Here is a 120,972-nt window from a genome sequence, read left to right as displayed (position 1 = left end):
TAGATTTTTTTAATGCCAGAATCTATATATTTTCTTCATTTGAGTCTATGTGGTGGTAGAAAGAAGTTACCGCTTTTATTGTTGTAGTCTGAGTAACGTGGCGTCATATCCGTTCCGTATCTGTCAACCAAAACAAACCGCAGTGAGCCAAAAGGAAAAAGTACAAAACGGTGGAGGGTCCGCGTGGACATGACCTGCACCCTCACATGTTAAATCCACCGTGGTAAACACTACACATCCAGTAAAGGATGGTGTTACGTGCCTGCAGGGCCAGACAGGCCTGCAGAGCCATTCTCCTGTGCTGTTCTGCCCCTCCCCCTTGTCTTGCAGGTGCTTCCAGGATTAACAGTTAATGGAGGTGATTGGAGTCCACCTGTGCAGAGTTTGTCAGCTGCTGAGTGGCTCACACTCATTCCATCCAGCCAATCGCCGTCGTGGGCTGCACATAAAAGAGGCACACTCTGTGCTGCCTCTCTCTCTCTGACTCATTTGTAATGAATTATTTGACCTGTGAAGACACGTGTGTCCAGTGTGAAATTAAAGGTAAGGAGGTAGTGGGCATAGGTAAGTTTGGGGTACCCTGTACACTTTTGCACGTAGGTTTTTGTCATGTCTAGAAACACTAGGTTTAGTGGTTGTTGCCAACCCCTGTATGTTTTGTAAACTGCTGTTTGTAGATAACTTAGTCAGCCTTTTGTTTGTTGTGTTTAAAGAAGACAGAGATTTAGTTAGGCCTAGTTTTGCTTTGTTAATTTTGTTTATTTGGCACAACTATTTTGTCCCTACCTCCACCACATTTGTGAACCTTTAGTTTTCCTTTAATAAACCGTTAATTTTTGCACTTTACTTTGACTGTTTCATCTTTGGTTGTTGTTAAGTTATTGTTCCACTTTGTGGACGTAACAAATGGGGGCTCGTCCGGGATATTTTTCCCATGAACAACTCAACAACCAAATTGATTTCTGTGGTAGTTGGAAATCTGTGTAAAAATGGCATTAAATCTACAGGATTTTGTGAATGGTCCTAATTTGGATCAAGTTGAGAGATGTCGTAAAGACGACTTACTTAGCATTGCGGCACACTTTAACATTGTAGTGTCCAAATATAGTGTAAAAAAAGAAATAAAAGCGAAGTTAATTGAAAAATTGGTTGAATTAAATGTTTTAGAGGTTCCAGGCAACCCTAATTCCTCTGTTGATGAAAGTTTACATGATACAGGTTCCCTAGAAGAACCAAAGACTCCCAAGGAGGAGCAAATTGAATCAACTACTCCTCCGAGGAAATTAGCTGAAAGTGATCCTCCTCCTGCAACATTACCACGCTTTGAGCCTTTCTCTCCAGGCAGTCGAGGTTCTTGCATTGATGCTAAACTTAAGGTTCGTCTGGCTCGCCTTCAGTTAGAAGAGAAGGAGATGGTGCGTAAGGCAGAGTATGATCATCGATTACAACTTCGTAAATTAGAACTTGAGGCAGAGGTTAGAATACGGGAGCTTGATGTAGAGGCCATGAGAATCACTTCCAATCGGTCCCTAAAACCTTCATCCGAGGAGGGTGTACCAACACATGATGTTCATAAAACTAGGTTTGATGTAAGTAAGCATATTGCACTCGTGCCAACATTTAGAGAGCCAGAAGTTGATTCCTACTTTGGCGCATTTGAAAGGATTGCTACTGCACTAGATTGGCCCAAGGACATGTGGCCTATCTTATTACAGTGTAAGTTAGTAGGTAAAGCACAGGAAGTTGTCATCTCTTTCGTTGGAAGACAGTTTGAACTATAAGGTTCTTAAGGAGTCTATTTTGCGTGCCTATGAGCTTGTGCCAGAGGCCTACAGACAGAAGTTCAGGAATCATAGAAAGCTGGCTGGACAGACCTTTTTTGAGTATGTACGTGAGAAAGGTGTTCTCTTTGATAAGTGGTGTACAGCCAATGATGTTAAGGATAACTTTGAGTCCCTCCGTCAGTTGATTCTTTTGGAGGACTTTAAGAATTCTCTCTCAGAGAAGATGGTGATGTTCTTAAATGAACAGAAGGTGGCCTCAGTGAATAAAGCAGCAGTTCTAGCTGATGAGTTTGTTCTTACTCACAAGAATGTGTTTGTGTCTTCCTCTCGTCCAGATAAAGTCACTGTGTCGCGTCCTGTGAGACCTGATCCCTCACTGGAGAAAACCTGGGGACCACGGTCTCCGCCACGTAGTGAGCGTGAGTGCTTTTACTGTCGTAAGAAAGGTCATCTTATTGCTGATTGTTTGACTCTAAAGCGTAAACAGCAAAATCCGTATAACCCAACACAACCGAAAGGTGTGGGTCTGGTGAAGACTGTGTCTATGCCAGGAATCAAGAAAGTTCACAGTGAGGATGTTGAACCTGATCCCTGTTTCAAACCTTTCATTCAAAAAGGTTTTGTTTCTCTTACTGGTGATCCAAAAGACCAGCAGTCGGTAACGATTTTGAGAGACACAGGAGGTTCCCAGTCGATTATTCGAGCAGGTATCCTACCATAGTCGTCTATCTCATCATGTAACTCAAGTGCAATCGTACAGGGTGTTGGAATGAGTTATATTCCGGCCCCTTTACATAATGTACATGTTCACCACGCCTTGGTTAGTGGGTTATTCAAAGTTGCTGTTCTTCCTGCTTTACCAATTAAGGGTGTTGACTTTATTCTGAGCAGTGATCTGGCTGGTGGTAAGGTTGTGCCAGTTCCTGAGGTGGTTGAAAGCCCTCCTACCACTTCTGAGTCTGACCAAATGGGACAACTGCTCCCCAGTGTCTTTCCGGCTTGTGCTGTTACCAGGGCAGTCGCCCATTCATTTCAGCCAGGTGACAAAGTTTTGCTTCTCTTGCCTGTGTCTGGTTCGGCCCTCTCAACCAAGTTTTCAGGTCCCTATGTGGTAGAGAAGAAGCTTAGTGATACAAATTACGTTATCCAGACACCTGACCGCAGGCGACGGACCCGAGTGTGTCATGTAAATATGATAAAACTGTACCATTCTCGAGATGATCAAAGAGAGTCATCTCCAGTCCATGATGTGAAGACTGTTGTTTCACCTGTTGTCTCTTTTGCAGGGGTGAGTAGTGCTGGTGATGAAGATGGGTTGGTGATGCGAAATGCCACACCACAGGGGGCAAGGTTGAGCAACTCTGAGGTATTGTCTAACTTGCCCCAATACTTATCTCATCTCCCTAGTAACCAGCGTAAAGATATTGAACAGTTAATAGGTGAGTTTCCAAGTTTGTTTGGTGATGTTCCCTCCCGGACTTCTGTCGTCAGTCACGACATTGTCTTGACCTGCCCTCGACCGATAAAGCGAAATGCTTATCGGGCAAGTCCAGCTAAAAGGGAGGTGATGAAAAAGGAGGTTGACTATCTTCTTAAGAATGGATTTGCAGTGCCAAGTTGTAGTCCATGGAGCTCCCCTTGTCTCTTAGATATAAAGTCTGATGGGAGTCCTAGATTTTGTAGTGATTTTCGCAAAGTGAATGCTGTGACTGTTGCAGATGCATATTCTTTGCCACTTATGGATGACTTTATTGATGAGATTGGTCCTGCAAAATTCGTCACAAAGCTTGACATGTTAAAGGGGTATTGGCAAGTCCCTTTAACTCCACGTGCTTCAGAGATTTCTGCTTTTGTGACCCCTGATCATTTCCTTCAGTACACGGTGATGCCCTTCTGCATGTGTAATGCTCCTGCTACCTTCCAGAGACTGGTCAACAAAGTACTTGGAGGTGTCTCAAACTGCAGAGCCTATTTAGACGACATCGTTGTTTACACCGATGATTGGGAGAGCCACAAGGCCACATTAAGGGAAGTTTTCTGCCGTCTTTCGGCTGCATCTTTGACCCTTAACCTCACAAAATGTGATTTTGGTAAAGGCACTGTTCTTTATCTTGGTCAGCAGGTCGGTCAAGGACGAGTGCGTCCTGCAGATGCAAAGGTAGCTGCCATTGCTGCATTCCCTGTACCCACCACCAGGAGGGAATTACGGCGTTATCTGGGGATGGCCGGGTTCTTTCGTCAGTATTGTATGAACTTTTCCACTGTGGCGGCCCCACTGACTACTTTGACCAGTCCATCCAAGCCCTTTGTTTGGACGGATGAGTGCCAAAAGTCCTTTGAGAGTCTGAAAGCTCTATTGTGTCGTGGTCCAGTTTTGTCTGCCCCAAATCTTTCCTTGCCTTTCAAGGTGGAGGTTGATGCCAGTGGTGTCGGGGCTGGAGCGGTGCTTCTTCAGGAGGACACCCAGGGTGTTGACCATCCCGTGAGTTATTTTTCTCGCAAATTCAATAAGCATCAGCTTAAGTATTCCACTATTGAGAAGGAGGCCCTCGCTCTGTTGTTGGCTTTGCAACATTTTGAGGTCTATCTTGCATCCAGTGTTGAACCCATTAGAGTCTACACAGATCATAATCCTCTTGTGTTCCTCTCAAGGATGTACAATCACAACCAGCGTTTAATGCGTTGGTCGCTGATGGTTCAGGGGTTCAATCTAGAGATGGTACATAAAAAAGGGTCTGAAAATGTGGTAGCTGATGCACGATCACGTAGTTAGCAGGTTTGTAGTATAGCATTGTGTGTATATAATTCCAGCCATTGTTGGAATCTTACGGGTGGAGGTGTTACGTGCCTGCAGGGCCAGACAGGCCTGCAGAGCCATTCTCCTGTGCTGTTCTGCCCCTCCCCCTTGTCTTGCAGGTGCTTCCAGGATTAACAGTTAATGGAGGTGATTGGAGTCCACCTGTGCAGAGTTTGTCAGCTGCTGAGTGGCTCACACTCATTCCATCCAGCCAATCGCCGTCGTGGGCTGCACATAAAAGAGGCACACTCTGTGCTGCCTCTCTCTCTCTCTCTCTCTCTCTGACTCATTTGTAATGAATTATTTGACCTGTGAAGACACGTGTGTCCAGTGTGAAATTAAAGATAAGGTTTGTGGTAAGGAGGTAGTGGGCATAGGTAAGTTTGGGGTACCCTGTACACTTTTGCACGTAGGTTTTTGTCATGTCTAGAAACACTAGGTTTAGTGGTTGTTGCCAACCCCTGTATGTTTTGTAAACTGCTGTTTGTAGATAACTTAGTCAGCCTTTTGTTTGTTGTGTTTAAAGAAGACAGAGATTTAGTTAGGCCTAGTTTTGGTTTGTTAATTTTGTTTATTTGGCACAACTATTTTGTCCCTACCTCCACCACATTTGTGAACCTTTAGTTTTCCTTTAATAAACCGTTAATTTTTGAACTTCACTTTGACTCTGTTTAATTTGGTTGTTGTTAAGTTATTGTTCCACTTAGTGGACGTAACAGATGGAAACACTTTGGGTTTCACACATAACAGGAAAAGCAGAACTAGACATCACGGCTAAAGCTGCATGCTAACTCTGTCACGGACAGGAAACGTTATCGTATCGCGGTAACGTGCGTCGAGCCGGCTGTCACTCTCATCTCCGTGGTCAAACAGGCTCACGCTACGACTGTAGAGCACCCATATACTGACATTTATGTTGAATTCATTCAAACGGCCTATAACTTTTCAAGGACATACTACACTATAACCTTTTTAAAATGTACTTTACTAAGACTTTTATGATGTACTATACTATGACTTAATGACAATACTATAACTTTTATTACAAACTATACTATAACTTTTATTACAAACTATACTATAACCTTTTCATGACATACTATATTTTAACTTTTATGACATACTATATCATGACTTTTTTTATAACAAACTATACAGTGATGACATGACATGCTGTACCATGACTGTTTTATGAAATACTATACTATGACCTTTTGATGAAATACTATACTGTGACTTTTTTTTACATTTCATACATTGACTTTTTGACATACTATCCTATGAATTTTTTGTAACATACTATACTATGACTTTTTATAACATACTATGCTATGACTGTTTCATGACTTTTTTATGGCGAACTATACTATGACTTTTTTATGACCTACTAAATTATGACTATACTGTACTATGACTTTATTGACACTATTTTTATGACATACTAAACTATGACTTTTATGTCATTATACTTTGATTTTTAATGACATGCTATCCTATAACTTTTATGACATGTTTTATGACCTTTTAATGGTATACTGTATCATACTATTGACACCATAACTTTGCCATGACTTTTTATAAAATTATACTATGACTATATTACATACTGTACTATAATTTTCATGACACACTATACTATGACTTTTTAATGACATACTATACTGTAATTATAATTACAAACTATACGATGTCTTTTTTATGACATACGATACTGACTTAATGACAAACTATACTCCAACGTTTATGACTACTGTACTATACTTTTTGACATACTATGCTATGACTTTTTTATGACGTAATATACTATGATTTTTGCATACTATACTAGAACTTTCATGAGATACTATACTTTGACTTTTTTTATGACATACTATGCCATGACTTTCATGACTTTTTTTCGACATACTATACTATGATTTTTAAATTTTTTCGACATACTATACTATGACTTTTTAATTTTTTCGACATACTACAGTATGACTTTTTTTTCAACATACAATACTATTACTTTTTTTAAACCTTTGTCAAAATCATATTCTGTGATATTTTTTGCAAAAATACTATACTCTGAATTTATTTAATGTTTTTCATCATACTATGCTGGGACTTTTTTAACCTTTTTCGGCATACTATATTATGACTTTTTTATGACTATTTTTAAATATACTATACTATTACTTTTTATCGACCTACTATACTATGACTTTTTTTCAACATACTATACTATTTTTTTTTTCTTTTCGACATACTATACTATGACTTTTTTATTTTTTCGACATACCATACTATGACTTTTTTATTTTTTCGCCATACTATACTATGACTTTTTTTCGACATACTATACTATGACTTTTTTTATTTTTTCGACATACTATACTATGACTTTTATTTTTTTCGCCATACTAGACTATGACTTTTTTTCGACATACTATACTATGACTTTTTTTCGCTATACTATACTGACTTTTTTTAGACATACTATACTATGATTTTCTTTATTTTTTTTGACATACTATAGTATGACTTTTTAATTTTTCAACATACTATAATATTCCTTTTTTTTATATTTTTGACATACTATACTATAACTTTTTTTGTTTTTTTGCGACATACTACAGTATGACTTTTTTTTCCAACATACAATACTATTACTTTTTTTTTTTACACCTTTTCAACATACTGTTTTTTTTTTACATACTATACCATGACTTTTTTTTAAACCTTTGTCAGCATACTATTCTGTGATATTTTTGAAAAAATACCATGAATTCATTTAATTTTTTTCACCATACTATGCTGTGACTTTTTTTTATCCTTTTTTGACATACTATATTATGATTTTTTTTTATGACTATTTTTTAATATACTATTACTTTTTAACATACTATACTATGAATTCTTTCATTTTTTCGACATACTATACTATGACTTTTGACCAGTCTTCCTGTCCAAACATACCACTGAGAGGGCGTTACAGTGCACGGCCCAGCTACACAGAGGCAAGACGCAAAACAAACTTGACCTCTTTTTCCTCCGTTTTATTAAACGAGTTACAACATACTTTTACATGTCGAGAGAAAAATCCTATTAGGATAAAAACACAGATGAGACAATCATACAAATGTATACACACAACGTGTGTGAGAAACTACATGCTAATGCTAAACACTACCAAATAAGTTATCTAGAGGTTTTCAAACAATCAATTTCAATTTTACATTTAAAGTCAAAATCAAATCGGAAGCAACAAAAACAGGAATGCCTTTGTTGTGTATGTGCAAGCTGCAGAGGACACACAGCTGGGAGAGCTTCAACACACGATAGCGGATGGCTAGAATACCACACACACACACACAACGCTACACAGCACTGCTCATGCCTGGAGATGGGTACGAGTTAGTGAACCACAATGAGCTGCTCTCGTCTCTCAGGGCCACAGCTGGAGTCCTGCTCATACACAACTGAAGCCATCTGACATTAGCACAAGCTAAGCAATTAATTAACATGTAACAGCATTTCCATATGTAATACTGCAGTCAACTGTTGCTGCACACCGTCAATGAGGGCGGCCATCATCATCCTCATAAAAAAGCTTCAGATACAGCTACTGTTCATGTCACGTCAGGCTTTAAAGGAAAAAGCATGCAGCTCTGTTTTTAGAGAAAGAAAACTAAATCATCCACTAGGAATACACCGGATATATTTACAATGGCAACAGCATGGCGAAACCACTACAACGGGCTGCTGAGGATTCACAATGAGATTAGAGCAGAGGAGCCGGGCTGCAGTCAGAGCTGGGACAGGACAATCATCAGCCCCGCAGTGAGGAAGCTGCAACCACATGAGACAAGCCGCAGCTTCCAAACTGAACAGTCCTGAAACAGCCCCGGCCCCTCTGGCTGGAACTGATGCAGGGTTAGCTACCTACTGTTCTACCGACTTTGCTGAAACAAAACATGGATGAAGCGGAGCATGGATGTGTGTACGAGCAGTGGGACAGTGAGTGAGTGTGTGTGTGTGTGTGTGTTTCAGTCAAAGTCTCTGTTGACCAGGACCAGCGGAGCCACCAGAGTCCACACATAGAGGGCGATGCAGATCCAGCTGGAGGAGATCTTCACCCACACCGACGGCCACTTGCTGGTCATGGCCTCGTAGTTGGAGTCGGGGCTGCAGAGAGAAACACATCAGCTGACAAACTGATACTCCACTGCTGTCAGCCTGGGTTCTAGGAATGCACCGTTTATACCTAGGTATCGGCCGATATTCACCTCGTTGGCTGCCAATCGGCCTAAAAGGCACATAAAAGGACCTTCGCTGATGGCAGTGGCCGATGTTTATCTGTTGTTTTGCATAAATTTTGCGCCGGCTTAATGTTGTGTTGGTTATTTCAATTTCAACGTTATCATGATGTGTTCAAATGTGATCTCCTAAAATTGAGTTTTTGGCGACAAACTTGAATGAATCCAGTTGTTCGAAGGAGATGTTTTCACAGCAAGTTAAAATAGATATTGGAGAGGGGATTATGAATTGTTTAACTTCCTAACAACTTACCAAGATTTTTTTTTTAATCAAAGCAAATATTTAAATAATCATAATCATTTGAATCGTGTGTTTTTATGCAAATAACCTCCGTTTACACCGGCCCAACTCTATTGGAAGAAAACGTAAAGCATGAGCAAAGCCCGGCGTTATATTGAATTCGAATCAGGTCAATCCTGTCACCGTCAGTAAACGTGTTAAACCTCAGGATGGCAGCAAAGCCATCAGTCTGAACTAGTGTTCAGAGGAAAAGTGTCTCTTTTATGCTCTTCTCCCTCTGTGCCATAGAGCTCCACACCGCTCCTTCATCTCACTGTGAAACCTACCTGTACCAGTTGGTGAGCGTCATCATGATGTAGAGCGATGCCAGGAACAGCATGAAGTGGAAGAAAGAGTAGGAGTAGGTGACGCCGTCCTTCTCGTTGTCCACAGCCCTGTTGGTGCCGCCGCCCTCCTCGAAGCCGTCGGCCTGAGGCCCGTCCTCGATCAGAGCCGACTCGTCGCTGGTCAGAGTCAGCTTGTTCACCTGGGCGTTGGACGAGTTACGGATACTGATGGACAAACAGGGGAGAAATACATTTATAATACCAAACAACAACACGAGGAGACAGACGGAGGCATGTCAGGTTGGTGATTATTATTAAACTGTGAGAATCTTCACAAGGTGAAATATAATTAAAGTCCTTGCTCTCACCTGGAGTAGAGGACACACATGAGGAAAAGGATCAATCCCACAATCCCTTGGGCATCCCACCACTGAACCACATGGTCCTGACCTGCAGGACTGGTGCTGTTCAGCCCGATAATACCCAGAAGGCTCGGGTTACATTTCCTGTCTGTGAGCCACAAGAAAAGATTTTTAATTCATGCTGTCATTGATGGGTTACTGTATCCAGCACAACACCTTTTATTGATCTTCTCTCGTCTCACAGAGAAACAAGTGTGGAGACATCTGACACAATGACGGATGGCTGGAAACAGGATGTATTGTAATACCATGTAATCATGATATATCATCATCCTCCTCCTCATCATCAGGGGTAGCTGCTGTGTGGTCCTTTTTTTAAAGACAATTCCAATTTGTTACTTGGATCCTATTTTCATGAGTTTAATCAGTGCTTACCTTCTACCAGTTATGATAAACAGTGACTACGTTTACATGCACATTCATATTCCACTAATATATATTGATACAAGCTCACAGTGCAAACAGAGCAAAGTGAAAGCAGCACAGGTAGTTAGGATATCGCTGATGAAACTTTCTATATATATAGTATGGATGTTATCCTACCAGGCTCATTGGTCATGGCAGACCAGGTCAGATACATGGTGTACAGGGTGACCAGGGAGGACTGCAGCAGGCCAGACCGGGGCTGGGACTCCTTCACACAGAGAACAGCAGGCATTAGTAGGGAAATCAATCCAAGACCAACTCTGACAACTAAAAGCACTCCGCTCGTATCCGCTGAGCCTCATGGAGGAAAATGAGACAATATCAGCACATTCTGAATGGTATTAGTCTTTCTCTATCTCCTCTTTATCACCCATGTCTTTCTACATGCTGTTATCATCACGTGTTTTCTAATGCAATGCTGCTCAACATCATTTCTAAATCACGAAAATACCAGCCTCACATTGTTAGCTGAACCACATGTGTACAAAGTTAACAGCCTCAGTTGTGAGATCTCAGATCTTGGTTTGTGTTGAGTACAGTCCTTAAAACATGAATTAACTGAAAATCCTCTGGGAAGAGAATGAGAAATGGTGGTGAGACTGATTTTTCCCTTTCTTTAGTCACAGACATGAATGTAAGAGAGAACCTGGATCTGAGGCAGGATGGAGAGGACGGAGGCGCCGACGCAGAGCAGCATGTTGATGCTGATGAAGACCTTGTTTTCGGTGCAACCGTCGGAGTGGGTGTAGTAGACGTAGAACATGATCAGAGACACCAGAGACAACAAGTAGTTGATCGTGGTGACCGAGAGCAGAGCTGCGAACACAAAACAACAGGACAGGCCTTTCATTAATAATTCATCACCGTTTAACGGGCTGTTTACGGGACGCCCTTCACCTGAAAGCTACCAGATATTCTGATCCAATCTCTTATGTGTATGCATGAATATATTATCATTATTACTGTCTTTAATCTCATTAGCATCAAAAAAAAGCCGCCATCTGACTTCCGTTGCTCCAAAAGTAGTGTTATTATGGTATGGATGGCCACTGAGCGAGGCGTTACCACAGTTTTGCACTTGGCGGCTCACGTTATCACAGTCTTGGAAAGGGAGGAGTGAGCGGAGGGGTACTCGGGTTTGCAATCTGCAACCACACCTCTAGATGCCACCAAATCCTACACACTGTTCCTTTAACACATTCCTTTGTGGTCTTTATGAGAGCTGTCACCTAAACATTTAAGGTGCAATTTATTTCCATCACTGTCACATAAAACAGCCAAAACACAGCTGACAAGCCGTAAATAACACTTTGTTTTTAAAAGTTGTTATGGATCAAGTTTGTATCCTCATGTTTAGCCTTATAATAACACTGTCACCATACCTGCATACCAGCAGCGAGAGTTGCCCTCCTCCATCTTCTCCACCCAGGACTCATTCCAGGAATGGGCAAAGTCGATGAGTAAAACCAGCTGGATGAGGATGAAGCAGAAGGCTCCAGCCATGCCGATATAGAACCACACTGTGGAAGACATTGAGCGTTACGTTACTACATAAATGCAAGAATACATAAATACATTTAAAATTGTATGTATAAATAAATAAAAGGGAAAATTAAACAGAAGAGTAAATAAATAAGGGAATTAACACAATTGTAAAGAATTAAGAAGCAAATTAAAACAGAAACATCAATTTATGTCACATTTTTGTCAATTCAAATTTAGTCACGTTACTTGTCGGTATTGTCAGTCCCGTGAGTCACGTGACTCGTTAGTATCGTCACACCCGTGAGTCGCTAGTCAGTAGGGGTGTGACGAAACATCGTGCCACGAAATATCGCGATATAAAAACGTGAAATGAAACGAAAACGAAAAACTGAATCGCGATATCAGGGCATAATAGGCACTAGGTATATACGGGGTTCCTGCTCTGGGGCTAAGCCGCAGCCTCTTCCTGCTGCTCTGCTCTGGCCTATGGAAGGAGGCTGAGTATGCGTCACATCTTTGGGGTACAACACATGCGCACTAAAATCTGGTCTGCACTCGCCGAAATTGAACCAATCGCAACGCCGGACCTACCTCCTACAGAAAGGTCTGGCTCCACATATTATCATTATGGTATTGAGGAAAATGCTCTGGCTTGATTTTATTTCTTTAAATCAATCACAATCATCTAAGCCCAGGATTCAGCAACGGTGCCCTTGTAAAATGCAATGGCAGACTTACTGTATACACACAGTCTACATCCGGTGAGTCAGACTATACGCAGGATAATCCCTGTGAGACCTGGTATCCACAGTCTTGATCTCCTGTCACAGCGGTACAAACACTTGCAAGCCATGTTGCATTTAATTTGAAAGGGAATAATGGAGAAGAGCAGTTACCAATAGTGAAGGGACCTTCTGAGATGAAGAATGATCCAATAGTGATGGCAGCAGCTGCAGCAAACTTAAAGAACCAAAACCTGGAAGAGAGAATTCTTACATCAGTCACCGGCAAAAACTGCAAGATTCAATTCTTAAAATGATCAGTCGATCATCAGGAAATGAATCGCCGATGGATGGATGGATGGATGGATGGATGGATGGATGGATGCTGACTCACCCGTTGTGCAGCGAAGCTCGGGGGTCCTGGCTGCTCTTGACTTTGATCATGAGCAGAGAGAAGAGCAGGTAGAACATGGCCATGCCGAAGCAGATGCGGTACACGGCCTTGTAGCCGACCAGCACGTCGCAGTTCACGTGACCCTCCACGCCGGGAATAGACGAACCTCTCCCTCCTTCACAGAAACCTGGGATCTACAGCAGCACAGAAGACAGGACAGGAGCTATGATGCTGCACCAGGAAGACATTTTATGCCAAATCACAGAGTTTAGATCATGCAGCACAGAACTGAGTGTCCTACACCCACTAAGAGAGCTGCTCTGTCTTTCCCCTCAACATGTAACTAGTAACGGTTATTGCTGCAATTATGGAATCATAATCGTCACCATTATGGCAGATCAAACTTTAAGAGCCCCCGCGGGGAAGATTGCAACAGGAAGTACTATAAGAAAAAATAAATGTGAATAGACACTATGAAGGTTCTATTAATAATATGCAACTAGCAATTATACATGTTTTTTGTTTTTTTGAAATCGGTTAGAACCCGTTGAGGTGTGAAACTCCAGTAGGCTGTTCATGCTCCATTAGTGATCCTCATTAGATCAAACATGATAACCAAGAGTATCCCAGAATAACCTTTAAACAGCTGCACTGAGGTGGCAACCGACCAAATAACACCAGAAGTTGTATTGTTTCAAAGCAGCTGTGATTCATCGTTGCATGAGTCAGCTTGGTCTTTGCAATTTTTTTATTTGTACTGGGGAGCCAGTACAAGATAATAAACATAAAATTCATTGTGTATCATCTCCATTGTAATGGACCTTTAAGGTCTTGTCTACACGTGTACAGATATTTTTAAAAACAGATATTTTCCTCTACGTTTTGGCCTCTTGTCCATACACAAACTGAGTCTGGGTCATAAAAACGGATATTTTTGAAAACGCCTTCTAAGCTGCAGATTATTAAAATCTCCAGTTACTTTGTATCTGTGTGGACGTGTGGAACGGAGCGTTTGGGAAACGATGACGTCCTCTCCTCATTTCGCCCGTTGTTGCTTTGTGTAATGAGCATGCGCCAGAAAAAATAACAAAGATGGTGGACTACCGGCTTTTTTTTATGTTTTGTTAGCACTGCTCAGACTAGTTACTACTTTACATTTGAAAAGTGTTCCAGTCACAGGAGGAGGCCAAAGCAGGAACACATTAAACATGTGGAGGCCGAATGATGATTGAATGTGCTTTTGGGCGATTGAAGGCGACGTTTGGAGCGCTCAGAAGAGCGATGGACATAAACCCGAACGACCTCCCTTTACTCATTTATGCATGTAAAGAGACCGTTGATGACAGCAAAGTGATGACCAGGAATCCCAGCCCCCCTCCCCCCACCAACAACACCTGTTATCACACTGACTTTAATGAAGCCAAAGGAAAGGGAGTGAGAGGGGTGGTAACAAAAAGTCCTTGACCCTTAACTTGTGATCTCAGCTGTGGTGACGTAAATATTACGGTGAGAATTTGGTGTCGTTTTTGCGTTCCGAGTGTAGACGGAGATGTTTTGTAAAACACAGATTGTTGGTGGCGCTCACAGACCGGCTACAGAACAGCAGCGTGACGAGGGAAGAGGAGAGGGAAAGAGCTTCCTCTGACGGGGCAGAGAGATACTGCTGAGGCAACACGACCCTTTCTAACATGACTCTAATATCTGGAGGGAGATCAGTCCGATGTTTTGTTTCTGTAACCGAAAAAGCAGTTTGAGTAATGTCAATTTTGTCAAGCAATGTTTTATATTTCCCATCTCCCCTCGTTGATGATCCTGTTTGTCTCACTTAACTATGAGCTGTTAGAATAAATAGTTTAAACCTGCAGTATCTTATAAAGTAAATGAACAGAACATAAACAACCAAATCTAAGTGGTATTTTTCGATAATATTGTAATAGTGGTGCAAGTTATTTTTTTTGTCCAGTGCTTTAAGAGCTGGTTTAAAGGCTAAAGCCTGGCCTAGCATACTGCAAAGCAAAATACATCGCTTTAACCATTGCATACTTCTCAGCATCATCCCTAGAGTGCTCTATAAAAGCAACTACTAACCAACACATTTAGCAAATTAAAAAAGCAAATAGGATAGGGTGCCAGCACTGGTGGTTCTTTGACCTAACAGCAGTACAGTGAGGAGTCACAAACACACCCTTCTTTCTCCTACATTAGTTATAATTAATAACCCACAGTTTGGTATGGTGTATTATTTATACCTTCTTGAGGTGCCCCTCCATGCCGGGCATCAACATAATACAGGCTACACCGACTCCCAGCAGCAGGAAGAAGGCGTAGATGAGGCGGGTCACTGTGGAGTTATTCCCACTGGGGCAGCACCGACACAGCAGGCAGGGGGCGCTGCCGCACAGGCACGGGATCTGCACACAAATCATCACGGTTACAGTTAATAACATATAGTCATCAGTAACCAGAGAGATAAACAGACAGACAGACAGTTAGACAGGTTCCTTCCACCGGGAGGGGCCGGTGTTGCTGTCAGTCTCCTCGTGACTCAATAAGCTGATACGTGACCCCGTTTACCCTGTAAGTAAATCTTTGATCTTAGATTATTTTGTTATATGCTATTCCCATAGGTCAAGAATTAACTTGACATGTTGAGTGACAGGCCCCTCATTTGCATAAGGAGGCAGAAATGCATAAAGAAATGTGTAAAGAAAAGAATACAGAAATAAATAAGTTTGGGAAAATAGATAAGGGCTGAAAAGCAAAGGAAAATCATAAATAAATAAGTACACACAAAATAAGTATAAAATAAATACAAAATAAATGCATAAATAAAAAATGAATGCAAAAATTAATAAGTTAATACAAAATAAATAAATTCATTTAAAAATCAATACCAATAAATACATAAATAAAAAAATAAAAATTAAACAGAAGAGTGAATAAATAAGGGAATTATTACAAAGATAAATAAACAAAGAAGCTAATTAAACCAGCTTAATTTGCTGAATGAAGACCATGAGATGCAGCTGAAAGCTCTGAATGTTAGTAAGTGAATCTTTGAGTTTAGATTATTTTGTTATATATTCCCTTAGGTCAGGGGTCAGCAACCTGCGGCTGCGGAGCCACATGCGTCTCTTTAGCTCCTTTTCCAGTGGCTCCCTGTAGATTTATAAAAATGGAAACGAATAACTGTTTTTTGTTTACATTTTCATTTTCATTTTTATTTATCATTGTTGTGAAAAAATAAATCTCAGATTTCAAGAATAAAGTCATAATATTACGAGAATAAAGTCATAGGTTTATGAGAAAAAAGTCGTAATATTGTGAGAATAAAGTCATAATATTAAGAGAAAAAAAGTCGTAGTATTATGAGAATAGAGTCATAATATAAAGTAGAAATTTTACGTGTTTTCCTTTTCTCGTAAAGTTATGACTTTATTCTTGTAATATTATATATAGTTGGCCCTCACTGCATTAGACTTATATACTATATACTTAGACTATAAACTGTTACCTTCATCACAATGATCAAATGTTTTGCGGCTCCAGACAATTTTTATTTTTTTTTCTCTTTTTGCATAAAAATGTCTCTTTTGCTAGTAAAGGTTGCTGACCCCTGCCTTAGGTCAAGAATTAACTTGACAGTCAGCACCCTGACCCCATGATGACGACGGGATCTGCGCACTAAATCACGGTTACAGTTAATAACATATTAGTAACCAGAGAGACAGATAGACGGACGGACAGACGGACGGACGGACGGACGGACGGACAGACAGACAGACAGACAGACAGACAGACAGACAGACAGACAGGTTCCTTCCACCGGGAGGGTTAGGGTGTAGCTGTCTGTCTCCTGATGACGTCATAAGCTGATACGTGACCCTGTTTACATGCTGCGGTGTCGCAACAACTCTGTTGATATCATCCACAGCTGCGTGTTTACATGAACGGTCACCGACATAAAAACACCAAATACACGTCAACATGTTATAACGTTACCGGAGCATTAATAACACATCTCTTTTATTAACAACAGAGCGGTTAGTTGAGCCGAGGCGTCGGGGTTTGTGGTTATTTAGGTTATTGAGTTTAGCTGCTCTACAGACAAAGGCGTCATGTTAGCATGTAGCTAGCCTCACTAAAGGAGCCAATAACCCATCGACGTTATTAACTATAACCTTTGTATCAGTATTATGGATAAATGCTGACTCTCTGTGTTTATTTATGTCCGTCTGCGCCACATTACTGATCCCGTCGGCCTGCGGCTGTGTGGTGTTATTGCGCAGTCATGACAGCAGCAGTGAAGTGAAAGCAGCTAATAACAGTGATATAACACATCCACTGCTTTCACTGTCTCTCATATATATATAAAGACAGTGTGTGTCTCTTACCCAGCTCGCCATGGAGCACAGTCCCAGAACGGCTCCCATGATGGCGGATGTGTCTCTTCTCTAGTCGGTGTTAGATGGCTGCTGCTCTGGTGCTCTCTACCAGAAGATGGATGATGATGATGATGATGATGCTCCCACGACTTCTTCTTCTTCTTCTTCTTCTTCTTCTAAATGTAGATGCACATGAGCGCTTTACTGCCCTCCAGAGGAGACTGCAGGCAGCAGCCCGCTCTCAGTCTGCACCCACATTATATACAGCCTGTATTACACAGCCTGTATTGCATGTATTATACAGCATGGATTATACAGCATGTATTATACAGCCTGTATTATAATACAGGCTGTATTATACAGGCCGTATTGTACAGCATGTATTATTATACAGCCTGTATTACACAGCCTGTATTGCATGTATTATACAGCATGTATTATACAGCATGTATTATACAGCATGTATAAACACGTATTATACAGCATGTATTATACAGCATGTATAAACACGTATTATACAGCATGTATTATACAGCATGTATTATACAGCATGTATAAACACGTATTATACAGCATGTATTATACAGCATGTATTATACAGCATGTATAAACACGTATTATACAGCATGGATTATACAGCCTGTATTATAATACAGCCTATATTATACAGGCCGTATTGTACAGCATGTATTATTATACAGCCTGTATTATACAGCATGTATTGCATGTATTATACAGCATGTAAAAAGTTATTTTTATAAAACGGTCGCTATATCCTGACAGTAGGACATGAAACAGGTAACCTGAAAAAAAATCCTGTTTCTCTGTGTCCTCCGGTGCTCCTAACAGCATCTGCAAGATTTCACATACTAGTGGAGCGGATAGTGGAAAAATCGTGCAAATAGTGATACAAGCACCACATTTGGCATGATGATTCCAGAGGGGACAATTAGCAAATATGAACGATTGGCCACTTCAAAATCCAAGATGGCGGACATTTTTCAAGCCAAATTGATCTGCCAATGATGGTTTCTCTCATAGAAATTTACTTGGTCGAGTAGGGGATCAGTAGTCCAAAGTTTCCTTCCCTGAAAGAGCGGATAAGCAGGAATATGACAAGCTCCATATCCAACACCATGTGCTAGAACTGGAACTGTGGACTCTCAAGCTGCATAAACCACAAAAAAAAAGACTCAGCGGACTGCCAGAGAGTAAGAAAAAACTTATTGGAGGATGTTAAGGCTGTAAAAATTAGATCAAGCATACCAGAAAACATACAACTCTACATCGCACAATCAAATTGACCAAGTACATGCATTTTCTTAAGAAAATCATTCTCTGCGAGTAAATTTGACAGCCATCTTGAAAAATGGCCGCCATATTGCAGTTAAAAACTGTTAAAACATCAAAATTAGATCCAGCATGCCAGAAAACATACAATTTGACACCAAGATCACTCAAATCGATCAAGTAGATTAATTTTTCCAAGAGAGAAATCATTATCAGCAGGTCAATTTTGCGGCCATCTTGAAAAATGGCCGCTATCTTGGATTTTCAATTGGCCAATCATTTATATTTGCTTAGTGACCCCTCGGGTATCATCATGCCAAATGTGGTGCTTGTATCACTATTTGCACAATTTGATTGAAAAAATGGATGTTATCCGCTCCACTATACCGGAGGAAAACAAGCAGTAAGAGCTGATCTGATGAGCCGATTTCTCTCCTCAAATGTTTTCAGAATCATCTTGTAGTGTACGGTTTAGCTGTTAAATGAGAAAGTTTGTGACGACGTCGCCATTGTGAAATCTGTTGAAGGAACGCCAAGTTCCGGCCACATGACCGGAGCACAGCCAATAGGAACGCTCTCTCAATGAAATGACCTATGATTGGTCAAAGTCTCCTGTTAAGGGCTAGATTTTTTAAAGTCTGAAAACAGAGCCATGAGGAGGAGCAGAAGTTTAGTTATCTCTCAGAACACTTGAATTACAATATGCTGAAAGGTTATTATGGAATTTTTGCCCAATGATGCCAAAAATATACTGACTACTGCCACTTAAGGGCCCAATGACATGTAAGTAAAGAATTTAGCTAGCTGGCTGATGAGTGATGCAACCACAAGGGGTGACAGTAGCTGGAGACAATATGTAACTCGGGTTTACCTGTTGTAGTCCATAAAACTTTAGGATGTCTTCCGCTGTTTGTTATAACTTCTTCCAGGGGATTTCTCCACACTTAGATCACATGATAGCACTAGCTTCATTTGCTGAATGAGGACCATGTGATGCAGTTGAAAGCTCTGAAATTTAGTAAGTGAATCTTTGATCTTAGATTATTTTGTTACAGTATATGCTATTACCATAGGTCAAGAATTAACATGACACGTTGAGTGACAGCTCATTTGCATAAGGAGCCAGAAATGCATAAAGAAATGTAAAAAGAAATGTGTAAAGAAAAGAATACAGAAATAAATAAGTTTGGGGAAATAAATAAGGGCTGAAATGCAAAAGGGAAAATCATGCATAAATAAATAAATGAATACATAAACATAAATAAGAACTTGTCCATAAATATATGAATACACACATTTAAAAATAAATATAAAATAAACAAATAAAATAAATGCAAAATAAGTAAATTAATAAAATAAATAATGCATAAATAAATAAATGCAAAAATAAATAAATACATTTAAAAGTTAATACAAATAAATACATGAATAAATAAAAAGGAAAATTAAACAGAAGAATAAATAAATAAGGGAATTGATACAAAGATAAATAAATACAAAATAAATATCAATTTACGTCACATTTTATCGATAATTAATGGCTACAGTTATTTTTTTATATTATTTTTGCTACATTTATTGATATATTTAATTCATTTATTTATTTATTAATTTATTTTGGCAGGTTCTGTCCTACATAGAAGCTGTGGTGGATACTGAGGTCAGGGCTACAGCAGTCAATTCGAGGAGTGAATGTGATAAAATAGCTGCTTTTACACTGGGAGATAGGACAGTGGTGTATTCCGTAGCCTCGCATAGAAAACTATAAGATGGTTTGACGAGCATCATACGCTGCTGCCAGATAATATGGATGAGATGTCTTTGAAGCAACTGACTGAAAATCTTGGAAAATAAAACCATCGTCCTGCTTTGTTGTCTAAAAATGTTAAACTCAATTTACTGCTATTTACATTACTCTTCCTGTGGAGAAATTCAAGTGTTCAATTCTAACACACAAACTGAACCAAAGTACATTTTCAAATTGGACACTAGTGCTCACAGAACCGGCGGGCTGGCTGTTCTGACAAAGATGCTTTATTTTACTATACAGTAAGTAACACCATCATTGTAAGCACATTGTTGACAGCAACTCCAATGCACTACATCAAACAGGATACAAAAGGCGATTAAAAGAGAAGAATAATGAAAGTCCTTTGTAAATAATCCAGACAGGAGATTATATACAGTCATAAAGTGAACAAAGAAGCAGACCAAACCAACTGTACAGCTTCATCTTCAGTCCGTCCAGTAACCCTGTGATGCCTCCCCTGTAAATCAACAGGAAAATATATTGCTTCCAACATTACGTTTCAACAGAACTAGGACTAAAATAGGAAGCGCAGACAAATAATATGAAATCAAATAATGCTCTTCGGCCTGGAGGACACTATTCCTCTCACTAAACAACAGTCTTGTGTTTCTCATGGTGTGCACACTGAGCAGTATGAACCACTCAGGTGGATTTGGGTGGTAGAGCCACGTCCACACTAATGTTAATACATCTGAAAACACGCCAAACATGGGGACATGGTTCTGATCACAGCAGTGTTTCCAGACACAGTGAAATGGCACAACGGTAAGAAAATGAATACATCCACTCTATCTTCTTCTTTTTCAGCTGGCGAATAGCTGTTTTGGTAACGATTAGGGTTTAAGGGTGCAGTGTGTAGGATCTGGCGGCATCTAGTGGTGAGGTTGCAGATCGGAACTAACTGAAACTTCTCCCGTATGCCAAACATGTGGGAAAACTCGGTGGCCGACGCGGAAACGTGAAATCGCAAAATGGCCCTATCTAGAGGCAGTGTTTAGTTTGTCCATTCTGGGCAAACATGGCGGAGCAATATGGCGGACTACGTGAAGAGGACCCGCTCCATATGTAGCTATGAACGGCTCATTCTAAGGTAACAAAAATACAACAATACTTATTTTCAGGTGATTATATACTAAAGAAAACATACGCATTGATATTATACAGGGCTGTCAATTGGTGAAAATATTTAATCGCAAATAATTATATGATTTTCCATAGTTAATTGCGATTAATCGCACATTTTTAGTCTGTTCAAATGCACCTTAAAGGAAGATTTGTCAGGTAGTTAATTCTCTTATCAACATGGGAGTGGACAAATATGCTGCTTTGTGCAAATGTATGTATATATTGATTATAGGAAATCAATTAACAACACAAAACAATGACAAATATTGTCCAGAAACCCTCACAGGTACTGCATTTAGCATACAAAATATGCTCAAATCATAACATGGCAAACTGCAGCCCAACAGGCAACAACAGCTGTCAGTGTGTCAGTGTGCTGACTTGACTATGACTTGCCCCAAACTGCATGTGATTATCATAAAGTGGGCATGTCTGTAAAGGGGAGACTCGTGGGTACCCATAGAACCCATTTTCATTCACATATCTGGAGGTCAGAGGTCAAGGGACCCCTTTGAAAATGGCCATGCCAGTTTTTCTTTGCCAAAATGTAGCGTAAGTTTGGAGCATTATTTTGCCTCCTTCGCCAGTATCTTCTCTCTAGCTTTAAAACTGAGCCCGCTACAACCTAAAAATCACAAGTTGCTTTAATGCGTTAAAGAAATTAGTGGCGTTAAAACAAATTTGCATTAACGCGTTATTACCACGTTAACTTAAACAGCCCTAGTATTTTATTCCATTTCTGCCAATAGATCCCCCTGAATGCTACACACTGGACCTTTAAAACACACAGCAACATAATAAACTTCCTGATCACTGACTGCATTTCATTATAGCCAAATCTTCTATTGTCAGGCATGGGTACAAAATAATAATTACCTTATTATTATTAAGACCTCACCCCACCACCTGACCAGACTCCCAAAAGTAAAGTCTCTAATTTTTTCATTATTTAGATTTTTTTATCAGTTCATTCATTTATTTTCCGTAAATTCTATTTCTCAAGACGAAGGTCTAAATGCTTGTTTGAAAGTCTTCTTCACGCTGTCAGAATGACATTCTGGAGGGTAAATACAGAATACTGGAAAACTATATTTGTACCAGCCTATAAAATATCCATCATGTGAAAAAATACAAAGGACAAACCTCCAGTAGCTGATGTAGTATTTACATACCAGCGTAGCTTTGTGTGACACAAAGTCGGTAAATGAACTCGATGAACTTGTCCCACTGCTTCCAGTCTGTGTATCACCTACTAAGCTCATTGATATTTGAGCAGGTGGATTTAGAAACACTGTAGATTCCAATCAGATAATAAGAAATGAAATGAATACAACTTTAACATATACACAGGTGTTAAGCACAGACCTTCTTGACGGATATAAAAAGAAAGCAGATTAAATACAGTCGAATTACAATACCATCTATTTACATGAACAATGAGTCACTACTGTCTACTCACAGTCTCTGATCACAGTGAACTCAACAGTTTCACTCACTCTGCTATTTGTTTTAATGACATTCTGCTCATTCATTTTCCAGATACAGTACATGAATTTGGTCACTGTGCAGGTGGAGTCTCCGTCCCCCAGTACAGGCCATAAAAATGAAAACCTGGACCTACCTGGGCGATCCCCCAGCTGCCCTGCTCAGCAGACCGGGTTACAGCCAGCACTATTTCTTTGTATACAAGGGGGGTGGGCAGAACCTGGAGGCGGGGGCGGCGGCTGACTCACTGATCCACCTGCCTGACACGTTAAACTCCCTCCTTTAGATCTTAGGCGACGCGTACAGGAAGCTCGTCCCCCGCCTCGGGGCCCAGGCTGGTGTAGGTGACGGAGGGCTCCATGACTCCGGTACCGAGTGGAGGCTGGTCGCTGGCCGACTGGCCGCCTGTGTTCCTGAACTGCTTGTAGACTCGCGGGTCCTGGGCCACGTAGGTAGACGAGGTGAAGTAAAGGACCAGGCCCAAGATAATGATGAAGAAAGACAACAGATAGAGGCCCGAGAACTGCAACACAGAGACAGATGCACTTAAACATAGAAGCTGCTTTATGCTAGTTTAAATCCTGTCTTTTATATCTTTCAGTTTATTATTATAGGAACCGTCAGTCTTTGTGTCCTGTCCAGAGACTCTCTAGATAACAGGGAAGAGATGTCAGTTAGTTGTCTGTCACTAGTGAGGCTGATTTATCAATGCACTCCTTAAAAAAGATCAAAATTGATGCAACAGAAACATAAATATTATCTCTTTTGTTCCTCTTCTTCCTCGTCAAAACCTGGCGCCTACATTACCCACCATGCAACTAAGTGTGTTATGCAAGATGTCCGGACATCGTTTTGACCTGCACGTCACCAAATGAGTGCTTCCTGTGCAGTTTGCTCTCACCTTGTAGTGGAAGAGGAAGAGGCCACAGAAGAAGCTGTACAGGTCGGCTGTGAGCAGAGAGAGATTGACCGCGGTGGCGCTCGTTCTCTTCAGCACCACCGGCATGAAGCTGTACAGGCCGAACATGAAGGCACTGAAACCAACGTACAACAGACCTGCAAACACACCGCGGGAGCAAATGGTTTGACATTACATTTACACTGCTTTTTGGATTACCTGTTAATTACATGTTGTGTTAATATTACTGGTGTGTATGAATCCATGTTCTCACCTATCTGCCAGTCCCAGGGGACCCTCAGCAGCTCCTTGTGTTCCATGATGGCCCTGAGCACAAACACAGGGGTTAACATTCCCTGCACACTCACAGGAGGAACTGCACGGTATCTACTGGGAGAGGATGTCCCACTGAGCTGGACGGATCGGTTTGCATGACACTTATATCAAACCTCAACTAAAGAAATCTGCAGACATCGGATCAATGCACATGCTAAGTCAACCCATATTTGACAACATCATCTGCACGCCTCCCATGTTAAGGTGAGGATGGGATGCTTTAGCAGAATCAAGGGTTCTCCCAAAACATATAAGCAAAGTACAAGTACCTCAACATTGTACTTAAAGGGATAGTTCCGATTTTTTTGAAGTGGGGTTGTATGAGGTACTTATCTACAGTAGATGACGGTCGGCATGCCCCCAGTTTGGAGAAACGGACAGGAGTACCAGATGGGAGCAAAGCAATGTACTGCTGTGGACGGGGGCAGCAGGAAAACAGATTTTAGACATCTAAAAGAAAGGCCCACCTCAGTGTTAATTTTGTTAATGAAAACTGTGACGAAATATGTTTGTCAGCGACACTTTTTTTCCACGACTAAGATGGGACGATGACGAGACGTCATTAAACACTAACGGTGTCGATATCAAACACGCTATATCGTTGACGGAAAAAGACGAGACTGAAATGTAGTTTAAAAACATAAAAAACTAAATCTTTCGCCGTCAGTCAGGAGGACTCAAACTAACTGCAAAGCTGCATTCTTAATCATTCAACCTGTGTTTTTCATCAGATAATAAGAAGATCAAATTTTATGTGAAATAAGTTTGATAAGTTTGATAGTTTTATAATCTGATGACTAAACAGGACTAAGATTAAATAAAAATAAAAAATAGCTAAGAGAAAACATTTTGACTAAAATCAAAGGACTTTTCGGTTACTAAAACTGGACTAAAACATTTTGAGTTGTCGTCGACTAAAACTATGGGGGATAAAAATTACTAAAATGTGACTAAAACTAATAAGCATTTTTGTTTTAAGACTAAGACTAAATCTAAAATAGCTGCCAAAATTAACACTGGGTCACCTATAGAAATCAATATCGATATCAGTTAAAGTGTACACTAAATTTATAACACTATCGCCACTTTATCTTGCCGTGAGACAGCTATACTGTCTATGTTTCTGACAGGGAACTGAAGCTGTTCTTTGGTTAGTCCGGATTCACCGAAGTCACACAATAACACAAACAAACTAACCGATCGAGGCAGTGGTAGACCAGCAACCCCGGTATTTTGCGAGGTAAACTTACTGTTTTTTTTCAATGGAGTCTGGTGGCTTTGGCCAGAGCATAGATGGATACAACAGCTTCAGTTTCCCGTCGGAAACAGCTGTCTCGCGGTAAGATAAAGCGGGAATAATATTCAAACTATAGCGTACACTTAAACTGATATTGATTTTTTTAGGTATCTAAAATCCGTTTTGCTGCCGCCCCCGCCCACAGCGGTACATTGCTTTGCACCCGTGCTGGTACTCCTGTCTGCTTCTCCAAACTGGACGCATGCTGACCGTCATCTACTGTAGGTAATACACTGACTATGGATCATTACCTCTAAGTACCTCATACATCCCCACTTCAAAAAATCCAAACTATCCCTTTAACTACAGCACTTGAGTACTGTTAGTAAGTTACGTTCCACCACTGCACAGCTGTCATATGGTCTATCTCTCCCCACCACACAAACTCACAGCTGGATGCCGCTGAAGAAGGATCCGAAGAGTCCCATCATGCCAAGGAACTCCACGCGGCTCAGGTTCTTCACGATGAACTCCTCACAGACGTTGGAGATCCCGTACAGCGTCGCTCCTCCCAGAACCAAAAGGTCCCCAAACAGCTTCTGCTCTCCTGATAGAGGAGGGAGAAGGACGGGTGGAAGGAGGGAAACGGGAGCAGAAGAGGTTGACTGAACGTCCAACAAACTGGCAACATCCACCTGCCCCCTGAGCTTGAACAGATGTGTGCCCCACATGGTCAGGAATGCTTTGGGGTACTCACCGAGGCCTTGCTGCCGGCCGAGCAGGACGTCAGCTCCCACCATGCAGCCGACACCCAGCAGACACAGTCCCGCCCCGACAAAGTGGACGGCCTTGTACCTCACCAAAAGAAAGAACCAGGACAGCAGCAGGACCACCGGGATGGCAAAACAGTCCAACAGCTGAGAGGACGGACAGAAACAGAGAGACAAACACAGACAGACATGATGAGTTCTTTTATTTGTGGTTCAGTTAATAGTTTCAGTAGTCGGCTGGGAAATCACGGTGCAACAATGGACTCCACAGCGTTAGAGCCAGGCCTTCCTTCTGGCCCGGTAAACCTCTCACCCATACTGGAGGACTTTACAGATACAAAGACACTCAAAGCACACCTGGATCCTGATCAAGGGGCAACCTCCGGGTCTGAAAAGTGAAGCCAATGCTGAAGTGCCTTAAACTTGCATTCTTTCAAACAGCCAGCAGGGGGCGACTCCTCTGGTTGCAAAAAGAAGTCTGATTGTATAGAAGTCTATGAGAAAATTAGCCTACTTCTCACTTGATTTATTACCTCAGTAAACATTGTAAACATGAGTTTATGGTCTCAATCGCTAGTTTCAAGTCTTCTTCAATACAGCACGATGTTCATTTAGTAAATTATGGTCCCATTTAGAGTCACATAGACCATAAAGCAGGGGACACTTTAGGGCGGGGCTACCTTGTGATTGACAGGTCGATACCGCGGCGTTGTCCAATCTGGGTGTTGTCCGTGTTTTCATCTTGAAAGTTCGTGAAAAGTGAAAGTTAATTATGACATTTTTGGTCGTCTAAAAATGTCTTATTCAGCGTTCGGTTGTACTTAGCTCCACCCTCTCGGGTCACTTCTGGTTGCAAAAAACCAAGATGGCGACGGCCAAAATGCAGAACTCAAGGCTTTAAAAACCGTAGTCCACAAACCAATGGGTGACGTCTTGGTGACTACGTCCACTTCTTATACAGGCCTACGGTCTATGATCCTGATCATAGAGGTTTGTCTGTTTGATTTATTTATTAAGGGTGTGGTTTCAGGTGGCGTCTTTGTGTTTGGGCCCAAATATCTAGTCAGTAAGAAAAGTGTAACATGAATATAGTATCTGCTGCAAGTCTGCAATTTGACCTTTAAAGGGGGGGATGGTTCAGGGTGGGACATAGAGAAAAGGTCGCTACTTTGAGCAACACGGACTGCGCCACGGATTAATCAATACAATTCAATTCCACCTCTGGTGGAATCACAAGCACAGTCTAGTGTGCAACTTGCACAAACCTCAGTCCTACCAGTGGGTGGAGAGAGGGTGGGTGGCAGGTTAACAAGGGGCATCCATCTTGGTCATTTTGCTGACAAGGGAGACAGCATCTCCCTCCTAAAATCGCCTACTGACTGCGACTAAATAAGCCATCTGGCTGAACTATGGATGGTGTTGACTCCTGTTAAGCAGGTATTAAAAAGACAGCTGAGGGCTTTCCTCAGGAGGGAACAAGTCTGCTACACGACGCAGGCTTTAAGCTTCATATGGGCTGCAAAGAGAGTGCTGCACACAGTAAGGGATGATGAAAGTCACGTTTAATAAATGTGAATGTCCGTAGGCTCTTTAAAATGACTCAAACTGAGTGATTGAGCCACTGTGTGCATAGTGACTCCAGTATTTTGTGATAACGTGATAGGTACAGTAATACAGTACACACAGGAAACTGTTAGTGTGTCTGTAGATACACTAACTGTGTGCAACAGTATCATCTTCCTTTGTTGCTGACCGTCCTGTTAAAAGCCACTCCAGGGGGCTCTGTGCCCGGCCTGTCAGTCCTGCAGGGACGGTCCTGGCTATTTTCAGCGCTATTGATCCCTTGCCATTTCGATCCAGGAATGTAAGCCGATTCCTTTCGTTGAACAGGTTAGATAAGTGCCTCACTGCACTGCCTAACATTCAGCCTTATAACATCATTTATTGCATTACATACAGGAAATGAATTACATTCTGGGAACAGCAATACATCTAATGTGTGTTAATAGGCACTATGTAGGCTAATGTGAGCCAGATAAAGGGCTATTTCAGTCTTTTAGTATAGTGCTCCATTAGGTAAAGGGACTCACGAGTGAAGATTAAAAACACTAACACCTCTTTCATACAGTTGATGTGTGCGTGTGTGTGTGTGTGTGTGTGTGTGTGTGTGATGTGGGTGTACTCAAAGAGCTCTGATCCATTCAGATGAACTGCCGATGCAGGTTTGACCCGCGTCACTGTTGGTTTGATTGGAGTCCAAAGAACGTGTATCGCCAAGATGTGAAAGTCAATTGGTCGTTCCATTGCAACGTCAGCGCCCAGCAGCAGAGTTACGCTTCCGCCATTTTGGACTGAAAGAGTCTACCGGACGCCAGTAAAACGTCTGCCTACAAAGTGCCGTACAAACATAAAACATCATTTCTATTCTATTGTGATATTCTACCGAAATGGCCCGTGTTGAACAATAAAATATTATGAATATAATAAGCATTTTCAGTCCAAAATGGCGGCAGCGGTTGCCAGAGTTTCGTCTCTTTGCTTCTATACTCTTTGATAAGTCTGCAGGAGTTTGCGGCCATGCTAGTTCTTAGGCACAGGGATGCTCTGAGCTAAATGCTAACCTCAGCATGCTAACATGCTCACAATGACAATGCTAGCATGCTGATGCTTAGCAGGTATAATGTTTACCGTGTTTACCTTATTAGTGTAGCATGTTAGCATGCTAATGTTAGCTAATTAGCAGTAAACACAAAGTCCAGCTGAGGCTGATGGGAATGTCATTAGTTCTGCAGGTACTTGGTCATAAACCAGTAGTATTACCAGTATTACCAGCAACGTATTGGAGGAAGATCACTATTATTATGATTCATCCTAAGGGTAAAATGAATGTCTACCAAATTTCCTGGCAATCCATACAATATTTGTTGTGATATTTCAGTCTGGACCAAGGTGATGGACCAGCTGACACTGCCATTGGCTGAGGTATCCTCACTTTTACTCCTTTGTATGGGTCAGACTCATAGACTGTAAATAAGAAGTGGACGTAGTCACCAAGACATCAGCCATTGGTTTGTGCACTACGGTTTTGAAGCCTTGAGTTTGGCATTTTGGCCGTCGCCATCTTGGTTTTTTGGAATCAGAAATGACACGAGAGGGTGGAGCTAAGTGCAATCGAATGCTGAATAAGACATTTTTAGGCGACCAAAAATGTTGCAATTAACTTTCATGAATGGTCATTTTGTCTGACTTGACAAAAGCTCCTCCAGGACCACAGAAGACAAGATACGACCAGGACCATGAGGACATGTTGATGTGTGTGAACTGCAGTATCACAAAGTTACTTCCTTTCATGTTATGTTTAGAAATAAAGCTTTACACACACACACACACACACACAAACCCACCTGTACACTGGAGAGCGTAGTGTACTGGTAAGCTTTAAGCACCAGATAGTTGGCCTCGATGTCTATCAAACCCAGAATCATGTATTTCCACCAGCGCTGCTTCAGAATGGCCAGCAGGTTCCCATCCCCTAGTCAGAGAGAGACAGCGAGAGACGGGACGTGATGAAAATACTAAAGCAAATCAGTGTGGTAAATATACATCAACAGAACAGAGTGGACACACACTGTATATACAGCTGATTCTGCCTTCACAGCATGTAAAGGCCTTCAGTGCTTCCTAGTTTGTTGCTAGAATCATCTGCAATCATACTGCCTGAGGAAGACCATAATGAACCAGCACCGCCAAGCCCCCCCATCAGTTCCCCAGCCTTCATGTGGCAGGTGCTTTTAAAGGTGCAATGTGCCAGAATTTTAGCTTAAAACATAAAAAAATGAATTAACATCATCAGGAAAACGCACTAATAGCCAAATCCAGAGTTATTTCCCTTCCTCCGTTCATGTGAATGAGAGCCAGACCGAGGCTGGAGCGAGGGCTGGGAGGCAGAGTTAGCAAGCCGCGACAACACATACTGTAGCGGCTGTGACCCCGTGACCGAGCCATGTGACCGAGCGGAGGCTACTGCGCCTGCTCTATAGGCCCAATGGATGCGGAAGATCGCCGGAAGATCCGGGTACTTTTCCACTGGGAAGTCGAGCCATTTTGTCTTCGTGCTCCACTGAGCAACTCTCATAGGAATGAACGGGGCCCCGCCTCCAACGCTGTATCCAGTTCTCTTTATACATCCATGATACAACCATGGTCTGTGTGTGTTTGTTTATTGGATTAAATCCAAAGTGGTAGAAACAAGCAAACGACTCGTCCTCGCCACCACCAATTCGGAGACCGCTTCACCTGGAGGAGGGCGGGCGGCGGCTCCACGAGACAAGCCTTCAGTTAGCAGTTAGCTGTAGCAACTAGCATTCAGCCGGAGGGGAGTCGGAGCGGTCATACTAGCTTGTCAAGAAGGAGGATAAATAACGCTTCAAACTTGTGCTAAATTTTATCGAGGAAAAACTGTCGTGGCCATTTTCAAAGGGGTCCCTTGACCTCTGACCTCCAGATATGTGAATGTAAATGGGTTCTATGGGTACCCACAAGTCTCCCCTTTACAGACATGAACACTTTATGATAATCATGGTAAACAGAGTTTTATATTCTCGTAAACAAATATTAAATAATAATAATAATAATAATAATTGGGTTTCTGGACAATATATATCATTGTTTTGTGTTGTTAATTGATTTCCCAAAAAAAGGTGTGATTATTTTGCAATTAATCGTGATGAACTATTTTAATCGACTGACAGCCCTAATGGCCTATTAATGATCCATTCACCTCATAAATCACTCTGCTTTTAATAATAATCTGTTTGGATATTGGAGATTCTGGCCCTGGTATTACTTGGTATTAGTAATAGTGTTGCCCGCTGCTGGTTTCATCATACTTACAGCATTAACATCAGTCATACACACACACACACACACACACACACACACACACACCTCTGAGTTAGTGTCCGTACCTTGCCTGACTGCCAGCGTGGTGGTGTAGACCAGAAACAGCAGGATGTAGTTGAGGAAGCTCTGGAACACCGGCGTGTTGGCGTGGAAGTCATCAGCCAGGTACTTGCTGATCAGACTGATGGCACAGATTAACAAGGACAGGACCTGACCCAGGGCCAGGGTCACCAACAGGTCCCTGCAGGGGACGGGAGACATGGACCAAGGGACATCAGTGTTTCATTAAGGAGGACTTTACATCATGATCAGAAGGCAGTATGATAGTCTCAGTATTACATCAGCTAGTTACATATATTTCTGTCAGTCATGTGGCCGGTGTTTTGTGTTTAATATTGAAATCATACTTCAACCTGCAACTTGTCCACTAGGGGGCAGCGGAAACACATTAACATATCACCACCTTTTACTGGAAGCTGATATGACGATCTCATTTACACATCCAGCAGTTACACAGCAACATTATAGATCTATATCTAAGATGACATAGTTTACAAACAAGTTTAGATGTCACTTTATTAGGTACACCTTTCTTATGCTGGTAGGAGCCCCATTTGCCTTCCTTATAGCCCGATTTCTTTGTGGCATAAGTTCAACTCCTTGCCGGAAACATTGCTCAGATATTTCTTGTCGACTGGGCCGGCTTAAGGCATAGGCCATATAGGTCTAGTTGCCCTCTAAAAAAAATAACAATAATAATTTTGAAAAAAATGCCAGTGGGCGCCCTTCCTCATTTTCTGCATTGAGGTAATAAATGAACGAAATACATTTTTTAACCCCTGTAACTCTCTTTCTCTGGGCTGCAGTTTGATATGTTATGAGCTTAGCATATTTTTTATGCTAAATGCAGTACCTGTGAGGTTTTCTGACAATACCTGTCATTGTTTTGTTTTGTTAATTGATTTCCAATAATAAATATATACATACATTTGCATAAAGCAAGCATATTTACCCACTCCCATGTTGATAAGAGTATTAAATACTAGACAAATCTCCCTTTAAGGTACATTTTGAACAGATATAAAATGTGCAATTCATTTGCAATTAACTATGGACAATCATGTGATTAATCATTTAAGATTGACAGCCCTAATAAATACTAATCTCAATAAATATATTGAACATAAAAATTGGAAGAAAACGAAAATGTCCCTGCTTGTGGGCATATTGGCTGGTGGTTCCGGGGTAGAGACGTCAGTAACAAATATCGGATCATATTCGAGGTTTACTAATGAACGTATCGTTAGACTGTAACGGTCCTCAAACCTAAATTCTATACATTGATTAGTTTGATGTTAGAAGATAGATCAATATTGTTTATAGATAGATTATTTTCTGTCCGGCCGAACTCATTAATCACTATATCAGCATAGGAAAGACACTATTATGGTCTTGAACAACTTAGGACTCGGTCTTGACTTGGTCTTGACTCAGACTCGACTGGACCCGGTCTCGGTCTTGACTTGGACTCGATTGAACTGGACTTGACTACAGTCATGGCTGATAGTGAGCTGCAGCTGCGTGCGTGTACTGGTTTATGTTTGTATTCTGCTCACTTTGCCTGATATGTTGCCGTCTTTGCGTGTCTGTGAGCCTGCTTTATTCTATCTGCCTACTAATGAAAAAGGATTTATTACAATAACATCCGTATGTGTCTGTAGCAGCAACAAGAACATCACCATGCCCACACACACACACACACACACACTGACATGGGCTTGACATGTTGGTCTCAAATTCAGCTTGCAGCCAGACTCCACCATCACAAGAGAGGACAGCGATACCAGGAATAAAAGAAAGAGCAGCAGATGGCAGGAAAGGATAGGAGACAAGGTGTGTGTGTGTGTGTGTGTGTGTGTGCATGTGCGTGTGCGTGTGTGCGTGTGTGTGTGTGTGTTTCCACGAGAAATACAAAGGGAGTTTGCATTGCACAGTGAGAGTGAGGCATGTGGATAGAGATGAGTGAGGAGGCAGCAGCAGGACAGCAGCCATTGTGCAGCAGCAGCAGCAGCAGCAGCAGCAGCACCTCAGTATCTAGAGGCTGATAAAGCCAGCATGGCAGCCAGCAGGCACCGAACCAGCACACCGTGTCCGGGATCTGCTCCAGGACCAGAGGCTGCAGGAATGCCCCACCAGTCTGAAGACACACTACACACACACACACATGATGGGATGTCCATGCAAAGGGCAGGCAGATGTGGTTGTAATGTTGACACATCTGTTGCACAACACGCTTCTTCCTCCTCCTGCAGCAGCAGACTGGATGTGACAGGTTGATGTTACAGGTTGAAACAAAAAGGTGTCCGCAGTGACGAAGAGCGTGGAGTGAATGCAAAAGAAGGATGCTCGCATCGGATCATCATCATCATCATCATCCTCATCATCTTACCTGGTTAGGAGCCTCCTGATCCGCTGGATGAGGCTGGGCTCCGGGGTGCCGGTCCCTCTGGGGAGGCTCTCCACTGTGGAGACCACAGACATCATCCTCACACACACTGAGACCAGATCAGCGCATTGTGAGGAGGAGGAGGAGGAGGAGGAGGAGGCGGAGGAGCAGGCTCACCCCAGCGGACCCTCCTGGTCTCCGTGTCCGTGCGGTGGTCCGGTTCAGGTGTGAACACTCAGCAGAGCAGTGCGTACCGGTGTGGTTGTGGCTGTGGTGGATCAGTCTGCTGCAGGTCTGCCCGTCCCTCCTCTCCGATCACAGACTAGACTGGATTCAGAAGCAGATCGTGTGTTTAACATGGAGGAGGAGCTGGTTTCTACCAGCAGGTGTCGTCCTCTCACCCAGACAGCCTCCTCCTCCTCCTCATTCCTCCTCCTCCTGGGACGAAGACGTAACCCTGTACATCAGGATGGATGAACGTGTACCAACGTGTCAGTCAGAAATAACCTCTTTCAGATGATGATGTCACCACATCCGGTTTAAAACTACAATCATGTTGTGGTTGATTCGGTTTGAAACAGTCTGAATCTCATAATTATATAGGAGTCTATAAATTCCTCCCCATGCCATCTGAGTCCATTTCCTCTGAGTCCACCACATAAGGACACAGGCAAAACTCAAAGAGCTTTTCTGTCTACATACTTATTTGTTCATTTCTTATACTTGTTTATTTATTTCATTTTAGGGCTGTCATTCGATTACAATAGTTAATCGTAATTAATTGCACATTTTTTATCTGTTCAAAATGTACCTTAAAGGGAGATTTGTCAAGTATTTAATACTCTTATCAACATGGGAGTGGACAAATATGCTGCTTTATGGAAATGTGTGTATATATTTATTATTGTAAATCAATTAACAACACAAAACAATGACAGATATTGTCCAGAAACCCTCACAGGTACTGCATTTAGCATAAAACATATGCTCAAATCATAACATGGCAAACTGCAGCCCAACAGGCAACAACAGCTGTCAGTGTGTCAGTTTGCTGACTTGACTATGACTTGCCCCCAAACTGCATGTGATTATCATAAAGTGTGCATGTCTGTAAAGGGGAGACTCGTGGGTACCCATAGAACCCATTTTCATTCACATATCTAGACATCAGAGGTCAAGGGACCCCCTAGAAAATGGCTGGTTGGTACCAATGGGTTCCTTCTAGCTTTAAAACTGAGACCGCTACAACCTAAAAATCACAAGTTGCATTAATGCGTTAAATTGAAATATGAAATTGCGTTTAACCGTTATTATTGTGTTAACTTTGATATCCCTATTTTATCTTCTTTTTTTATCTATTTATTTAATGTGACAAAAAAAAGACAAACATATAGCAAACTCTTAATGCACAATTTCTCACGTAAAAAATACTTTAAAAAAACGTAAATAAATATGTCTGAAAAGGAGCATGAAGAAGTGTACACTTATATTACCCTTCTCCATAACTAAAACAATTAACTTAATATTTATCTTACATACAACTCGTACAACTACCTCAATGCTATTATATATAACCCAAATATTCACCCATTGTCAATCAGATAGAACTTAAACAATTACTTCACACTCATATACCAACCCTTCTTCAGGACTATAGCCTACCGCTTAAAAAATACATATTTATTTTTTATACATCTTCTTGAACTGACTGATATTTGGACTTTGGTTGAGTCCTATATATTCAAACCATTCCACATCATACTCACCGTACAAATTGAAATACACATACTCTTCATAGTGGTACCAACCAAGGTGATAATAGTTTGGAATTTTCAATTAGTTTTTACTTTATTTTATTTTTATAAATTTCATTTTAGTTAGTTTTCAGAGCGCGTTTGCTTGTTTTAGTTTAGTGTCAGTTTTTTTCAGACAGGTTTAGCTTTAGTTTTTATACATTTCGTTTTAGTTTGTTTTTGTTAGGGCCAGCTATAATGTCTCAGAAGTATGTAGCTACATATACATAATGTTATTCATGTTTCATGTTTAATCTTTGTGCTACTTTAGCACCTGATGTGAGGTATAGCGGCATCTCCTGGAAGGTCAAGTCCGTACAGTTTCTGTGTAAATTCATGACGTCTCCTTTTTTCGGTAGTGATATTATAGCTTAAAAAAAAGAAGCTAAAAATGAAATGAATGTATGTTCTTTTTTCATTTATTTTTTTATTTTTTAACCAGGAAATATAGTTTTTAGTTTTTCTTAAAGGGTTTAGTTTTTATTTAGTTTCAGTTCACGAAAAAATATGTTTCACTGCCTAGTTTTAGTTTACTATAATAACCCTGGTACGAACACAATGCTTTATAAAAATGAAACTTCCCTTTTAAATTGTAACCCTCCTCTCTGTATGAGAACACTTTATATATGTTACCTGGAAGTACATCATTTCCTGCTTCATACATAATTTACTACTAGATGCATGAACTTCAAAGCAGGTGACTTTAAAAACAGCGTGTTTGTGATATCCAACATTTAGAGTATAGACTTCATCTGATCACCATTTCAGTGTGAATAGACTGAAAACCTGTTTAGAAGGAGTATTATCTGGATTTGGGACACAGCTACTTAGGGACTTACCCTCTGCTGTAAATATTAGCAGCACATTTCATGGAGTAGTTGTCAGGTTTGTTGCTCTGGACCTATGAGAACTGATCAACACCGTCACCCACACTGTTTCATTTGAAGGATCCACTGTTTCATGAGAGGAAAACAAGAGTTAGTGAAACGTTGAAAACCTCAGGGAGGTGTGCCACCCACAGTCGCTACCTAACCATATGATGTAACTGTATCAGTGAAGACACTGATCCACCGATCAGTGTGCCTTCATCTCAGGGATGACAGCTCTCACCCAGAGAATACTCTCTGCCGTATATAGTGATCATGTAGCATACGTACCAGTCTTTGAACCAGCTTGTTTTGTGTTTTTACCACATGTACACTGAAACAAAGACACACAGCGGCCCAGAACAGTCCTTCAGCTGCCAACAACTATTTTAAAACAGCAGTCAAGACTGTGATCTATCACCATGAGCACTGCTGTCTGTAGATATAGAAAGGTAACATGGAGAGGATTCTATTTGGGGAAATTAATTTGATTATGTGATAAATTAAAGAAGAAATCAGAGGACAGAAACACCTCGCTTGAAGTCCTGTCTTTTTTTCCCGTAACGTGGTGATGTCACCAAGTAACACATTTGCTAAATACCTGCCTAGCAACTAGTTTGGCCTGCCTTTAAAGGTTCCATATTGTAAAAAAGTGGGATTTTCATGTCTTTTATATTATAAAGCAGGTTTAAGTGCTTTATAAATACTGTTAAACTATCAAAATGCTCAATGTACAGAGAAATACACACAGCCCGTATTCAGAAATTGTGTGTTTGAAACAAGCCGTTAGGATTTCTGTCTATTTGTGATGTCACAAATATACAATATTTAGACCATTACACAGTTTTAAATGCAAACATTTTAAATGTGTCCCAGTTTATTTCCTGTTGCAGTGTATGTGAATGACATCAGATGACAGGATGTAAACATGGACCCAAGCTGTTGCCTAGCAACGCAATTCCGTTGCAATTCCGTTGAAATGCACTAAAACGGAGCGTTTCAGACAGAGGGTAAATACAGGTATATTCAGGCAGACAGTATGAGGAAAATAAAGTTTTTTTAACATTACAGCATGTAAACATGTTCCAGTGGAAACACAAAATACAAGTATGAACCTGAAAATGAGCACGATATGGGACCTTTAAACAAAGCTAGTTACAGCGGAGCTGGAACAGAGTCCAAAGAGTTTGGTTCAGTTGACCAATCACAGCAGAGTGGTCCAGCTGACCAATCGGAGCAGACTAGGCTTTTCAGGAGGGCGGGGCAGGAGCTCAAACAGAGCGTTTCAGACAGACGGTGAAAAGAGGTGCAGCAGCACAGCCGGTATGAGAAAAGTAAAGTGTTTTTTGAACATTAAAACATGTCAACATGTTTTAGTAGAAACCCAAATTACAAAGTATGCCCCTGAAAATAAGCTTAATAGGTCCTCTTTAGTGCAATCATGCACCAGACATCTGCCAACGGATCCAGACACAGTGTACATGTGAGATGTGGTAGGATGACTGTGTACTGTACAGCAGCACAGTGACATGAAGTGAAGCAGTCATTATATCACACAGCAGCTGGCTTTGGTTGGATGGCTCCTTGCATGGAGGTGAAAATGCAACACACTGAAATCACATGATGATGCTGAGGCTCTCTGTGATGGGGACACAGACAGTCATTCCAAAGGCAACCACAGTCCTCTCACACTCATCACTATGTACATAGACAACACATAAGACACTCTACTCTACATCCTCCAGGGGAGATTCTTATAAAGCAGCCAGGAGCAGCTACGTTTGTTTTTAATAGGCTTATCTAACAATCATAACTGTATTCTCTCACATACATACATACTAGGGCTGTCATTCAATTAGAATATTTAATCGCGATTAATTGCATGATTGTCTATAGTTAATCACATTAATCACACATTTTTTATCTGTTCAAAATGTACCTTAAAGGGAGATTTGTCAAGTATTTAATACTCTTATCAACATGGGAGTGGGCAAATATGCTGCTTAATGCAAATGTATGTATATATTTATTACTGGAAATCAATTAACACAAAACAATGACAGATATTGTCCAGAAACCCTCACAGATACTGCATTTAGCATAACACATATGCTCAAATCATAACATGGCAAACTGCAGCCCAACAGGCAACAACAGCAGTCAGTGTGTCAGTGTGCTGACTTGACTATGACTTGCCCCAAACTGCATGTGATTATCATAAAGTGGGCATGTCTGTAAAGGGGAGACTCGAGGGTACCCACAGAACCCATTTTCATTCACATATCTGGAGGTCAGAGGTCAAGGGACCCCTTTGGAAATGGCCATGACAGTTTGGAGCGTTATTTAACCTCCTCTGTAACAAGCTAGTATGACATTGTTGGTACCAAGCCCACTGCAACCTAAAAATTATACCTACAACCAAGTTAATCAAATTAATTGCGTTAATGCGCTAAAGAAATTAGTAGCGTTAAAATGAATTTGCGTTAACGCGTTAACTTTGACAGCCCTGATACATAAATCTCTCAAAATCTGTGAAAAAAGATGGACATGAACTTCCATTTATGTCCATCGCTCACTTTATGCTCCTCTGGGAAGCAGTCGGGCAAAATGTTTATTAAATAAATAGCTATAATAGTTTGCATATTTATAATATTTTTATTGTTCAACACAGGCCATTTCAGTAGAGACATTAAATATGACAATAGAATAGAAATAATTTTGATTAATGTTTTATGGCACTTTGTAGGCGGACGTTTCTGGGTCGCTTTCAGTCCAAAATGGCGGGGGCGTAGCTCTGCTGCTGGGCGCTGACGTTGCAATGGAACGAACAATTGACTTTCACTTCTTCTCAATATACGTTCTTTGGTTACGTGATAAGCGATAGTTCAGTTAAAAGAAGGGGTTGTTAATGTATTTTTATTTTTTTTGGTAACCTTTTTTGTTGTATTTGTTGAAACTCTCATTACATCCCGACAATAATCAATAAATCAAATTCTCTGACAAAAAAAAAGAAAAAAATCTGGTATCTGTGCAACCCGTCCAATCATTTCATTCGGCTCCGTCACCGGAGTCTTCCACCAGTTGCTAGCTTGACAGCTGTGAGTCTTAACATTGTTGTTTACATTCATAATAGAGAGGCGAAGTCCCGCCCCCTTCCGGTGGACCACCATAGGACCTTTTTTCGGAAAAAATATGAATGATAGTCAACGGAGAGAGACATATATTTTTTTTATCCCAATTGAATTGCGCCATGAATCACACATATGAGGTTTGTCAATATAAAAGATAATTTTGCAAGTCAAGAAAGTCGCAGTTTGTTGTAAAACTGTGGAAGTATCAGACTGTGAAAATACGTAAGACGACACACCAAAAAGTCTCGTAGTGACGTCTCTCTCTCTCTGAAGCTACGATGTCTGTGTGTTTCCTACTGGGATGAACTCACACCAGCAACGGGTCTGATCCTTCTTTCTCTTCCCGGCTGATAAAAAGACCAGGAGTCTCTGGATAAAACACATTAGGTAAGATAACGTTTCATTTGTGTGTGGAACATAGCTAAGTTAGGTAGCTAGCTAGTGTTGGTGACGTATATTGTGCGAGATGAGAGATGAGAGATGGGGTTCACTGAGCAGTTTAACACAAACTGAGACTTTCCTGAGTTGCAAAATTATCTTTTAAATTTACAAACATATGTGTGATTCATGGCACAATTCAATCGGGATCAAGAAATATATTTGTCTCTCTCCGTTGACTACCGTTCGTATTTTCCCGAAATAAGGTCCCATGGTGGTCCACCTTAAGATGCGGGACTTCACCCTCTCTATGATAATTTTGGGTGGAGTGGCTTCAGAGGGAGGCCTGAAGGGACAGACTGTCAGTGTTGTAAAAATGTAAATCAACTTTTATTGTCACACATTGTACACAGCACAGCACACAGTGGAATTTGGCTTCTGCATTTAACCCATCTTAGTATATAAGGAGCATTGGGCTGCTACTAAACAATGCCCAAGGAGCAGTTTGGGTTGAAGGGGGAAGTCACCTCAGCAGTGCCCAGGAGGCAAACTGGCACCTCTCCAGCTACCACTGAACACTCTGTACTTGGTCCGTGCGGGGACTTGAACCGGTGACCCTCCGGTTCCCAAGCCAAGTCCCAAACGGACTGAGTCTACTGCCGCGCCCAGTGTTGCAGACTTGGTGATTTTCTCTCTAGATTTAGGGACTTTTGGAGCTAGTGCTGCTAGCTACTTTCATTGGAGAAGAGTTGGCAATATTAGGCTGGGTTTTTAGATTGAATTTTTTTTTTTTTTTTAAATCTAGCGTATTCTTGGTGGTTTCTCCATTGTTGCAGACTCAAGCTTTAAACAGTGAAGGGTCTGTCAGCTTTAAAGGTCCCATATCGTGCTCATTTTCAGGTTTGTACTTTGTGTTTCTACTAGAACATATTTACATGCTGTTATGTTCAAAAACACATTATTTTCCTCATACTGTCTGCTTGAATATGCCTGTATTCACCCTCTGTCTGAAATGCTCCTTTTTAGTGCATTTCAACGGAATTGCGTTGCTAGGCAACAGCTTGGGTCCATGTTTACTTCCTGTAAACTGATGTTATTCACATACACTGCAACAGGAAATAAACTGGGACACATTTAGAATGTTTATGTTTAAAACCTTGTAATGATCTATATATTGTATATTTGTGACATCAGAAATGGACAGAACGCCTTGTTTCAAACGCAAAATTTCTAAATATGTATTTCTCTGTATATTGAGCGTTTTGATAGTTTAACAGTATTTATATATCATTTAAACCGGCTTTAAAAGACATGAAAATCTCACTTTTTACAATATGGGACCTTTAAGGAAACAATGTCAGTCAAGATTAGTAAATATCAGGGGAGTTAGGATTATTTTGTTGTGACGTAAAATGGACTCGTCTTCAAGAGCTGTCAGTAGACACACAGACAGACAGTGCATTTCTTTATTTCAGAGCCTGGTCAGTTCAACAGGAGCCTTGAACAAACCTCTGTATGTGTCTGAAGCAACACTACACATGAACACACGACTGCAAGCTGGAGGCCACGGGGATGAACACGGAGCCACATGAATTTCTCATATTTACACATTATTAACCGCTCTGTCCCTAAGCTCAACTTCCGCCTCTCAGCTCATGTGTTGTCGGGGAGTCGAGCCTCTCTCCTCCCCCACCCCCGAAATGCAGCTGGATTTCCCAGGGTGCCTCGCGAAGACGGGCACAAAGCCTTGTTTCTTCTTTATTATCTGCTGAGTGAAGGCCAGTCATTTTTTTAAGTCTTCGGGCAGAAAATAGCAGCTGGAGACTGAATGACAACCAGTGAGCCAGAGGGTTTTGAGAGGACAGAACAGGGTTTGTGGAACACTGATGTCTGTGCAGACAGTCTTCTCGTGTCAGTGTGTGTCTCTGACGTGCTGTTTTTCCTCTTGGCTCGGAGAGAGAGCTCGTTCCAGAGGTCCTGGAATGTGAGTTTATTATAAGACAAGAGCTGGTGGCAGGAAGTGAGCTGGCTGGCTTTGTCTCCTGGTGTCCTCGTCTTTGAGCAGTCTTTAAAGATCCAGGAGATGGGACAGATTTTAGTGGAGACGAGTGGAGCACGGAGGGGTCATCACATGTCCAAACTCTCCTCTTGACTGCGTGAACCCCACACTTCTTCTACCTGTATATAAAAAGAGCCTGACGCGGGCTCCGCGTTACTGGCCGAGCCGCTGCTGACAAACACCGAACCGCTGCAGGACGCCCAGCAGGTCCTCGTAGGAGATGTTTCTGTGGGAGGGCAGGGAGCTGAGGACACAGAGCAGGACACACAGGAAATGTCAAACTGTACACAACACATCCAGAGAGAAACACACACCCGCACTGGGAGTTCAACAGTGCCATCTGCTGTTCATGTTGAAGGTTTCTTTTTGTTCATATTACTAAATATATATATATATTTGATATATATATATATACATATATATATATATATATATATATATATCTCAAAGCTGAGCCTTCTGCTCGTGTGTGCAAAATCAGTTTATAATTCTTAGTGCCTCCGTCATGGATGCATTTAAGTGACACGTGTAAACATAGACAGTAGCTTACAAGAATTCAGTGAGTCTGATGTGCCAGGGGAGGAAGCCCAGCGTGCTGTCCACAGGACCGAACTTCACCACCAGCTCAGGGTCCGGGATGTTCTTGGACTCTGAAACAAGCACAGAGACAAGCAGCACAAGAGATTTAATCCACACAAACTCTTTAAACCTGCAGGAGGAAGAATGTTTTTGGCATCATTGAGCAAAAAAATTCCAGAATAACCTTTCAGCATATTGTAATTCAAGTGTTCCGAGAGACTTCTAGACCTCCTCATGGCTGTTTTCAGACTTTAAATAATCTAGCCTGTGACCGGAGACTTTGGCCAAAAACAGGTCATTTCAGAGAGAGCGAGCGCTCCTATTGGCTGTTAATTTCACGGAGGCAGCTGTCAATCATTCACTGACTCCGATCAAACGGTCAAACTAGGCAGCACTGATCTATGAATTAATATTCTTTTTTTTCTTTTTTTAAAGATTACTTTTTTGGGCTTTTTGCCTGTATTTGAGAGAGACAGTGATAGTTATGAAAGGCGGGAAGAGAGAGGGGATGACATGCAGCAAAGGGCTACAGGTGGGATTTAAACCCCAGGCTGCTGTGGTAAGGACTCAGACTTGGCACGCGGGGCACCCGCTCCACCCCGCTCCACCCGGGATGCCCCTAGAATCAATAATCTAACAAATCGAGGTTCATCTGAATATTATTTCCTCTGCACGAATGTTCCGCAGGGGTGGGCGAGCATTCATAAGAACCCACAAAATCTGTTTTTTATAAATTTCCATGCAAATATTTCGGACGAAAATCAGTGCTTGGTGTGAAGCGGCTTGAAGCCTCCTCCTCCTCTCTTCTGAGATATAAAACACAGGACTTTCTGCTGCGATGCAGAACAGGTGACATTTACCATCAGGGGGACACATGACTGAAAGTGTGATATTATATGTTGTGATATTTTTGTCTGGCGAGACATTGTCAGCAGTGTTGTGACACTTTCTGCGGAGGCAGAGGTGATTCGGTCAGTTCAGTCTTTTATCAGTATATGCTTGTTAGACTTTGAGATGTCGGCATGCGTTCATGTTTGTGTGTGAAAAACAATCTACTGCACTTTGGTTCACTCTTTCATTACAGCTGTGTATAAAAGCCCTTTATAATGCAGTGAATAAATACTCCTAGTATGTAAACTATCATATGTATCTAATGCAGATCACACAGCACAGTGCAGCCTGTGTTCATTATGGTGACAGTGATTCTCAGCTCTAGTCAATGACTGACTTCTGAGTCATGACTTCAGGGCACTTCAGGTAAAGCAACAGGTTGCCGTCCTCACTGACTGATGACTGACTCGTGATGTTGACCGGCTGATTGTTGTATTACTGCCGTGTGTTTGTTTTCTGTCCTCCTGTCTGTGTGCATGCGTTCACTGTCCTTCATCCAGAGCACCGCTCACACTGAGGATTACAGGCTGCTGCTGTGTAACCTCTGATACAGTGATACTGGTTAACAAGGTCGCCAGAGAAGCTTTGAGACATTTTCTTGAAGAAAGATGTACTGATGCCTTGAAGCCTGACCACTTTACTGCTCAATTCACTGAGTGAACAAAGGAAAACCACACACTATATTATAGGTTCTCTATACGCAATTCAGAGCATTTTTTTTTGCCTCCACATGGCTCTCAACATGACGACGGCTGAGCCGGCGGCAAACAATGTAAATAACGGCAACAGTGTTGACAGAGCTAACAGTGTTTACCTAGGGGGGGGGGGGGGGGGGGGGATGCTACACTTCTTAGACGACGCCTTTGGTCGAGACGGTGTTCAACAATAACCGCCACATGAACTCAGTGTAAATCGGTGGGCGTGAGCTAGCCAGTGGGGCACAACAGAGACTCATATGCAATAAAATGCACGGGGCCGGCCGGCTATGTAAACAAAGCACAGAGAAGCACTGATTACATCACACACAGAGGTAGCCATTACTTCATTATATCATAGCAAATAGTTGTTGCTGCTATATTAATGCTCTGAATCCCGTATATAGAACCTTTAACCCTCTGAGAGCCACAATAGACCAGTTTTTGTCTTTTATTAGGGGGGTACAGGGGGTCTTTAGGGAGAGATAGCAGGTCAACAGTAGATGTCACATAGAAGTGGTGTACATCATCTGAAAGCTGAGAACCTGAAGATTAATTTGAGATGCAGCTCAGCACTGTGTGTCAAGTTGTTCTGGTCATAAATAAACATGAATTTAACAATTAATCAATTGATTAAAATAAATAGTGAGAGTGTATAAGGGTTTAGAACATTATGATAGAAGTATATAATGTCCATCCCCATGCTCTATTATGTCTCAGAAGTTGTTGTAGCAATTTTTAGATTGATACCATTTCTTACAAAGATTTGGTGCGAAATGTAACCATTTTCTACCACTCGAGAATTGATAAAAAATAATCAATAATCCCTCCAAAATACCACATTAAGACACCAAGACCTCGAGGAACACCGTAGAGAAAGCCATATTGTCAATCTAGCTAGGAAAGCCATCCATCCTCTGAATGCTCTAGGTCTCTAGTTTGTGGCTGTAAAGTTTCATGAGGCTGTGAGTATCCTAGAGGTCACCACAAGTCATTTTATACAGTGAGGAAAAATGTCCAAAAATTGTCTCACTATTTGAAATGGCTACTATGGGGACTAACATCATCACACATGAATACAGATGGGCTCATTGGATCAACAAGAGTCTCAGCTTTACAGTGATACCCAATTTATGTAATTCAAGACTGTTTAGGGACCCCAGGATGCAGAAATATGGACACAGACGGAGCCCTGAAGCTGCTGCTGCTCTGCTAACGTGCCGCTCACGCTACGCCTCCCTCCCGTGTAGACACGGTGTTGAGATGATGAAGAATGTCACAGCTGTCTGCTCCGTTCTCCGAGGGGCCATTAAACCTGCTGTGAAGCTACAGTGCAGCGTGCCTCCTCGTCTTCGCTGAGGTGTTAAAGACTTTCACTATCGTGATTATGGGGGTTTAATTTGTTTTGTGTGTGTAGGTTGTTGCAGTCAGCTTGAAACTTGAGAGTGTCTCGGTCTCTGCCAAATCGCTTAAAGGGTATTATCTCCAAATTTCACGCTCTACTGGGTGTACTCTGATTCTTCTTCAGCTTATGATTCCCTGAAACCACTGCGGGAACGTGATCTGGGGGTAACATTTAGTTCTGGAGATTGGAAAAGGATCTGCAATGCACCTCAATTTCTATACATGAACAAAATTGTATTTATTAATTATTAATTAATTTTATTTGGTTCATATTTTACACCCGTTCGCCTCCAGAAAACGTTCCCCAGCTCTTCAAACCTTTGTTTTAAATGTAAGATACACAAAGGTACATTTATTTATTTATTTATAATGTGTATGTATACAGTCTTAACAGCGTCTGTTGTTAGTTTGGGATGGGATTTTTATTTAATTATTATTTATTTATTTATTTATTATTATTTTTAGTATTAGTATTATTAATAATATTTTTTATTTTATTTTATTTTATTTTTAGTTCCATGTGTGTGTTTTCTCTCTCAGTTGTTGTTTATTATGAAAAAAGAATGTAATAGAAAAAAGCTGAGACATGTCTGGTGCATTGCATCCCAAACACAAGACATTGGGAGAGACACATGATGCCACCAGAAAAATACAAATAAAATATAGAAAAAAAAGGTGCATGTTGTGTAATAAAGGTCCTGAAGTGGTACCTCTGAGCAGTATGTCCAGCATGGAGACACTGATGTCTTTGGAGCTCCTCTCTTTATTCTCCACAGAGCGACAGAGCTGCTGCGCTGCCTGGACGATGCTCTGCTTTCCGTCCTCTGGAGACAACACCTTCACCGTGGGCCTGCTGGAAACCACTGAGACACACACACACACACACAACAAACAAGATTAGCTTCCACTGCCTTGTAGTTGAAAATGTGAGCATGATGTACCTTCACTGGGAGATGGTGAAAGAATTCCTGTTGGTCATGCATCTAAAAAAATCTAAAAATGAGAAATGTGCCCTCTAACTCAAAAGTGGCATGAGCCATGAGCTAGATAATTTCTCTGAGAAAGAAAACCCACTCGATATTTAAAAATAGTAGGGCAGTCAATCGATTAAAATATATAATCACGATTATTCGCAAATTAATCGCACATTTTGTATTTGTTCAGAATATACCTCAGAGGGAAATTTGTCAAGTATTTAATACTCTTATCAACATGGGGGTTGGGCAAATCTGCTGCTTTATGCAAATATATGTATATATTTATTATTGTATAGTGTGTCAGTGTGCTGACTTGATTATGACTTGCCTCTCTTTTGATGATTTGTATAAAAAGCTGCAGAAGATGAGGGTAGAAATGGCTCAATAATATGATAGTTTATTTAGTAATTTGGTCATTCCATAAAAGAGCAAGGAACAAGCTTTGGTTATCGATGCTCCGATATCAGTAGAAGAGGTTAAAAACTAGAATTACCGCCTCACGTTTGTCAGTCAGTCAAGTTCCACGCCTGTCCAAAATGTCATCACTTCATCATTTTATCCTGTTATAAGACATTTGTGTGAAATTGACCGTTGACCACCAAAATCGAATAAGTTAATCTTTGAGTCCAAGTCGACCTTTGTGGCAAATTTGAAGAAATTCTTTCAATGCGTTCCTCGGGGGCTGTGCAGTTTATCAGATTTCAATCACGATTTTGGCCTCGACAATTATGAAAACAAGATAATCAACATTAAAATGATTATTGTGCCTCATTCTTCATTTCCCTTTCCTTTACAGCAGCGCGCTTCCGCCCCGCTCGGCAGGGTCAGGGACGGCTGCTCGGCGTGGGAGGAACCCCCTAGTGGGAGATCAGCTGTTCTAGCAGCGGAGCATCTCATGTCGTCGTCTAGTCGTCTAGTGCTCGCTGTGCCACAAGGTTGCTTTAATTTATCGACACAATGTTTTCGTTCCTTTCTGTAAAATAATTAGTGAACAGCTAGTCATAACTTCTTTTAGTTGTGAACAAATATAATTAATGAGACTCTCTTGCTCGTGCTCTTTTGATTTACGGAACATGATTTTACAGAGCAAACATTTCCAGAAGAATTAAATGTTCAGACGAAGGCTATGATATGTGTAAATAATAAAATAATCGTTTAACCAGGAATAATAATGGTCCAAAATTATGTAAAATTGCAGTCAAAAACTTTCAAATTTTCTCGGGGTAGGAGCCCCAAAACCCATTATCTCCTAGCATTTTTAATGCACTGAAATTCATAATGTGTCTCTTTATCCTGCTGCATAATATGTAGCTCTCACACCTCAGCTCTGCATGCATACCTGCAGCTGATTCCAGCCTATAGACATCCTATAATATATTGTACAGCGATACTACAAATAGCACCACCACCTTGACCCTATAATGTTCCAGTTATAGAAGATGAATAACCCAAGTGTAAGGATAGCAATAAAGTCACAGCTGATTATGACTGACACAGTATAACATGCTTAAAGAAATGATGAATAAATAGGAATGAGATACCGGCAGGTATGCACGCCAACATGTGAATAAGAGGAGTACCGGCACTTATTTTTTTCCCACTTCAAGCTCTGGATAGAAACCTGTGGATGTGGGTCTCTGTGGGCTAGCTGGCAGTGTCAGTTTCTGTCTTTTGTGTCCTGGAAGAATATCCTGGAAAACGAGTCTAAGATGATGCAGAGGAATGCAATACTCCTGTCCTGGTAGTCAGCCAATAGAATGACACTGTGGACGGGGGGATGATACACTGAAAGATGAGCCTGTAGTTTGTGCATTCAGCCTTCCTGCTTTCCTTCATGTTCTTCTCATTCTACAGTCTTCTCCAAATACAGCCGTTTGTTAAAGGAAAGAGTCAAGGAGCTTTGAGGTCATTTCATCCTAAATGTTTTGAGGAGGCGATATCTAACAGATGGTAACGTCGTTGTGTCAGCCAGTTTATTCGAGATTGCACTTGGCTCTGTAAATGTTGTGGCAATTTTAAGTGTCTGTGTGGAATGAAAAGGACCCAGTACCAGCGCCAGCTAGGGCAACAGTAGATAGATATCCCCTTAGCTTAGAGCTTCAGCCTTTCACAAAGAATGAGGCAATGAAAGATTGTGAAACTGAAGTGGAGCTTCAAATGCAGCTGTCCAATGACTGCAAAGAAAAATTTTATGTTGTTCCAAGGCCGAGTTATCAACTCAGCCCAGAAAATATGTTGTGGGAAATCTCTTACATGCCAGACGTGAAACATTAAACGAGTATCACAGCTTCAGTCGTTATGGTGACATCCTGTTTGAATGTCTCAAAAGTGAATAAAATGCAGCCAAGTTAACAGATAACAAGGTTATGGCCTAGATTAGTATTTATATATACACCGATCAGCCATAACATTATGACCACGGACAGGTGAAGTGAATAACATGGATTATCTCATTATCTCTGGCAGTGGGGGGGATATATTAGACAGCAAGTGAACATTTTGAACTTTGTGTTGGTAGCAGAAAAAATGGGCCAGTGTAAGGATGTGAGTGACTTTGACAAGGGCCAAATAGTGCTGGCTGGACGACTGGGTCAGAGCATCTCCAGAACTGCAGCTCTTGTGGGATGTTCCCGGTCTGCAGTGGTCAGGACCTACCAAACGTGGTCCAAGGAAGGAAAAACGGTGAACCGGCGACAGGATCAGACCCGAGGCTCATTGATGCACGTGGGGAGCAAAGGCTGGCCCGTGTTGTCTGATCCAATAGAAGAGCTACTGGAGCTCAAATTGCTGATAAAGTTAATGCTGGTTCTGATAGAAAGGTGTCAGAACACACAGTGCATCGCAGTTTGTTGCGTATGAGGCTGCGTAGCCACAGACCGGTCAGGGTGCCCGTGCCGTCCTAATGTTACGGCTGATCGGTGTATATATAAACTGCATATGTGTCTTCAGCATAGACTGTATGTAAGACGTGGACATAGTCACCGTGACGTCACTCATTGGTTTGAGGACTACTGTTTTGAAGCATCGAGTTCGGCAGTTTGTTTTTTTGGAACCAGAAGTGACACGAGAGGGTTGAGCTAAGAACAGCCTAATGCTGAAAAAAATCAATATCAGTTTAAGTGTATGTTATATTTAGAATATTTTCAGGCAACTGTTTCTGACGGGGAACTGAAGCCGTTATCTATGCCCTCGCCAAAACCACTCGCCAAAAAAAAACAGTAATAGACTATTTGACTCTAAATGGGACCATAATCTACTAAATGAACATCATGCTGTATTGAAGAAGACTTGAAACTAGCGATTGAGACCATAAACTCATGTTTACAATGTTTACTGAGGTAATAAATTAAGTGAGAAGTAGGCTCATTTTCTCATAGACTTCTATACAATCAGACTTCTTTTAGCAACCAGAGGAGTCGCCCCCTGCTGGCTGTTAGAGAGAATGCAAGTTTAAGGCACTTCAGCATTGGCTTCACTTTTCAGACCCTGGAGTTGCCGCCTGGTCTTCAGCCACCTTATGATGGCAGCTCTTCTTCCTTCCTATCACTCTCAATCTAAACTGTAGCCTAGTGTGAGTGAGGCAATTAATGACTTATGTCCACTTTTACACAACCAGATTGTGTCAGTCACTCAGTGCACTAAAGTTAAACCAGGTTACTCAGAGAAACCAGGTTACGAGGGTAATCACAGAATGCGTCTATACCTGCACTGAAGTTGCTGTGAATCTGTTTCCGTGCAGCATATTATTGATTGGTTTATGTGGGCTCATAACTCAAAGTTGTCTTTGAGCAATCCTGATTAAACTACCGATTTTAAAAAGTGTGTGGGACTTGTCGTGCACATGTGTATGTGTAAAGAGCTGATTGGAAACCGAGTTACTTGTATATATGGCAGAGAAATCGGCGTTCTTTAGGAGAAATCCCAGATTAGGGAAACCAGGTTTCTCCTTTACGTGGCATTTAAGAAATCTGTTTACTGGAGAAAGCCGACTGTAACACGATTATACTCAAGTATGCATGTAAACGCACTGACTGAAACGGTAGTAGTAGTAGTAAGTCCTTACCGTGGTGCTGGTGATTGTCGCTGCCATTGCTGAGGAACTCCACATTGTATTTGGATCCGTCTGCACCCAGCAGGTCCTGCTGCTGCCTCACTATCTCCTCCAGCAGACGGGAGTTGTTTTTCCGGAAAATACCTGAGCGTAGAGACCGATGAGGATGATACAGTAAGTACATCATTCAATCCAGAATGAAATGAAAAATACATTTTTATTTATTTTAGTAAGATGCTGGAGGATGGTAAATGGACTTGCATTTATATACAGCAGCGCCTTTTTAGTCTTCCGACCACTCGAAGCATTCAACCATTTACACACACACATTCATCCACTGATGGCAGAGGCTGCCTTGCAAGGTGTCAACCTGCCCATCAGGATCTGATCTAAATACTCATTCACACACCGATGGCTCAGCCTTCAGGAGCAATTTGGGGTTAAGTATCTTGCTCAGTGACACTTCGACATGTGACTGAAGGAGCCGGGGGATTGAACCGCTGACCTTTTGATTAGTGGACGACCCGCTCTACCTTCGGAGCCACAACTGTGGCTGTGGAAAGCAGCGAAGGCTACAAGTGGAGGATGAAACTATAGAGGTAGACCGATTATCGTTATCGGTGGAACTGGGCTCTGATAGTGGCAGATGGCTGCGCAGCCTCAACCAGTCATGTTCATCACCGTTTTGCATGGAGGCTTCATACACAAAGTCAAGGTAGAGGGGCAGAAAAAAAGTTATCTCTTGAATATGAATATGAAAATATGAAACGCAACACTTTCAGCTCTTTGTCCCAGATACAAGACAGGCAGACCGGGAGGAAAAAGAGCCACGTTACCATCCATCCATGAAATGAAATCACACACTGAAGGATCCTCCTTTACCCCAGGAATTCTTAAATTCAGAGTGACAAAAAAATATTTTTTAAAAATGGCGTATGGAAAAGTAGCCGACTAGGCTGCTGCAGAAGTAAAGAAGATAAAGACAATTAATCGGTTATCGGCTTCCTTCCTGCTCCAAACTATCGTTACTATATCGGCCTTTAAAAATCCACTATCGGTCGACCTCTAGATGAAACACTGACACTGTAGCTGTGTATTGGCAAGAATCTGCCGATATGATACGTATCATGAGAGAGGGGTTATGATCCAATGTATTGCGATATATTGTGATACTGTAAACAAGGCAATACACTGCGATTATTTAATTTAATTTTAGGAAAACTGTCATAGTATAAAGAATGCACCATCATATGCATAAAAAAGTTAACTTTTTTATGCAATCGATACAGTGTTTGTGAGAATAGAGCAGTATCACAAAACATTGTATCGCGATATTCGATTTTTTTTCTCGATTTTTTCTCACATCTCTATAGCTGTGGCAGTTTTTCCTTCCTACATAATGAAATCAATATAAGTAACAGTTCCTAAACAAGTATCTAAGTGCTAAACCAAATGATCAGGTGTCCAGTACGTCAATATCACAGATTCAAAGATGGCTCCCCTGAGAGGAAGGCATCAGTCTTTTACTCCGTTCAAAGGAGTGAGCACGCAGGAGAGAGAGTACAGATATTCAAAGTAGGAAGTAATAAAGTGGGGGTTGACGTGACCAATTTGCATCATTTGGTCAGATGATAAACTCCAGCTCTTTCAGCTCTTTAGGAATGAACCTGTTCATCCTGATCGAGGTGTTTAACCGGGGACTTTAGTGTTGTGTTTGAGTCCAGCTGATGGTTCCCAGTTTAGAACACAGCTTGTGAACAGTTTGTGTTCTAAACTGGTGTCATGTCCCGACAGCACGGCCTTACATCTGAACTATGAGCCTCTAGAAGTCACACCGGGGTCCCATATTCAACCTGGAAAACAATTTATACCCAAATAACAAGTATCAGATTTTCTAATAATATTGTGTCATGTGTGTTTCCTGAAGAGACCACACAATGAACACATAATCTCTGCAGCTTCTCTTTACAGCTGAGGTTTATAAAAGTGGAACAAACCAATATAACTCTACAGTCACATGATGACATTACAGAAAGAAGACGGGGGCCATTTTTCAGCTTGTATAAACTATGGTCAGATGAGTTATGAATCATTATGAAAGTCAAACAAACTTATCAAAATCAAACACAATGGGATAGCTGAAAATGATGAGATAAGAAAACAACTGTGTAGTTTAGACACATTACTGTAGATTACATTGCAGTAATGCACACTTTTGCATATTTAGACAGTTTCAGAGGGCTGAATTCACTAAAATACACTAATGAAACTGGGATAGTCAGCCCTGTCTGGTTTCATTCAATATGAAAGTATTGATGTTGAATTTGGGATATGTAAAGTGAGTTAGTTAGCAGCAGTTATGTCACATTATCACTGTAGAAAGGTAAATTAAATAGCAGTGTGCCTTTATTCAACCAGCAGAGACACAGAAGACAGACGGATAGTGAAGGTAAAGATGCTCACCGTGATTGTCATAGACGCTGACGTATGAGATCCCGACAGCCATGCACCAGACCACCAGGTTGGCTATGTCCGTGTAGCTGGGCTCTTCCTCCGCCACCAGCAGGCCGATGTGGACCGGCAGCTTCTCCAGAGACCTGCCGTCAGACAGCCACCGGGACCGGCGGACAGCAGCTCGGTTTCCAGTCACCGGGTTGGCGTTAGCGTTAGCGTCGGGGTTCTGGTTCAGCTTCTTCTGGTGGTCCGGGAACCCGGCCAGGGCGACCGGCAGCAGCAGAGCGGCCACAGCGCGCTCCCACAGCCGACCCTTCAGGCTCCGCAGCCGGACCCGCAGCCAGGCGACCAGCGCTCTGTTGATGTGGACCAGAACCAGCAAGAACCGCCACAACAAGCCGTACAGCAGCGCCATGAGTGGCCTTGTTCTGTGAGAAGTAATGTCTTTAGAGGGTAGTGGTGAGAATGAGGTGTTCACTCCTCAGTGTCAGTATTAGTATCCGCCTGTTAGACCTGTTTCATCTGTTTCATCTGTTTCATCGCTGCCTGCAGCTCCGTCTGTCTGACGCCATCTTCCTCTCTCGTTGGCAACCCCTGACCTGTGAACTCGCAGCGTGATACACGGAGCTCTCTGATTGGACGAGAGGAGAGTGACGCAGTGACGCAGTGCTAAGCGCCGCCTTAACGTGTGTCAAACCAGGCCGTGACATCACATGAGACACATACACACATACAGCAGGGCTTCAGATGATCACTGGACTAAACTAAAACTGCTCTTTTCAAGAAAGAAAATAAATTAGTAGTCGTTTAAAAGTAAAATTATAAATTATGAATATATTTACATTTACAGTCTTTAATGCACATTTTTGCACATTTTTAGATTATAATGTAAAGTCTTTAATGCACATTTTGAGATTATAATTTACAGTCTCTAATGCACATTTTTGCACATTTTAATTTACAGTCTTTAATGCACATTTTTTTTGCCCCTTTTTAGATCATAATTTCCAGTCTTTAATGCACATTTTTGCACATTTTAGATTAAACTTTACCGTCTTTAATACACATTTTTGCACATTTTTAAATTATAATTTACAGTCTTTAATGCACATTTTTGCACAATTTTAGATTATAATTTACTGTCTTTAGTGCACATTTTTGCACTTTTTTAGATAATAATTTACAGTCTTTAGTGCACATTTTGCACATTTTTAGATTATAATTTACAGTCTTTAATGCACATTTTTGCACATTTTTAAATTATAATTTGCAGGTCTTCAATGCATATTTTAGGTTATAATTTACAGTTTTTAATGCACATTTTTGCAAATTTTTAGATTATAATTTACAGTCTTCGATGCACATTTTTGCACATTTTTAAATTATAATTTACAATCTTTAATACACATTTTTGCACATTTTTAGATAATAATTTACAGTCTTTAATGCACATTTTTGCACATTTTTAGATTATAATTTACAGTCTTCAATGCACATTTTTGCTCATTTTTAGATTATAATTTACAGTCTTTAATGGACATTTTTGCACATTTTTAGATAATAATTTACAGTCTTTAGTGCACATTTTTAGATCATAATTTACAGTCGTTAATGCACATGTTTTTTAATATGTACACTTATACAGCCGCCCTTCTTTGTTAATAAAAGTGTAAATTGTAGTGAAACTAACTAAACACTTTTATGCCAAAGATGCCAGGGACCAATTGTTTATTTATTTTATAATAAATACAGTTATTTATGAAAATTAAAAAAAAAAAATTGTCTTTAAACCACTGTGATGTCTGATCTTTGTTGCGGTTTATGGGGCTAGGGTTAGGTTTCTAGGGGGTTGAACCCTGACAATAATCTTAGAGGGGTGGCGGTGGCAGGGAGGGGCTCCGAATTTCACCAAGGGCACCGAAAGGACTGGAGCCGGCCCTGCTTTCCAGATTCAGATTATTAATACAAAATATATATAAACTAATAAATTATGATGATTATCACGGATTAAACTACTCGGCTATATAAAGTAATTAAAATGAGCTCCAACTTTACCAGCTGCAACATTAAAATAATGAACACATTAATTCATCTAATTATAAGTCAATAATATAAAATTCTCCATTGCGAATACTTTTGGTACATTAAGTGTATTTTGTTGCTGTTCATTTTTTACAGTTTTACTTGAGTATGATTTCAAATGTGAGACTTTTACTTGTAACAGAGTATTTCTACACTGTAGTATTATTACTACTTAAGATCTGAGTAGGCTGATACCCAGACCTACTTCTTCCACCGCTGGGAGATACAGCCATCCAGAGAGCACAACAGATATATCAATAGAATTACAACAGTGTGATATCTGTATGGATACCAGCACAGATTAGAATTAAAGGAGAATAATTAGCTGATGGATTTGCGAGAGAAGCCACAAAAAAAGGAATCACATCCCAGTTAACTTTAGGAAGACAGAAAGGAAGCACACCCTGTGAATCCCTTTTTACTTTTACTTTTACTAGTCTGTGTGTGAACATAACATTAGCTAACCATGCCTGGTGTCTTTGTGATCACTTCTTGTTCAGTCCACCATCAGGACCTGCAAGAAACTTTGATGTTCAACACAATGTTTCTATTGTGTGAAATACCACTGGGCCTGACAACGATTGATAAGATTGACAAATCATAGAGTGATAAAGGGTTGTCATCTCCATGTAGTGGTTCCATGGTGTAATGGTTAGCACTCTGGACTTTGAATCCAGTGATCCGAGTTCAAATCTCGGTGGAACCTTACTTTAAGCAGAAGTTGAGGTTAAAGAATGTCCTTTGACTGGTAAAACAGCCATTTCCTGAAACAACAGGTTCTTTAGGCTGGTACAGTAAAGTTGGAGTAATGCATTTAAAGGCTCATCACACGTCAAAGCACTTCTCAACAGTTTGTAATACTCACAGACCGGATTATCACAGCTCAGAGTTCAGATTAGACCACGGTTACGTTCTTTAACCTGTCGCACGCTTAAATCCGGTCCCACCTACGTGTGAACTCAGATCAGTGGATTCAGAGTCCAGAATGCTAACCAGTACACCATGGAAGCACTACACAGGTTGACAGTTGTGAAACACTTTCTTACATCACGGTGTAAGTGCTAAGCACTTAAATTAGGTAAAAACGGTGTTTAAAGCTTCAGTAGTCAGTATATTTTTGGCATCATTGGGCAAAAATTCCATAATAACATTTCAGCATATTGTAATTCAAGTGTTCTGAGAGAAAACTAGACTTCTGCTCCTCCTCATGGCTCTGTTTTCAGGCTTTAGAAAATCTAGCCCGTGACGGGAGACGTTGACCAATCACAGGTCATTTCAGAGAGTGCCTGTGAGGCAGCGTCACAAACTTTCTCATTTTACAGCTAAACCGTACACTACAAGATGATTCTGAAAACATTTGAGGCGAGAAATAGGCATTAACGTAACATAATATTGATTCATATTTGATCAGCGCTGCCTAGTTTGACTGTTTGGTCGGAGTTTGTGAGTGATTGACAGCCGGCTCTCATAGACGGCGGCTGGACAGCAGACCTCTGATCAGTTCTTACTGTTTGTTTTCCTCCGGTCTGTGAAATCTTGCAGATGCCATTAGGAGCACCGGAGGACACAGAGGCACATGATGTTTTTCAGGTTACCTGTTTCATGTACTAGTGTCACGATATAGCGACCGTTTTAGAAAAATAACTTTTTTTAATCATATTTGCTCCAATCTCGCCTACTTCAGCTTCATGGACACAAATTCCAAGTGAGATCAACTAAAGTCCCTTTTAAACATTTCCACCACCCTGTTTTCACAGTGGGGCAGCATTAATAGAGAAATGAAATGTATACCTACTTTAAAGGGACTGTTTGTAACTTCTTACACGTATAAATCAATCCGGGTCGGGGTCCCATGCGTGCTCGCGTGTGGCTACACTGTTCAGACTCAGACTCCAACACAAACTACACTGAAGCACCAAAACCTCAAAGTTCTATCTAGTGAAGCCCGTCTTGCAAAACAGTGTTGGCCGCGGTCGGAGGACGTGGGGGAGACCGTAGCTTTGGTCTCCAGGACCAGAGTCTCTGCTGTCCTCTGCTCCTCTGCCTGCCTGCTTGCCTTCACTCACACACCTTGCGCGTTCTCAGTGATCCATGGAGAGACCTTCGTCTAGTCAGCTAACATTACTGCCAAGCAGCTGAAATATAGAGTGATATTGTGGTTTTAGCTGACGTGTGTCGCCTCACTGTTTTGAGCGATGCTCGTTCAGGTATACTTAGAGCGAGACCAAGCGCGAGCCCGACGCTGACTTTCGTTGACTTAACAGCCACAGGTGAAGCTGTTAACAAGCATTTCTGATTCTTACAAACAGTCCCTTTAACTCTTTTGTCAGATATGAAGTTGAATACATGGAATACATGGAGCTCTCACAAGAACCAGTTGTTAAAACACACATAGCAACTCTTTATTCAATAATAATGGCATGGTTTGGGCCCCCCCGCGGCCCTGAACAGGATAAGAGGTTACAGATAATGTATGTTACCCATGCCAATAAGCCCCTTTGGACTGAAGTAAGTTGTTAGAGAGGCTAAATCTCTTGGAGGACGGAGGTCCAGGTCTGTCAGGTGGAATGAGGCTCCACCAGCAGGAGAGGCAGAGAGACGTCACAGAACGGCTGATGGTCCAGCACAGAGAAGCCTGAGTAAAAGGAGAGAGAGGGGAGAGAGAGCGAGGCACACAGCAGTGCTTGTGGGACATAAACAACGGAGGGTTATTGAGAGGCAGTGGTTTAAAATTAATAATGTTCTCGTCAGCAGGACTACTAGGCTGAAATTATACATTGAGATTGAGACCGACCCACTAGCTAACTAATTGAAAGTTAGGGCAAAAAGATGGGTTTTGAGTTTGGATTTAAAGACCTCCACAGAGTCAGACTGTCTGATGTCTATAGGGAGGTTATTCCAGAGGGAAGTGGCTCGATAAGAAAAAGGCCCTTTGGCCTGCTGACTTCTTTTTCACTCTGGGGACAGACAGGAACCCTGTATTCTGAGAGCGGAGGGTCCTGGTTGGATAATGGATGGATGGCTTGGTTTGCCTGTTTCCACAGTCTTGTACTAAGAAAACCCACTAGAGGGCAGGAAAGTATAGCCTACATGGGAACGTGTATTTACTGCGAGTGCTGATAAAGCAGCAGTGGGTAGAAATGGAGCACATATAAGTAAAAAAAAATATTTTTATAAAAAGGTCACCATATCCTAACAGTAGTGCATCAGACAGGTAATATGAAAAAAATCATGTGCCTCTGTGCCATCTGCAAGATTTCACAGACCGGTGGAAACCAACCAATCAGAGCCGAGCTGGAGTCTGCCGTCTCTGAGCAGCTGTCAATCACTCGTATACTCCGATCAAATGGTCAAACTAGGCAGCGCTGATCAAATATGAATCAATATTCTGTTACTGTAGTGCCTATTTCTCTCCTCAAATGTTGTCAGAAACATCTTATAGTGTACTGTTTAGCTGTAAAATGAGAAAGTTTGTGACCTGGCAGCCATGTTGAGATCAGTTGAGGAAATACCAAGCACCGCCCACCAGCCAGAGCACACTTTCTCATTTTACAGCTAAACCGTGCACTGCAAGATGTTTCTGACAACATTTGAGGAGAGAAATAGGCACTACAGTAACAGAATATTGATTCATATTTGATCTAGTTTGACCGTTTACGAGTGATTGACAGCTGCCTCCGTTGAATGAACAGCCAATAGGAATGCTCACTCTCTCTCTGAAATAACCTGTGATTGGTCAAAGTCTCCCGTCACAGGCTAGATGTTCTAAAGCCTGTAAACAGAGCCATGAGGAGGAACAGAAGTCTAGTTCTCTCTCAGAACACTTGAATTACAATATGCTGAAAGGTTATTATGGAATTTTTGCCCAATGATGCCAAAAATATACTGCCTACTGCCACTTTAAACACCGTTTTTACCTAATTTAAGTGTTTAGCACTTACACCGTGATGTAAGAAACTGTTTCACAACTGTCAACCCCCGTGTAGTGGTTCCATGGTGTAATGGTTAGCATTCTGGACTCTGAATCCACTGATCTGAGTTCACACGTAGGTGGGACCGGAGATTTTTTAAAGCCTGAAAACAGAGCTATGAGGAGGTGCAGGAGTCTAGTTTTCTCTCAGAACACTTGAATTATAATATGCTGAAAGGTTATTATGGAATTTTTGCCCAACGATGCCAAAAACATTCTGCTTACAGCTGCTTACAGCAGGTTTAAATGTTAAAAAAAGTCATTCACACAGGGTTGAAAACTGCTACTCCACCGGGCCAATTTAATCTCGGCGGTGCCGTCGCAACACTTGAGAGTTTCAACCAGCAGAGAGCAGTGCTGGGCAGGTTTATATATTCATCACTGACAAATATCCAGAGTTATTTGAGTGCTTTTATTTCACAGGAACAGCAAAAACACAGTTCATATAAAAACAGGTCAATGACATTCTCTACACAAGTACAGAATAGTCTATTAGAGTTCCTCACTTTGAGGCAACATGAGAAAACAACACATGCTGCTTTAATTATACATGTTCACTGCTACAATAAGTAGCATGTACAGAGCGTAGTGCATTGCACCTTTATACTAAAAGAAATAGCATTCAGTCTGCTACATTTTCATGACTTCATCAGATTGAGTCACGTTTTAATGCTGAAAATAAAGGGCGAGTTAGTCGAGTGGTAGTTTTGCCACGGTGTGATTTGTAATGAGAGAAATGTTCTTTTTTTTTCAGTTTTCACTTTGCTTCTGGGATGAGAACTCTGATGGGGACTCAGTTTGAGTCAAAACAAAGAAAAGAGTCTTTCTAATCTAGAAGGAGATGTTGGTGGTCCTGTATCTCTGGATCAGAGACATCAGTTCGTTCATGTCTGAGACGTGTGGGTAAGCGTTCATGACTTGCTCCACGGTGCTCTGAGGGAAGAGGGCGCTCAGCTGGCTCCTCAGGCCCTTCCTCTGCTCGCTGGACGGACTCTTGGCTCTGCCCTGCCCCCACGGGTCCCTCGGTAAGCTGTGGCTCTGTCTGTCGGAGGGCTGTCTCAAGTACTGCTTCTCTGAATACCGGCCGGGGTACTCCCCGTTATGCGGAGGCAGAGCCGGGCAGGAGCTCCATGCCGGCTGCTGGTGGTGGTGGTGGGACATCCTTGTCTCCTGGTGACCACACCTGCACTGGCTGCACACGGAGCGTTCGCAGGGCATTGAACCGTTTTGATAAGGGTAGTAACCTCCCCCGCTCAGGCAGGGCCTCTGGGTGCTCCCGCCGCCGAAGGACCCGGAGAGGGAGTAGTCGTCGTGGCTCAGGCTGTAGCTGGCCACTCCGCTGCTGTAGCTGTGGGGAGGACGCTCCCCGCTGTAGGGCCCGTCCTGGATGTAGAGCCTGGACATGGAGCCATCCAGGGAGCCGAAGGCCTCGTCCACGTCCGGGCTCGGGCAGAGGTGGTGGAGGCTCGTGTTAGGCTGGCTTCTCGGGCTATTGGTGTCTCTGTGGTAGATGGGCGAAGCCCTGAGGGACTGGTCGTCTATGCTCAGAGGCGGAGGGGTGGACGAAGTGTATCTGAGCTCCGGCTGATACGCAGCGGGGCAGCAGTGCGGGTCCTGCAGGCTCGGTTTGGGCGAGAAGTTCTTAGCTCTGTCTCTCAGCGCCCTCAGTTCGTCGGCCACAGACAGCTGTGATTGGTTAGCCCGCTCTGGGTGGTAGAACTTACACTTGACTCCATAAGTACACTTCTTTCCTAAAAGAAAGAAAAAAAAAAGGTTATTTATGGGCTCCACACACACAGCTGTAAACCTGAAGAAACCCGCCGGCACAGGATGTCTCTTCCCGTCCGCACGGAACACACTAAGCTTCACAGACCAATCAGCTGTAACCTCTAGCTGTCTTTGTGACACTATTACTGCAGGACTGTAGTGATCCCCTGCACGGCCCCATCTGTTTTTCAATCAGCGAGGCAATTTCATCGATTCATCTGAATGCTCATTCTTAAAAATTAGGGCTGTCAGAGTAAACGTGACAATAACACGTTAACACAAATTTGTTGTAACGTCACTAATGTCTTTAACGCATTCAATATTTTAATCAATTGGCATGCCTAATAAAAATGCTACAATCTCTAATAAAAAAATGTATTATGTTGTGTTAAAATCATAGTTTCAATGAAGGCAGATGGAGACTTGTAAAGGAGTCTACAAAGAAGTAACGCAAGGACAGAGATTTTTTCACACGCTGTGAAGCACAGCTTCTACTTCTCGAAATTTAAAAACTCTGGGGACTTTATACTTCCTCTATGGGCTGAGAAAACATTTTGGTCTTATGAAATCTTTTCTAAACCAGCTGGATAATGAAAAACATACAGTGTGTGTGGCTACCATGGCTCAAGCCGTGGTGTAGTTTTTATTCGTTGGATCCACCGCTTTGGTCCAAACTGAATGATCTGATGGATTGCCATTAGGTTTGGTACAGGTATCCATGCTGCCCAAAGGTTGGATCTTAATGACTTGTGTGATCCCCTGGCTTTTCCTATTAATATGTCTGATATTTTTGGTTTACTTTATGACCAACATACCTGCAGAACTAATGTCATTGTCATCAACTTCTGCTGTACTTTGTGTTTAGTGGAGGTCCTTGACATGAAAATGTCCATTTATGTCTATCGCTCACTTTATGCTCCTCTCTAAAATAGTTGTAATAGTAGCCAATGCATATTTATAATATTTTTATTTTTCAACACAGGCCATTTCAGCAGCATTTGTTTTACTTTTGTACGGCACTTTTCAGGCAGACGTTTTACTGGCGGAAGCGTAGCTCTGCTGCTGGGCGCTGACGTTGCAATGGAACGAACAATTGACTTTCACTTCTGAGCGATATACGTTCTTTGGCTAAACTAAGATGATCATTACACCTACTAAACATCAGAATGTTCATCGTGAGCATAGTTAACATGCTGCCGTTAGCATTTAGCTTAAAGCAGAGCTGTGCAGCCTCGTACAGCTGCTAGCACGGCTGTAGCCTCTTGTGTCCAAATGAACCAGCAACCAGGTAGATTGATAGGAATGTGAAATGCATTGCGGGTTGTTATCGTGCTGTTTTAATCCCCCCGGGAGAGTACAAGGAAGTGAAACCTGATCGGTTGTGTGTTTTGTTGGGTGAAACAGAAGAGTAAACCAACCGTAAGGACAGTGCTGCAGCTTGTTGTCTGGGGTCCACGGCTTCTTCCGGAGAAAATCATCAATGGTGGGACCGTTTCTACCCAGAGGATCGTCTGGAGGCATGAACCTGCACCAGCACAGAGACACAGTTAGGATCAGGGATATTAGTAAAATGCATGGTGTTGTTTTGGGGCAAAAAGGGAACCTTCTCTCTAACTATGTGAGCAGAAGAGGTGCCCCTCTGTCCCAGCATGTGTTCCGGTGACCTACAGCCACCATCAGGCTTACTTGTCATTAGCGAAGGTGTACATCAGCAGCCTCTCCTCTATGAACTTCTTCCATTGGGGGTTCTCCGTCTGCAGGTCGCGGTAGTTGTCGTTGGACACGATGATGCCGTCCGAGTCGAAGGCCAGCTTGACGATGTAGCGGTCGTCGTAGCACACCACCCTCTTGCCGTTTACGCAGCGAGATGGCGTGTACACCAGGATCTTCCTCCTCTCCAGCTCATGGAGGACATGTTGATCTACGAAACACAAGAATAGTGTTGTTTTATCATTATTATAAGGTTTAATATCAGCCGAAAGCATAGTATTAAATACTTGACAAATCTCCCTTTAAGGTAAATTTTGAAGAGATGAATGAAAATGTGCGATTCATTTGCGATTAATCACGATTAAAATTCGAATCGAATGACAGCCCTATTAAAATATATATATTTTATTTCATTTTACTGTAAAAGGACATCTCAACAGGTAGGGGCTCATAATCAAAATGTCAAAATTAGTAATGTCAGTACTAAGAAATGCAAAAAAAAGAAACATTTTGCACTATTTCTTTCTGGATGGAACCATTTAAAGGTTAATATATGAATGATTCCCAGCATACAGCACAGGATTATGTTTCATAAGCAGAAGATAACAAGGTTAGCGCTACATTTTAAATGAGCAGGGAACATGTCCTCGCTGAGGCAGGTGACCTGCACGTGCCAGCACATTATGAGCTTTTATCTTTATCTTAGTATCCTTGTTATGATAGTGAGCTTTACACCACGATCATAAAAGGTGTGAAACTGCACTTGGCACTGAGGACACTTCCTTGTTAACTGCTGATGATCACTTTCAGGAACAAAGCTATATTTAGCTGACTTGACCCAACATGTACAAAATACTGGATTTCAGTTTGGGTGGTTACCCTTCCTTATTGTTAGAGAAGTTTCCAAGGACAGTTTGGTACGTGTTCTTTCACTGTGAAACTAGGTGGACTCCATTGGATGGACTCCATTGGAATCCACTGTTAAGGATCAGGCTGCCAAACTGGAGGAAGATAGCGTGCCGGGGTGGCGTCTGACATGCCAGAACGGTTATAAATATGATAGTTTTTCTTATTTCCTTGATTTTGGTGATAAGTCAACCTAGCTTAGGTATTTCCCGCTCGTGTCAGCACTGTCTCGATGTGCTTTATGAAAGACACTCAGTGTTGTGGCTTCTACTTTTTCTTCCGTTTATTCAAATGAATCTGCTCATGTTGCTGTGTGTAAAAGTGTAAAATGCGTTTCCTTGTTTGACTGTTTGATCGGAGTTCGCCAATGATTGACAGCTGCTCAGCGACGACAAGGCCCCAGCTCGGCTCTGATTGGTTGTTTTCCTCCGGTCTGTGAAATCTTGCAGATGCCGTTAGGAGCACCGGTGGACACCATAGGAACATGATTTCATATTACCTGTCTCATGTACTACTGTCAGGGTATAGTGACCGTTTTATAAAAATAACTTTTTTTTTTATTATATTTTCTCCAATTCTACCCGCTGCACTACTACTATACTCTCACTTTAAGGGTGAGAAAGTCTGCTAAGGGCGAGAGGTGGATGGGTCAAACAAACACAGGACTTTTAATAATAAGACGCGGTGATTGTGTGAAAAGTTGAGTGATTCTTACTGATGATGTTGATGTCACTGACGCTACGTCACGTGAACAAGTGAACCTTCTGCGTAAAGATACTATGCAAAAGGCAAAATATGACGACTAGGGATGAGGTCACATTGACTTAGTGGAGCATTTAGTAGCTAAAGAGACAGATATATTTTTCTCATGAGTTGGTGGGGACCAAAACCAGAGCTAAAAGGAGAGTGAATATTGACCTTAATAGTGGACAGAAACGTGACCCAAAATGAATGGTAATGTTGCTCTGTGTCTGTTGGACGTGTAAATAGTATGGCTGTCAATCAATTCAAATGAATCGTACATTTTTCAAAATGTACCTTAAAGGGAGATTTGTCAAGTATTTAAAACTCTTATCGACATGGAAGCGGACAAATATACTTCCTTTATGCAAATGTATGTATATATTTATTATTGGAAATTAATTAACAACACAAAACAATGACAGATATTGTCCAGAAACCCTCACAGGTACTGCATTTAGCATAAAAAATATACTAACATCATAACATGGCAAACTGCAGCCCAACAGGCAACAACAGCTGTCAGTGTGTCAGTGTGCTGACTTGACTATGACTTGCCCCAAACTGCATGTGATTATCATAAAGTGGGCATGTCTGTAAAGGGGAGACTCGTTAGTACCCATTTTCATTCACATATCTTGAGGTCAGAGGTCAAGGGACCCCTTTGAAAATGGCCATTCTCTTTCCTTCTCTACAAGCTAGTATGACATGGATTCATTAGGTTTTCTAGTTTCATATGGTGCCAGTGTCTTCACTCTAGCTTTAAAACTGATCCCACTACAACCTCCAAAAGATTGATTGCGTTAACGCGTTAAAGAAATTATGCGTTATTATCGCGCTAACTTGACAGCCCTAATTAAATAGTAATTTGTTTGCGAACACGTAATAATTACTTCATAGAATTGTTTTGCTGCCCCCAAATGGCCCCCAAAAATGTCAAAGAATGCAGCTTTAAAATGGAAGTGGCATCAATGATGTGTTGGGTGAAGCAGCAAAACGGAGAGCTGTTCAGTGTTTTAATGAAGCTGGCAAAAATCTGGTTCTGCTGCAAAGACAACGAACGGAGCTGCTGACGTTGTCGACACATACGATTTTAGTGTCAGTTGGCACGTCCATAAATGAGGCTTAAATTCAGGTCGGTCCTGATTAGCAGTGCTTAAATATGACAATCATTGTGCTCGTTGTGCTGCACAACTTCCTCAACCAGAAAATCTTTTGCCGCCACATGTGACTGCCACATTTAACTCATTGTCTATTTCTATATATGACTTCACCATTGGGTGAGGTCACACTTGAGCCTTAAGGGCAAAAAACGTGCACACAAACCTGACTGAATTGTCCTTGAGAACAAAAAAACATGGGAGTTCCCTACAGTCAGTGGCATCTCCCTTTAATTGCGCTCACATGGCGCCACCTCGGCTCAGGTCAAGTGACCTCACCTGTGATGGGTGCCTCAGGTCGCGGCTGCTCCTTCCTCCACAGGGGAACGAACACGGTGATGTCTCGCAGCCCTTTGTCCCAGAACCAGCTCACCGCCAGCTGGAGGCCCTGACACGAAAACACCTTCTTGTCGCCATGGCTGCAAAGACACAGAAGCCAGAGTCAACAAAAAAAACAACTTCTTCTTTTGTCTTTCCCTGCACGTTACTATATGCACTCACTCATGCACGCACACGCACGCACACGCACGCACACGCACGCACGCACGCACGCACGCACGCACGCACGCACGCACGCACGCACGCACGCACTCACACACACACACACACACACACACACACACACACACACACACACACACACTCTCTTCTCCCTTTTTCAGGAAGTGTTGCAAGTTCTCTAAAACATGATTGCAAAAGCCCGGAGATGAGTAACTCGACACAGAACATCGCGCCTTACAAAACAGTGGCAACATTTTTAAATTGAGAAAATAAGTAAAGATTTCTCACACAAAAAGAAAAAACATTATGCTGGTGTCATCAAATCTAAACCCTGATGTAATGCTATATTATTTTAGTCAAGATAAGATTGAAAGTAACATGCTGTGTATCATACAATTATTTTCAGGACCGCCAGCTGTGATCTGTTTTTAAAGTCACGCACCTTGGCGGAGGTCTGCGCTCTCCGAGTGCCAATCTAGTTATTTTTTGTTTTGTCTTATTTATTTATTTATTTTCAGTTGTCTGTGTATTTGTCTGCACCTCTGTAAATGAGCATGTGTAAAAATAAATAAATCTAAACCCTGATTATAACTCATCAAGGCTTCAGAACGGTGAACATGGGAGGAACACAGCGGTCCTGAAAAGTCCTTAAAGCTTTTGTAAATCTTAAAAAGTAATAGATGTTCCGGGGGAAGAGGTATGACTGATACGCTATATATATATATAGCAGTTTTATTTGCCTTCATGTGACAAATTCATGGGTGAAAAAAACGAGGCCTCAATGTCAATTTTAACCCTGAAACGTGACATTTCCTTGAAAAAGTTATTGAAAAGTCCTTGAATTCAATGAATAAATGAGCGCAAGAAACCTGAAATCATTATCAGAACTTGTATCAGCCGTACAGCAAAGTCAGAGCTGCTATCAGATCTGTAACAGTAGTTCAAGTTCACCTGACAAACATGTGTTCTCTTCCAAAATCTACTGTAACACTCACATTACAAGGATGTGCCCGAGAGCTACTGAAGAATTAAACTGGATTGTTTTGCCTGCAGGAGAAAGTAAAGTGTGTGTACGTGTGTGTTTGTGTGCGGGCATGTGAATGGGGTTCCCCTTCTCTCCGTCAGCAGGAAGTGGTGAGACACTTTGCATACAACAGGTACCAAAAACATGGCTTGCCATGAGTTTATGGATTGTGAACACATATATCTGTCTGGCATAACTTTACTGGTGTGTCATAAAGTTGACACTGAATGATGTATCCTTGATAATTTATACTTGCATCCTGAAGCTCTTTCCCAAATATAATCAGAGAGTTACACATTCAGCAGCTGGTTTATTTGCAGACGTGTTGTATATTTCATTGCTTGAGTTACAACAATAAAACCACGAGAGAGGAGCAGGGCCATAATGGCAATAAGCAATCACTGGGAGCTACATTCATAAAGATCTTGAAAATGTATTTGCAGTATGATTTACTTCAAATGTGACAATTAAGAAAAAAAAAGTAAAGCTGCTAGGGCTGTCAATCGATTAAAATATCTAATCGGGATTAATCGCAAATTAATCACACAATTTGTATTTGTTCAAAATGAACCTTAAAGGGAGATTTGTCAAGTATTTAATGCTCTTATCAATATGGGAGTGGACTAATATGCTGCTTTATGCAAATGTATGTATATTTATTATTGGAGCATTTGGCAGCTTAAGAGACAGATATATTTTTCTCAGGAGTTGGTGGGGACCAAAACCAGAGGTAAAAAGAGAGTGAATATTGGACTTAAAAGTGGACAGAAACGTGACCTAAACTGAATGGTAATGTTGTTCCGTGTCTGTTGGGTGTGTAAATAGTAGGGCTGGCAATTGATAAAAATATTTAATCGTGATTAATTGCATGATTGTCCATGGTTAATCTTGATTTTTCACAAATTAATCACACATTTTTTATCAGATCAAAATGTACCTTGAAGGGAGATTTTTCAAGTATTTAATACTCTTATCAACATGGAAGTGGGCAAATATGCTGCTTTATGCAAATGTATGTATATATTTATTATTGGAAATTAATTATCAACACAAAACAATGACAAATATTGTCCAGAAACCCTCACAGGTACTGCATTTAGCATAAAAAATATGCTCAAATCATAACATGGCAAACTGCAGCCCAACAGGCAACAACAGCTGTCAGTGTGTCAGTGTGCTGACTTGACTATGACTGTGATTATGTCTCTCAGAATTCTCCCGCCTTAATCAAAGTGCAATACTAAATCACCGTAGTGCCCCTTTACTAAATAAAACAGTTTGAGGGTTGACCATTGATTGTTGAGGGTGGAAAACTGTCAAGGTGATAAAGTGTGCGTCAGTTTCACAGCAGGATCAGGATAACTCAGACTAACTGTGACGAGGCACATACAGGAAATAGAGAGAGGAGCCTCTGAGATTTCATGCCTGGGGCCGGACTACAGTCACCAGACTGCCTCACCTCAGATAAAAGGTGTTACAGTAAATACTTTATCCCTCTTCCTCTTCTTCGTGTCCTGACAGGAATATGTGTGTTGTCGCTCTTTTGTTTTGCACTTTGAATTCATATCGCGACCTCGTCCTACTTGCCACGTTATTTGTTTGAGCAAATTTTCACTCAAGAACTTCCTTGTTGCCAATGTAGGTCAGGAATAGGTGGCAACCGTGACGTTTTATGATGAAGGAATCTCACCTCAGTGTAGTGTTACATATATCGCAAGTCAACCTAGATAAAAGTATCACCTAAACAGCTCGAATCTGACGGTTAGACGAATAAACATGTCACTCTGCCCTGCAGGGCATGACGTCATCTTGAATTGAGTGGACAAAAAGAGAAGAATATAGACGCACAACATGTTTTCACTTCCCACATGTTTAAAGAGGAAGTGTGGTGCGATCAAATCTGTGAAGTGAAACGAGATTTGACTCAAATAGAGACGCAGGTATACAAACGGAAATTAAGTTTAGCACTAAAATGGTGCAGTTATAATGCTCCTTTTTGATTATTTTTAAATTCAATCATACACATGAATGAACATCTGTGCTCTTTTAACGCCTCCTACCAGGAAGTAAAGAAAAGAAAATGTTTTCTCTCACTGCCATGTAAAATAAGTTTTGAAAATATCTTTGGCTTTGCCCATGAATGAAATGCCGGCTAGACGACGTACTAAACTACATACATTTACTTGTACAAGTTACTTTTACTTGTACTCAGAGGTACTACAGCTGCAGATTTTACACACAAAACATGATCAACTTCTAAGATATGATGTATCAATGTAGATTAAATTATATATAAAGTAATTAAATAATCCTGCTAATGTATTAAGGCAACAGTAATAATAATAATATTACAATAAAATAAAATTTTATAAAATTTTATAAAATTAAATCAAATTAAATAAAATTAAATAAATTAAATAAATTAATAATACAACACTGGGCTGGACCATTCTGCCCAACAAATAGTTTTGATACTTTCAGTACATTTTGCTGATAAAGCTTCATCTTGAATGGAGTAAAAGATAAGTACTTCTTCCAGCACTGCAGCTGGATATAAATATACAAAAGCAAGTATTGTGAATTCTAGATGTACTGAGTTGACTCACCTCATGGCCACGTTGCTTCCATCTATAACCACCGGTCTGAAGCCGGCGACCGGCTCTCGGTCCGGTCCAGGTCTGGGCTGACTGGGGACGGGGCTGCAGCCTCTGGACACCAGCTTGGGACTGTCTGGGCCACCTTTGTTGCTGCGAGTGTGGCAGGTCTTTATCAGCTCCTCCAGGATGTCGTTGGTCTGGGCGTCATGGCGGAGGTTCTCCAGGACCCTCAGGATGTCACTGTGAGAGTAGCCCAACTTGAGAAATCGCTCCACTTTGGCGTGCTGCTGGTCCATTATAGACATGTGTTTCCTGTCCTCTGTCTCCTCAGGTCTGTCTGGCTGGGGAATCCTCCTCGCCTCCTTATTCAGACTCGTCAGCGTCTCCACGGCAACGACCTGTGTTTTAGAGACAGGTGTCAGGACGGAATTGGGGCAACCTCTGTGACTGTAAACAAAGGAAGCTGTGGTCGCACAGGGGTTTTTGGACAAGCGGGTTGAGGTTTTGTTGCACGCTGATAAAGACGGCTCTGGTTACCGCAACCTCATGACTGCCAACGCGAGCACAAACAGCGTCTGACGTCACGCTGGTTAAGAAAGCCCCCCCGTTAACTGAGGGTCTGGGCTAATTTTACCTCCAGTGTCAGAGGTCACGCAAAAGTAACCGATGTGGGCATTAAAGCTACGAGCCTCACCCCATTCCACATGTTTTGATTGCTCTTTCTGGAAAGCCCCTGAACTTCACGGCCAGAGAGAGATCACACCGATGTATCCGAGAGCGAATGACTCAACCCACTTCTTCCACTTGCCCTCCCACGAGCTGAGCTATTCTGAGTACTGAACTTGAACAAACTTCTCTCACCTGAAACAATGAAAACCACTGTGACGGAGTCAGAGAAGGCGTGTCGAGGTTTAAATAAAGCCCGTCGTAGTGAACGTCCTGAACTGAGTGTACAGACAAAACATGTCATACTTTGAAGCATCTTTCTTTGTACTATCTTTTTTGATCCTTGCCATGCGAGATGATTCGATTAGCTTGTGTCAACCTACCATTTGAAGTATGAGGAACAATTTTATCTGGGGCATCCTCCCCTTCTGCATGAGGCTCGGTTTTTTGCACGGGCTTGCTACGAAACCACATCCTTTTGCTGCTGAGTTGACGTTTAGTTCATCAACAAGTCCCCTCAGACTTTTACCCCTGAAAATGAAAAGATTATCTCCGCTTGATTGCCTCACTAACTCCAGCAACCTTTGCTCTTTTGCAACGCTGTACTCAAGTGAGCAGCACACGGCTGATCTGCCCCTGGCACCTACCTATAGCTGCCTCTACACAATCTGAAAACACAACAAGTCTGAACAAGACAAGACTGAGAGTTCACATTTAACACCAAACAGTAGAGCTACATTGTCACGTGAAGTTGTCTGATTCTGTACTTACACATTTACCAGGTGGTGGATCGGAGTCTCTGCCGCTGTCTCTCTCTGTGTGTGTGTGTGTGTGTGAGTGAGCTGCTCTCATGAGTCGCTGTGTCAAGCAGACCGGTCTGTGTGAACCTGCTCTTATTACTCATTGGAGGAAGTAACCGCTCGCTGCTGAGAAAAAAAAAAAACAGCAAGGAAGAGAACACTCTGTAAATTAGTGATCACTACTTCCTCATCAGGCTGATCTGGGAACCTGAGGGTTTTTTTCATCCTTCTACCATGTTTTGACCTCTTCCTGTGGTGCGGTGGCATAAATGCTGACTGAATGTCTGTAGTGTATAGAGCACCAGGCCGAGGTCACACTGAGCCATCAGATTGTGGAGGTTTTATTAGTCATTCAGAATTTAGATTTGAATTTTAGTTCACAAGGGGGAACAGCTGTTTGTGTAGTCATTTTTAGCTTAGATTACTGAGCTTAGATTAAAGAACCAATATGTAATATTTTTACTGTAATAAATACATCAGACCGGCACATACGGGTACTTTGCAAAAAAGTTGAGGCCACGCCCCCTTTTGGGGGAAAGAAAACAGAAGATCTCATAGACTTCAATGCAATTTGGCATGTGTTTTTAATTGTAATTTCCGTATGCATTCTTCTTTTGTTAAACAAACGTTTGTTTTATACACGTCTAATAATTAAAAACCTGAGCGTTGGCGATACTTTAATAAATGAAGGTTGATCGCCGTCATGTCCCTTCAGTCTTGCCCCGTCCAACACAGTGGAGGATATTACTGATCCAGACTTCTCTACATATCTGATTGAATCACGTTCGTCAACCGCAGCCTCCCACTCAAGCTAACGTTAGCTAGCCATGCTAGTCACTGTCACCAGCATCATTTAGCCATTTAGCACACTGACAGTGAATATTCACGTATCGTATGAGCCTCAGATCTCAGAGTGAAAGCCTCGGTTAACCCGCTACACAACAGCTTTTCATCATTTTCTCTCCTGTGACGGCGAGTTTCTTTTCCCCCAAAAGGGAGCGCAGCCTCGGAGATGACGCCATGCTGGTCTTGTCTATAGCTTGAAGCCATAAAGCCATGCTAGTGTGGTCTATAGCTTTGAGCCATAAAGCCATGATGGTCTGGTCTATAGCTTTGAGCCATAAAGCCATGATGGTCTGGTCTATAGCTTGGAGCCATAAAGCCATGATGGTCTGGTCTATAGCTTGGAGCCATAAAGCCATGCTGGTCTTGTCTATAGCTTGGAGCCATGAAGCCATGCTGGTCTGGTCTATAGCTTGGAGCCATAAAGCCATGCTGGTCTGGTCTATAGCTTGGAGCCATAAAGACCCTCTATTAGATCTTTTTTAGGACACGGCAGGGGAACAAACCCGAGATTAGCGTTTTGGGATTTATTGTTGGTGCAACCAACTACACAGCAACTCTTCAGCATAGCGTTATTACTGTAAGCGTCTATGAGGGACACAGAATTGTTCGCCCCCAAAAGGGGGCGTGGTCATGAGCCTACTCTGGATGACGTATAGCCGGTCTGATGTATCATAAAATGACCATGATATGTCATCAGAGATTATAAGGAAACATACTAAATTGAAATACTGGCTTCTCCGACAACAACGCTACAGCCAGCATGTTCTCCGTTGAAATTTCCATTCCGGTCCAGAACGTCTGTTTTTGTTTTGGCCAGTTTGATCCCGTCCAGCGCTAGTTTCAACACCCCGTTAACACATATGAAACAAACTGGCACTTAAACACCTAGACTTCTGCAGCCATGGAAGCAAGCTAACCAACTGGATCAACAGAGATAACGTTAACGTTATATTCTACCGACCTGAAAAGCCTCGGCACATCTCTCTGTGGTCCGTGTGCAGCTGGGTTATCAAGGCAGCCAGTATTTGAGACACACAGCCAGTGAAGTGATTCACACTACTGCTGCTGGCCAGAGGCTAACACGGTCGGGTCCAGAAGGTGACCTTCAAATAGCAAAATCGTGCGCTAATCAGTCCCAGCGGAGGAGCAGACGGGCCACGGCTCCAATGTTTTGAATTTGGACTGCTGTTACCTATTTTAAACGCTAGCTGCCAGCACTACATATTGTTCCTTTAAACAAACAAGGTGTCACATGTTAACTAGTGAGCTTGAGGGAGGTGGGTAGGTAGATTAGAGCCAGGCTAGCTGTTATCCCCTAGCTAGCCTTTATGCTAGCTGAGCTAACCGGCTGGCTGCATCATTATTTTTAAAATCACAAATATGAGAGTGGTTGATCTTTTCCAAATTTTCCAAAATGTTAAACTATTCCTTTACAACGCAGTCTCACGGCAGTTCGTAAAATAGTCACGAAATGTAATCTATTTAGATTCGTGATCATAGACACGAATTTCCCCTTTTTTTCCGTGATGCTCAACACGACTTTTAACAAGTGCGTTTTCCTACGAATGTCAAGCAACACGTGACGCACGTGTCAATTTCTGCTCCGGTCTTTTCAAAATAAGACTACTTAGTTAGGTTTAAGAATAGATCGACTTAATGAGGCTTAAGCAACAAACTACATAGTTATGTTTAGGAATAGATCAACTAAGTTAGGCTGAGGCAAAAGATTGTTGTTTGGGTTAAAATAGCACCGGAAGTGGTTACTTAAATACGGAAACTACAGAGAGCTTCAAAGAGCCAACATGACGCCTAACATACAAGATCAGCATTGATTGACGTTCACGAAACCACAAGGTGACGCACAGTGTCACATTTTTATCTGAACAACAACAAGGTGTGAGACGTTATCTATCTTGTCAACATTCACAGTGATCTGAAGAGTGTCTGTAAGTCAACAAAGACACCTGACTGAACAGGGCTGTGGTATTTGCTTTTAGAAGACTCATGTTCTTCCAGGAAAGGCCCTAGGGTTAAGATTCACTTTTAATTATATTCATAATAGTATGAATATTTTTTTGATGACTTTTATGTTATTGCCAGTATTATTATTAAGGGTAATTTGAAACCACAAACTGACATAATGGGACATAGTTTACCTGAATATGCCCTCTTATTTTTAGAAATGGAGTGATCAAAGTGCACAGACACAGTGGATCTCCATACATACACACCCATCTACTAGTTCTGATACCTTTGGATAAAACTGACCTATATACAGTATGTCTATATGTCTACAAAGACAGAAACAGGGGGGGACAACATGAGGATAAGGAAAAGGAAAATATGGGTAGGCTACTTCCTGCCCCCCTACTTCTGGCCTCAAATAAACCAAAGACATCTTCGAACTCTGCCTTCATTTTGATCTCAACTACACACCTGTAAAGTTTCGGACAGAAGTATAAACACCTGGCAAAGCACTCAAAATCACTTCACACACGCACACGCACGCACGCACACACACACACACACACACACACACACACACACACACACACACGCACACACACACACACACACACACACGCGCACGCGCACGCGGACGCACACACACACATACACACACACACACACACACACACACACACACACACATACACACACACACACACACAAGGTGAAAACAATGCCAGCTGTCGCGGTTGGTAACTAGGAACAGGAAACATTATTATTACTCACAATGAAACAGCATTTTGATGCTGCCTCTATTATTAATGTTTGTCCTTTATCTAACCAGGATGTTGGACATCCGACAAAACTAACCAATGTGTGTGTGTGTGTGTGTGTGTGTGTGTGTGTGTGTGTGTGAGAGAGAGAGAGAGAGAGAAAGGACTGGGAGTGGCACGACCGGAATCTGTGATGAAATTGCTGATTGGAATTTATGCGTTTGTACGGGCGAGGGTGAGTTGACAATTAAGGACAGGACAGTTAGTACACGGATTTCCTGGTAGAACAAGGGAAAGTTTGATATGAAAGAACAAGTTAATAATGTCATGTGCATGATGATGACATCGCAAATCTACAACAACATATTGCTGCAATGGCAACAGAAAATATGAGATATTTTCCACAGTATTACAACACAGCAGATGATTCTGTTGTAGCAGAACTTTTTAGATCACTTTATCTTGTTAAATCTCAAAGCTTTCTTTCTCGTCATATGAACGTACCTTGTAAAAATACGATTTTTTTTGTTGTTGTAATGATATACCGATTTATCGTCCAAAAAAACCTTTGATAACCTGCCACAATGACTACTGGTCAGTCGCACAACTGGCACTCACCCACATTAAAGACTCTCTCCCAGCTGGTCTAGACCAGGGGTCTGCAACCTGCAGCTCCGGAGCCACATGCGGCTCTTCAGCCCCTCTCCATTGGCTCCCTGTGGATTTTTAAAAATGGAAATGAATAACTGTTTTTTGTTGACATTTTCAGTTTTATTCATCATTGTTGTAGGTTTATGGTACGACGGTACAACGGAGTATTAGGGCCACATTGAGGAAAAAAAATAAATCTGGGATTTCGAGAATAAAGTCATAATATTATGAGAATAAAGTCAGAAGTTTACGAGAAAAAAAAGTTTTAGTATTATGAGAATAGAGTCATAATATTATAAAGTAGTAATTTTACGTGTTATTTTCTTTTTTTCTCCTAAAGTTATGACTTTATTCTCGTAATATTACGACTTTTTTTCTCTTAAACTTGTGACTTTTTTCTTGTAAAGTTATGCCTTTATTCTCGTAATATTACGACTTTTTTTCTCTTAAACTAATGACTTTATTCTCGCAATAATACAACTTTTTTCTCGTAACGCTATGACTTTATTCTCATAATATTACGACTTTTTTTCTCGTAATATTATGACTTTATTCGGTAAATTTCCGATTTTTTTTCCCTCAATGTGGTCCTAATACTCTGTAGTACATTTGCACTTTGGCCCTCACTGCATTCGACTTATACAGTATACTACACTATAAACTGTGTTACCTTCATCACAATGCTCAACATTTTGCAGCTCCAGACAGATATTTTATTTTCCTTTACCTAAAATGTCTCTTTTGATAGTAAAGGTTGCTGACCCCTGGTCTAGACCATCACCAGTTTGACTACTGAGCAAACAGATCGACTTAGGATGCTATCTGTGTGGCTCTCAGTACAGCCCCTTCTCACCTGGAAAGACACAATATAGTAACTAAATGATACTACGACAAACCTACGACAAAACTGGGACTTTTTTGACGTGCAAAATGCTATTTTACATGGACAAATATCTTATGTGTGATTCATAGCGGGATCGAAAAAATATTTGTCTCTCACTGTCGACTAACGTACCTATTTGTTTCTGAAATAAGCTCCTCTGTGTAATAGAACATGTGTCAATTTGATCATAAATGTAGTTATAGAGATATTACGGTTAGTGTGTTGTGTCTTTCTAGCCAAGCAGCTACCGTGGTGCTAACGTAGCAGCTAGGTGGTTCACGCGTCGTCCATATATACTTTATATACAGTCCATGGTTCAGTGCCAAATTAGCAAATGGTGCTACCAAATCATGCCAACAGGCTATACTGAGATGGTAAACCTGGTTAACATTATACCTGGTAAACATCAGACTGTTAGCATTGACATTGTGAGCATGTTAGCATGCTGACATCAGCATTTAGTTTTGCATACAGTAAGTAGCCTCAAACAGCCTTTAGCATGGTCTGTTCTGGCATGGTGGCTGCAACATGCTGCGATGGAAATCAGATAATATGATAACATAAAGTTAATCTTCATTTAATTAAAATAAAAAATACTTTGAAAATAACAGCACACAAATGAAGTTAAGTTACATACACTTTGCCAGCATTAGTCAGGACTGTGCAGTGGTTTTGTTTCCCAATCAGATGAATCATTTTAAAGAGTTGCAGCACTTTTCTGCCTGCAGCTCCACTCTACCTGGATGATTGTTTCATAAGTCAACCCACTCAGCTCTCACCATTTTAATCAGCCAACAACATGTTGTAGTTTCAGTGCTATCGGCAAACACGTTTCTTGAGACTGTAGCCTACGGTATAAACATTACCAGTGTTGAGCACATTTATTAAAATACTGATCCTACAGGTTACAGGGGGTTTTTAGGGGGAGACAGCATGTCAACAGTAGATGTCACATAGAAGTGGTGTACACCATCTGAAAGCTGGGAACCTGGAGATTAATTTGAGATGCAGCTCAGTACTGTTTGTCAGTTGTTCTAGTCATAAATAAGAAATAAACAATTAATTAACTCTTTAAAATGAATTGTAAAAGTGTATATGGGTTTAGAACATCATGACAGAAGTATATGATGGTCATCCCCATGCTCTACTATGTCTCATAAGTTGTAAGCAACAATTTTGTGTTGATACGATTTGTTACACAGATTTGGTGCGAAATTCAACAATTTTTTACCACTGGAGAATTAATAAAAATGATCAATTATCCCTCCAAAATACCACATTAAGACATTGAGACACACCGTGGGAACACTCGTGGCAGTGAAAAAATGCAATTCATCCTACAGTAGACCGTCTTCTCTTCCATGTTTACAATACACTTACATGTGTGTTTGCACAAGTTAAGGTATGTAACAAGGTATGTGGGCATGGCGCTGTCTTTGATAGGAATTTGGACTGACAGAGGAGTGTATGTCAGCTTGCAGGACAACCCACCATTCAGCTATAATAACAGTTTCTTCACAATTCCTTTAAGTGAACATACTGACGGCATGAGTAACTGAGCAAAGCAGCAGAGAACAATGCTGACAGACAAGTAAAATACGACGTTGAGGAGAGAGGGAAGTTTGTCTAAAATCACAAGAAAGACCTGGCAAACGCCGAAGCATGTGCTCTGTGATTTTTTTCAGAAGGTTAAAGGTGAAAATGCATGCATGCGTAGGCGGGCTGGGGAAGTCTCTACCAGAGGTTCCACCTGGGGGAGTGAAGCATGTGCAACCCTTTTTTTCCACGCTGCTCGGTGCTGTCACCTTTCAGAGTTTCTTCAGCTTCACTCTGGAACACTTGTTTCCATTTGTGCTCACCACAAACACACACTCAACACCCGTCCGCCCACAAAACAACTATGTATTTTCGGGAAGTTCAAAACATTGTGGGGTGACTCTTTCTTGAGAATGACATATCGATCAAAGGGGTTATCGGATGTGTTTTTGTGGTTAGGTTCGCTGATGATCACACACACAATTCAAGTTAATTCTTGCATCTACAGTCCCGCGTTGCCTAATGCAGACTCTGAGACACGCAATCACGACAGACTTTACTATCTTTCTTAGGCTGTAGCAGGTTCAGTTTTAGAGCTGGAGTGAAGGTCAGATATAATATGAAACTAGAAAAACCCCAAGGAATCCATCTGTACCAACCTTGTCACGTTAACATGTCGGCAAGGAGGCTAAATAACGCTCTAAAGTTAGGCTACATTTTGGCGAGGACAAACTGGCATGGCCACTTTCAAAGGGGTCCCTTGACCTCTGACCTCCAGATATTTGAATGAAAATGGGTTCTATGGGTACCCACGAGTCTCCCCTTTACAGACATGCCCACTTTATGATAATCACATGCAGTTTGGAGAAAAAAACAAGCAGTTTTTAAAATGCAGTATAAATGTGTTATTTCCGCCTATTCTAAAATGATGTATTTAAATATTTCTGCATACTGGGGTCCATAAACAGTCTTGAATTACATAAATTGGGTATCACCGTAAAGCTGAGACTCTTGTGGATCCAATGAGCCCAACTGTATTCATGTGTGATGATGTTTGTCCTCATAGTAGCCATTTCATTGTAGTAAGACCATTTTTTTTAAAACTTGACCTCTCCGTATAAAATGACCTGTGGTGACCTCTAGGATAATCACAGCCTCGTGAAACTTTACAGCCACAAACTAGAGACCTATAGCATTCAGAAGATGGATGGCTTTCCTAGCTAGATTGACAATAAGAGGGTTTCTGAGCAGTTTACACAACAGAAGTGCTCACCATCCAATCGACGAAAAATGAAATTCTTGCAGAAATCTCCAAATGTCAAAAGTTTTTGATACCAAATCACAGCATGGCTTTTTCTATGGTGTTCCTCAAGGTTTTGGTGTCTTAATGTGGTATTCTGGAGGAATTATTGATCATTTTTATTAATTCTCGAATGGAAAAAGTGGTTAAATAAAGCACCAAATCTGTGTAACAAATGGTATCAACCCCAATATTGCTGCAACAACTTATGAGACATAATAGAGCATGGGGATGGACATCATATACTTCTGTCATAATGTTCTAAGAATTAATACACTTTTACAATTTATTTTAAGTATTTAATTCATTATTTAATTCATGTTTATTTCTGATTTATTAATAGAACAACTTGACACAAAGTGCTGAGCTGCATCTCAAATTAATCTTCATGTTCCCAGCTTTCAGATGATGTACACTACTTCTATGTGACATCTACTGTTGACCTGCTATCTCCCCCTAAAGATCCCGCAGCCTGACATGTTTGTATCTGTGGATTTCTTTGGAACTAGACCGCAACTAAAAACGTTGCCCGTTATCACAACATGAGGGTTGAACAAGCGATGAAGGCAATTTTTTTACATTTAGAGAGAATCTCTCCCAGACAGTGTTGCTTTCCATCGGTAACCATTTGAATGTGAGATCACAGTTATAAGATTACGTTCTGTTGTACTTTATCTCACACCTAAATGTTCCTCCCACCATTTGCCTTGAACTTTGCAGCCAGAGACATGTTGGCATTAAGAGTTTGTCTGGATTGAGAGTTGAGGATGATTTGTCTCAGCTGTGAGGTGGGTGGAGGGAGACACCAGTGAATTCCCTCAGTGCTGTTGAGTCACACAGAGGGGAGACACCAATGAATTCCCTCAGTGCTGTGGAAACACACTCCACCCTGCCATTTTCCATGACTACATTTTCTGTATGTGACAAAAGCCCACCCGTTAGAAACTAAAGTCAAAGGTGACGTATTAATCATCGGCCCCCTTCGTTCTAAATTGGGCAGTGTGTAAAAGGGGAAGAGGAAGGTGCAGAGGAAGTACAGTAAATGACAGAGAGGGAAGTCAAGGTTGAGGAGTTCAAATGACTTAAACATAGGTTAGTAGATTAATGTACACTGTAAAGGTTATATACTTTATATAATGCTGTATAACTTAATCCTGGGAAGTACCGGTAGTAAATAAGTCGCCATTACTGCAGTGATGTCTCCCTTCAATACATGTGTTTTAATGCAAGCTGTCCTAAGAAGTGTACCATTTTCTACTTTTACTTTCTATGTAACATTACTTTTGACCAGGCCTGCCGACAAGGGGGGGGGGGAGGATACAGGTGCAAAGGTCTATGGTTGTCATTGAAAACATCTTTTGACTTGTCATGCATAAATAATGCAAATCATAAAAATAAATATGATGTAATGGAACTTCCTACAGTATATGATAATGTATGATGAGAGTGAAGATGAAAATAAAGACGAAGATGATGGAAGTTGAGTTGATTAACTGGATTCACATGTCTGAGTCAAGTGAGTCACACATTTTTGTTCTTTTTGCCATTGGTTTATTTTATAAATAAAACTCAATACATAGGCTAAAGATAAGACCTGGGACCAAGAGTGCATTTATACATTAACCATCATTGTGGCGTGTCTTTATATACATATAACACATACATGTTATTAAGATATAGATGCAATATAGAAGCAATGCAGAACCAACATAAGTCAATTTTTAAAATTTTATTTAGTTTCTAAAAATTATTCTGATTGGCCAATTATTTTTTATTATTAAGTAAGTAGCCGTGTAATAAGTGGAATAATGTAGAGCAAGCGGGTCAGTGTTGTGAAATAAACCCCTCCGCTTCGCATTGGGGTCACCCCTCCACTTTGCGTCACGGTGCTGCATCGCCATGTCGGGTTTATTTCATTACAATGACGGGCTCGCTGTACATTATCACTTACACACACACACACACACACACACACACACATATGGTAAATGGACTTGCATTATATAGCGCCTGTGTAGTCTTCCGACCACTCAAAGCGCTTTACACTACATGTCAGCATTCACCCATTCACACACACGTAGACGGATGGCAGAGGCTGCCATACAAGGTGCCACTGCCAATCAGGATCTAATCTAAATACTAACTCGCTCAGTTTGGGGTTGAGTATCTTGCGCAAGGACACTTCGACATGTGGACTATATAAGTGTGTGTATGTGTATATGACACCCCCCTCAATCGGGCAAGGAAAAACTCCCAAAGACGCCTTTCACAGGGTAAATGGAAGAAACCTTGGGAAGGATCACAGAAGAGGGGACCCCCTTCCAGGGCGGTGGCAATTGGTATTCCTCTCCTCCAGTTGGCCTGGGACTCCTCCAGTTGTCCTGCAGACAGGGTTGGGGATTAAGAATTTAGCAATTCAATTCTGCTTTTCAATATCTTGGTTTCCTCCATGTATACATAAATACATGGTTGGGTGTTATGTCCCTTGATCCGGTATGCCATATTGTAATATTGTATACACTATACAAGTATAGTGACAGCAACATAGAAGAATAGCATGTCCACACTTCGCTTTCAGGAATGGATAAGCGAAAACCAAATGTCAAGATTCTTAACAGATTCTTAACAGAGGTGGCTCTGGCTTCCAGTCAGCCAGAGCCACCTCTGGCTGACTGGAAGCGACGATCCACATTTCTATTGCCACTCCTGAAGTAGATCCAAAGTCCCCACAGCCCCGAAGCCTCACTGGCTCTCTGGGCAGAGGCAACAGGCGAATGGTCTGCCCAATGCTCTCGCAATGGAGGAACACATCTTTTTTGTCCTTCTGCACATGGTTGGACTCTGGCATTGCTCTGTATTGTCTTTCAGAGGTTCTTCATTAGTCACATGGTCTGTGGAAACAAAAAAAAAACACAAAATTTATATTAATTGCTTTTTAAGACCAGTAAATATTCATTTCTGATACTGACTCACTAGACTAAAATCATTATGATTGCAATAAAAATTGATTTGTAAGCTGATATTTGCAGAGGGGGGCTTTCAGATTGACACTACATGTCAGTACATGCCGTATAGCGCAGATCAGTGCAATAAACAATGCAACAGTGTGCTAAAGGCTGATGTCAAGCTACTGGGCCCAGCAACAGAAATATCCACAGTCTGTTGTTTAGCTAGTAAATCTCAATCTGAAAGCTCAATTTGTGATAAAAATTAACACAAATTCTTTGATGTGTTACTTACCGTCAAACTGGCTGCCGTCCTGGTCCCTGGTCAGAGAAGTGACAGGCTGGATCTTGTTAGACCTCCTTATTTTGCAGCACAGTTTTAAAATTTTCATGAAGAAGATGCAGATTTTCTCCACGGCTGTGTTTCTGTGACGCACTGGAAGTGAGAAAATGTCCCACTGTTTCCTCAGTGCTCTCATTAGAGCCGCCTCAAACATGGGATCCCCTGATCTCACCGCCTCCTGAAGCTTTTGCAGTGAACCAAAATCCGACAGGAGGTCGCTGACGGTATCGCGGCACATGTCTCCGTAGTGCCGACCCATGAAGAAGGCATGGAAGTAGGTGCACAGCTCAGGGTCCTCATCTACAAGCTCTACAGCCGCTTTCATTACAAGGTCCCGTAGCGTTGTTTCGTCTCTAACGCCGACGATATTGAGCATCTCCCCAACCACCAGAGTCAACAGGGATTTGTGCGCAAGGATTTCCTGCAACCGTGACGGCGTTGGATCCTGCGTCTCAGGGATTACATCAATGTGTGTCATTAATGTGGCAGAAGAGCCATAAGCAGAAGGTGAAGAGGGAACTCCTATGTAGTCTCCCGCTGCATATTGCAAATCAGTCTCTTTGACATGCTCGTCATACGAGTCCTCCAAAGTAAACAAATGAGGACGTGGATCTGGATGTGGCTCCAAGTACAGTTGGAGCCACAGGCGAGCCTGCATAGCACAACGAGCAACGACCTCCTCTGTCCTCAGGTAAAGGGTGTGAGCCACGATGCCTGGGTCAGTGACGTCCTTTTCCCTCAGCCTTCTATAGGTCACAGTGTCCATCATGCGCATTCCGGCTGGCACTGACGGAATCTGATAGTCGTGTCCACCCATTACCATGTTAAAGATTCTGTCTGTGAGTTCCCTTAGTTTCTGAGCAGTGTCTGTCTTCTTTACCCCTGGCGAATCTTCATGCACAAGTTCATTTGTCAGTTCGAAGGCTATGTACTCGATAGAGTCCATCGCACTGGGACCAGAACGGTCCTCCGTTGCGGCGAGTACCGTAACTGAACTGAAGGGAGGACTCTCAGAACGCGACTCGGTGACGTCGCTGTCAGGCACAGCACCCGGTATGGCATCAAAACCCCAATGGGAAGACGCGGCAGACTTTTGTCTATCTGATTCCCTGTCTTCCACAGTCATGATTTGTGTGTTTTTGCCAACTCTAACACAGACATCTCTGCGGTTGTTCAAGTTCAAGTCACGGTGTGGCATTTGAGCGCTTTTTAGGACTTTCACCATGCGAGTGATGTAAGCCTCCATTGCCGTTAAGTGACTTTCGATTTCCAAATTGAATACGAGCTCCGATTCTGAAATCTGGCTCTGCTGATCTTCAGTCTCCTGTTGAGCTCGTCGCCGAGGTTTGCTGGCTCCTACCAGTATGCTGGCAAAGTGACAAACCATTTCTGTCAAGTCTTCATTGGAAATCAGGCAACTGCTGACAGAAAACACTGGGAGTCTGGACTCTGGGGTGGAAGTCAGAGTGGTCAAAGCCAAGACTGAGTTGACCGTCTCTGAAATGTGTCTCAAAAGCATCAGGGAGAACTCCTTAGACACCACACAATTCTGTAGGTTGATGTGCAGGGCATTAGACAGTCCCTGTTCAACAGAATCCCCCAGGTAGGTTTGGATTCGGTCCTCAGTCAGACCGAGGACGGATGGAGAAAAGGTGCCGTAGATTCTCATGTATCTGTAGACCTGTGGCATCACGACATCCAGGATGGCCTCTGCAAAAGTCTGGATAATATCCATGCAAGTATCGGCCATTACAGCCATCATCTCACTGGAAACCACGCTGTCTTCCATTTCCGCCCAATGCCTGTAGGAAAGTATTCCATGTTATAGCATAAGCACTCTGAAGTTGATACCCATCTAAAAAAACTGTATTCACTATTTGTACACAAATATCACGCTGTCCCGTTGTAATAATATGGCCATGACTTGACATGTCCACATAACAATACTTGTACTGTATTTTATGTACTTACTCTGCGGTCATGTGAATCAAAGAGTTGTTGATGGTAAAACGGACTTCCTGTGAATCAACATGCGGCAGGTCAACATGCAGAGTATCAGGCATCTGCACCGATGCAGCAGAGGACCCTGGTGGGTCCTGGGCCGGTCGTTCTGTCATGGTGATGACAACTAAATCTGAAAGAAGCAAATGAAACCAAAAATTTAGCATTTTCTTCTTTGCAGATGTAGTATTTGTTGCAGGGTTTACAGTACCAGGAGTGTGTAGGATCTTTAAATGAATAAATCTAGCTTATATGAAAATAATTACAAACATCAATTTGTTTTTCTGTAGGAAAATGGTGATATGTGTTGAGAACATTACTGATTCATGACACTAGGTAGACTGAAAAAGTTTTTCTACAGAATAATGTTTACAGCTAACGTTAGGGAAAAACATGATCAAATAATTGTATTTTTTTCGGTATATTTAGCCAACAATAACCATCAGTAAGTGTAATACCAACCCACATACTGAGGTAATGTCTACAGTAAAAGACTGAAATCCCACAAGATAGCTTACCGTGTGTTGTCCTTTGTAGAAAACGATGGTCCAGTAGCTTCCAGTTAGTAGAAGTAAAATTGTCAGAAAGATATTCTCTGAGTTTTCACTCCTCGGCTGGAACGGTCTCTGTGGCAGGGTTGCACTGTGATGTCATGACAGAAGTCATGTCTGGAGTCTGGAGTGACGGAATGTTCCGTTTTTTTTTTTTTCAACTATCTCTATCAACTGAAATGAACAAACATTCTGTAACAATTCCACCATAATAATAAATTTCATTATTTATTTTAATTATTAAGAGATATTCTGCATGATTACTTTTACTTTTGATACTTTATGCAGCCTATATTTTGATACTAATAATATTGTTTTACTTATGTAAAATTTTAAATGAAGGACTTTTACATGTAGTACTTTTTATAGTGTGATATTACTACCATAAAAGGTATCTGGGTAGTTCTTCGCAAATTATCTGGGATTTTTGTGAGAAAGTAAAGGTAGAAATAAAAAACATTTTAAATGCAGGTTTATCCATTGAACCATTTCTTTTTTTAATTTTTTCTACAGACGTGTTTAATGAAAACAAAAAAAGAACATACTTGTCTTATAGCCCATTAAATTATCACCATGATGTTTAGGAGTTCAGGAAGAACCTGAGCAGTTCTCAGCCGCTTAACGTTAGCCTGACATGCTGAAAAAAGTAACGTCAGCTAAATTAACCCTGCTCAGCTAACGTTAGCCTGACATACTGAAACAAGTAACGTCAGCTAAGTTAACACTGCTTAGTTAACGTTAGCCTGACATACTGAAACAAGATACGTCAGCTAAGTTAACACTGCTTAGTTAACGTTAGCCTGACATACTGAAACAAGATACGTCAGCTAAGTTAACACTGCTTGGTTAACGTTAGTCTGACATACTGAAACAAGTAACGTCAGCTAAGTTAACACTGCTTAGTTAACGTTAGCCTGACATACTGAAACAAGATACGTCAGCTAAATTAACCCTGCTTAGCTAGCATAGCTAACGTTAGCCTAGAGTAGAAGTATAAAGTTACATAAAATAGAAAATACTCAAGTAAACTACCTTCAAATTGTACTTACGTTCAGTACTTGTTACTTTCCACCACTAGAAATAAATAATTGATAAAAATCAAAAGACAACTGTCACAATTTGGAGATTTTTTTTAATATAGATATAAAAAAGCATTTCTCAAACTATTTTTGTTCTTCAACACAATGAACAAGGACCTGATCATCATCCTTTTTTTTTTTTTCTTAAACTTAAGGACAAAGTGACAAGAAAACCAGTAGTGAATATTTAGATGCCATAAAATTCATGCTGAATACAGTTGACCTTTGTGAGGCTCCGCGCTCCTGTCACGGGGAAGATCAGGTGAACTCCCTCACCTGTACCTACTCCTCTCTTTATCACTGGACTTCTTGGAGGAGCTGCTGTGGCTCCGCTCCTTGTGGCTGTGGCCTTTATCACGGCCCTCTTTCCCGTGTTTGAGCTGGGACTTGCTGTGTTTGTGGTCCCGGTCTCTGGAGCGGGAACGCGAGCGGGATCGAGAGCGCGGGCGTCCCATCTTCCTGTCTCGCCGGCTATCCTCCATGTCCTGGAAATGTCAGAGAAGATGAAAGTGTGAGACAATCAATGGTGGAACGTAACTAAGTACTCAAGTACTGTACTTAAGTACAAATTCGAGGTACTTGTACTTTACTTGAATATTTCCATTTTATGCTATTTTATACTTCTACTCCACCACATCTCAGAGGGAAATATTGTACTTTTTACTGCACTACATCTGTCTGACAGCTTCAGTTACTTTACAGATTACAGTTTTTCATCCCGTTCCTGTCCAGTGAAAACCACGTACTCCAGATGTGTTGATGTTGAATGTTTGTGATAAACTGAAGGGTGAAGTGTTCCTTCATGTGTTGAGAAAATTGGCCTCTGTCTTCAGCTAAATAAACTCTATAAAAAGCCTCTTGGATCAAAGGAAAATGCATTGTCACAAAGCTGAAAATGGGGCTGTTTTTCTGACTTTTTAGAGATACGTGCTTCTCACAGGACAGCGATGCTGACAGTGATTGATATGCCTCTAAAATAAACTGCCTACCTTAGCTTTAAAAGGTGCTAAATGTGACATTGGGAGCATTTCTATTGCCTCCGCACGGCTCTCAACCGGCTCAGCAGTCGCCATGACTGCTGAGCTTTGTGCTTTTTGGCTGGAGATGCCAAAAACTTGAACAGTAGTGTATAAGAGGAAATACTACATCAGAATTATCAGATATTTTGAGTAGAAAGGGCATGTTTAAACTATCAGTGCCACTCTTTCTACGCAGATGATAAGCCTCTGATGCCCACACAGTTGAGTAATTAGTAACTGAAGCACAGCAAGGGCATGCAATGGGGGATCTGTACTTCCTGGAAAAACTGTTACTTCCTGGAAACAATGCATCTCAATTGGAAACCTCATAGTGCACTACTAGGTGTAACTAAAAAGAGTCCAATCCAGCACTGCTCACCATATGTGTTATTTAGTATTTACTGGCTGCTGCTTGTGTACAGTATGTTCCGTCTTGTGGGATTTTGTCCTGCTCTGCCCCTTACTGAGCATATGGGCCTTATTCAAATAAAGATCTGACAGCTACATCTGATGAGAGTAGGGCTGTCCTGAATACCATTTTTTGGGCTTCAAAGCTTCGATGAGAAATATTCAAAAGTATTCTAAGCTTCACTTTGGCGCAGTGCAGCAGGCGGACATGTTCTTCTGCCTGTCTGTCTCCATCTCCCCCGTTTCAGTGCTGCTGCTTCACTACTGTACACACACGCACCTATACGCACAACATACGATCGATTAAAATATTTAATCGCGATTAATCGCATGATTGTCCATAGTTAATCGGGATTAATTGCACATTTTTTTATCTGTTCAAAATGTACCTTAAAGGGAGATTTGTCAAGTATTTAAAACTCTTATTAACATGGGAGTGGACAAATATGCTGCTTTATTCAAATTTATGTATATATTTATTATTATAAATCAATTAACAACACAAAACAATGACAAATATTGTCCAGAAACCCTCACAGGTACTGCATTTAGAATAAAGAAATATGCTCCAATCATAACATGGCAAACTGCAGCCCAACAGGCAACAACAGCTGTCAGTGTGTCAGTGTGCTGACTTGACTATGACTTGCCCCAAACTGCATGTGATTATCATAAAGTGGGCATGTCTGTAAAGGGGAGACTCGTAGGTACCCATAGAACCCATTTTCATTCACATCTCTTGACCCCTTTGAAAATGGCCATGCCAGTTTTTCCTCGCCAGAATTTAGCGCATGGTTGGAGTGTTATTTAGCCTCCTTGGCGACAAGCTAAAATCACAAGTTGCATTAATGTGTTAAAGAAATAGTGGCGTTAAAACAAATTTGCGTGAACGCATTATTATTGCTTGAACTTTGACAGCCCTAATACTTATATATATATATTTATTTATATATCCGGGGCTTGAACCCTAATTTGTGTTTGTTTAAAGCAGCTCCAACCAGGTTACTGGAGGTGTCAACAGAATTTCAAACTTCAGTTACGTGCATCGGTCAGAACTGGGGGTTACACTAGTGTTTGACTTGACAAAAGGCAGCAGAGATAAAGGAGTATTAGAAAGATTGAAATCAAAACAAAAAATAAATAAATAAAAGGCAATAATAAGGACATATGTACGTACGGCACTGACAAACCTCAAGTCTATTTGATGCAGCAGTCAGGCTGCTGGTAGTTAACATGACAAACTGACAAGGTACATAGGGCTCGACAATATATCCATCTATCCATTATCTGCGACCTCAGGGTCGCGGGGGAGGCTGGAGCATATCCCAGCCGACATTGGGCAAAGGACAGGTCGCCAGACTATCACAGGGCTGACTTTCTTTGGACTGTGGGAGGAAGCCGGAGAACCCGGAGAAAACCCACACTAACACGGGGATAACATGCAAACTCCACACAGAAGGGCCCCAAGCCGGGTTCGAACCTGCAACCCTCTCGCTGTGACCACCGTGCAGCCTTCTCGACAATATATCCACATCTCTGATTTTTTCAAATCAATTTATCGTGTCATGGAATTTTCTTTTATTATATTATGAGGTAGTTACTGCACACTATTTTGTCGTCTTAACTAAAACTACAAGACATTTCACGCTTTATTTATCAAAAGGTCAATTCCTCCGTGCAGATAGCCATGTAGCCCATGGGTCACTGAACTACTGAAGTAGCCTGCTGCACACCTTCTTTTATCACTTATGTAACAGATTGTCGTCTGTGGGCGGGGCACTACAGGTTGGTATGTGTTTTTAATAACAAGGAAACTCAAATATATCAAAGGTCAATGTAAACGAGTAGATGGATAAGACTTTAAGCCACCTCTGGCATGTAAACACAGCCAGACTCACATACAGTAATAACAGGCAGGAACAAACAACAGAGGACTGGAGGAGCCCTTCTCAAAGATGGCAGCTGCATTATAACACTTATCATGTTGAGGCATTTTCATGTAACAGGTGTGTTCCAGGGCAGAACTGCTGAAATCAGCTAGTATAAAATTGCAGACAGAAAGAGCTCTCTGTGATGTTGAAAATGTTGACTTCAAGGGTGTCGTGCCGGGCTAGAGGTTAAAGGTTCTCTATACGATATCCAGAGCATTAACACAGCAGCAAACGACTATTGTCTATGTAAAGATATAGAGGAGTAATGTCTACCTGAGCAGAGAATGAAGTCTCTCTCCCTCCGTGAGTGCTGTAATCAGAGCTTCTCTGTGCTTTGTTGACGTAGCCGGGCCGGCCGCGCATGCCTTTGAGTGCATGTTTGTGCGAGTCAGCGTGTCCCACTGGCTAGCACACGGCCGCCGCTCTGCACTGCTCTCATACGGCGGTTACAGCTGATAACGCCGTCATCGTGGAAACGTAGCACCCACCCTCCGGTTCTCCCCCAGGTTAACACTGTTAGCTCTGTCAGCACTGTTGCCGTTGTTTCCGCGGTTAGCGCTGTTAGCTGCGAGCCGCCGGAGTTCAGCCATGTTGAGAGCTGTGTGGAGGCGATCCCACATAAGCATGCTCTGAATTTGGAATTTAGCATCTTTAAGTAAAACGTATCGGCATCAAAATACACTTAAAGTGTCAAAAATAAGTACTCAATATGCAGAACAGCCCATTTCAGATTGTCATATATCATATTATTGGACTATACTGGTTTTCTGCAGGTACTCCGGCTTCCTCCCACAGTCCACAGACATGCAGGTTTGGTTCATTGTTGACTCTAAATTGCGTAGGTGTGAGTGTGAATGGTTGTCTGTCTCTATGTGTCAGCCCTGTGATAGTCTGGCGACCTGTCCAGGATGTACCTCGCCTTCACCCAATGTCAGCTGGGATCGGCTCCAGCCCCCCGCCCCCCACCGGCGACCCTGAAAAGGATAAGCGGTTACAGATAATGGATGGATTGATGTTTTTGACAAACTATGAATTGGGACATACTAAATCTTTGCACCCTGTGTGTGTGTGTGTGTGCTTGTGTGAAAAGCTGTGCATGCAGGAGCCTGTTCAATGAATCAGGTTTATCGAGTTACCTGGAACAGCTCTCTTTACATCAGTCACACAGTTCCAGGAGTGAGGGGAGTTTCTCAACAATAATTCAGACGAATGAGTAAACGGGCTTCTTGGAAGAAGGCTCTTCTGTGTCCGTCTGTGAACAACCTGCTTGCTGTCACAGTAACGGTTACCTGGAACTCTTTTAACATCTTTATTTCCTGATTCAAATGCTCGGTTGTTTTGTAAACGGTTTCATCGAACAGGGAAATAATAAGAAATTGTGCTCCTCCCCAGGCGTTGTCTCGGATGTGTAATTGACTCGTTCATTATTATTAATAGATCCCCCAAAATGCTACACACCGTTCCTCTAATGAAACCTGTGCTACATTAACAATGCTGGTGTCTGGACTTCTTGAGAAAAATCTGAATAACCTGTGGGGGAGTTTTTTGTGTAACTTCTGATGATTTGCACAGTAGATCACATGTATTCCTACATACAGATTTAGAAAAACATGTGACACTAGATCAGGTTCCCTATAAGATAATACTACTTTCCCCGCAGTAAAGCAGAAATAAAAAATGCAGTAGCAGAAACTGCCCTGCAACTTACTCCACCCTCCTAATATTACCATAGGGGAGAGTATGACACAATATTACAATGTTGTTGTGCTGGCTTGAAGATACCTTGTGCTTTTTGGACTTCCTGCCGTCCTCGTCGTCTGAATGATGATGGTGCCTCTTCTCCTTGTGTTTCTTCTCAGATTGCCGGTGGCTCGTCGCCTCATCATCCTCCTCCTCAATAAGCAGGTCGTACTTGGAACTGTTTTGGGAAAGTTATGGAAATCTCCAGGAAGTTGAGAAAGTCGGTGCTGAAAGGTTTTGCTAAATCAAAACAGCCACCGCAGCAGAGGCTGTACAGTTAAATACCGCAGGCTGATGTGTTATGACTGGGGCTGTTAATGCAAATTCGTTGTAACGGCACTAACATCTTTAACATATTAACGTAACTTTGGTACCAACCATGTCATACTAGCTTCTCATGAACTTGCGCTGAATTTACATACATACATTTGCATAAAGCAGTATATTTGCCCACTCCCATGTTGATAAGAGTATTAAATACTTGCCAAATCTTCCTTTAGGGTACATTTTGAACACATAATAAAAAATGTGCGATTAAGTATGGATGACTATTTAATCAACTGACAGTTATGACATGAAGTGGTAAAAAACTGGAAAATGAAATCCCTGCCTATTAAACACACAAGGATACTCTTGTTTAGGCTTCACTTGATCCTTGAGAGCCAGCTTGGATCGGTTCTCCACATCCTTCTCGTAGGCTTTGAAGTCATCTTTAGTATACTTCCCACCTAGGAAACAGACAAGGCTGTGATCTCTGCTTAGGAAACACACTGTCAGACTTACCTCAAGGTGAAAACTGATATAACTGATCAGCCATAACATTAAGACCACTGACAGGTGAAGTGAATAATATGGATTGTCTCGTTACAATAGCACCTGGCAGTGGGGGGGATATATTAGGCAGCAAGTGAACATTTTGAACTTTAAACCTTGTGTTGGAAGCAGAAAAAATGGGCCAGCGTAAGGATGTGAGCGACTTTGACAAGGGCCAAATTGTGCTGTCTAGACAACTGGGTCAGAGCATCTCCAGAACTGCAGCTCTTGTGGGATGTTCCCGGTCTGCAGCGGTCAGGACCTACCAAAAGTGGTCCAAGGAAGGAAAACCGGTGAATCGGCGACAGGGTCAGACCCGAGGCTCATTGATGCACGTGGGGAGCGAAGGCTGGCCCGTGTTGTCCGATCCAATAGAAGAGCTACTGGAGCTCAAACTGCTGAACAAGTTAATGCTGGTTCCGATAGAAAGCTATCAGAACACACAGTCAGTGTTGCATATGGGGCTGCGTAGCCGCAAACCGGTCAGGGTGCCCCGTGCTGACCCGTGTCCACCGCCACAAGCGCATACAACGGGCACGTGAGCATCAGAACTGGACCACAGAGCAATGGAGGAAGGTAGCCCCGGTCTGATGAATCACGTTTTCTTTTACATCATGTGGATGGCAACGAGTTGGAGGTGTTGACTTGGCCTCCAAATTCTCCAGATCTCAATCCGATCGAGCATCTGTGGGATGTGCTGGACAAACAAGTCAGATCCACGGAGGCCCCACCTCGCAACTTACAGGACTTAAAGGGTCTGCTACTGATGGCTTGGTGCCAGATACCACAGCAGACCTTCAGAGCTCTAGTGGAGTCCATGCCTCGACGGGTCAGGACTGTTTTGGCGGCAAAAAGGGGACCTACTCAATATTAGGCAGGTGGTCATAATGTTATGCCTGATCGGTGTAGAAACTAGGTTTAGATTGAAAAAGATAGAAATAATCAAATCGTGCAGACCAAATAGGCTTCAGTACCTTTGCCTTTCCATTTGATCTTTGCGACTGACTGGCTGAAGTCTACGTGAATGCGTCGATCATCAATGAGCACGTTGTCCATTTTGAAGTAGGCCTTTTCACAGTCTTCTTGCTGTGGAGACAGAAAGCATCAAAAGGAGGTAAGAGAGGAACAGTAATAATAGAAGTAAATGTCAGGTTCTGCAGAAACAAATAACGTAATGATGTCATTAACAAACGGCGTGGATCAAGAAAAAGAGAAGTTACTCTTAGTGGGCAGAAAGAGCAATAAACCCAGTTTAGGAAAATAAATGTTCCGTCTAGTATTTATTTTCATGAGAGAGACAACAATGTACCACGTTCATGGTAAATATAGTATACCCACATGACTTCCACATCTCTATAATATTACTTCTCTATCGTAATGACTCCAGCAGCGCATGACATGTGACGGTTATCAACACGTCAGAAGAAGAACAAACAATGGAGGTCACAACTGAGTTCAATCATTCACATCCTGCAGGGGTTTTCCTTCTGTCACTTTCACTGCTTTCACTAGATATAATACCCCTGTACAGTATATCCTGATAAAGATGTTGTCATATTTTCCTGATCTTTGAGGAGGACCCCTAAAACACACCCCTGAATTCAAACTAAATTACTAGAACCAACTACCCTAAAAATTAAATAAACTAAAATCTATTTTTAAATGATTCCTTCACAACTTTTCTATGTATTTCTAACAACACATCACTACAATTACATATTTTAAGACTATGCGATACAGTTCTTTAGCGTCTTGTCAAGTTATCCTCATTGCAAACACTTTAGTAGTTCAACGGTGTGGGAAACACACTTACTCCCTTTCTTTTAGAGAGTGAACTAAGCTGATTCAGTATCACTCTAGTGGCAGCATACAGTCGGTGAGTACAGGTTCAAGTCTCTCTATGGGGCACAATGGTGCCAAACCTGGCAACATGTGACAACAAAACTCAGTAATGGTGCCTGGCTGATATTCGCCAAGTAATAGTTCCAGTGCATAACACATAAAAATCACAAATGGTTGCAACAGTACAAATGAGATACTCTGTTCATAGTCCTTATGCTAAGCTAGGCTAACCAAGTTTCGACTCCAGGTCCGTACTTAAACCACAGTAGCTACAGAATGACATAACCTAAAATAAATTATTAATAATAATGGACCTGCCCTTTAAATTGTAAACTCATCCACACATGAGTGCACAGTTTACTTAGATATTGCACATTATGGAGACAGACAAGATGCTCACCTTTTCAAACTCAATAAAAGCGTAACAGAGGGAGTCTCCACTTTTCATGTCTCTGATGATCTCACAGCTACACAACAACACAGAAACATGAGAGAAGTTTAATGCACACACAATTTCCACATGTACAAATACTTTGTAAACATTTTCACTACAAACTATAGCAACATGTAGAACTTGGAGGTTAGCACCTTTTTATGGTCCCAAAGCGAGAGAAGATGATTTCCAGGTCCTCGTCAGTGGTGACTGGGTTCAGTTTGCACACAAACAGCACGTTCTCTGGAGGCCTCATGTCTGCATCGGGGAGGTCGCCCACCTGGAGGAATGGATGACAGAGGAAGTGAAGAAATGTCTCAGACATGCATCTTTGGTATCTTCAGTTGCGGGCAGAGAGCAGATCTCTTCTCCTCACCATCTCCAGCAGGATGGCCTGGGTGTTGGCTTCTTTCTCCTTCAACCTCTCCTCCAACTCCTCGGCTCCTTTTCCATCCGTATCGTCGATCACTTCGTCCGCTCCGATTCGCCCACTCTGCGCAAAAACAGCTGGAGTTATTTAGGCAGAATATGCTGTTTGTACATATGCTGTATACATTTTGTCTAGGGCTGTCGAAGTTAAACGATAATAACACTTTAACGCAAATTTGTTTTAACGCCACTAATTTCTTTAACACATTAACGCAATCGATGTTTCGGAGGTTGTAGCGGGCATGTCATACTAGCTTGTCTAGATGGAGGATAAATAACGCTATAAACGTACGCTACATTTTGGTGAGGAAAAACTGGCATGGTCATTTTCAAAGGGGTCCCTTGACCTCTGACCTCAAGATATGTGAATGTAAATTGGTTCTATGGGTACCCACGAGTCTCCCCTTTACAGACATGCCTACTTTATGATAATCATATACAGTTTGGGGCAAGTCATAGTCAAGTCAGCACACTGACACACTGACAGCTGTTGTTGCCTGTTGGGCTGCAGTTTGCCATGTTATGATTTGAGCATATTTTTTATGCTAAATGCAGTACCTGTGAGGGTTTCTAGACAATATCTGTCATTGTTTTGTGTTGTTAATTGATTTCCAATAATAATTGTAAACATATATTCACATAAAGCAGCATATTTGCCCACTCCCATGTTGATAAGAGTATTAAATACTTGACAAATCTCCATTTAAAGTACATTTTGAAACAGATAAAAAATGTGATTGCGATTAACTTTAGACAATCATGCGATGACTCGCGATTAAATATTTGAATCTATTGACAGCCATAGTTTTTTCATGTTCATGTAAGAAAGTTTTGGCTATATCTTTGTCTTAGGAAAAAAAACATAAGAAGTCTCAGAGCTTTCCTTAATGAATCAACAGTGTCACTGCACTCACATCCAGCTGCTCTTTGGTGGGCTCAGGTGATCGATCGGGCACTGGCAAATCAGGAGGGTCATCAAAAGGGTCTTCCAGGATCACGGTGTGGTTTATCCTGCAGCAAAACAACATTCTCATCTCATGACTGGAAAACTTTACGCCCTTTTCTGAGAAATAACACATGCATTTTTGGACACTAGAGATACCGCGACATAGACTACACAGTCAGTTTGTCTTAGTTCACCTTAGGGCTGGGTGCCGTTCATGTACTGGGGTCACGGTAGAATGCACAGTATGTAGACTGATGCATGTAATGTGTAAACAAAGTTCACAAGCCGGAAACTGTTAGCTGTACGCCGTTAGCAGCATATGCTGAGGTTGACACAACAAGCTGATTAGAGTGCGAGTCAGTCACACTCTGACGAGCACAAATGAAACGTCTGGAGCTGGAAGACCGGCCTGTGGGTTCCTGGTCAGCTACAACAGCAACGGCAAGAGAGTTGAGTATAAGACGAGGTCCGTGTGTCACTCCAACGTTATAGAGGATGTGAGTGGGAACACATCCTCCTAACGTACATTTGACGGCATCACCCAGATGTGCCGATCACCGGGACGAGAAACAACAACCTGTATTTAGTGTTTTTCGGTTTCATAGCATAAAAGATGCTTTATCAGTTTTATAGCTTATTGTGATCTGTTGCCTTTTGGGAAAGTGTTTGTACTGTGAAATACAGAAGTATTTGAGATGGTCGTTATAATGAAAATAGTTGACCAAAGTTGCCAGTGGCCAAAATGCTCTCTCAGTCCCCAGCAGCAGGATCATATCTGTCTTTGACACTTGCACTACTGTCTGTTCAAAATAAATAAATTAAACAGATCCTTATGTTTTTATTTTTTTCCCCGCTGTACCGAACTCCCACCAAACCGTGACAATTATAGTTCACCTGATATCCTGAAATGGGACAAAGTCCTTGTCCACAAAGGTCTCGTTGATTTTGGCCAAGATGTCCATGCCTTCGGTCACTTCCCCAAACACTGTGTGGACTCCGTTCAGGTAGTCCACGTTCTCCCCCGTGGTAATAAGGAACTGAGGACAAGAATAACAGATCATGCACATCATGTAACACAGTGGTTCTAAACCTTTTTTCGTGTCGAGGAGCCCTAAATTGATACACAATAGGTCCCCATTGGATAAGATTTTGCTTCAGGGACCTGCATCTGAAAAGATTTTTGGTGGTTAGATATGGTAAAGACTAGAATTCTATAGCTGTCAACTACAGTTGAGGAGATAACTGTGGAGGAAGTGAAACCTATGATCAGAATAGTCACTCTTGTGACTCTTACTCACTGAATTAAATAGTGAAAATAAACTGTTCCCCATTTCTCTGGACACCCCCTGGAACTCCCTCAAGGACCCGTGGGGGTCCCCAGACCCTTAGCTGTGAATCACTGATGGAAACATTTGTAGGAAACATTTAATCATTAACAGCCGGCCACAACATCTATCACACCAACAATAGCTAAATTGGCAAGCCTTGACAGGTTCTATATAACAGGATCAAATATTACATTTAGGGCTGTCAAAGTTAACGCCATAATAACTCATTTAATGCAAATTTGTTTTAATGCCACTAATTTCATTAACGCAATCAATCTTTTGGAGGTTGTAGCGGTCTCCATTGGTACCAACCATGTCATACTAGCTTGTCTAGAAGGAGGATAAATAACGCTATAAACGTACGCTACATTTTGGCGAGGAAAAACTGGCATGGCCATTTTCAAAGGGGTCCCTTGACCTCTGACCTCCAGATATGTGACTGTAAATGGGTTCTATGGGTAACCACGAGTCTCCCCTTTACAGACATGCCCACTTTATGATAATCACATGCAGTTTGGGGGCAAGTCATAGTCAAGTCAGCACACTGACACACTGACAGCTGTTGTTGCCTGTTGGGCTGCAGTTTGCCATGTTATGATTTGAGCATATTTTTTATGCTAAATGCAGTACCTGTGAGGGTTTCTGGACAATATCTGTCATTGTTTTGTGTTGGTAATTGATTTCCAATAATAAATATATTCCACATTTGCATAAGGCAGCATATTTGTTCACTCCCATGTTGATAAGAGTATTAAATACTTCACAAATCTCCCTTTAAGATACATTTTGAACAAATAAAAAAAATGTGATTAATTTGCGATTAATCACAATTAACTATGGACGATCATGCAATTAATCGTGAATAAATATTTTAATCGATTGACAACTGTAGACTGGAGTTCCTTCAACTAATCAGCTGATTTATAAAATATATTTATATACATGGTATTTTTAACTTGGCTAGTAGAAGGCATTTTCTGTTGCTTCTGCTCTGGAGGCATTTTGCAGCTTACGGGGCAAACGACAGTGTGACGGTATTCACCTGAGAACCATGCTGATCGTTTCCGTTGTTCACCATGGACACCGTCCCCTTCTTCCTGTGTTTGATGCGTGGCGCTTTCTCCACATCGAAGAAGCGGGCCTGGTCTCCATAGAGTTTGCTAATCACACACACACAGGTGAGAAAAATTGTCAGTGTTCAACTCATGGTGTCAAAAAAAAGTCAACAGCGGTGATGAAGATGAAGATGACTGACCTATAGATAGATTCTCCACCACGTCCTGTCCCAGTGGGATCTCCAGTCTGCACAATGAAGTCTCTCTGAGGAGGAGACAAACACACTGTTACAGCATCTAACACAGTGTCCACTACTTCACAGCTGGACAGATACATCAGAAGAGCACAGTACCTTCTGAGACAATAGTGTCTGCTGCTTTGTTTACTAAATTTATTTATGACAATTCAGCAACCAAATATAATATAAATCTGAGAAAATGTCAAGTTTAAAACTGTGAACATCTTTCGACAGCTCATACATAAATTTACAGGATCAAAATAGAGAGCAAGCTTCAGGATGTAATCTGTCTAATCTATGTCACTCTTTAACTTTTGTAAGAAATGTTTCACTGGATAAAACCTACAGATTCATTTAAATGACACCTCTTTTACTTTATTTGTTAGAAGGAACTTTTGTGGTAAGGACCAAACTTTCTTCCAGTCAATATCACTAACAAAATGACTCCGGTAAAATGTTGCTGCCGGAATAGGAAACATGTTGACCTGAAACAAGGCCCTTATTCTGGAGTTCATACCTCTATTAAAAGAAAAACAAACTTTTCGGAGAGTGAATTGGGTCAGGGGGGGCGAGATTCCCATTGTGTTTTTTGCTGACACATTAACTTTCTACAGGAACCCAAGGAAACAATATCTATCCTCTCTGTATACTCCACTTTGTCCAGTCGAGAGCCCAAAGACTACAGAGTGCACCCTCACCTGTCATCAGAGTCTGGTGAACAAGAGCTGCAATAATAATAGAACAAGTTGTGTTGCAGGCATTGTTTGATTTTGAACCTTGGGTCCTCGAGCCCAGTTTATTTTGAACCTTATTTTAGCTGCATGGGCAAATAATACTCTGACTGAATTTAAAGTGGCAGTAGGCAAAATGTTTTTGGCATCATTGGGCAAAAATTCCATAATAACCTTTCAGCATATTGTAATTCAAGTGTTCTGAGAGAAAACTAGACTTCTGCACCTCCTCATGGCTCTGTTTTCAGGCTTTAAAACATCCACCGTGACGGGAGACTTTGACCAATCACAGGTCATTTCAGAGAGAGAGCGTTCCTATTGGCTGTTCATTCAACGGAGGCAGCTGTCAATCACTCGCAAACTCCGATCAAACGGTCAAACTAAGCCCAGTCGAGAGCCTAGAAAATGAGAAAGTTTGCTCCAGCTGGTGGGCGGTGTGCTTGGTACTTCCTCAAAAACTTTCTCATTTTACAGCTAAACAGTACACTACAAGATGTTTCTGAAAACATTTTATGCGAGAAAGAGTCATTACAGTAACAGAATATTGGTTCATATTTGATCAGCGCTGCCTAGTTTGACCGTTTGATTGGAGTTCGCGAGTGATTGACAGCTGCTTAGAGATGGCAAGGCTTCAGCTCGGCTCTGATTGGTTGTGTTCCTCTGGTCTGTGAAATCTTGCAGATGCTGTTAGGAGCAAACCCCCAGGAAGAGCGCCAATTGATAAAAATGATCAATAATCATTCCAAAATACCACATTAAGACACCAAGACTTTGGGGAACACCATAGAAGAAGCCATGCTGCGATTTGGTTTAAAAAACTTTTGACATTTGGAGATTTCTGCAGGAATTGCATTTTTCAGCAATTAGATGGTGAGTACTTCCGTTGTGTAAACTGCTCAGAAACCCCCTTATTGTCAATCTAGCTAGGAAAGCCATCCATCTTCTGAATGCTCTAGGTCTCTAGTTTGTGGCTATAAAGTTTCATGAGGCTGTGATTATCCTAGAGGTCACCACAGGTCATTTTATACAGAGAGGTCAAGTTTAAAAAAAAGGGTCTCACTACAATGAAATTTAATTTGCTCCAATTCTACCCACTGCTCCTTTAAATAAAATGTATCTACACTGTGAAGCTGTGGCTTTGGGTGCCAGGTCAGGCATCCAGACAGTTTGCCAAATTTAGTCCACAGATGAACAGTGGCCTGCACTTTCAGAGTTGAACTTCTCAGATGTAGTTTGGGACTCTATCGCCCTCCTCAGGCGAGTTAACAGCAGTCTGCTGCACAATCAATGGCTCCAATATTATGTTCCTGCTATAGAGGAAGCTGCAGTTTCAGGACCGCATTTCAATCCACAGCTGTTACAGAAGTTTGCAAGGGACCATTTAGCTTTACCTGCACATTGTGGATGAGGCAGTAGTTGTAGTACTTGATCTTGCACAGCTTCACAAAGTTCAGGCAAGCTGCAGAAGAAGAGAGCACAGAGTCATTACAACGACAGATAAACATGAATCAACCAGTAATAACACATTTAGCGTCAATAAATGAAGGTCACATAAAGGGGTTTATTCCAGCTGTGTTGATGTTGCTAGGTAGCTAACTGCTAGCTAATTTTAACAGTCTAGCTAGCAGCCCGTTATTCTGAGCTTCAGCTCGTCAGTGGCTACCGTTAGCTCAACTAGCAACCAGCTCACTGAATGAACAGCGTTCATGTGAAAAACGGCTTTATTTTCTTACTTTTAGGCCTCTCATCTGTAAACAAATCAATGACAATATCTCCCAGCGTCGTTTCAAGGAGCACCGCCATGCTGACGTTCCTAATCTCGCGAGAAGAGAGTTTCTTTTAGTGATGTGTTGGTCGCGAACGAGCCGGTTCAAAGAGCCGACTCTTTTAGATAGATAGTAACTTTATTGATCCCGAGGGAAATTCAAGTTTCCAGCATCACAGTTCCATAGTGCAAAAACATGTTAGTAAAAAGGCAGTATTTTTTACTGCCTTTTTACTAACATGTTTTTAGTAGTGCAAAGTACAAAGTACAAAAAAATATACCAGATATAAAAATACAAGGAGATGAAGAAAACTGTTAAAACTGAATATAGTGCAGGGTAACAACTGTGATATATGACTATTAAAAAAGTACAGAAGAGACTGTTAAAAATTAAATTAAGTGAACGATGGGAGCCGGCTCCTTTCCGAGAGCCGTTTTTTTTTTTTTCTTTACTTAATTCAAGGCAGAATGATAGGACGATCTTCTCCGCGCGGTCTACAGGTACAGAGCAGGAGCGAGAGGAGGAGAGAAAGAGAGAGAGAGGAGCGCGGTGCGTGAATAGCAGACAAGATGAGTGACAGTCGGAAACGAAGCAGCATGTAAAATTATGGTATTCTGGAAAATTATAGGGTTTATTATATAGAATAATTTAAGTAAGATATGTGCACACATACTAATCATAGGTCAAAACAGCGCTAAATTTGGCTGAATTATAAAAGGCAGAAGTGTTAAAACGAAGAGCCTTTTGGGAGCCTGAAAGAGCCGGCTCTTCTTGGTGAGCTGAGCCAAATGAACCGGCTCACTAAAAAGAACAATGGGAAATCCCCCGCGCATGCGCAGTTCACACGTCTAGCTCAATGTTGTTGTTGTAGCTTTAGTTAGTTACCTGTTAGCTGTTCACTCACCATGGAAACGACAGGTCTAACTGTAGCGGTCGGTGTCGTATGTCTTCTGTTTGCCTCAGTAACGTGCGCAGAATCGTCGCCGAGGCAAATGAACACGGTAAAGATGTCAGCGACAGTAACTATGGAGCTGGTGATGTTGATGTTAGCTTAGCGTTAGCTTAGCGCTACCGTTGTGTTGTTGCTAACCTCACGTCTGCTCATGTTTTCCTCTCTTTCTAATGATCTCGTCTGCAGGAGAACATCCTGATTAACGTGACAGCGGGGTCCTTAGAGGATACGCAGCTCCAGGAGTCCAACAACCTGCAGGTAGCTAACGGGATGATTATACTTCATGCACGGAGCCGTGACGTCATAAGAGAACTGACTAAAGGAAGACGCAGTCAGCCCTCATGCTGTTAATATCTCTTCTTTCAGATCAATCTAAACATCTCGGTGGGCGAGGAGCAGGTGCTGGTCAATGACATCCCGGTAGAGCTGTCAGGGGTCACCAGGTTCAACTGTCAAGCTCTTCTCTGTGAGTTTAACCTCTCATCACTTCTTATGAACAATCCCAGTATATAAACCATAATAACACACACCAGAAGAGAGAGTACATGTTAGAACCTGAGATAAGAGAAGATCAGATATTCCTTTATTAGTCCCGCAGTGGGGAGATGTGCAGTGTACAGCAGCATAGGGGATAGTGCAAAAAACAAGATGCATCAGCTAACACAGTAAAAAAAGAGCTAAACAAAGTGTAACAAAATATGAACCATTTAAATAGAAAGAAGTATAAAAATAGGAGCAGTATATACAGTATTGACAATAAACAGACTATTAACAAAATTGCACAAGTGGAAAGTGATATTGCACAGTATGAATTGCAAAATGAAATATTCTGCATGGTTGCTTTGCTTTCTTTTCTTCATATCATGCTGTTGTGATTACTTTAAAATGTAGATGTCAAATTGCAAAGGCACGCAACACATGAATCAATGATGGGTTTCTGTGACCCCTCGGTAACACCTACCTACTTTCTTTTTCTGTTAAACATTTTTTGTTCATCTTTCTCCTTAGTTTGTTCGGCCCCACACGTCTTTATCAAACAAGATTCTTCAATTCAATCTGTCGCACTGATAGATCGGTAGATAGCACCTGACGAGGGTGGCAGCTAATATCAGAAATGATGTCTTCAAATTGTCAAATGTATTGATATGAAATAGTTTAGATTTTTCATTATATATATATATATATATATATACATGTTTTTTTTTAACTGATGGATTCATCAGCTAATGGCATAGGAACATCCTTGAAAGTTAAAATATAATGTGTTTGGACAAGTGTAATAAGCGTATACAATGAATCTTTCCAGTAGACAGCATCAATGGAAGCAGTGCGTTTGAGTCTGGGGACTTGGTGTCCACTGTCACCCGGGTGATGGTGAGTCAGAACCGGCTGTACAGCGACTCGGAGGAGGTGGTGGCTCTGCAGGTGTTCAGTGAAGTGATAGAGATGGAGGGCAAAGAGGTAAATATACCCACAGAACCTTGTTTGTCTGTTCAAATTGTATCTTAAAGGGAGATTTGTCAAGTATTTAATACTCTTATCAAGTGGACAAATTTGCTTGTTTTATGGAAATGTATGTATATATTTATTATTGGAAATCAACACAAAACAATGACAAATATTGTCCAGAAACCATAAAAATTAGCATAAATGCCCCAAAACTGCATGTGATTATCATAAAGTGGGCATGTCTGTAAAGGGGAGACTCGTGGGTACCCATAGAACCCATTTACATTCACATATCTGGAGGTCAGAGGTCAAGGGACTCCTTTGAAAATGGCCATGCCAGTTTTTCCTCGCCCAAATTTAGTGCAAGTTTGGAGCATTATTTAACCTCCTTCGCGACAAGCTAGTATGACATGGTTGGTACTAATGGATTCCTGAAGTTTTTTAGTTTCATATGATGCCAGTATCTCCACTCCAGCTTTAAAGAGCCCAGTACAACCTCCGTAAGATTGATTGCGTTACTGCATTAAAGAAATTAGTGGCGTTAAAACAAATTTGCCAGCCCTGATTTGGAGTAGTGTTTGGATACAGTTTCACACCCTTTGTATCGTTTAGGTTCAGCAGCCTGACATGTGTGAGGTGAAAATACTGATGAGCCCAGATTTCCAGAAGCTGGCTCAGTTTACCAACATCTACCCCATCGGACACAGCGAGATCTTCAGGGTTCCCAGAGAGAACGACGTGGTCGTCACAGATCCACCGAATCCTAGAAAAGGTAGGAAAACATGGTGCTTTTTCAGATCCTCCTCATTATTGTTGTTATTATTATTATCATGCAGATACTCTGTAGCAGCCCAGTTTAGAGTCTATTCTTAACTTTCCCTCCTTTTTAAATCAGATGAAGAACAGCTGATGTCCCAGACCACCAGCCAGTACCCCCTGAAGCACACAGAGACCACCCAGGAGGAGATCGCAGCCCCAGGAAAGCTCCCCGAGACTCCGCTTCGCATGGATCCCGACCTGCTGTACGAAGACAGATACGATAATGACATTGATCTCAGAGAGCTGAGCCAGCCGGATCAGATTCAGATGGAAACTCCGCCCAAAGAAGTCATATCATCCTACTCTGTAAGTCAAGTCTGATGCTAGACCTAGTTGATGTTTTTTGGCAACCAGAAGTGACACGAGAGGGTGGAGCTAAGTACAACCGAAAGCTGAATGAGACACTTTTAGGCGACAAAAATGTCACAATTAACTTCCATGAACTGAAAACACACTGTGAAAGGGTTAAAGTTCTAAGAGGAAAACACAGACAACTCCTAGACCGGACAACGCCGTGGTAGTGACCTGTCAATCACAAGGTAGCCCCGCCCTAAAGCATCCCCTGCATTATGGTTTATTAGACTCTAAATGGGACCATAATTTACTAAATGAACATCATGCTGTATTGAAGAAGACTTGAAACTAGAGACTGAGACCATAAACTCATGTTTACAATGTTTACTGAGGTAATAAATCAAGTGATGCTCATTTTCTCATAGACTTCTATACAATCAGACTTCTTTTTGCAACCAGAGGAGTTGCTCCCTGCTGGCTGTTAGAGAGATTGCAGGTTTAAGGCACTTCACAATTGGCTTCACTTTTCAGACCCTGGAGTTGAGTTTAGAGGTGAATTTCTGCGTCCACGTTCTCACATTTCCAAAAGTTTTTTTAGTGTACCACACACCACACTTTTGTAGACATCTGTCATCTCGAACTAGCTAACGTGACACGTGAAATTCCAGTGAGAAAGCTGGATTATGACACACAATCTCCCCATTAACTCTCAGTCATACTGGTTTGTTTTCTAGCCTTCGCGTGTGCACGTCGCTCGGACACCCTGCTATAATTTGTAGTACCTTGTACCAGCAGGAGATGCTCACATCTCCATGTCCGTCCTCTCCTCAGGCCATGTGTCAGTGGGTGGAGGAAGTGAGGGAGCGTCTGAGGCGCTTCAGCTCCGAGTCGCTGCCTCTGTTCTTCCTGGTCATGTGGGTGGTGGTGATCGGCGTTGTCGGATCGGCGGTCATCGTCAAGATCTTGGACATGTTCTTCCCAACCTGCGAACACAAGTGAGTTTGTTTCATGGGAATTTATGAGTGAACAAATCATCTGCTGGACTTAACCATGTCATCAGTGGCTTACCTGATTCTCATCAAAATGCTGAACTGTTTTATTGTTTACAGGCACATTTTCCACCTAAACCCCGTCACTCTGATGCCGGAGGATGAGAAGCACACTCTGCTTGAGAGCATAGAATTAGAGGCAGAAGAAGAAGAAGAAGAAGAAGAAGAGAAGAAGCCTTGAATGAGGACTGACTTGGCCCGCTTCTTTTATTTTTCAGTTTGTTCCTGTTTGTTCTTGAACCTTGGTTACTGTGTTGCTTTTTTCAGCATGGCCTAGTTTCTATTCAGATTTGTGAACCAGCTGGTTTTGTTTTTCACCTCAGCGAACCCTCTAAGCACATTCACCCTGGAGCAGGAGATGCTTTAAAGCCATCAAACTGACTCAACTCAATTAGTTGGTTTCACTCTAGTCCACCTCAAATTTAGTCACGTGATCAAAGTGGAAACGAGAGAATGATTGATGTCAGCTGTGAAGGCACTGAGAGGTGCCAGATCAGATTTCACTCTCTCAGGTTGGACTGTTTGTAAGCCAGCAGTGTGCTAACCTGTAAGCTAGCAGTGTGCTAACCTGTAAGCTAGCAGTGTGCTAACCTGTAAGCTAGCATTGTGCTAACCTGTAAGCTGGCAGTGTGCTAACCTGTAAGCTAACAGTGTGCTAACCTGTAAGCTAACAGTGTTAACCTGTAAGCTAACAGTGTGCTAACCTGTAAGCTAGCAGTGTGCTAACCTGTAAGCTAACAGTGTGCTAACCTGTAAGCTAGCAGTGTGCTAACCTGTAAGCTAACAGTGTGCTAACCTGTAAGCTAGCAGTGTGCTAACCTGTAAGCTAACAGTGTGCTAACCTGTAAGCTAGCAGTGTGCTAACCTGTAAGCTAACAGTGTGCTAACCTGTAAGCTAGCAGTGTGCTAACCTGTAAGCTAACAGTGTGCTAACCTGTAAGCTAGCAGTGTGCTAACCTGTAAGCTAGCAGTGTGCTAACCTGTAAGCTAACAGTGTGCTAACCTGTAAGCTAGCAGTGTGCTAACCTGTAAGCTAGCAGTGTGCTAACCTGTAAGCTAGCAGTGTGCTAACCTGTAAGCTAACAGTGTGCTAACCTGTAAGCTAGCAGTGTGCTAACCTGTAAGCTAGCAGTGTGCTAACCTGTAAGCTAGCAGTGTGCTAACCTGTAAGCTAGCAGTGTGCTAACCTGTAAGCTAGCAGCGTGCTAACCTGTAAGCTAGCAGCGTGTTAACCTGTAAGCTAACAGTGTGCTAAACTGTAAGCTAGCAGTGTGCTAACCTGTAAGCTAGCAGTGTGCTAACCTGTAAGCTAGCAGTGTGCTAACCTGTAAGCTAGCAGCGTGTTAACCTGTGTTTGTGCAGTCAGCTCAAACTCGTTGCTCCTGTGATTGGCCAGACAGAGTTTATAGAAAGCCACTTTTAGCAAGTCACTAATGACTGTAGTTTGTTACTTGCTTTTTAAAGTAACAAGTTACTTTTTCACTAGAAATTATCCAATTGAGTACTTTTGTTTCACCCACTTCCAAAACACACCATAGCAACGCGGTGTAACCCTCCAAATTGTATATATATCGTTGAAGGCTTTGAACTTAAAGGAATAGTTCTATAGCAACCAGCAGAGACTCCTGGAAGCCAGTGCTTTCGATCCTTGCATCCAACCCTAGGCAAGAAAAGGAAATGAGCACATTTCCTAAAATGTGGAACTATTCCTTTAAGCCAACATAGACGAGAGATCCTCAGAGTGCTTCGAGGACACCGAAGACGAACAGATATACCTACTGTAGGTTTAACAAATGAATATGAACAAACTGAACACGTTAGGGGCTGCATCCAATGACTTTATGTTCACTAAAGAGACTTTCTATATGTAGCACTTCTGTACAGGTCACACTTTGTTGTCACGCTATGCGTTCTCTCCAACGTTACACCCCACTGCTGAATGTGAAGAAAACTAAGGCCGCAAATAATGAGTTAATTCCATATATGATGTAAAATGAGGCAGGCAATGTCTCCTGTCTGTCATCCTTTAAGGGAAGATAAAGAATAATAATAACTAAAGCCACTATAATTGAATCTGTTGTTACAGATATAGCTCAGACGGAGTAAGGTAATACTAAATCTAAAAGATGCAGATCACTGTCTGGAAATTACAAATCTTGTCTGCACATTGACTCCCACACTTCTTTAAACTCTGAATGTCACTACTGAAAGAAACACCTCCCTTTAAGGCCTGCTTTCCACTGTTGAGGCTCATATAGTGATTGTCTTTCTTCACAGTGCCTCGGTGACTATCTCTATCGGTGAAGGGGGGGGTTATAATAGATTTTCTTTGATTGATTTTGTGTGGTTTCCTGTTACTAAAAATGGAGAATGTAAGTGAGCTTGTTCAGATCGTCTGTGCTGAGCCTGGACTGATGTCACATACAGTGTGTGCATAAGACATGACCACAAATTCAATGTGTAAATTATTGTTAAAGGAAAGAATCTGCACTTAAGTTTTGACTTTTTGAGTGAAAACTGGACTTGACCCTGCATGGATGTTTTTTCTTTTTTTTGTGTGGTAAATCTCATCATGATTTATGGGCAAGAATGACTTAATGATAAACCATCCGGGTATCACTCCCAATGTTTCACTAGGCTGTGTGTGTGTGTGAGGGGACCAGGCAGGTGTGCACGAGGCCGCTTATCGGCCCAAAATGTGGGTTTGATTAATCCAAAACTCAGCAAGTGTTTCAACATGGTTTTTGTGTTCTGTGATGTTATGTGAGTATTAGGGCCAGGAATAAGGGGAACAAATGAGAAGGAAGAGTTTTTTTATTATTATTTTGCATTTCAAGAATAAAGTCAAAATGTCAGTATATGCGCTAACACTAGTAGTTTGATTAATTCTAAAAAATTTGATGTTTATTCTCGACACTCCGTGTTTAGTCAACATTTCGATTTTATTCTCAACATATCGCCTTTATTCTCGAATGTTATTTCGAAATGTAAGTAAGTCAAAATGTTTTTTCTTAACATTTCAACTTTAGTTTTGAAATGGTATTACAACTTTATTCTCAACATTTCGACTAATCTCAAAATGGAAAAAACAGGTTCATATTTTCTTATGCTTGGCACTACTTGACATTTCGACTTTATTCTCAAAATGCAAATTTAAAAAAAAAAAAATGTTCCCCCTTTTTCTTGGCCCTAATAGTCTTCCGTAGCTGGTGTACCTCAGAATACATGAGGTGATTTTGTCTCCCCGGGGTTCAGTTAATCTGCAGAGTGCATGATGTACTGCGTTAGCAAAAGGTGCATGTGTAGTCTAGCTAGTGAATGCAGTCTGCTGTTCTATCAGCAAGTTATACATTAAAACTAAGAAGCTGCATGACGACTCAAACCTGTATCGGGTTCAGCCTCAAATTCCAAATTAAGTCGTTACGACAACGTGCTGTAGAGGTCACTTTATTAGCCTGTAAGGCGAACGATACGTCGGGCATGAATTCAGATGTGCTGCTGAAGAATAAAACAACAAAACTATATTTTGATTTGCTCTTTGATTAAATGGTGGTAGACCCATGTGTTACCATTTTGAGACATTTGTGTGCATACATTGTATGAATTACAGCTGGACTGTGTGTTTGGGTCTAAAATCCTGCTGATTAAACGCTTTCCTTATGACCATCAAGGCTTCGTCTTGTGTGATTATTGTGGTTGTGCAGGCTGAGGGAGCACACTGAACACTTGCTGCTTTGTTTTCAGGTATCTGATGACCGAGCAGAAAGCCTCAATAAGAACAGAGCACACACAGTGCACAACATTACTCAGGCATACAGTAGTTGCATCCACTGGGACATTCGCATACTTCCATCTCCTGACTAAAAGTTTGATGTCCGCGCTACAGACACGTTCCTCGACAGTAATATGTTCAGGACAGATGTTCTCAATCTTTTTTCAGCCAAGGATCCCTTACAAGATAGAGAATATCCCGGGGACTCCCTCATGTATGTCCCTGGAATAAATAAGGGATAATGTACAGCGAGCGGTACATTATCCTGCTTATTACACGACTACTCAAATCAATAATTTGAAACAAAATAGTCCTCAAGACTCCGAGATCAGAACTGCACCCATAGAAAACGGTCTGTTATTCATAGCAATGGTCTGCTATAAAGAAATAACAGACCTTAGAATGCCGTGATTGACCAATCAGAATTGAGTATTCAACACAGCCGTGTAATAAAAAGAAATAACAGACTGGAGAATGCTGTGATTGTCCAATCAGAATCAAGTATTCAACAAAGCAGTGTTATAGTTTGACAGCCTATTTTCTTACACTTTTATAGTCTTAAATTATGTGAAAGAACAACACAAGAGAAATGTATTAGAAAGATATTAGACATGTATTAAACATATTTGCAGATTCTAAGAGTTGTAGATTTGTTAAATTAGCATTAATATATTCTATAAACTATTATCCTGTAGATTTGAAAAATAAAATATTATTTGTTGGACTACGAAGCCTTTTGTAAAAAAAATATATATATATCGAAATGATATCATGATAATTTCAACTAATGAATGTGAAAACTTTTCACGGACACCCTGGCAAAGTGCCACGGCCCCCCGAGGGTCCCCGGATCCCACTTTGACAATCACTGGTGCAGGGCTGCACAATCTGTTGTTAAGGAGAACTGCTAGCTTCGCCTGTACATACTCAAGTCAGAAATCCGTCTCCTCGCAATCTCTGGTTCAACAGTAGTTCAGCCACCGTTAGAAGTGAAAGTGAATGTTTCAGCATGTCCTCTGAGTGTAGTAGTTGTTACACCAGCAGACATATCGCTTAATAAATAAACTCCAGACCAACGTTAATAAATATATTATAATCATTAACTTTATTTATAGAAATATCTTGTTAGTGTTTTCTCCAAAATGTGAAAGAACCACATAGTTTACACAAATAAAATGAAGTGCATTATAAAAAGGAAAAACATAACAGGAATAACATTTGATTGGCTTAGTATCTCTCGGTCAGATACAAAGCAAATATTATGACACTTGGGAAGGCAAAGTAGCAGAAAAACATGTCTGGAAGTGAATTATTCTGTCAGTGTGTTGCAGCTACAGCTGAATTTGTCTTACATGTTGATTTCAGGATCATTAAAACGAGTGACAAATGTTATAATTTGCGAGAATTATCAACTATTTTCACACATGAAGTTGACCCTTTTTAGCTTAAGACTTTAGCGTAACATTAACATAATGTACAATAGGAAGAGGCACCGTTTTTTAAGTGCACATATTTACTCAAGTATAAAGCTACTCTTCAATATCACCTGAATGATTCAGAAAAATACACAACCTGCCGCACACAGTCAACGATAGAACTCACCATTACCCCACAACAATAGTAACACGTTTGGATCCGAACGACTCGGATGCTGGGAGGGTTTTCTTCAGCAGGACCCAAACTCTTCGATCCACTTTTCATACTTCTCCAGGTCGGATGCAGACACAGATTTGGACACTTTCTTCAGCGCGGATTCAAAGTCCTCCATGGTGGTGGGCATGTGCATCTCGTCCCGGGATATGTTCCGGATCTCCTCTGGCGTGAGGCCCTCGATTCTTCGCCTCATGGCCATCAGAGAGGCGTCCCTGCGGCGTAACACAACGACAAATTAATTTTAACACTTTTCAGCAGAGGTTTCAATAGAGGCTTCTGAATCACATGAATTACCCATCTTCCTACAATAATCCATCCAGCCCCTTGCTTTTGTTAGTGAATTTACTGTTGGCAATTATAAAACTAGAGTTACACAATAACGCGTTAACGCAAAATCGTTTTAACGCCACCAATTTTAACACATTAACACAATCGATCTTTTGGAGGTTGTAGCAGACTCATTTTTAAAGCTAGAGTGAAGATACTAATGGTACGTGTCCAAAGGGGCGTTTTTTATCGCAAGGGGACGCGACGCTTCCCAACATTGGACGCTTGTTGTGCTGTCCATAGAAACAAGGTACTCGGCTCCTGATTGGGCGAACGCTTTCCCGCCGTTGGCTGCTGCTCCCAGCTTTCAAACCGGAACCAGTATGGAGGCTCGTTTGGAAACTTTCTTCTCTTATTTCACGTAAATAGTTCACTGAAATGTGTTTCTGAAAACATTTGAGGCGAGAATTAATCCATGCAGTTGCTGAATCTGTCTTTATTTTGGCTCGACAACGTTTATTTTAAAAGATCCTCTGGAGTTTCGAGAGGCGGCGAGTCGCGTCGGACGTCCGTGATTTGCATAAAGTAGACGAGCCCTCAACTTTATGCAAATGGGGAGCGGGCGTCGTGACGCCTAGTCTCTCGAATCGCGACGCCACGCTACCAGAATGCATTGCGTGGCTGCTTACATAGACAATGAATGGAGAGCGTGGAAAGCACGGAGCCTGTGGACACGTACCGTAAGGAAAACCTAAAGAATCCATCGGTACCAACCATGTCATACTAGATTGTTGAGAAGGAGGTTAAATAACGCTCCAAAGTTCTGCTAAATTTTGGGGAGGAAAAACTGTCATGGCCATTTTCAAAGGGGTCCCTTGACCTCTGACCTCCAGATATGTGAATGTAAATGGGTTCTATGGGTACCCACGAGTCTCCCCTTTACAGACATGCCCACTTTATGATAATCACATGCAGTTTGAGGCAAGTCATAGTCAAGTCAGCACACTGACACACTGACAGCTGTTGTTGCCTGTTGGGCTGCAGTTTGCCATGTTATGATTTGAGCATATTGTTTTATGCTAAATGCAGTACCTGTGAGGGTTTCTGGATCAATATCTGTCATTGTTTTGTGTTGTTAATTAATTTCCAATAATAAATACATACAGACATTTGCATAAAGCAGCATATTTGTCCACTCCCATGATGATAAGAGTATTAAATACTTGACAAATCTCCCTTTAAGGAACATTTTGAACAGAAAAAAAATATGCAGTTAATTTGCGATTAATCACAATTAACTATTTTATTCGATTGACAGCTTTAGTTCAAACAGAAACTACTGTAAAGACCAACACTGGTTTGAAGGATGGAAAACAACTGAGATGGCTGACCTGCACACGTTGGTGATGTCGGCTCCTGAGTAACCCTCCATCTGCTCCGCGATCTTGTCCAAGTCCACGTCGCCGGCCACCTCCAGCTCCGTCAGGTTGATCCGGAGCAGCTCCACTCGCCCTTCGGCTGCAAACAGGAATGAGTGAAACGGTGAGTGGTGCCAACAGGAAGCTCATTGCATTAGCTACCACATATACACCAACCAGGTAACACTGTGTGAAGGGCCCACTCAGGGTTGGCTGGACTACCCACCGGGCCACACAGACAACCGCTCTGGGGTCCCTGAAAGACCCAGCTTCACTGCCTGTCATTTGGTTTGTGCTTATAACAGCAACTGTGAATTTATTTAGGGATATGCACCACTGAAGAGGGGCCCTGGGTCAAAATCTAGTTTAAAGACTTATTATTTATGTGGATAAGGTGCTCACATGTTGCACTTTCCTAATTTAACCAGGCCGTATTCCAGCATAAAATTATTGGTGCTCAGAACTAAATATAATGAAGCTGCCTGTGTGTCTGCTGTGTGCGCTGTACTTGAAGGTGACAGGATACAGAATGCAGAGAATGTGAGGGTCAGTGGGGACTCGGCAGCTCATTTTGGCCCCAGGGCCTCCCAAGCGTGTTAATCCGGTATGAGCCCACATTATGTAGTTAATAAGGCTGTAATTAAAGCAGCAGTAGGTAGAAAAAAGAAGAAAAGTAAAAAAAAGACATTATGAAGTCTTTCTGTCTGCACCTTTGTAGTCGGTCGTTTTTTTAGTTGTTAATCAGTAAAAGCTCACAGGTGACATTAGTCTGCAGTAGCTTCGGTCACTCGATCACTGTCATTAAATTGTGACTACACTGCCAAGCAGTAAATAAATGAGCATACTTGAAGGCAGAGGGATGTAGATCCTCTTCTCCAGCCGTCTCCTCAGAGCCTCATCGATGTCCCACGGGAAATTGGTGGCAGCCAGCACCATCACCATCTTTGATGGATCATCGTTTTCTGATGCTCCACCGACACCTACACAAAAGTCACAATAATGGAAAAATGTGTTTACATACAGATCTAACTATAAATCTCTGTCTCTGTGTTATTTGCATATCTCAAGAACCGTTCATCCGATCTACTTCACACTTGGCCAGTGTATTGCTGGGGACCCCAGGGAGCGCTTTGTTGAATTTGGTGAAATTTGAGCACCTGACACATTCAGTATTAATAAACATTGAATAAACAAGCACATGGCGATCTGTGCAGCGGCGGGGGCGGGGCTTCAGGTCGTCTGCAGTGGGCAGACCGCAGCTCAGTTCACTTTTGCTGCTGGATGGTGAACCAGCGTGTGGTGAACCAAAGTGTATTTCACCGTGTGTTTATTTGCTGTTAACCAGAGTGTATTTCACCGTGTGTTTTTTTGCCATGAACCAGCGTGTATTTCACCACGACATGGGTGTGTGACGCAACCGTGTCATGGCAGGTGTATTGCTCAGGATCCAAGGAAGCGCAGTGTCGAGTGTGAAGTTGTTTGTATGAGCAGCAACAGCACAGGCCAAGCATTCAGCCCGTTCTATCTGAACAGGCATGTTCTGAACGAGCACTGCACTAGTATCTACATTGCTGGGAAGTAGGAAATACTGCAGAAAACTAATGATAGCTTGTTTCAACTGTATTAGACTTAAAACATCTCTAAGAGCCAATATAAGATAAGTAGCAAATACAGTTGTGGTTGTATTATTGTCCACTTCTCATAGGCATCATACCATCCATCTGCACCAGTAGCTCTGCCTTGACTCTCCGGCTGGCCTCGTGTTCCTCTGAAGTCCCTCTGCGGCTGCACATGGAGTCAATTTCGTCAATGAAGATCGTAGTGGGAGCGTAAAAACGTGCCTAACCAAGACCAAAATATAGTATCAATATACAAATAAAATAATAATAATAATAATATAGTGCACCGTCTGAACTTTTCAAGAAAAACTTAATCTTCCTGAGGTTTCTTTCAGTTATCTTCCCTGTTAAAAGGGTTTGTTTTGGGGGAGTTTTTCCTCATCCGATGAGAGACACATTTGATAATGCTAGAAAAACATTACTTGGTTATCGTCGGTACCGATCCCATGTGTAAAGTCTTACCATTTCAAAGAGAAGGCGAACTAGCTTCTCAGACTCCCCTCTGTACTTGGAGGTGAGAGTAGACGAGGACACGTTGAAGAATGTGGTTCTGCACTCGGTAGCAACTGCTTTAGCCAAAAGTGTTTTCCCCGTGCCTGGAGGTCCCACCATAAGCACTCCCTAAAGATAAAATGTTTAAAAAAAAAAAAAAGGTTTCTGTGCGTTGATATTAGCAATATATATTACAAAACAAATACAACTAAAATCTCTTTAAAATCAGCACCTTCCATGGTCTTCGTATGCCTTTGAAAAATGCCGGCATCCACATCGGCAACACGACCGCTTCTTTCAGGAGTTTTTTTGCATCTCCCAAGTCTGCAATGTTGTCCCTAAGAAACAGATCAGAGACGGAGATTACTACTGATAGAACTCAGATCTTATAAGAGTCTGCACCTTGAAATGTGTGTTTAAAATGATGGTATGTTTTCATGGGTGTCTTTCTTTTAGCCATACCTTTAGGCTCAGACTACAGGAGAAAGGTGGATTGAAATTGGGTTGCATCACACACACGTAAGGAGACTTCACAGATGTTCTTCTCTCTCATCTCAAATATCAAACAAGATTGAAAATAATGGCGCATCACACACACACAACAGGACATTATTAAGATTACCGTGAGGAGAGGGAGCAACGCACCACCTCACGTGATCTCACGTGACCTCATGGGGAAGCAGTTGTAAACACAGAGACTGACGTGGTGCTGTAGTGATGCTTTGCAGTGAGAAACTAGAGTTACCGCCTCGCGGTTATATGCCTCCACTAACCAGTCAAGTTGCAATTTACATCCATGTCTGTCCAAAATATCATCATCTTACAACATTTACTTCAACATTTGTGTGAAATTGTCATAATTCTTGAGGTATGGCCAAAAATGTTTTTTGTGAGGTCACAGTGACCTTCGACCACAACAAACTAAATCTAATCAGTTCATCCTTGAGTCCAAGGGAAATGTTTGTGCCAAATTTGAAGAAATTCCCTGCAGGCGTTCCTGAGAGAAGAGTATTAAATACTTGACATAAATCTCTGTACATTTTGTACAGATAAAAAAAATGTGTGACAAATTTGCGGTTAAATATTTTAATCAATTCACAGCCCTAATATAGATGTAACAACATCCAAATATGTTTTTGATGAAAACTGCAAATACTTTGAAATACATATATTTGTGGATTTCTATTACATTTATTTGAAACAAGAAATATGTGTGTGTGCAGCAGAAATATTTTTGTTAAACTTGTTTTTTTTTTTATATGTGGATTTTTTTTCCATTTATACACAACAATAACTATTTTTGTGTGCATTGAGAAATATTTTTGTGGAGAGAGTCATTTATATATAAATCACAAAATACATTTGTGAATCCTTCTGTGTGCATGAATTAATATTGAGACTGATCTTGGCCTGTTTACGATCTCCCCCTGAGATAAGAAGACTGTCTCTAAGCGTCCAGTACAGAGCCACCTCTGGGGACATATTACTTACTACAAAGACAGGAAGCAGGAGTGAACCGCTAAGACAGCAAACAAGAACATTACCCAAAATTATATCCACAGTTCTGATGAACACGTACCATTTCACATTTGGATTCTGAGATATGATATCTCTCTCCAGAGCTTCCACGAGGTCTTTATCAAATCCTGTCCCGTCAAACCTTTTCACTTCTTTCTCCTGGACATCGGCTTTGTTCTGGAAGGCAGACCAACAACATTATTGCTCTTCCCTGTTCCCTGAATGTAACCCATTGGGTCTTCCAGACAAAAAAACTGGAATTACAGGCTAGGCATGGCTGTAGGGACACTAACTGTTTAATCAACAATGCAAATAGTTGTCTCTGAATATATGAAGGTGGTGTGTTGAGACTACCAACACGTTGCTCACCTTGTCATCCTTTCCTTTGCCAGCAGCCTCCCTCCCCTCTTTGGACTCTTTCTTCTCTTTGCCCTTGGATGGTTTGCTTCTGTCCCCGTTGGCCCCGCGAGGCGAGTGCCTCTGCTGGGCCCTCACAGCCACGCTCAGCCTGTTGTTGGGAGGTTTGCTGTCTTTATAGGGGTTGGCTGGCCGCCTGACGGGACACGGGGAATGTCTGTGGAGAGAGAAGACAACAGCCTTCAGCCTTTCACGTCATTCCAAACTATTACATGACTCATGATATCTGTTTGGTGGTGGTTTTATTCATGCCAGGGCACTAGTGATTGTACGGGATGACCAACAAGGGATTCGGGTGAGCTTACTAGAAAATATCGCAAGTTTGGGCGTGAGGGTCAAAAAGTGACAAAGCAGCGTTCTGACTGATTTGCGTTGACGCGTTAACTTTGACAGCCATAATAAAAACACAAAAACACACATGAAAACCCTGACCCATGCATCACTATAAGGCACTAATAAAAAGTAATTTGATTTGGACGGGACTAAGCCAAAAAACACTAGAAAGACCAAGACAATAAAATATCTGCCTAAAACCAAATAATAAAAACATCATAACTAACTGAATAAACAGCATTCAAGTGGGTTATCATATCATATCCAGTGTCCAGTATCAATAGAGTCTAATGAATTATCTGGAGGCAACGCACTGTACGAGACACTACAGTATATGTGAGAGTCAAGAAACGGGCAGGAAGCGTCACTGCAGACAATTCACACCCTGGACACAACCTGCTCCAGCTTCTCCCTGCAGAAAACTGTACGCCAAAACAACCAGACACAACAACAGTTTCTTCCCTAAAGCCATCATTCTGATGAACACTTAATCAGTCATACACTGTCAATAAGTCTCTCACACCAAATATCCGCTGCAGCTCTTATAGACTATTATTCTTACAGTCTTTAATGCACTTTTTTAGATTATAATTTAGTCTTTAATGCACTTTTTCTGTAATATGTACATATCATATGTCACTTTATGTACATATTATAATATGTACATATCTGTCACTGTAAATATAAATCCTACTCAGTGTACATACAGTATATGGACATCTCCACATGTACATGCTGTACATAATCATCTAGTCCACGTATATCCTTCCAGTATTTATTTCTTTGCACTATTTGTATTGTTAACAACTCACGAACACTTGACTTATATACATTTGATTTTTCTTTGTATTATTGTATTCTTTATTTTTATTCTGTGTAAGTACATTGAGAGAGCTGCATAAAAACCAGAGTCAAATTCCATGGACGTATATACTTGGCGAAATAAACCTTAAGAGTTAAAAGCGAAAGAGAAAAAAACAAAGGAACAAAGAGGCAGTGTGAGGTTTACAGGCCACCTTTCTGGAGGGCAGAGCAGGAACTAAACAGGCTCACATCAGGGACTCACAGTTACTAATCTCAATCATATGACTACATGAGGGCAGATGAATAGCTTATACAACCCCCCGATCACAAATGTGTGCACTGCAAACGTGAACGGTGAACTACATGGACCAAATTGGTATTACAGTGAACAAAGAAAATGTACTAAAGCGATGAATGAGAAAGCTGCAACTGAGAAGTTATATGTGAAACTGCTGTACCTCTGTTCCACTTGCACGGGCCTTATGTCCCAGTCATCAAGGTTACTGGTTACTGGTTTAGCAGGCGTCGTGTCCAGCTGGAAGTTCTCCAGAGTCGACATTATATCCTGAACTTGTCGATTCTCTTCACTGATTTCTTGCCACAGCTGAGAAACAAACATAGATGAACATCAGAAAAGACTTTTTTGATACCAAGTTTAGCCTGAGACATTTTTTTAATGCCATATTTACCTGCTGCCATCTCTGCTGAAAACTGCTGTCCCTGACGGTGTACACATACTTCTTGATTTGGTCTAGTAGTCCATGATAGAGGACGCTGGCCGAGCTGTAGTTTCCCAGCAAGGCGTATTCTCGGGCCAGCTTCACGTTCTCGTTGATCTCTCGTAGACTCATGGTGCTGCTGTGGGAATACAAAGGTTATTGCAGCTACCTCGCCAATATTGGCAAACATTTGATTTTTGATTTTTTTTTGCCACATCAGGAAGCAGAGGGCATTTTTTTTTATACTGATAGCTCAGAAAAGCAGAATTTATTCTGAAAACAAGACTAACAAACTGAACCGGGACGATACTGTCTCATCAAGCCAACATAGAGCTAATTAAGGATGTCAGTCACCATACAAGAAATGTAGTTGTCAATACCAATACCAGTGAAATCCTACGATTCTCAATATGATACCACGGTAAAAAACTAAAGTAAGATGTAGGACCCAGTGTAAATTTGTAACGAAGCTCTTTAAAGCTGAAGTAGGTGAGATTGGAGCAAATATGATTAAAAAAGTTATTTTTATAAAACGGTCGCTATATACTGACAGTAGTACATGAAACAGGTAACCTGAAAAAAATCATGTGCCTCTGTGTCCTCCGGTGCTCCTAATGACATCTGCAAGATTTTACAGCTCAAAGGAAAACAAGCTGTAAGAGCTGATCTGAGGTCTGCTGTCCATCTGCCATCTATGAGAGCCGGCTGTCAATCACTCGCAAACTCCGACCAAACGGTCAAACTAGGCAGCGCTGATCAAATATGAATCAATATTATGTTACGTTAATGACTATTTCTCTCCTCAGATGTTGTCAGAATCATCTTGTAGTGCACGGTTTAGCTGTAAAATGAGAAAGTTTGTGACGCCGCCATTGTGAAATCTGGTGAAGGAACGCCAAGTTCCGGTCACATGACCGGAGCACAACCAATAGGAACACTCTCTCTCCGAATTGACCTGTGATTGGTCAAAGTCTCCCATCAAGGTCTAGATTTTCTAAAGCCTGAAAACAGAGCCATGAGGAGGAGCAGAAGTCTAGTTTTCTCTAAGAACACTTGAATTACAATATGCTGAAAGGTCATTATGGACTTTTTGCACAATGACGCCAAAAATATACTGACTACTGCAGGTTTAAGTAACTTTAACTTTAACTTTCTGGAGTTATTTTAAGCCAAACCACAAACTTTTCCTCAGCCTAACTAAGTAGTTTTGTTGTCTAAACCTAAAGAAGTTGTTTCCTACTGACTACTGCAGGTTTAATGAGCCTCTTGTCTTCCTGTTATCGTGACTCATGCTGCCAGAGAAAACGTGCAGTGTTATTTGGATAGTCGAACACGTCACCTTGATACTATATTTACCAGCTGGGCCTATATGTGTACAGTTTTAAGGCATTTTCCCCTCATTCAGTAAGATATAAACTAACAGGGTGGGTCTGTCTAAAGTCGTGCTCCGTTCATTAGCCGGAGCCTCGCCCAACTGTTGGTGAAGAAATGCGACACAAAAGTGTAACACACAAGATACTAACGACTCAGATATACAACATTTATCTTCTCAGTTTGTGTTGCAGGAATACAGAATAGCTGTCAGGCTAAATAACCAACGTTACAACTGTTTACCGGATGTTACACGGTTTGTGTTGACGTTACTGACAACATCCTTTTGAATGTGAAGCCGGGCGGTCTGTTTCCTCTGTTTGTCTCTACAGACAACAAGTAGAGAAACTCTGCTACTGTTCTCTTTAATAAACCAGACGAGTTCATATATAACAACGTGCATTAATATGAGACAGAAGTCTTACACAGACCGGTTTGTATTTAGTTTATACTCAACTTTTCAGATGAACAAACGCAGAGTCCTCTCAGTGGCAGTTCAACTACTTCTCTTCTTCTTCTCTGGTTTTATGTCGGCAGGCTGGCAGCGTTGAGGAGCTCTACCGCCCCCTGCTGCTGGAGTGTGGACAGAGTTAAAGCTGCAGCAGGTACAAATGGAGCATGTGATTAAAATAAGTTATTATAAAACCCCTCGTGACTCGGCAGCCACATTGAGATCTGTTGAGGAAATACTAAGCATCGCCCTGCACCGTGTATTTTGCAGTATGCTAGGCCAGGCTTTAGCCTTTAAACCAGCTTTTAAAGCATATAAGTAAAGATGAAGTATTTCGTTATTTGTGAAACCTAAACTAAAGTATAACTTCACAAGATGCTCCACGTTCCTCATTTTCACACAGGCGGCGCGCTACTCTAATTCCCCTCTAAAATAACACGTAAAATTACTACTTTATAATATTATGACTTTATTCTCGTAATATTACGATTTTTTTTTGTAAACTTCTGACTTTATTCTCATAATATTACGACCTTTTTCTGTTAAACTTATGACCTTATTCTTATAATATTACGACTTTTTTCTCGTAACATTACGACTTTATTCTCATAATATTACAACCTTTTTCTCGTAAACTTATGACTTTATTCTCATAATACAACTTTTTTTTCGTACATTTATGACTTTATTTTCATAATATTAAGATTTTTTTTCTCGTAAACTTCTGACTTTATTCTCGAAATCTCAGATTTTTCTTTTTTTCCCTCAATGTGGCCATAATATTCCGTTGTAGGCTTGCAGTACCTGTGAGGGTTCCTGGACAATAGTTTTCATTGTTTTGTGTCGTTAATTGATTTCCAATTATAAATATATACATACATTTGCATAAAGCAGCACATTTGTCCACTCCCATGTTGATAAGAGTATTAAGTACTTGACAAGTTAAGGTACATTTTGAACAGACAACAAAATGTGTGATTAATTTGCGATTAAACAGGATTAACTATGGACAATCATGCGATTAATCACGATTAAATATTGTAAAGGAATGACAGCCCTAGTAATTACCTGTAAATAAGTGTTTTTTCCGTTTTATTTCCGCGTACATCCAATGATTTCTATAATGATATATGTCCGTACCACTCGGCTTACTTTTCTTTCAAATCGTGAAGGAACAAGAATGCTCAACACAGGGCAGACATGACAATTAAAACAGCTCATTAATCCGAGCTATGACATCAGAAAACTGCAGCTGG

The 120,972-nt window shown here is 41.5% G+C and overlaps 8 protein-coding genes, 1 long non-coding RNA gene and 1 other non-coding gene across 16 annotated transcripts in view; 3 read left to right on the top strand and 7 right to left on the bottom strand.

Moving 5' to 3' along the window:
- LOC119477609 overlaps positions 1-11,057 on the top strand; it is an 18,992-nt gene extending 7,935 nt beyond the window's left edge. Inside the window, exon 2 of the long non-coding RNA XR_005204268.1 lies at positions 10,915-11,057. This is a non-coding gene — a long non-coding RNA (uncharacterized LOC119477609). The remainder of the gene's footprint in view (positions 1-10,914) is intronic.
- Positions 7,599-17,445, bottom strand: serinc1 (serine incorporator 1). Its single transcript, XM_037751738.1, has 10 exons — positions 17,290-17,445; positions 15,145-15,306; positions 12,896-13,089; positions 12,676-12,755; positions 11,677-11,814; positions 10,941-11,110; positions 10,412-10,502; positions 9,815-9,956; positions 9,447-9,671; positions 7,599-8,748 (listed from the first exon to the last, which is right to left on the bottom strand). The coding sequence occupies exons 1-10, from the start codon at positions 17,326-17,328 to the stop codon at positions 8,610-8,612; spliced, it is 1,380 nt and encodes a 459-aa protein (XP_037607666.1). The 5' UTR covers positions 17,329-17,445; the 3' UTR covers positions 7,599-8,609.
- Positions 17,446-22,177: 4,732 nt separating this feature from the next.
- Positions 22,178-33,993, bottom strand: slc35f1 (solute carrier family 35 member F1). Its single transcript, XM_037751745.1, has 8 exons — positions 33,583-33,993; positions 31,199-31,374; positions 29,636-29,763; positions 26,219-26,378; positions 25,912-26,068; positions 24,163-24,215; positions 23,892-24,046; positions 22,178-23,513 (listed from the first exon to the last, which is right to left on the bottom strand). The coding sequence occupies exons 1-8, from the start codon at positions 33,675-33,677 to the stop codon at positions 23,280-23,282; spliced, it is 1,158 nt and encodes a 385-aa protein (XP_037607673.1). The 5' UTR covers positions 33,678-33,993; the 3' UTR covers positions 22,178-23,279.
- A 7,202-nt stretch (positions 33,994-41,195) lies between these two features.
- On the bottom strand, positions 41,196-53,518 carry nus1 (NUS1 dehydrodolichyl diphosphate synthase subunit). Its single transcript, XM_037751751.1, has 5 exons — positions 52,867-53,518; positions 50,416-50,547; positions 46,086-46,238; positions 42,357-42,456; positions 41,196-42,050 (listed from the first exon to the last, which is right to left on the bottom strand). Exons 1-5 carry the CDS (start codon positions 53,270-53,272, stop codon positions 41,960-41,962), a joined length of 882 nt encoding a protein of 293 aa, XP_037607679.1. The 5' UTR covers positions 53,273-53,518; the 3' UTR covers positions 41,196-41,959.
- A 2,055-nt stretch (positions 53,519-55,573) lies between these two features.
- On the top strand, positions 55,574-55,645 carry trnaq-uug. The gene has a single exon. It is a non-coding gene; the product is annotated as a tRNA-Gln (tRNA).
- Positions 55,646-59,302: 3,657 nt separating this feature from the next.
- LOC119477580 (probable ribonuclease ZC3H12D) lies at positions 59,303-70,917 on the bottom strand. 4 transcript variants are annotated; one of them, XM_037751726.1, is made up of 6 exons: positions 70,753-70,917; positions 69,325-69,713; positions 65,473-65,612; positions 62,363-62,597; positions 62,095-62,201; positions 59,303-60,660 (listed from the first exon to the last, which is right to left on the bottom strand). In XM_037751726.1, the coding sequence occupies exons 1-6, from the start codon at positions 70,831-70,833 to the stop codon at positions 59,741-59,743; spliced, it is 1,872 nt and encodes a 623-aa protein (XP_037607654.1). In that variant the 5' UTR covers positions 70,834-70,917; the 3' UTR covers positions 59,303-59,740. The 4 variants fall into 4 exon arrangements, with proteins under 4 accessions (XP_037607654.1, XP_037607655.1, XP_037607657.1 ...); XM_037751727.1 differs by lacking the exon at positions 70,753-70,917 and adding an exon at positions 70,365-70,672; XM_037751729.1 differs by lacking the exon at positions 70,753-70,917 and adding an exon at positions 70,177-70,335.
- Positions 70,918-81,392: 10,475 nt separating this feature from the next.
- LOC119477574 lies at positions 81,393-85,558 on the bottom strand. 2 transcript variants are annotated; one of them, XM_037751710.1, is made up of 4 exons: positions 84,528-85,558; positions 83,980-84,142; positions 81,961-83,810; positions 81,393-81,611 (listed from the first exon to the last, which is right to left on the bottom strand). In XM_037751710.1, the coding sequence occupies exons 2-4, from the start codon at positions 84,123-84,125 to the stop codon at positions 81,463-81,465; spliced, it is 2,145 nt and encodes a 714-aa protein (XP_037607638.1). In that variant the 5' UTR covers positions 84,126-84,142; positions 84,528-85,558; the 3' UTR covers positions 81,393-81,462. The 2 variants fall into 2 exon arrangements, with proteins under 2 accessions (XP_037607638.1, XP_037607639.1); XM_037751711.1 differs by having other exon boundaries at positions 81,393-81,593.
- A 117-nt stretch (positions 85,559-85,675) lies between these two features.
- Positions 85,676-100,428, bottom strand: ppil4 (peptidylprolyl isomerase (cyclophilin)-like 4). Its single transcript, XM_037751737.1, has 13 exons — positions 100,287-100,428; positions 99,945-100,012; positions 97,784-97,848; positions 97,571-97,688; positions 96,095-96,237; positions 95,169-95,265; positions 94,202-94,318; positions 93,981-94,105; positions 93,793-93,859; positions 92,525-92,636; positions 91,369-91,465; positions 90,780-90,915; positions 85,676-86,124 (listed from the first exon to the last, which is right to left on the bottom strand). Exons 1-13 carry the CDS (start codon positions 100,354-100,356, stop codon positions 85,912-85,914), a joined length of 1,428 nt encoding a protein of 475 aa, XP_037607665.1. The 5' UTR covers positions 100,357-100,428; the 3' UTR covers positions 85,676-85,911.
- A 716-nt stretch (positions 100,429-101,144) lies between these two features.
- Positions 101,145-108,552, top strand: ginm1 (glycoprotein integral membrane 1). Of its 2 annotated transcripts, none has more exons than XM_037751748.1 (8): positions 101,145-101,320; positions 101,458-101,529; positions 101,638-101,737; positions 102,581-102,732; positions 103,333-103,492; positions 103,616-103,845; positions 104,665-104,828; positions 104,943-108,552. In XM_037751748.1, the coding sequence occupies exons 1-8, from the start codon at positions 101,225-101,227 to the stop codon at positions 105,061-105,063; spliced, it is 1,095 nt and encodes a 364-aa protein (XP_037607676.1). In that variant the 5' UTR covers positions 101,145-101,224; the 3' UTR covers positions 105,064-108,552. The 2 variants fall into 2 exon arrangements, with proteins under 2 accessions (XP_037607676.1, XP_037607674.1); XM_037751746.1 differs by having other exon boundaries at positions 102,578-102,732.
- A 1,187-nt stretch (positions 108,553-109,739) lies between these two features.
- katna1 (katanin p60 (ATPase containing) subunit A 1) lies at positions 109,740-119,865 on the bottom strand. Of its 2 annotated transcripts, none has more exons than XM_037751733.1 (11): positions 119,723-119,865; positions 117,865-118,033; positions 117,634-117,779; positions 115,991-116,195; positions 115,683-115,798; positions 114,336-114,441; positions 114,074-114,232; positions 113,707-113,833; positions 112,838-112,972; positions 111,966-112,092; positions 109,740-110,519 (listed from the first exon to the last, which is right to left on the bottom strand). In XM_037751733.1, the coding sequence occupies exons 2-11, from the start codon at positions 118,024-118,026 to the stop codon at positions 110,321-110,323; spliced, it is 1,482 nt and encodes a 493-aa protein (XP_037607661.1). In that variant the 5' UTR covers positions 118,027-118,033; positions 119,723-119,865; the 3' UTR covers positions 109,740-110,320. The 2 variants fall into 2 exon arrangements, with proteins under 2 accessions (XP_037607661.1, XP_037607662.1); XM_037751734.1 differs by having other exon boundaries at positions 117,865-118,030.
- Positions 119,866-120,972: the final 1,107 nt, after the last annotated feature.

The sequence above is a fragment of the Sebastes umbrosus genome, chromosome 18 (genome assembly GCF_015220745.1).
Source record: "Sebastes umbrosus isolate fSebUmb1 chromosome 18, fSebUmb1.pri, whole genome shotgun sequence".
In the NCBI taxonomy this organism is placed as follows: domain Eukaryota; kingdom Metazoa; phylum Chordata; class Actinopteri; order Perciformes; family Sebastidae; genus Sebastes; species Sebastes umbrosus.
This window is presented reverse-complemented; position numbering and strand designations above follow the sequence as displayed.

Coding starts and splice junctions, on each gene's coding strand:
- LOC119477574 (XM_037751710.1), bottom strand. CDS start 84,125: ATGACAGAACGACCGGCCCAGGACCCACCAGGGTCCTCTGCTGCATCG. Junction 83,811..83,979: donor TTGATTCACATGACCGCAGA/GTAAGTACATAA, acceptor ACTTTCCTACAG/GCATTGGGCGGAAATGGAAG. Junction 81,612..81,960: donor GGACGGCAGCCAGTTTGACG/GTAAGTAACACA, acceptor TTGTTTCCACAG/ACCATGTGACTAATGAAGAA.
- ppil4 (XM_037751737.1), bottom strand. CDS start 100,356: ATGGCGGTGCTCCTTGAAACGACGCTGGGAGATATTGTCATTGATTTG. Junction 95,266..96,094: donor GTCCCATTTCAGGATATCAG/GTGAACTATAAT, acceptor GTTTTGCTGCAG/GATAAACCACACCGTGATCC. Junction 92,637..93,792: donor CTTTTATTGAGTTTGAAAAG/GTGAGCATCTTG, acceptor CTGTCTCCACAG/CAAGAAGACTGTGAAAAGGC.
- slc35f1 (XM_037751745.1), bottom strand. CDS start 33,677: ATGATGTCTGTGGTCTCCACAGTGGAGAGCCTCCCCAGAGGGACCGGC. Junction 26,069..26,218: donor CGGCCGGCAGCAAGGCCTCG/GTGAGTACCCCA, acceptor CTCCTCTATCAG/GAGAGCAGAAGCTGTTTGGG. Junction 24,047..24,162: donor CCCCTGGGACTGGCAGATAG/GTGAGAACATGG, acceptor GTGTGTTTGCAG/GTCTGTTGTACGTTGGTTTC.
- nus1 (XM_037751751.1), bottom strand. CDS start 53,272: ATGGCGCTGCTGTACGGCTTGTTGTGGCGGTTCTTGCTGGTTCTGGTC. Junction 50,548..52,866: donor CAGCGTCTATGACAATCACG/GTGAGCATCTTT, acceptor CTCTACGCTCAG/GTATTTTCCGGAAAAACAAC. Junction 42,457..46,085: donor GCTGGACATACTGCTCAGAG/GTACCACTTCAG, acceptor TGCTTGTTTCAG/AGTCCAAGAACATCCCGGAC.
- katna1 (XM_037751733.1), bottom strand. CDS start 118,026: ATGAGTCTACGAGAGATCAACGAGAACGTGAAGCTGGCCCGAGAATAC. Junction 112,973..113,706: donor GCTACTGGTGCAGATGGATG/GTATGATGCCTA, acceptor ACTTTTGTGTAG/GTGTCGGTGGAGCATCAGAA. Junction 112,093..112,837: donor CTACATCCCTCTGCCTTCAA/GTATGCTCATTT, acceptor TCCTGTTTGCAG/CCGAAGGGCGAGTGGAGCTG.
- serinc1 (XM_037751738.1), bottom strand. CDS start 17,328: ATGGGAGCCGTTCTGGGACTGTGCTCCATGGCGAGCTGG. Junction 15,307..17,289: donor TGTGCTCCATGGCGAGCTGG/GTAAGAGACACA, acceptor ATTTGTGTGCAG/ATCCCGTGCCTGTGCGGCAG. Junction 11,815..12,675: donor AGAAGGTCCCTTCACTATTG/GTAACTGCTCTT, acceptor TGTCTTCCACAG/TGTGGTTCTATATCGGCATG.
- LOC119477580 (XM_037751726.1), bottom strand. CDS start 70,833: ATGAGAGCAGCTCACTCACACACACACACACACACAGAGAGAGACAGC. Junction 65,613..69,324: donor GGAAGCAACGTGGCCATGAG/GTGAGTCAACTC, acceptor GTGTCTTTGCAG/CCATGGCGACAAGAAGGTGT. Junction 60,661..62,094: donor GCTGCAGCACTGTCCTTACG/GTTGGTTTACTC, acceptor TCTTTCTTTTAG/GAAAGAAGTGTACTTATGGA.
- ginm1 (XM_037751746.1), top strand. CDS start 101,225: ATGGAAACGACAGGTCTAACTGTAGCGGTCGGTGTCGTATGTCTTCTG. Junction 101,530..101,637: donor AGGAGTCCAACAACCTGCAG/GTAGCTAACGGG, acceptor CTCTTCTTTCAG/ATCAATCTAAACATCTCGGT. Junction 102,733..103,332: donor TAGAGATGGAGGGCAAAGAG/GTAAATATACCC, acceptor TGTATCGTTTAG/GTTCAGCAGCCTGACATGTG.